Here is a 144,179-nt window from a genome sequence, read left to right on the forward strand (position 1 = left end):
TCTATTCATGTGTGCCTTGGTCCAACAAACAATTTTACAAACATAAGATGAGGAATGGGTCACACCTACCTAGAAGGGGGAGGGAAAGGAGAGATGGGACAGATAGGACACATTTTTTCGTTTCTATATATATGTACTTGAATATTATTGCCTGTCTGGGATCTGAACCTGTCATAAAAAAATATATAATAATAATAAAAAATGTATCACAAAAAAAAACAGTTTTGTCATCCACTAAAACAAACCCAGAAATCAACCATTTTAACTTTTGGATAACACATTATATGATAGTCTTCTTAACTATTAGTTGAATAACTTTGTTCTGTTTTGTGCAATCATGTTGCTTGCGATACTGCAGTCACTGGGCCGTTTTCAAACCAAAGGCATTTACCGACACTCCCTAACAATTTGCTGAGAGTCATCAATTATGCAGGGTACCCGCACGCGCTGGGAAGGGAGGTAGCAGCAACAATATGGCGTCAGCCGCAGTTTCTCCCGAATCTTCTGGACATCTGCAGTTCAGTGCCGGCTGTCTGGATTTCTGTTAATGCGGGAAAAGTAAGTAGATATTATGTTGTCTTGTCCGGCGGGGTTTTGGCGGAGGATGGATCATGCTACTTCCCTGTCTACAACCTGCATCCCCAATGCCGCAGAGCGGTCCCCCTCTCAGAATCCTTTATCCTGAATATTGTGGATAGCGCTCCTTGCCAAAGCTTGTGCAAATATGCATGCGAAACCTCAATTACATGTAGGGATGACAGTCTTAGCTGAAAAATATAAGCTTATACTGCGAAAAGTCGTGGAGAGTGTTAAGCAGGTAAATCGGGGTGTTGGCCTGCCTCTGAACGGAATGACATTCTATGTGTCAAAATGTGAAACATACGCATACGCTGGGATGCCTCGGGAAGTAGGAGCACGTCAAACTTCAGTGCGTGTTAGCGCTGACATCGACATACATGCAGGCATACAAGGTAGCGGTATGAGCTTTGAGTCAACTTCTATTCTCGATACCCTAATCCTTTGTAAGACCATTTAACTGTAACTGTGATAGTGTTACCTCATGCACCCCACCTCCACTCCATCACCCCTCCCCTTGCAATTTTGAGGCTATATTGCTTGAGATAGGCATGCCTCAGGTTTGGCAGTTGAAGGGGGACCGCGGCACCCCCTCCTCATCTCTTTACAGCCCCCATCCCCAAATAGAGGTGGATAACAAATGTCCACGATGGTGTTATAACCCTTCCATGTTAATGTTGGGAGCCTTATGGCTTACCTAGGCAGTCTTTTCGGGTGTGGTGCTATACAATACGGTCGTCAATGGTATCTGGGGAGCTTACCAAAAACCATTATCAAGACAATCTATAACAATTTATACCATTTACTTCGAACGGTGGAGCTGAGATTGTTTTGGAGCAACACAGTTAAATTAATGACATAGCCTAGAATTTATACGAGCAGTGCATGTTTTCAAATGGACTTGTGCCTCTGTCATAGAAGCATCCTCAATACTGCAGTATTTTAGTAAAGGCTTTGGCCCGCATGCCGGGGACAAGGCACGCGCGTGTGTAAACAGTGCATGAGCTACAATACAAAGTCATACTGATAGACCATACAGTGGAAGAGTTATTACCAGTTTATAACATATAGGCCAAGAAGGTGCGCATTTTACTTTGTTTAACGGTTTTACATGTGCTATGGGGTTTATCAAGTGATAACCTGTAATGACAATTGTTTGGAGAGGAAATCCACTTATAAATTAATCGATTATTGTCCTGACATGGGCAACATGAGCAGTTTTCTGAATGACCTCCATTTTGGCAGGGGTTTAACGATGCCACCCTGTTCATTCATAGACAACACTGAAAGCGCAAGAGCCAGATTATATCCAAATCAATGGGATTGGCATGAAGTCTAGACTAATTGACTATATTGTGTTCATATTTGAGTATATAATTTATTCCAGTCCATATTGCTCTCATTCAGTATCCTATCCGGTCAATGCTAAATTAGGCAATTTGGAGTTATTGAATTCTGTGTGCCACTGGCATGTAGGCCCTCGTGTAGACGCACTGGATATGCTGTGCTGCTGCTACCCTCGTCTGATTCCGTGCGGACTCCTCTATCCAGTTGCGTTTCTCTCCTCAATAGATCTCCACTCTGCCCCTCCTCTTCACATCTGTCTCCAGACTCTCCACGATGTCGGATGCTCTCAGTTTCGTCTTTCTTATAGCCCACCTCTCAATAATAGAGTGAAACAGTTGCGATAAATAGTTAAATTACAGGCCTAGGCAACTCTGCTGGTTGGGCGTTTGGATGTCTCTTTTCTTGGCATAGAGGACACACGCATAGAGGACTCGAGCTAGCGCTTCCTTTGAGGACTCTGTCATCAGTGGTGCTGAAACGGACAGCGATAGGCAGCGCGATCTAAGGCGACGTCAGTTCAACATCTAGTTTTGATTTACATTTGGTTGAGTTGTCAACTAACTTGTATTCAACGTGAAAAAAACATGTCTCCATGTCATTGGATCTAGGTTAAAAGTTTGGTGAAAAACAGACGAAATGACCTTACTTTGATGACTTTTTGCAAATTCAATCATTTTCCCACGTTGATTCAACGTAATCGCATATATTCTTTTGGTTGAAATGACGTGGAAACAACGTTGATTCAACCAGTTTTTGACCAATGGGGCGGCTTCCAGAAGCCACTGGAGTTTTCTACCATCTCAGGTTCGGTTTCATGCGATTAACAATCCTTCTCACAACGGACTAATCACTCGTCTGTCTGTAGCAAAATCTAAATGGATGTTACAATTATGCTATTGGTAAATACGCATGCTTATTGGGTTGAATGTCCGGGATGGCATTAGGAACAGCATGCACTCTCAGCGATTGAATGAACACGTGAGTAGCCTTCATTTTTTGAAGGAAATGTTTTGTATCACAAGGTCCCATCCTTCTTGGAATGTGGTTGGCTATTACATTGACTTGATTTACCTGCAGCCCAAATGAGGACAGAATGAATAGTCTTGATTAACTCTACACATTCGCTATAGGAAAGCCAGTTGGACAGCTCCTCTATGCCATCATTAGTAAATTAGTTCCCCATATGTCCTGTGGTGCATCAATGTTTGTGAATCACCTTGAACGTAGATCAATTGATGTAACATTTGTGGAAGGAGACTTGGAGGTTGCACCAGGGTCGGGTTACTTAAAACGACGACTTAATTTCCTAGTGGTACAATCTCTGGTGTCAGCGGTTTATAGGTATGGTGGCTTTTAAGGTTTCTTTGCCCTTCGTTCATTCCTGGCCACATTAATTAGTCGTGAAATGTAGCGTAACCTCTATAACATGCACTGCAATGTTCATGACGATGATACTTGAAAATGTATCTATATCAGATCAGATAATAGCCTACATGTTTATACAAAAAAATAACATCACACCCGTGGCAATATATTTGAAGAGAACTAGATTTCCACTTAAAAGTCACGAAAATAACCTGGACTAAATTATTCTGAAATCAGAAGAATTCAAATGAATCTGTTAGGAGGCAGGTGAATCTCATTTACGGTGTAATTTTTCTCACCTATGAGTAAGTTGCAGGTGCCTACAGGGTAAAAATAGCCATTCAACCAGTTTTGTCAAGAGAAAACAAAATGTTCTGCTCCATTGCACTCCACTGTAATGTGCAAGGGTGAAAATATATTAGAGAGCAACTGTCATTTACACTAACACATTACAAGTCAACAATACTGAAAAATGAAGATCCATCATGACCAGGTTATGGCAATGATCTGTGGTGTTTTGAGAATCTACTGAAGTCATATACGTTTGTTATCCATCATACCACCGGAACTCCAGCATTCTAGAGAAGCATTGCAATGGAACAGAAGAGGACGAAAGTTCCAAAGGGACCATATTTAGATTTTGGTGCCATAGTACCTACCTTTTCCAAGTTAGAATGTGGGTACAAAGGGAATATCTTATTAAGATATGTAATGTCAGGTTTTTCAGAGAGAGAGAGAGAGAGAGAGAGAGAGAGCGAGAGAGAGAGAGAGAGAGAGAGAGAGAGGAAGTATCCTAGAACATTAGTCAGATATTCCAAAGAAAGACATTTAACAGAGCTCCCTCCCTCCAGAAGCAGTACAGGTCACCTGGGACAAGGGAAGAGCCCATGCAGCAGACAGACAGGTACAAGTAAACAGAGGGCTGGAGGTGGCCATTCATTCTTCTCCCTGTAGGGTCACCAAGGTAATCAGCAGGCCAGCCAGACAGCGTCAAAGCCACCATGAATGATTGAAGTAGATTGAAGTCACAGTTCTCTGAAAACCTCAGTGGCAGCCCTGATTTCTGTGGCCTTTATCTGTATGCATTTTGAGAAAGCAAGAGAGAGAGAGGAGAGACAGAGAGAGAAAGAATCATATAGAGGGAGAGAGAGAGTGTCTGGCTCAGGTTCTTAATGGTTGCACATCCTCTAGTCAGGATGCCTTGCTTTGTCGGCTTCCTCTCTGACAGAGATAGAACATTTCACCCTGTCTCAGGCTTAGGGAGAGCAACAGACAGACAGATAGACAGACACAGACAGAGAGGACACAACCGAGCAATTAGTCTTGTTAATAAGCACCATGATGAAATATAAATCTATCAGATGTTTCATTCGTCTCTTTGTTCTGCCATCTAATTTGAACTAAAAGAGGAGACCTTCATGAGATGTTAGCTAGCCTTCTGAGTGTTGTTCAATTTCATTGTACCCAAGGTGATATTTTAAACAAGATCATTATGACTTTTTGCATTTTGTAATTTGATAGTAGGACAGGCTGTTTACCCAGATGCTGAACTGCCAAATACTTCCTAAATCATAACCAAAGTTCTTCGTGAAAATGGATGTTCTCAACTTGAGTTTCATTAGAGATATGGATTTGTCAGCATTTATACCTTTTATCCTGTCTCTTTTTCTCCTCCTCTCTCTCTCTCTCTCTCTCTATCTCTCTCTCTCTCTTTCTCTCTCTCTTTCCCTCTCTCTCTCACTTTCCCTCTCTCTCTCTCCCTCTCTCAGAGCCAGATGTCCTGGATGAAACGTAAATAAAGCGGAAATAGCTGTAGGATGAAAACATGGCCGCGCCCGGTCTCGCACCCCCAGGACCTGACAGCTTCAAGCTGTTCACCCCCGAGTCGCTCCTTACTATCGAGGAGCGCCAATTCCAGGAGAAGATCAAGAAAAAGCCCAAGCCCAAGTCGGACAGCAGTCACCGCGATGAAGAAGAGGAAGAACCCATGCCCAATGGTGATCTGGAGGCGGGAAAGTCCCTCCCTTTCATCTACGGGGACATCCCTAATGGGCTGGTGGCGGTACCACTGGAGGACTTGGACCCTTATTATATGAATGAGAAAGTGAGTTCCTACACCACTCAATCCCACACAGGGCTCGACATGACAAAGGGATCAAACTAACTCTCCTGCAGTGAGAAGTTAGGGGTTGGAGGGTTGTGGGGTAGGATGGGATGGGTCCGAGGTTTGAAAGTAGTACTGGTATAATATCTGTTTAGAAAAATAATTTGAGGAAGGAACAAATGGATTGTTCTATACTCAAATCTTTGTAGCTTGCCTTTTAAATGTATACTGCTAATGACTGTGTTATAAGTCCTAATGTGTGTCCCCTTATATTAAGCTTTAACCACGTTTATGAATGAGATGTTAACCTTATGGGTTAAGTATAAGGGAAAAAACACTACCATGGCTTGGCTATGAGTAAATTTAGAATAAAACTATCTATAGGAAACTTGATGAACCTTTTACTGCAGGGGACTAAATCAGGGTCACACAGAGTGTTTCTTGGTAGTCTTAAACAAAACTACTTTGAAACAATATTATACACCTCACACACATTGTTATGGGCTTAAAAAAAAGAAGACACCTGTACCATGCCAGATATACAGTTGAAATGTATTCCATTTTGAGTTTCATTCCAGTATTACACTTTATATACATCACAGAAGACTGAAATACAACAAAACCGTTTGGCATAAAACACCAGATTTACAACAGTTTTTGAATTTTTATGTTTGTGTTCCACATCGCTGTACCAGCCATGAAAATAGGGTTATGGCACAGAGTCAACAGCAAAGATGACCTTGAGGTGTGTTATTGCTCTTTAATAGTTTGACCACTGGGAGAGGCAATTAGAGCCAGTCGATTCCTAAGAAGGCTCACATAGTGCTCATAAGTATGTTCTGAATGCTCTGGCTAGCACAATTACCCAAACGATGCTGGTGGATCCAGTAACTCTGCAGTGAATGTCTGGAGCTCTGGACCGCAGGCCTGTTTGGTAATGCTTATGTAGTCTTATCTGTTGATTGATGCTCTGTGTTGCTGCACTTACTGGAAATGTGCTGGTGGATGCTGGCAGCAGAGATGACACCAACGGGCCTCTCTGAATATGTGCTATCAGTGCTAATTGAATTTGCTAGTGAGGAAAATTGCACTTGGATCATGAGGGTGTTCTGTCGAAGCAGACAGTCTGCATGTGTGTGTGTGTGTATCTGGGTTTCTGTGTAGGAGAATGTGGTGTGTGTGTGCAAGTTTATGCATTTAGTGTATGTACATTTCCCTGCATACTGTACATTTAGCACATCTTCATAGTATTTTTGCATGGGATACTTTTTCCCTGCCTACTTGTACCAATTTGAAGGAGTTAGCAGCTGTTTTGTTTGTTGCATGGCTTCCTTAAAAATACAACCACCATATCGTATCATGATTCAGGCCAGACACCACATACGCCCAATTTGGTATGCATACACAACACATAATAGCTCCCATTTAGCATAAGTCAAATGGTTGCTTCCCCTACCAGCCCAGGGCACAACAGTACAGTTTCCCTTTCAGTTTAGGCCCCTCTCCCCTCAGCCTCCACCCCCCAGTGTAATCCAAGCCCAGGAGAGGAGAGGAGGGGCTGGCTCCACCTTGAGGGTGGTAGAGGTGAGGAGCAGCCTGTTTCCTGGGCCAGCTGGCTGTACTGGGCTGAGTTGCTGGGCTGAGCTGGGCTGGGCAGGGTTGGAGAAAGGGTTAAGCTGAGCTGGATGGCTGGGCTAAACTGGGGGCTGGGCTGGCTTGGGTTGGAGGCAGGGCTGAAGGCTAGGATGGTGGTTGGGCAGGGCTGAGGCTGAGGCTGGATAAGAGCCTGGACTGAGCTGCAGGCTAGGCTGGGCTGGGCAGGCCTGTAGGTTAGGATGGAGGCAGGGCTGGGATGGGTTTTCTAGCCTGTAAGATAATCTAGGGCCTGCAGGGCTATAGAGAGCCACTCAGCAATGTGTGTGTTTCCTATGATCTAACGATCCATGGACTTCTATGATGGCAGCCAGAGGAGGGGTGATGGCGAGGTACAATTGCTGAGTTTAACCCTCTCCTTCATCCTCCCCGCTTCCTTACCCCGTTGCCCTATCTGATATGCTTGGCTCTCTCCTTCTCCTGCCTCTGCTCCCTTGTTCCTTTGTTCTCCCTCCCTGTCCTTGAGGAGGGACAGAGGTAGACTCGTTCATCAGGTGGTGCTCAGTGCTCCCTCATGCACACCTCTCTCATGTCAGGAGCTGTGTCTGTCTCAGTGACCTCCATCCCTAGATCTGTGTGAATGTGTGTGTGTGTGTGTGTGCGTGTGTGTGTGTGTGTGTGCGAGCATGCGTGTGTGTGTAAGAGTGAATGAGTGTGTGTGCGCGCATGTATGCTATCACGCCTCTCCCTCACTCTGCCCTCCCAAGGTCTCTTACCTTTGTGACACACACACTGCAGGCCGGGCTGTGTGTGTGTGTCAATTACGTAAGAGGACCTGGTAGAGAGCAGAGCGCAAGTCACTGACCTGCTGGGACCAGGATGGTCTGGGACACACAATGGGCCTCCGCCTCCCTGGCCATTCAGAGCTTTTACTACCACCCTCCCTCCCCTCCCATCCACACCTTCACCTTTCATGACACCTATGGGAGCCCCGGCATGCATATTCATTTGTCACCTCAAAACCTCCTCCTCAATCTCTCAACCTCTTTTCTCTCTCTACCTCTCCAGGTTTCTCATTCTCTCCTCTACTCGACCGCCAATTCCCCTATCCCCTCCCTCTCTCCCCACCTCCATGTATGCAAGCTTGCGTATGACCGTGTGTGTGTGTTGCTGTCAGCTGCAGTGAAACCTGATCACAGCACTCATGAATCGAGTAGGGGAAGAGGGGAGCGGTGCCGGTGAGGGAAAAGTGCAGTCACTGCAGTTTCTCTTCTCCCCTGGCTGTGGTGGATGTGTGTGTTAGTGTGTGTGTGTGTGTATCTGTGCATGTGAGCATTTGTGCAGGCGTATGTGCACGCATGTGTGTGTGACAGTGCATGTGTGTGTGAGTACGTGTTTGTTGAAGATGGGGTTGAATTTAAGTTGAGCCACAGTGAACGCTGTGTGTGTGTGACAGTGCATGTGTGTGTGAGTACGTGTTTGTTGAAGATGGGGTTGAATTTAAGTTGAGCCACAGTGAACGCTGTGTGTGTGTGACAGTGCATGTGTGTGTGAGTACGTGTTTGTTGAAGATGGGGTTGAATTTAAGTTGAGCCACAGTGAACGCTGTGTGTGTGTGACAGTGCATGTGTGTGTGAGTACGTGTTTGTTGAAGATGGGGTTGAATTAAAGTTGAGCCACAGTGAACGCTGTGTGTGTGTGACAGTGCATGTGTGTGTGAGTACGTGTTTGTTGAAGATGGGGTTGAATTTAAGTTGAGCCACAGTGAACGCTGTGTGTGTGTGACAGTGCATGTGTGTGTGAGTACGTGTTTGTTGAAGATGGGGTTGAATTTAAGTTGAGCCACAGTGAACGCTGTGTGTGTGTGACAGTGCATGTGTGTGTGAGTACGTGTTTGTTGAAGATGGGGTTGAATTTAAGTTGAGCCACAGTGAACGCTGTGTGTGTGTGACAGTGCATGTGTGTGTGAGTACGTGTTTGTTGAAGATGGGGTTGAATTTAAGTTGAGCCACAGTGAACGCTGTGTGTGTGTGACAGTGCATGTGTGTGTGAGTACGTGTTTGTTGAAGATGGGGTTGAATTTAAGTTGAGCCACAGTGAACGCTGTGTGTGTGTGACAGTGCATGTGTGTGTGAGTACGTGTTTGTTGAAGATGGGGTTGAATTTAAGTTGAGCCACAGTGAACGCTGTGTGTGTGTGACAGTGCATGTGTGTGTGAGTACGTGTTTGTTGAAGATGGGGTTGAATTTAAGTTGAGCCACAGTGAACGCTGTGTGTATGTGACAGTGCATGTGTGTGTGAGTACGTGTTTGTTGAAGATGGGGTTGAATTTAAGTTGAGCCACAGTGAACGCTGTGTGTGTGTGACAGTGCATGTGTGTGTGAGTACGTGTTTGTTGAAGATGGGGTTGAATTTAAGTTGAGCCACAGTGAACGCTGTGTGTGTGTGAGTACGTGTTTGTTGAAGATGGGGTTGAATTTAAGTTGAGCCACAGTGAACGCTGTGTGTGTGTGTGCCCGACAAACATGTTGGCCTGGGCCCTTCGTAGAAACGTTTACTTAATTGCACCCACATGATGTCCCAGGTCTAAATCAGTCCCTGACTAGAAGGGAACAATGAAAACATGCGGTGTAACTGGCTTGGAGGTCCAGAGTTGAGTTTGAGGGAACTAGACAATATAGCATCTACAGTAGCTTAAGCCAGGTTGTTAGATCTGTTTGTGCTTCAGACAAGCTGAAACAGGTATGGTCTGGCGACCAAAGAATGTAGCACTGTATGGTGTAACCAGCGTCTCTCCTGCTAGCCATTTTATCTCTATGGTATTTTTATTTATTTATTTATTTGATTTATTTCACCTTTATTTAACCAGGTAGGCAAGTTGAGAACAAGTTCTCATTTACAACTGTGACCTGGCCAAGATAAAGCAAAGCAGTTTGACACATACAACAACACAGAGTTACACATGGAGTAAAACAAATATACAGTCAATAATATAGTAGAAAAATAAGTCTATATACAAAGTGAGCAAATGAGGTGAGATAAGGGAGGTAAAGGCAATAAATAGGCCATGGTGGCGAAGTAAATACAATATAGCAATTAAAAAACACTGAAATTGTAGATTTGACAGTAGATGAGTGTGCAAAGTAGAAATTCTGGGGTGCAAAGGAGCAAAATAAATAAATAAATACAGTAGGGGAAGAGGTAGTTTGGGCTATTTATAGATGGGCTATGTATAGCATTGACCCCCATAGCCATTCTCTCTCTATGGTGTAGTAGCATTGACCCCCGTAGCCATTCTATCTCTATGGTGTAGCATTGACCCCCGTAGCCATTCTCTCTCTATGGTGTAGTAGCATTGACCCCCGTAGCCATTCTCTCTCTATGGTGTAGCAGCATTGACCCCCGTAGCCATTCTCTCTCTATGGTGTAGTAGCATTGACCCCCGTAGCCATTCTCTCTCTATGGTGTAGCAGCATTGACCACCGTAGCCATTCTATCTCTATGGTGTAGTAGCATTGACCCCCGTAGCCATTCTATCTCTATGGTGTAGCATTGACCCCCGTAGCCATTCTATCTCTATGGTGTAGTAGCATTGACCCCCGTAGCCATTCTCTCTCTATGGTGTAGCAGCATTGACCACCGTAGCCATTCTCTCTCTATGGTGTAGTAGCATTGACCCCCGTAGCCATTCTATCTCTATGGTGTAGTAGCATTGACCCCCGTAGCCATTCTCTCTCTATGGTGTAGCATTGGCCCTCGTAGCCATTCTCTCTCTATGGTGTAGTAGCATTGACCCCCGTAGCCATTCTATCTCTATGGTGTAGTAGCATTGACCCTTGATAGACATTCTCTCTCTATGGTGTAGTAGCATTGACCCTTGATAGCCATTCTCTCTCTATGGTGTAGTAGCATTGACCCTTGATAGACATTCTCTCTCTATGGTGTAGTAGCATTGACCCTTGATAGCCATTCTCTCTCTATGGTGTAGTAGCATTGACCCCCGTAGCCATTCTCTCTCTATGGTGTAGCATTGGCCCTCGTAGCCATTCTATCTCTATGGTGTAGTAGCATTGACCCCCGTAGCCATTCTCTCTCTATGGTGTAGCATTGACCCCCGTAGCCATTCGATCTCTATGGTGTAGTAGCATTGACCCCCGTAGCCATTCTCTCTCTATGGTGTAGCATTGACCCCCGTAGCCATTCGATCTCTATGGTGTAGCATTGACCCCCGTAGCCATTCTCTCTCTATGGTGTAGTAGCATTGACCCTTGATAGACATTCTCTCTCTATGGTGTAGTAGCATTGACCCTTGATAGCCATTCTCTCTCTATGGTGTAGTAGCATTGACCCCCGTAGCCATTCTATCTCTATGGTGTAGCATTAACCCCCGTAGCCATTCTATCTCTATGGTGTAGTAGCATTGACCCCCGTAGCCATTCTCTCTCTATGGTGTAGCATTGACCCCCGTAGCCATTCTCTCTCTATGGTGTAGCATTGACCCTTGCTAGCCATTCTCTCACTATGGTGTAGCATTGACCTCCGTATCCATTCTATCTCTATGGTGTATTAGCATTGACCCTTGCTAGCCGTTCTTACACTGTAAAAAGTGGGACAGCACTGTTGTTCATCTGAAGTGATTTTTCTGATTGGTATGATCCAAAATTACCCTTTGGTTTATTCAACCTATTCTATTAAATTTACAGATCAATGTGATGTTTTGAATTGAATGAAAGCTTCTACATTCCTTTTAACATCTTGTGCACATTCGCATTGCATAGCAGTGAGTACAATGTAGCGGCAGCAACCTATCAGAAGTATCGGAGGCATGGTCTATTGTAGGTGTAATCCTAACCCTGTGGTACTAAAGAACCTGGACTCCATTGATGGTCACCATTTGTTTTTTTATTTAACCTTTATTTAACTAGGCAAGTCAGTTAATAACAAATTCTTATTTACAATGACAGCCTAGGAACAGTGGTTAACTGCCTTGTTCAGGGGCAGAACGACAGATTTTTACCTTGTCAGCTCAGGGATTCGATTTAGCAAACTTTTGGTTACTGGCCCAACACTTTAACCAATAGGCTACTTGCCGCCCCAAAACCAATATTGGTTACAATATTGGAACCAGTTCATGTGAAAGTCTCATGTAAAGAAAGTGTTTGGAGTCATTATTTCATGCTATGGAACCAATTTCATATCTTGATTAACAAGAAATTGATTTCATTGCTTGTAACCCAATTGAACAAATGTGTATAGGTAATTCCAAAGGGAAAAATCTACTTGGTACAACATGAAAATTGGGTTGTATATACATGTTTGTTTTTATGTCGTTTATTAGGTTTAACCAGTGGGGTAAGTGTAGTGTTGAAATAAAGACGTTGTAACTTGAAATATAGATTTGGAAATAATTGAATATAACAGTTGGCATTGAATCATTTTTTTGGTTTCAACAAGTGTTTGCTTTTTTCAATTGATAAAACCTAACTCATTTACTTGCAACCAGTTCACACATTTTTTTTTAGGTTGATCCAAAGAGTATTTTTTACATTGTATCTCTGTTATGTAACCAGTGTCTCCTGCTAGTCATTCTATCTCTATGATGTAACCAGTGGCTCTATTGCTAGTCATTCTATCTCTATGATGTAACCAGAGTCTCTCCTGCTAGTCATTCTATCTCTATGATGTAACCAGTGTCTCTATTGCTAGCCATTCTATCTATGTAACCTCCTGCTAGCCATTCTATCTCTATGGTGTAACCAGTGTCTCCTGCTAGTCATTCTATCTCTATGATGTAACCAGTGTCTCTATTTCTAGCCATTCTATCTCTATGGTGTAACCAGTGTCTCTCCTGCTAGTCATTCTATCTCTATGGTGTAACCAGAGTCTCTCCTGCTAGTCATTCTATCTCTATGGTGTAACCAGAGTCTCTCCTGCTAGTCATTCTATCTCTATGATGTAACCAGTGTCTCTATTGCTAGCCATTCTATCTCTATGGTGTAACCAGAGTCTCTCCTGCTAGTCATTCTATCTCTATGATGTAACCAGAGTCTCCATTTCTAGTCATTCTATCTCTATGATGTAACCATAGTCTCTCCTGCTAGTCATTCTATCTCTATGATGTAACCAGAGTCTCTCCTGCTAGCCATTCTATCTCTATGATGTAACCAGAGTCTCTCCTGCTAGTCATTCTATCTCTATGATGTAACCAGTGTCTCTATTGCTAGCCATTCTATCTCTATGGTGTAACCAGAGTCTCTCCTGCTAGTCATTCTATCTCTATGGTGTAACCAGAGTCTCTCCTGCTAGTCATTCTATCTCTATGATGTAACCAGTGTCTCCTGCTAGTCATTCTATCTCTATGATGTAACCAGTGTCTCCTGCTAGCCATTCTATCTCTATGATGTAACCAGAGTCTCTCCTGCTAGCCATTCTATCTCTATGATGTAACCAGTGTCTCCTGCTAACCATTCTATCTCTATGATGTAACCAGAGTCTCTCCTGCTAGTCATTCTATCTCTATGATGTAACCAGTCTCTCCTGCTAGTCATTCTATCTCTATGATGTAACCAGTGTCTCCTGCTAGCCATTCTATCTCTATGATGTAACCAGTGTCTCCTGCTAGCCATTCTATCTCTATGATGTAACCAGAGTCTCTCCTGCTAGTCATTCTATCTCTATGATGTAACCAGAGTCTCTCCTGCTAGCCATTCTATCTCTATGATGTAACCAGTGTCTCTCCTGCTAGCCATTCTATCTCTATGATGTAACCAGTGTCTCCTGCTAGCCATTCTATCTCTATGATGTAACCAGAGTCTCTCCTGCTAGTCATTCTATCTCTATGATGTAACCAGTGTCTCTCCTGCTAGTCATTCTATCTCTATGATGTAACCAGAGTCTCTCCTGCTAGTCATTCTATCTCTATGATGTAACCAGTGTCTCTCCTGCTAGCCATTCTATCTCTATGATGTAACCAGTGTCTCTCCTGCTAGCCATTCTATCTCTATGATGTAACCAGTCTCTCCTGCTAGTCATTCTATCTCTATGATGTAACCAGAGTCTCTCCTGCTAGCCATTCTATCTCTATGATGTAACCAGAGTCTCTATTTCTAGTCATTCTATCTCTATGATGTAACCATAGTCTCTCCTGCTAGTCATTCTATCTCTATGATGTAACCAGAGTCTCTCCTGCTAGTCATTCTATCTCTATGATGTAACCAGAGTCTCTCCTGCTAGTCATTCTATCTCTATGATGTAACCAGTGTCTCTCCTGCTAGTCATTCTATCTCTATGATGTAACCAGTGTCTCTCCTGCTAGTCATTCTATCTCTATGATGTAACCAGAGTCTCTCCTGCTAGTCATTCTATCTCTATGATGTAACCAGTGTCTCTCCTGCTAGTCATTCTATCTCTATGATGTAACCAGTGTCTCTCCTGCTAGTCATTCTATCTCTATGATGTAACCAGAGTCTCTCCTGCATGGCAGACTGCTGCTGTCCCCAAATGAACCTGGCTGAGTAGCATACTGACTGGTCATTTCCAATGGCTGATGCTGATCACACAGGGACAGTGAGTAGGTTTGAATGAGTAAAACATATCCAGAATATGTCCTTCATACACTGATATAATTAACCATAGCTAGGTCCCACGTTGGTGACTTTATTCACTTCCTATCATGCCATGGCTGTGATTTTAAAGAGTCAAATTACCCCCCCCCACCTCCCCCCACACACCCTTTCCTCTCTCTCCCTCTTTCTCTCTCTCTGAGGTGTAGTAAATTAGAGCAAGGGCCTGGCTTTAGCGGCCTGTCTGAGTCCTTAGTGTCTGATGACACAGCATGCTTCTGCCGAGGGGAGGAGAGGGGGAGTAGAGAGGGAGGGAGAGGGGAAGGGGAGGGGTTTGGGAGGGGGGAGCACACCACACAGGACATCTAGAGGGGATTGATGCTCAGTGGAGTTGGACTGGCTATATACACTCTTAGAAAAAAGGGTTCCAAATGGGTTCTTCGGCTGTCCCCGTAGGATAACCCTTTTTGGTTCCATGTAGAACCCTCTGTGACAAGGGTTCTACTTGAAGCCAGAAGGGTTCAACCTGGAACCAAAATGATTCTTCAAAGGGTTATCTTATGGGGACAGCCGAAGAACCCTTTTAGGTTCTAGATAGCACCTATTTTTATAAGAGTGTAGTACATATGTGTGCCGGGGAGGGAGGGATTGTGGGAGGGAGTGTGGGAGCGAGTGTGGTTGGATAATGATGTGTTAGCATTATAGTACATGCGGTTGCGTAAATGCTGGCCAGTAGGTTATGTATACTGTATACCGTAATAATACATCTCTGGATGTATTAATGCTAACGTTTTAGCAAGGGTTTACGATGGTTTGTCTCACTGAATGTGTTTCTGTTTGCGAAGGTCATTGATGTCTTAGACAATGATTCAGACAAAAATCCTGGCTGAAGTCAGGTGTTTAAAGAACAGTCTAATTACCCCCCCCCCCCCAGCTGTGGTAGGCTGCTCCCTCAATGACCTACTCTCCATTGTTTCCCGTTTAGCCTTCTGTCATGTCTTTCTCTTTCTCTCTGCTGCATGCTGCCTACCCCTCCCTCCCTCCCTACATCTACCCATCCATCTCTGCTTTGGCTCTCTCCCCTCTGCAGCTCTCAGGATTTTCTTCTGCATTCCTCCCTCTCCCCCTCCACCCCCTCATTCCCCTCTCTCTCACTTTCTCCTCCACTGCGTGCCCCCATTCCTTTCTCTCGCTCTCTCTCTCTCTCTCTCTCCTTATTTTGCTCCCTCTCTCTTTGTCTGTCTTTGCTGCTGTCCCTGTATCCCTGCATGCCCCCTCCACATCCCTCTCTCACTGCTCCACTGCATGCCTTTCCCCCTCCCTCCTTCCTCTCCCTCTCTTTGGTTGTCTCTGCAGCTGCATTCTGCCTCCTATTCCTGCATATGTATTTCTCTTCAAAGCTTCTATTGTGGATGATGAAACTTGCAGTAGCTTTGCAGCAAATCCGTCATGAGACATTCCGTTTGCATTGTGTGTGTATGCATGTAAGTGTGTGTACTAGTATTTAGATCAGTGGGACTGCATTCCTGTGTGTGTACTGTGAAAAGGACCCGTGCCACTCTGTGTGATGGTGTGTGTTTATGCATGTGAAGCGTGCCTTTGATTATCACACAGTGGGTCCAGCACACCATGCATCAAATGGTTGATATGTATTGGCCCATTTCAATATGTCCGGGAATCGTAGGCTAGTTAGCCTTCTCTTCTCTCCACAGTAATGGGGCGCCTCACTATGTCCTGGCTTCTATAGGCTCTCTCTCTCTCTCTCTCTCTCTCTCTCTCTCTCTCTCTCTCTCTCTCTCTCTCTCGTAGCTGTGCTACAGTAGCCAGTTAGTGTAATCAATAGCAGATTTCTCCCTCCTCTCTCTCCACATCCATCCAGCTTACAGACATACTAAAGCCCCTTTACAATTTAATTATGATTCTGTATGTATATTGATTGACCTAAATTGAAACACAGGCCTAGCATATTAGTGATGAAACCGATGTATGGGGTGTGTGTGCATGCATGTGTGTACGTCAGTGTGTGTATGATGTGTCATCACAAAATGAAAACTGTTCGGGAGCAAATAACTGCAGATGGCATCGAACTGGGAAAATCTCTACAGATTGGTCCAATGAAATATTGTATTGAGAATCTGTAGTTATTATGGCTCAAGAATGTCAGTGAATCAAAGGCCTGTCAGAATATGAATGACTATTCCTGGCTGATAGCAGTAGATAAGATTAATATGATTCTTTAATCACATTTAATATGATTAATGACATTGGAATGTAACCATTTGGTGCCAATAAGACTATCAGAGGCTTACCTGTGTGTCCTAAACTAAAGCTATGTCCTCAGAGGGTCTGAAGTAAAAGTCGCCTTCACTCCCCAGGGAAGGAGGGAAGAAAGAGAGGGAGGGAGGGAGGAATTGAAGTCAGGACAGCCAGAGAGAACACATACACCTAGCATGAGGCTATAGGGACCACATCTGTGGCCATGTTGACAATGAGTCCAGAGCAGGCCACTCATTACACATGTCTCTTCTGTCATAGCAACATTTGACCCCCCACATTACTTTGAACACTAGATTTTTGCTGTAGCCCCAATTTGAACCTGAGCCTAATTTTAACCATCACCAGACAATGGGATTGGGGTAAATGATAGAGGTAGACAATTTTTTCTGACAGGAAGAAATGGTGAGGATTTGAGTTAGCCTAGCTATAGTTTATGGTCAAAAAGAAAGGAGAGGAAGAAATACTTAGGGAAGGAGAGAGCGAGGGATCAGGGGAGTGTGAGGAGTGTTGTAATGCAGAGAGAGAATACATTTAGTCTTTCCCCAGACTGCTCTGCAGCCACCACTCGCTATTTTAATCTAATTAGCTTTCAGGACACTACTGTCTCAGGACACTCCTGTCTCAGGACACCTCTGTCTTGTTGCCCAGCCGCTCCTTGCCAGTGTTTCCCTTGGAGTGTATGACAAACAGACAGTCCCAGTGTGTGTGTGTGTGTGTGTGTGTGTGTGTCTGTGTGTGTGTGTGTGTGTGTGTGTGAGAGAGAGAGTTTGAAGTCCTTTTTGGTGTCTCTATATACCTACTGTATGTCTTTGTAGGTGTGGATTATTTCTCTGAATATGTGTCTGTTTGTTGTGCATGCCATGTGAACAGTTTAGTTTTTAATGTGTTAGTCTGACTTTGTGTTTCTGTTGAACATGTGTGGGGCTTACAGTGTAACGGGTTGTTTGACTGTGTGTGAATCGGGCTGTATCTGTGTTCAGTGTGTAGTATGTTTAGCTGAGATGTTTTAGTGTTTCATTCTATGCGTGTTGGCCTATGTTGCGTGGTGTGCGGTATACTGGCCTATATATTCTCCCCTAGTCCCACAGCTGTTATGGAGTGTAATACTGTACTGTACTGTACAGTAGGAAGGTACTGCAGAGGTCATCTGATCTGGACTCATGTGTTACGTAGCACCCCCCCTCTCTCTATCTATCTCTCTCTCTCTGTCTCTCTGGGTCTGACTGGGAACAGGACTAATGGATGAAGTGGAGCCAGAAAAGTTCATGTAGGCACTTATAATTAACAGTATGGCTGATTGTCTACTGGTCACGCTTCTGCTGTGATGTCTCTTTCCTCTCACTCCCTGTGCACACACACCCCCACATACAAACGTGCATACACACACACACACACACACACACACACACACACACACACACACACACACACACACACACACACACACACACACACACACACACACACACACACACACACACACACACACACACGTGTGCGCTCATACATAAATGCAATCGCATACAGCCCCCCCCTCTCTCTCACACACACACACACACACACACACACACACACACACACACACACACACACACACACACACACACACACACACACACTCCTTCTCTCAGAGCTCTGGGCCTAACCTCACCACAGCCAGCCCAGCCCCACTTGGCTGGATCGATGGCAGCGTTTGCAGTTCTTTTCCAGTAAGAGCTTTAAGCTGGGAGAAGAAGACAACTATTTGGCCACAGACTGGAGAGAGGGGAGAGGAACAGAGGAAGGAAGGAACAGACACAAACACTGGGATATCTTACTGTCACCGTCAGTCAGGGGCTCTTAGTTACTCTAACTGGAAGTGGTACAGTAGTTAGATAGTGCAAAGTGGTTGGGTACTTTTTCAAATGTTGAAAAACTTAAAATTACATTTTAGGTTTTTTAGTTATTAGGCTATTCAGACCTGGTCATTGAATTCCATTTTATATTTTTCACACATTCTGTAATAGTTGTGAAATATGTCTTCACAATAGTAAACGAGGCATGTGCATGTGCTTTAGTGGAAGAGACTCAAGGTCATGGTTGACTTAAAGACATGCTCCGGAACTTTGCAGACTACTAAGTATTTTTTAAACCTCCCGCTTTGGGCTGGATTGTCAATGTCTCTAACTGGAAGTTCATACATGCGGAATCTATGAGAATAATTAATTTCACCTCAATTAGCCACAAAATCCCTACTTTGAAAGCAACTGTTTTCCCTACATTTTCCCCCAAGAGGGCCAGCCCCCTAGCAATTCAAGTTCTAGCCAAAGAGCTTCAGCCCCTCACTAGCAAGATACACACACACAGGAGAGAGAGAGAGATCCTTGACGTGGTGCACATATCTGCACATGTATGACATAGTAAGCAATTTTACTTTGAGAACTACTGGCTAAAAAGTATGCAAAAGTACTAGAAAATCAGAAGTCTCTGCCTAACTGTTCTATAATGAGAGAAGATGTTGTGGTTGTCTTTGCTGTTCAGCCTGTGCCCTAGTATGTGCATGAAACACACGGTCAGACTCAGCACATCTTAGGATATACCCTGTTTATTACTCAGTAACAAATAAGTTACCAATATTGGTTTACCCTCTTGTTGATTGCTTTTGGGAGGAAATGCACAGAGTACTCCTTATGGTGCCATGTTAAAGTGGGTGAAATCTACTTGTGGTCGTAATACAACATAATTCTTCTTGCAGTGAATGGGCATGGCAAACTGAAGCAGCAAGTTCCATAAAATGAGTGGAGCCACCCTGTGTGCCCTGTGACTCAGAGATGAGGTCTGCAATCAGATCAGCCAATGAACAGTCAGCTTAGTGTACCTTAGTCATGACTTCCCATTTCTGTTATCTCAGCATGAGATGTACTGTATGTGTCATGAAACCCTGATGAAGGCAGCATATTACATCGGAGCCATGAGAGTGTGCAGCTTTTCTTTTCTACATGTCCCGTATGTGTCATTCCTTGTATTGATTGCTCTTGTTAATGCATCTCTCTCTCTCTCTCTTTCTCTCTACAGACGTTTATAGTCCTAAACAAAGGGAAAACAATCTTCCGCTTCCACGCCACGGACTCCTTGTACGTCATCAGCCCTTTTAGTCTCTTTAGGCGAATAGCAATTAAGATTTTGATACACTCATATCCTTTCAAGTGGTGCATTGTCTTGCTTTGAAATTATGATTTTGTTGTTTATCATGGGGAAATTACGGAGCACGTACATGTACTTCTTCAATGTACTGTACATAATATTAAGGTTGAAGGAGCTAGTGATTGTGATGTTTTCTTTTGATTGGTTGAAGAAACAGAGAAGAGGTGATACAGGCCAAATCATCCTTGTATATTGATCTGGATCTTGTGACCCACACTATCCGGAAAAATCTTCCCTTGTCCGGATACCCTGGATCCACATCTCGTTAAATCTTTCATGGATGGGGCCACTGCATCGCAGTGGTAGAGGTGTAACTACAGACCTGTGTTCGATCCCAGGCTGTATCACAACCGGCCGTGATCGGAAGTCCCATAGGGCGGTGCACAATTGGCCCAGCGTCATCCGGGTTAGGGGAGGGTTTGGCCGAGGGGGCTTTACTTGGCTCATCGCGCTCCAGCAACTCCTTGTGGCGGGCCGGGTGCCTGCAGGCTGACCTCGGTCGTCAGTTAAACGGTGTTTCCTCTGACACATTGGTGCGGCTGGCTTCTGAGTTAAGCGGGTGGGTGTTTAGAAGGCGGGTCATGGCCGGTCATGTTTCGGAGGACGCATGACTTGACCTTTGCCTCCTGAGCCCGTTGGGGAGTTGCAGTGATGAGACAAGATCGAAATTGGGGAGAAAAAAGGGATAAAATAAAAAAATTCATGGATGAACTGTATGTCATTGTAGAGTGTCTCACAGTATATTCAACTATGTTCCTACCGTATGTTGATGGGTGGTGGAGTTTATATGGTCATCAACCTTTTCTTAACTCTCTTCCCTGTTACGGTATTCAGTATGATCATCATGAGCACCATTTTGACCAACTGTGTTTTCATGACATTTAGTGATCCTCCAGAATGGAACAAGATAGTAGAGTAAGTATTGATTTATAACTCCCTATGTACATTCATAAACTGTTTAGAACACATTTATAAACTAATATGCATTTATTCACATATCTCACCCTTTCGCTGTCTCTCGTCTTATTGTGCTCTAGGTATACCTTCACAGGTATCTACACCTTCGAATCGCTTACCAAGATTGTGGCGCGAGGCTTTTGTATAGATGGGTTCACTTTTCTACGAGACCCATGGAACTGGCTGGACTTCATGGTGATCTCTATGGCGTAAGTAGTCCACCTCCTCCCCATATTCCTCTCTCTACACCTCCATCTCTCTCTGCACTGCCATCTTTACCAGGGTGACAGGGTTGGGCCAGGCAGTACATGCCACACTAGAGAATTTTGCAAATCATGCAAAATAATCCAAGATGATGAAGCATCTCCAAATATTAATTCCACAGAATAGAATTCATTCAACTGAATCAATCAGTCAATAGGACATACAGTATATGTTAGTACAGGTACAGTGCATTCTTGTACAGGTACAGTGCAGACTTTTTCCCGATTTTGTTACGTTACAGCCTTATTGTAAAATTGATGAAATTGTTTTTTTCCCCTCATCAATCTGCATACAATACCCAATAATGATGACGCAAAAACAGGTTTTTATACATTTTTGGAAATGTATAAAAAAAAGATGTACTGAAATTTCACATTTACATAAGTTTTCAGACCCTTTACTCAGTACTTGGTTGAAGCACCTTTGGCAGCGATTACAGCCTCGAGTCTTCTTGGGTATGACGCTACAAGCTTGGCACACCTGTATTTGTGGAGTTTCTCCCATTCTTCTCTGCAGATCCTCTCAAGCTCTGTCAGTTTGGATGGGGAGCGATGCTGCAAAGCTATTTTCAGGTCTCTCCAGAGATGTTCAATCGGGTTCAAGTCCGGGCTCTGGCTGGGTCACTCAAGGACATTGTCCAGACTTGTCCCAAAGCCACTCCTGCGTTGTCTTCACTGTGTGCTTAGGATCATTGTCCTGTTAGAAGGTGAACTTTCACCCCAGTCTGAGGTCCTGAGTGCTCTGGAGCAGGTTTTCATCAAGGATCTCTCTGTACTTTGCTCCTTTCATCTTTCCCTCGATCCTGACTAGTCTCCCAGTCCCTGTCGCTGAAAAACATCCCCACACCATGATGCTGCCATCGCCATGCTTTACCGTAGGGATGGTGCCTGGTTTTCTCCAGATGTGATACTTGACATTCAGGCCAAATAGTTCAATCTTGGTTTCACCAGACCACAGAATCTTGTTTCTCATGGTCAGAGAGTCCTTTAGGTGCCTTTTGGCAAACTCCAAGCGGGGTGTCATGTGCCTTTTACTGAGGAGTGGCTTCCGTCTGGCTACTCTACCATAAAGGCTTGATTAGTGGAGTGCTGCAGAAATGGTTGTCCTTCTGGAAGGTTCTCCCATCTCCACAGAGGAACTCTGGAGCTCTGTCAGAGTGACCATTGGGTTCTTGGTCACCTCCCTGACCAAGGCCCTTCTCCCCCGATTTTTCAGTTTGGCCGGGCGGCCAGCTCTAGGAAGAGTCTTGGTGGTTCCAAACTTCTTCCATTTAAGAATTATGGAGGCCACTGTGTTTTTGGCGACCTTCAATGCTGCAGAAGTTTTTTGGTACCCTTCTCCAGATCTGTGCCTCGACACAATCCTGTCTTGAAGCTCTAGAGACAATTCCTTCGACCTCATGGGTTGGTTTTTGCTCTGACATGCACTGTCAACTGTGGGACATACAGACAGGTGTTTGCCTTTCCAAATCATGTCCAATCAATAGAATTTACCACAGGTGGACTCTAATCAAGTTGTGGAAACATCTCTAAGATGATCAATGGAAACAGGATGCACCTGTGCTCAATTTCAAGTCTCATAGCAAAGGGTCTGAATACTTATGTAAATTTGATATCAGTTTTTTATTTATTAATACATTTGAAACTATTCTAAAAACCTGTTTTTGCTTTGTCATTATGGGGTATTGTGTGTAGATTGATAAGAAAAAATGTATATTTAATACATTTTAGAATAAGGCTTTAACGTAAGAAAATGTGGAAAAAGTCAAGGGGTCTGAATACTTTTCGAATGCACTGTATATTTGTAATGTTGAATTTTATGAGAATGACATACATATGCATGGGTTTGTTGAAAGAGAAGCCATTTTGATGTGATGGCTCACTAGTTAAATTCTAGAGAGTGAGATAGCTCCTTGAAATGATGTAGAGTTTATACAGATGCGTAAAAAAATTATCTGATTACTCGACTTGTATCCTCCTTTAAAAACAACATGTTTTGCCGGGGGGGGGGATATTCTATCAAAGAAGATGATTTCAATGGGCAGGGATTTTGGAATTTGGTAAAAGGAGATTTAGATGATGGAAATATGCAAATATTGTAAATGTTCGAGTTTGGCAAGGAATGATTGCCCTGCCCCAATTTTAGCACCACAATATGTTTTCTCTGATTTATCTGTGTAACATTTTGAAATATTTGGTTGAAACATTTTGGGCCGTACAGTGTATTTCTTTATTTCTTTTGTATTTTCCTATCTTCCTTTTTTTCCCCTTTATTTTATTTTTGTATTTTCTTTCTTTCAAGGTTGGGGTCAATTCCGTTTAAATTCAGTCAGTTCAGGAAGTAAACTGAAATTCCCCCCCAAAAAGTCTAAAATATTTTCAGTAACAAAAAAATGTAATTGGAATTTCAGTTTACTTACTGAATTGACTTAATTGAAATGGCATTAACCACAATCCTGCCTTCTTTCTCTCTTTCATTCTGGAACGACTGCTGAGTAACTGTGATCTGATCCACTCTGCAGGTATATAACAGAGTTTGTAAACCTAGGCAATGTGTCAGCTCTGCGTACGTTCAGGGTTCTGAGGGCTTTGAAAACTATTTCTGTTATCCCAGGTAAGACTGTGCAGGTGTGTGTGTGCGGGCGGGCGAGTTGCTGGGGTCAGTGTTAGGTGTGGTTTTGTTTCTGTTTTTTTTTCGTTTCCTCTTCCACCTTCGCTCCTCTCTCCTGGAGGGATAGGCGCTTCTCTCTCTCACTCTCTCTCGCTGTGGTGTCCCCTCCTCCTGCCGGTCATCTTCTTCGGTGGTGATGGTGCTGGTGTGGTGCACTTGGCGTCCGTGTGTGTGACCTGTAGGTTTGTGTGTGTTATCGTTTGTGTTTTTTGTCATGGTGTTTTGTTCTGTGTGTGATCCTACCCCGTTACAGATATGTAACAGAATTTGTGGACCTGGGGAATGTCTCGGCGCTGAGAACGTTCAGAGTTCTCCGAGCATTGAAAACTATTTCTGTGATTCCAGGTGAGACTCCCATTTAAACACTAAAGCTGAGTTTATTTTGATTTCTCATTAAATGGATTCTCATAATTTCTTATTACTTTAGACTCTTAAAGAGGATGCCTCAGAAACGATAACTGTTTTGTTGACTTTTTATTTTCCAAACGATCAAAAATGGTAGCAATACATTTTTGATAGGCTTCGCAGTCTACTGGCAGTCTTGTGGTGTTAAGTTGAAAAGGTGCTCCTGATATGACATACTAGACGACAAACAGCCCATATAATAAGTGGGTGGGATACACTGCAAATGTTGTATTATTGCTTGTATTTTAATAATATTCTCCCCCAAAGTGACATTAACAGATTCATACAGTATACTGAGAGCAGATCGTATGGGTAGGAGCATGAGTTGTCCCCCAAGGAAAACGTCAGGCCCTAGTTGATAACTCTCCCATGGTTAAGAAAAACTCAGGGTCTTAGTATGAGGAGTAGTAGAAATGCAAAATAGTTATTATTATTGTCATCTTAACCTCCAAGTCAAAGTGATAGACAAGGGTTTCACACTCACACCGTATCTGTAAGCTTTTCTTATTTAGACCATGAGGATCTCTTCAGAGAGGTTCGATTCACTTTCCAACAGAGAGTCATTTGTTGATAGCCACCAAATGAATGAATATAGGTAAATACATAACGTTTAGGACCTTTGATGAGTTTGTGTTCAAATTTGTACCTTAGTTGTTGTCACCATCTTAAAACACATCACGTTTCTGTATGAAGCCCTGACCATAACGGAGCACCCTGAAGAACAATGAATTCCTTAAGACTGCCAAGCCTAGTTTGACAACACACTTTATGCTGCATGAAGCTTTTCAAGACACCTGCTTTTTTATCTTACAACTTTGGCTTTTAAGGAGCTTCTTTACTTTGAATTCCATTCTGTTATGATTATAACAGTGAACTCCTGAATGTGGACTATTAGTTTCTGAGATCTTTGTTAATCCTGGGACATTAAGGCATAAACACAACAGAGAAAGTAACTAAAGGAAATAAACACAGTGATAACACATAACTGATTTTCAATCCAACACTTCCAATGGTGCAAATATATAACCCCACCAGAGAAAAACTAATTGGAGATCCACCTGAAGGCTTTTTCTCTGGTTGGGGGTAAAGGTGTTGGATTGAAAATCAGTTATGTACACACACACACACACACACACACACACACACACACACACACACACACACACTTAATTAGCCTTTTGAGATTGTGTAGAACTTCGACTGCAGAACACTTTAATGGTGCAAAAGTGTTGTTGAACAAATGTCTGGGGCAGGAAGTAAATGTGAATTTGTGCATTAAATACATCTAGTCCAGTAAGTAGTGTTGGCTCAGTCTCCAGTGTAGGCCTCTGATCTAAAGGGGTCCCAACCTAAAAGGCTCACCCAGTGGGGATCACACCACACAGCACGAGTGGGACATGATGGGGGTGCCTAGGATGGGAACCATTCTAACCATGGGAACCAAGCTAAGTCACCATCCCGGTTGCCAGACAGACAGGTGATGATGACATGGAGTCAATTCCTTCAGCCTTGGCGTTTAAATGACCTGCATGCAACCTGCCATTCCCACTCGTTCCCCCTTACCCCTGCCCCCCTCGTCTACCCTCTCTTCTCTTCCAACTTCTTCCTCCTCTGACTGAACCCATTCCTGCGCTCTCTCTTCATTGTGCTGTGCTGCTGTGTTTGGTCAATCTGGTGGATGTTTTGTAGTTGTTGTGATATCTATTATCTGAGAGTGGCCCCACTGTTTCCAAGGATGCTCTACACTGCCTGTGAAACTGAGACTTGAACAGAAAAATAACATTAGGGAAAATTACATAAAAATTACTTTCACATAATGATGTAAATTAACATACACTTTTCATTAATTGGTATCCCTCCACAACTCCATCACCCATTAGTCTTAGAACTATTTTGGTATAGCCTACCTCTGTCATTTTGTTGATTTAGAACATTTGAGGAGTATTTTGATCATCACTGAAGTGTGTCAGTCTCATGGAAATCTCACGTAGGGGCACTCTTAATGTTGTGTTTCTATGTTGTGGTGTTTAAAAAATGCTTGAATGTCTGATAATCTTCTTGCTGTTTTTTATGTGTCTTTAATTATTGTTTGATGTACAGTAACAGACAAAAGTTTCCACACACCTACACATTCAAGGGTTTTTCTTTATTTTTACTGTTTTCTAAATTGTAGAATAATAGTGAAGACATCAAAACTATGAAATAACACACATGGAATCATGTAGTAACCAAAAAAAGTGTTAAAAAAACTAAATGTATTTTATATTTGAGATTCTTCAAAGTAGCCACCCTTTGCCTTGACAGCTTGTCACACTGTTGGCATTCTCTCAACCAGCTTCATGAGGTAGGAAGGCATTAACAGGTGTGCCTTGTTAAAAGTTAATTTGTGGAATTTCTTTCCTTCTTAATGCGTTCGAGCCAATCAGCTGTGTTGTGACAAGGTAGGGTAGTATACAGAAGATGGTATTTTACCAAATAGGGCTAAGTCCATATTATGTCAAGAACAGCTCAAATAAGCAAAGAGAAACGACAGTCCATCATTACTTTAAGACATGAAGGTCAGTCAATCCGGAAAATGTCAAGAACTTTGAAAGTTTCTTCAAGTGCAGTCGCAAAAACCATCAAGCGCTATGATGAAACTGGCTCTCATGAGTACCGCCACAAGAAAGGAAGACCCAGAGTTACCGCTGCTGCAGAGGATAAATTCATTATAGTTGCCAGCCTCAGAAATTGCAGCCCAAATAAATGCTTTACAGAGTTCAAGTAACAGACACAACTCAACATCAACTGTTCAGAGGGGACTGTGTGAATCAGACCTTCATGGTCGAATTGCTGCAAAGAAACCACTACTGAAGGACACCAATAATAAGAAGAGACTTGCTTGGGGCAAGAAACATGAACAATGGACATTAGACTGGTGGAAATCTGTCCTTTGGTCTGATGAGTCCAAATTTGAGATTTTTGGTTCCAACTGCCGTGTCTTTTGGAGACGCAGAGTAGGTGAACGGATGATCTCCGCATGTGTGGTTCCCACCGTGAAGCATGGAGGAGGAGGTGTGATGGTGTGGGGGTGCTTTGCTGGGGACACTGTCAATGACTTAGTTATAATTCAAGGCACACTTAACCAGCATGGCTCCCACAGCATTCTGCATCAATTCGCCATCCCATCTGGTTTGTGCTTAGTGGGACTATTATTTTTTTTTCAACAGGACAATAACTCAACACACCTCCAGGCTGTGTAAGGGCTATTTGACCAAGAAGGAGCGTGATGAAGTGCTGCATCAGATGGCCTGGCCTCCACAATCACCTGACCTCAGCCCATTTGAGATGGTTTGGGATGAGTTGGACCGCAGAGTGAAGGAAAAGCAACCAACAAGTGCTCAGCATATGTGGGAACTCCATGACTGTTGGAAAAGCATTCCAGTTGAAGCTGGTTGAGAGAATGCCAAGAGTGTGCAAAGCTGTCATCAAGGCAAAAGGGTGGCCACTTTGAAGAATCTAAAATATATTTTGATTTTTTTAACACTGTTTTGGTTACTACATGATTACATGTGTGTTATTTCATGGTTTTGATGTCTTAACTATTATTCTACAATGTAGAAAATAGTAAAAATAAAGAAAAACCCTTGAATGAGTAGGTGGGTCCAAACTTTTGACTGTTACTGTAGTTATCAAGGATGCTATTCTCGCTGTAATTTAGTTCAATATGACTTAACAGTAACTAACAATATAGAACACAATCACTATTGACGTATCAGAGTGTTTGAAGTGAAAACCTTCCTTTCCTCATGGAAAATATATCAACCATACGCATTATTATTATTATTATTATATCATGATGACACATACGCCTGCAGTTTAGAATATTTCTGTTATACCTGTCCAAATTGAGATATTGTTGATTCTGAACAGAGCGGTCGTTTTGGTTTGATGTTAACTTGAAGAAGTACAGTTTTATGTGATGGTCTACTATATTACTGTAATACTACTATATAAACTCTATAGAAATAATTCATAGCTAATCTTGTACTTTCCAGCAATGCCCATTTCTCTTTGTTTGTGTGCGTGTGTGCACTTGTGTGTTTATATGTATGTGTGTGTACACAAACACACACATACGCGGGTATGTGCGTGTGTGTGTGTGTGTGTGCACATTTGTGTCTGTGTGTGTGAATGTATGTCTGGTTCCTTCCCCCAGGACTCAAGACCATCGTCGGTGCTCTAGTTCAATCCGTCAAGAAATTGTCAGACGTTATGATCCTCACGGTCTTCTGTCTCAGTGTCTTCGCTTTGATTGGACTACAGCTCTTCATGGGCAACCTGCGGCAGAAATGTGTCATCTGGCCAATCAACTCCACTGAGAACTACCTGGCCAATGGCAGCAAGGGCTTCGACTGGACCGAATACATCATGAACAGCAGTGAGTCCGACACACAGCCAAACGATGTGTGACACTGAGACAGAAGACCGTTTCGACTTATAACATTTGAGTTGAGTTTGAAGGGGTGCCAGGTAGGCCGTGCCTACCAGAGAATCTGATAAAATGTATCCTTTTTAGTTAATGGGTCGATCTTATCTGTGTATCACTCATAGTCTAAATTAAAGACTGTAACGCAAAACTTAAGGTTACTTTCGTAACTCCAGTTCTCTGATAATAGGAGGTATCTCACAAGAGATATGCCTTTTAAGGCGGGTGACTAAGGAAGCTCCAATCACACGACGTCTGTTGGGCCCGCCTTCTGGTCATTCTCAAGCGTTCTCGAGCAGGGAAGTGCCGTGAGATACCTCATTCTATTATCTGAGAAACGGGATTATGAAAGTAACCTTAAAGAGCCACTGAACACGCCGATTAGCACATGCTTTTCTGTTGCTCATTCGAAAAACGAGATTTCAGTCTTGGAGGTGTGTTTCCTGACCGATTCCACATTTGGTTCATGATGTTTGTCCCCCAATGAGACACTGTAGATGAGGAAACCTATTTCACTTCCTAAAAATCCCCAGAATGAATCGATGATATATCAAGAAATCTGTCATTAATTTCGACGTTTTTGCCGAGGATATTTTAGTTGCGCAATTTTATATCTAACTAAGGTGTTTGTTGCAGTATTTCACAAGTAAAAAAATGCGCGATGTGTGGTCATATTTAAATAAAGTCGGGCTGCTGGGCAGGTCTGTCTCACTGTATATGGTATTGGATAGAAAGCAATCACCTCAGCTGTTCACCCCATATTAGTGGGCAAATGGACATTGTCAAATCTCAACCCAACCTTCATTAACCGTTGTGAGACACGGGTGTTCCAAACTCCGTTTTAGACAAGACTGACTTTATGACCAAAATGATCCTGTTTACACTTTGTAGTCAATTTTGACTCTAGAATAACTTTTTCTGACTCATATCGATGCCACATAGGCCATTTTCAGAGGGATTAACTTTTTAAAGGCAGTCGCTCTTGTAAGTTCTTTCAAATATTAGTTTTGCTGTCTCACAATGGGATATAGCCCACTCCTGTATCACAGATATGTAACCTACTGGATAAAAGTAGAGACTCAGAGCTAGAAAATGGTATATCATACACTACAGTTGAGGAACAATGGGAAGTTGATAAACTTGTAACCTCACTTTTGAAAAAATGGCGCTTTAATGTTTTGGTAAAACAACTGGAGTGCTATTTTTTGTCTACACCCATTCTGCATCGTTCACACCCTCTTAAGCCTTAGCCCCACCCATCTCTTTAAGGATTCACGTGAGGACATGATCTAAACAATCAAAGATTTCAAGACTAAAGGCTGGTTTATACTACGTCTATCCACAATTGTCGCAGTGACATCATGAACATTCTATTGTCGTTTGACATCAAACTTGTCATTGTTGTTATGAAAAATAATAAACACAAAAACTACAGGCTGCATGACATCAGCAGCCTGGTGGTCCAAAATAGCATAACTAGTGTATTTTAACACGAATAAACCGACCCGTTTAAAATGAATTTAGTATTTGTCAATCTAGCAAACCAGGCAACTAAAAGCAACTTTCTAAACAATGTTTTGGTTCATTTCTAGCTTGTTAACCAGCTAGCTAATGTTAAGTTAGCTGGCTAGCCAGTTCAAATACTGACCATATCATATAGCTGACAACGTCTTCACGTTAGCTAATTTGTCTTCATTATTACAGGAAAATAAACTCACAACAAGATCATTATTTACAAGTTAATGGCGAGTCAATTACAGAAAATAGCTTACGGTTGTGAGTGTGAGGAAATAAAAGCAGGGCATTCTAGCGGAGAATTTCAGAACTTGGACACTGGCTTGTTGGCCTAACGTTATACATTTGGTGCAGGTCATGAACTTCACATTACCGTCTCTGGTAAACACATACTATATCAAATAAAATCTAAGTTTGTCACATGCACAGGATACAGAAGGTGTAGTGAAATGGTTACTTGCATAGTGGTGTCTTTTGTTAGACATGTAGCTAGCTAGCTAAACAATGAACCATAATCCCAACTCATAACATTACTACCCTGCATGAATCTGCAGGTAGCTAACCAACCATGTTCAATGTTAGCTAGCTAGCTAACATGAAGCTATAACTAGCAATGCAAATGGCGCTGAGATACGAATAATATTACTACACAGATCATACACATAATGTTAGCTAGCGAGCCAGTCAGCTAATGTTAGCTAGCTAGCTAACAGTACGCTTTAACTTGAAATGAAAACAACATTCTGACAAAATTAGAAACGTATAATATCTGAAAATGTGGCTAGCTAGACTATCTTACCCGTAAACATGGATGGACGCTTCTTCCTCTCTACCATGGATGCCACGGTTGCCCTTAGTTTGAAGATGTAATCCTGAGACAGGTGTTTTATACAACAGCCTTCTGTGTGTTCTCTTTTCAACTACCTCTGCATATTTGCAATCAAACACCATAATTTTCTCCATCTCCTTAGCTATCATACTCTAATTCCATCGGGCATTCTACTGATTTCTAAACTTGTTCCTCCAGAAAGTGGAGAGAAACACTTTTGCACTTCTACTACATGATATATTATTTTTAAAGCAGCGTTACAGAGGATTACCTACACATACTGACCAGCTCATGTTATAGAACGAAGTGTGCTACATGGCAGACCAATCCGAACTCATCTCTCGGCATGTCCAGCCCATCCATTATCTCAGCCAATCATGGCTAGCGGGAATGTTCCTGTCTTTTTTGTGGTTAACCAAATTATACACATTTACAGATGGCATAGACGTTTGTTGTTAAGGCACATTAAACTTCACATGTTCCAGAAAGCATTTCTGGCAAAAAATGCATTGGTAAAGTAGTTTTGAAAGAAAGATACTTCACCTCAACGCTTTCCAGTGGCTCGAAGAGCTACTGTGAAATAGCCTCAAGCACAATAGACAGTAACCAAGATGGGACTAAAGGCTTGGGGACTAGGCATAAGAGATTAAGTTTCTCTCTTTCAAAACCGCTTTACCATAGCTCTTACGTCCACAAAGCGAGTGAGTGAGCTGCTTACGCCGTCAGCCTTCATAAAAACGACATATTAGAGGAAGTTTTTCCTACTGTATAGTGTCAAAGCCTATGGCAGCGATGGCAGCCAAGTACACCTTAACAGTGGAAAAGACTTAGTCTCTGTCCAACAGGTATTGCAAAAAGCATAACACTTTGGATATAGAGCATAGGTAAGAGATGACCGGTTTCAGATCGCACAGTCTCTCAAAACACATGCCACTTGTTACTATACAGTGAGCATGTGGAAGGGACCCTGGCACTCTGGACGGTGCAAACCAGGGGTTCCCAAACTTTTTTACTCTGGGCCCCCACTTCCAGCATTGGGGAACATCCCATGCTCCCCCTGTGCGAGCGTGCACATGCCACGTCTATTTCTATGGGCACAAGCAATGTTCATGACACAAACTGTTCACACCCCTCTTGTTAGTGAAGAGAATTTCTGCAGCTTTAAATCTTATTTCCTGCAATTCTACACATTTTGTCATTGGGTGCAAAGAAAATGTAACAGTTTTAAAGCAAATTTTAGTGCAATTCTATACATTTTGCCCTGTGTATTTATGTGATACTTGAATGGCAAAAAAATTACAACATAATTTATGGGCTAAATAAACAAAATAAAAAAATATGTTAGCTGTCATGGGTTATAAGTAGCTTTCTAAGGTATGCAATGACTAACATGACAAGAGGCACTGATGAGGCACTACCCAAATTTGAAATGTAATCTTGTGCATTCTACTATTATAACTTTCAAGAGTAAGTTTAAAGCCGGAGCATGCAGACCCCCCCTGCCTACCCCTTGGGAACCACTGGTCTAAACGAGTGGCAGGCCTGTTGCATTTAGAAGAAAACATATACCAGACATTCAGAATTCTTACCAGCCAATACATTTATTCACCATAATAACACCAAAAAACACAAAAGAATTATTAAAAAAACGTATAAAATAATTTCTTTAGTCGCTCTGTGAGTCATCATTTCTCTTTTTTGGCAAGAGGCTGAATGTATCACCGGAGAAAGCATCCGAGCGAGCGAAACAACACCCCTCTGTCTCTGTATGTGAAGCTCATCTATCTGATGCTGTCTGGTCAAAAATAATATGATATTGTTGCCGCCTGTAGTATTGAATACAATGGAAGCCAGCGAGCATTTGGCCTCCCTTGATAAAATAAAAATAATAGCTAATCAACGTCGCGCTAAACTGAGTGAGCTCAACTATGAATGGTCCTGGCATACCAAAAAATTGTCAAGAGAAGCCAGTTAGGATTTGCTTTCACACCAATCACATCACACCATAAGCCAAACCTCATTTACAGAAAAATTAGAATTGTTACAAAAATTGTTCCTTTCCTAAATTAGCCATGGATGGAGATAAGGATTTGGACTTGTGTTTTTACTTAATTTTCCGTACTGGTAATATAACGCCGATAATAATCCAACAATACATTTATACATTGTGCCCCTGCCCTGAAAGGATGGAAGTTCAACATGTACTGTAGCTAGATGTAGTAGGCTAATGTTAACTAGCTGGCCTGGTATTTTAGCCAGGTACCCTAGGACAACAAAAACTAAAAGCATGTATTGTATGACAGAGTCATAGAATGTTTAGGCAACATGAAAGAGGAGGATGACATTGGCGTTTCTCTACAAGTAGGGTGAGTCAACATTTCTTTTTTATTTGCATGCTCGCACACGCACACACACATAAAAATCAGTACCATGGTCAGTCACATCATAATTAGCTTGTGTTGATTGGACTAAATCGTTTTTGGTATCTTTTAGTTGTCACTGTATTAGACTAAGCATAGGTGATTAGATGATATTGAAGTTGAAATGGTGCTGGAATAGTGGAGGCAGGGCCTGTTTTCTTTGCGACTTGTGGTAACTCTCCGTGGTTCTAAATCAATAGTTGTTTAGAAGTTCGCAAATGTCGGAAACATTAACTTGCTTGACCATGCTATAGGTCATGTAACTGTTGTTAAGTGTTGTTAAGAAGGCAGAGCAGCCGGGCGTTATAGAGCAAGTTTGGACACACCTACTCATTCCACGGTTTTTCTTTATTTTTACTATTTTCTACATGGTAGAGTAATAGTGAAGACATCAAAACTATGAAATAACACATATGGAATCATGTAGTAACCAAAAAAAATGTAAAACAAAGTAGCCACCCTTTGCCTCGATGACAGCTTTGCACACTCTTGGCATTCTCTCAACCAGCTTCATGAAGAATGCTTTTCCAACAGTCTTGAAGGAGTTCCCACATATACTAAGCACTTGTTGGCTGCATTTCCTTCACTCTGCGGTCCAACTCATCCCAAACCATCTCAATTGGGTTGAGGTCGGGTGATTGTGGAGGCCAGTGTCACACCCTGATCTGTTTCATCTGCCTTGTGCTTGTCTCCACCCCCCACCAGGTGTCTATTCTTCCCCATTATCCCCTGTGTATTTATACATGTCTGTCTGTTGCGAGTTCGTCTTGTTTTGTTAGGTCTTACCAGCGTGTTTCCCGTTTCTCCAGTTCTCAAGTTTTTGATTTCTAGTCTTCTCGGTTCCGACCTTTCTGCCTGTCCTGACCCTGAGCCTGCTTGCCATTTAGTGTCTGCATCTGGGTCATGTCGTGATAGTACAAAACAGGCCATGACTGACCAAGCAGACTCGGACCAGCTCCGCAACACTGTTTCCCTCCAAGGAGCCACCATTGGAAGACATGAGGAATTACTGCATAACCTTGTGGAGGGACTCCATACCTTGGCGTAACGCCATGACCATGCCCTCAATGCATTGTTGGAATAATTCTGTGGAGTATCTACTAGGCAGCAAGCCACTATGGTAACCTTTGACTCCCAGTAACCCCGCTACCAGCAGTGCCTCTCCCCAGCCTACCCCGGCTTCCCAAGAACCCCACTTAACTCCTCCTGACCACTAAGCTGGGGATCCTGAAACCTGCCCGGCGTTTCTCTCCCAGTGCTCCCTCATCTTCGAGCTACAGCCCTTTTTGTTTCCTTTGCATCGTTTGAAGATAGCGTATCTTATAATGCTGATGTCCGGGAGGGCATGCAACTGGGCTATGACGGTGTGGGAGCAACAATCCATTGGTTGCATTAGTCTGGAGGATTTCATGGCGGGGGTAAGGAAGGTGTTTGATTCTCCGATAGAGGTGGCTCTGAAGCTACTTTGGCTGCGTCAAGACTCCCGTAGTGTGGCAGAGTACGCGGTAGATTTTTTGCACGTTGGCTGCCGAGAGTGCCTGGAACCCGGAGTCCCTGTTCGACACCTTCCTTCACAGAATATTGGAGGGAATTAAAGAATAGCTCGCAGCCCGGGAGCTGCCAATGGACATCGGCGCCCTCGTAGCCCTGACCGGATCAATGGGCGGTTACAGGAACGCAGCAGGGAGAGGTCTATTCCCATGCTCGCCTACAATCTGGTTCAGATACGGGAAAGAGATGAGTGGAAGACAGTCTTTAACACAGCTAGCGGGCACTATGAGTACCTGGTTATGCCATTCGGACTGACCAATGCTCCCTCAGTGTTCCAGGCCCTGTTCAATGATGTGCTCCATGACATGTTGAACCGATTCGTGTTTGTATACCTCGATGACATCCTTATCTTTTCCCGTTCGGCACAACAGCATGTTCTCTACGTCCGACAAGTCCTCCAGCACCTCCTGGAGAACCAGTTGTTTGTTAAAGCTGAAAAATGTGAATTCAATAGCTCCACTATCTCTTTTCTGGGATATGTCAAACACTGCAGGGAACATTCAGATGGATCCTAACAAGGTGAGAGCGGTGGTGGAGTGGCCCCAACCCACCTCCAGAGTGCAGCTTCAACACTTCCTGGGATTTGCTCATTTCTAATGCCACTTCATCCAGGGCTACAGCACCCTGGCTTCCCCCCTCTCTGCACTCACCTAACCCAAGGTTCCATTCACGTGGTCCCCAGCTGCTGCCTGGGCATTTTCGGATCTCAAGCGTCGATTCACCACAGCCCCCAGGAACTACGACATGGAAAATCGGGAACTTCTTGCAGTCAAGATGACACTGGAGGAGTGGAGACACTGGCTAGAAGGGGTGCAACATCCATTCTTAGTGTGGACCGACCATAAGAATCTAGAATATCTCCGCTCTGCCAAGCGCCTCAATTTAAGGCAGGCTCGTTTAGCTCTGTTATTCACTCGTTTTAATTTTACAATCTACTACCACCCTGGATCCAAGAATGTGAAGCCTGATGCCCACTCTCGCTTGCATTGCTCTGCAGCTACACCGTCTGACCCAGAGACCATCCCCCCTACCTCCTGTCTGGCAGATACACTCGTCTGGGGTATCAAGAGCCTGGTCCATGAGGCGCAGTGTTCCCAGCCGGACCCCGGCTGTTTGTCCCAGATTCTGCCCAGTCCGCAGTCCTTAAATGGGCTCATTCCTCTTACCTCACCTGCCATCCCGGCTCCCGCCGGACCCAGGCTTTCCTCCGACAACGGTTTTGGTGGCCCACCATGGTTCCTGAGGTCTCCATGTTCATCGCCGCCTGCACTGTAAGACCCTCCTTCAACCACTCCCTGTTCCTCACCACCCCTGGTCCCATATATCCCTGGACTTTGTCACTGGTCTACCTCCGTCCGATGGCAACACCACCATCCTTACAGTAGTGGATAGGTTTTCCAAAGCTGTCCATTTCATTCCCCTTTCCAAGTTACCCTCAGCAAATGAGATGTCTCAGTTCATGGTACAGCACGTCTTCCAGATCCATGGACTTCCGGTCAACATGGTCTCCAATCGTGGTCCTCGGTTCTCGTCCCAATTCTGGAAGGCGTTCTGCACTCTCATTGGGTCATCGGCCAGCCTGTCCTCCGGGTTTCATCCCCAATCTAATGGCCAGTCGGAGCGAGCCAATCAGGACCTGGAGACGCCACTTCATTGCCTCGTCTCTGCCAAACCCACCACCTGGCGCCAGCAACTCGTGTGGATGGAGTACGCCCGCAACACCCTTCCCTGCTCGCCCACTGGTCTCTCGCCCTTTGAGTGTTCCATGTGTTACCAGCATCCACTCTTCCCTGAGCAAGAGGAAGGAGTCAGCATACCCTCAGCCCAGATGTTTGCCCACCGCTGTCGCAGTACCTGGAAGAGTGCCCGGTTCGCTCTTCTTAAGACCACCTCCAAGTATCGATGACAGGCGGACCACCCTGGACCCCGGCTCCCCGCTATCGTCTTGGGCAGAGGGTATGGCTCTCCACTCGGGATCTGCCTCTCCGGGTGGAGTCCCGTAAACTTTCCCCACTTTATCGCCCCTTTCCCCATCTCTAAAGTCCTTATTTACATATTTAACCTTTATTTAACTAGCAGGGTCTGTAGTGACGCCTTTAGCACTGAGATGCAGTGCCTTAGAACGCTGCACCACTCTGGAGCCTTAGCCCAACTGCTGTTCATCTTCTGTTGCCCCGCACCCTCTGCATACATCCCACTTAACATGTGTATAGGATTAAACCTCTGTCTCACAGCCCTTTGTCTCCTATTCTTCCTCGTTATCCTGTGTATTTACAGTTGAAGTTGGAAGTTTACATACACATTAGCCAAATACATTTAAACTCAGTTTCACAATTCCTGACATTTAATCCTAGTAAAAATTCCCTGTCTTAGGTCAGTTAGGATCACCACTTTATTTTAAGAATGTGAAACGTCAGAATAATAGTAGAGAGAATGATTTATTTCAGCTTTTATTTCCTTCATCACATTCCCAGTGGGTCAGAAGTTTACATGCACTAAATGAGTATTTGGCAACATTGCCTTTAAATTGTTTAACTTGGGTCAAATGTTTCAGGTAGTCTTCCACAAGCTTCCCACAATAAGTTGGGTGAATTTTGGCCCATTCCTCCTGACAGAGCTGGTGTAACGGTGTCAGGTTTGTAGGCCTCCTTGCTCGCACTCGCTTTTCCAGTTCTGCCCACAAATGTTCTATAGGATTGAGGTTAGGACTTTGTGATGGCCACTCCAATACCTTGACTTTGTTGTCCTTAAGCCATTTTGCCACACTTTGGAAGTATGCTTGGGGTCATTGTCCATTTGGAAGATGCATTTGCGACCAAGCTTTAACTTCCTGACTGATGTCTTGAGATGTTGCTTCAATATACCCACATAATCTTCCTACCTCATGATGCTATCTATTTTGTGAAGTGCACCAGTCACTGCTGCAGCAAAGCACCCCCACAACATGATGCTGCCACCACCGTGCTTCAAGGTTGGGATGGTGTTCTTTGGCTTGTAAGCCTCCCCCTTTTTCCTCCAAACATGACAATGGTCATTATGGCCAAACAGTTCTACTTTTGTTTCATCAATCCAGAGGACATTTCTCCAAAAAGTACGATCTTTGTCCCCATGTGCAGTTCCAAACCATAGGCTTTTTTATGGCGGTTTTGGAGCAGTGGCTTCTTCCTTGCTGAGCGGCCTTTCAGGTTATGTCAATATTGGACTTGTTTTACTGTGGATATAGATACCTTTGTACCCGTTTCCTCCAGCATCTTCACAAGGTCCTTTCCTGTTGTTCTGGGATTGATTTGTACTTTTCGCACCAAAGTATGTTCATCTCTAGGAGACAGAACGCGTCTCCTTCCTGAGCGGTTTGACGGCTGCGTGGTCCCATGGTGTTTATATTTGCGTACTATTGTTTGTACAGATGAACGTGATACCTTTAGGCATTTGGAAATTGCTCCCAAAAATGAACCAGACTTGTGGAGGTCTACAATTACTTTTCTGAGGTCTTGGCTGATTTCTTTTGATTTTCCCATCATGTCAAGCAAAGAGGCACCGAGTTTGAAGGTAGGCCTTGAAATACATCCACAGGTATACCTCCAATTGACTCAAATTATGTCAAATAGCCTATCAGAAGATTCTAAAGCCATGACATCTTCTGGAATTTTCCAAGCTGTTTAAAGGTACAGTCAACTTAGTGTATGTAAACACATGACCCACTGGAATTGTGATACAGTAAATTATAAGTGAAATAATCTGTCTGTAAACAAATGTTGGAAAAATGACTTGTGTCATGCACACAGTATATGTCCTGACCGACTTGCCAAAACTATAGTTTGTTAACAAGACATTTGTGGAGTGGTTGAAAAACGAGTTTTAATGACTCCAACCTAAGTGTATGTGAACTTCCGACTTCAAATGTGTACCTGCCTTTTCTGCTTATCTTTTGCCAGTTCATCTTGTTTCGTCAGGTCTTACCAGCGTGTTTCCCGTTTCTCCAGTTTTTGTTTTCTAGTGTTCCCGGTTCCGACCTTTCTGCCTGTCTTGACCCTGAGCCTGCCTGCTGTTCTGTCCCTGATTGACTCTGCCTTGGATTACGTACCTCGGCCTGCCCTCGACCTGCCCTTTGCCTCCCCCTTTGTTATAATAAATATTCTGAGAAACAAACTATCCGCCTCCTGTGTCTGAATCTGGGTCACATCCTGAGTCATGATAGGCGAGTTCATCTGATGCAGCACTCCATCACTCCTTGGTCAAATAACCCTTGCACAGCCTGGGGGTGTGTTTTGGGTCATTGTCCTGTTGAAAAACAAATGATAGTGGGACTAAGTGCAAACCAGACGGGATGGTGTATCGCTGCAGAATGCAGTGGTAGCCATGCTGGTTAAGTGTGCTTTGAATTCTAAATAAATCTCAGACAGTGTCACCAGCAAAGCACCCCCACATCATCACACCTCCTCCTCCATGCTTCATGGTGGGAACCACACATGCAGAGATCATGCGTTCACCAACTCTGCGTCTCACAAAGACATGGCGTTTGGAACAAAAAATCTCTCATTTGGACTCATCAGACCAAAGGACAGATTTTCACTGGTCTAACAATTCAGCTTTCTTTTATCCACTCAAATTATAATATACGTTCATTTATGAAAGTCCTGTACCTCGGGCATAAACAATACTGGTAAATAATTAAAGTGAACCTATACTCTTAGAACAAAAAATGCTAAGTTGAACCGTATAGGGTTATTCAGCTTGTATCCATAGGGGAACCCTTTTTGGAGAGGGTTCTACCTTTTTGCAGAGGGTTCTACCTAGAACCCCATATGAAGGGTTCCTCATAGAACCCTCTGTAAATGGTTCTACCAAGAAATATTTTCTCATCTAAAAGGTTCTAGAACCCTCTGAAGGGTTCTGCCAAGTGAAAACTATGATCCCTTATTGATGTCACCTGTTAAATCCACTTCAATCAGTGTAGATGAAGGGGAAGGAGACCGGTTAAAGAAGGATTTTTAAGCCTTGCAACTGAAATGGATTGTGTCTGTGTGTCATTCAGAGGGTGAATGGGCAAGACAAAAGATTTAAGTGCCTTTGAACAAGGTATGGTAGTAGGTGTCAGGCTCACCGGTTTGAGTGTGTCAAGAACTGCAACACAGCTGGGGTTTTCACACTCAACAGTTTCCCGTGTGTATCAAGAATGGACCACTACCCAAAGAACATCCAGCCAACTTGACATAACTGTGGGAAGCATTGGAGTCAACATGGGCCCGCATCCTTGTGGAACGCTTTCGACAGCTTGTAGAGTCCATGCCCCAACGAATTAGGCTTTTCTGAGTGAAAAAGGGGGTGCAACTCAATATTAAGAAGGTGTTCCTAATATTTTATACACTCAAATCAAAGTTTATTTGTCACGTGTGCCGAATACAACAGATGTAGACCTTACAGTGAAATGCTTACTTACAGGCCCTAACCAACAGTGCAATTTAAGTAAAAAATAGGTAATAGGTATTAGGTGAACAAAATATAAGTAAAGAAATAAAAAAACAACAGTAAAAAAATAACAGTAGCGGGGCTATATACCGACACTGGTTAGTCAGGCTGTAACGGCTGTCGTTGGGAATGGATGACCAAAATGCAAGCGGGATGTGGATACTAATCTTTAATGATAAAGAATAACGCAAACACGGAAAACAATAAACAAGAACGACTCACGACAGGCTAACAGGCTATACATACAAAATAATAGCAGTGCTAGCGCAACAACCCACATACCCAAGTGAAAAACACACACCTAATATATGACTCCCAATCAGGAACAACGATAACCAGCTGTCCCTGATCGGGAGCCACACAGACCAACATAGAAACATACAACCCAGAACAAACATACACAGACATCTTCTGCCACGTCCTGACCAAAATACTACACAACTACACCCTCTGCTGGTCAGGACGTGACAGTACCCCCCCTCAAGGTGCATACCCCGAATGCACCTAAAAAGAAACAAAAATCCCCAATACCACAACAAAACAAAAAGAAATACCCCCTAAACAATAAGGGAGGGAAGGCAGGGTTGCTGCCGTCAACGACGGCACTGTGCTACACCCCCCCCTCCCCAACCCACCTATCCTGGAGGTGGCTCTGGTTCCGGCCTACTGCCCTCCAGACTGTAGGCAGACTCATTGGGTTCCAGGTCGTAGACAGACTCACTCCGTTGTGGATCGTGGGCAGACTCTTTCAGTTCCAGGTCGTAGGCATACTCCTTCCAGTCAACGCTGTAGGCAGACTCATTTAGTTCATAGTTAATTATATTCAGTTCTGGATCGTACCGTGGGCAGACTCTTTCAGTTCCAGGTCGTAGGCATACTCCTTCCAGTCAATGCTGTAGGCAGACTCATTTAGTTCATAGTTAATTATATTCAGTTCCGGGTCGCAGGCAGACTCCCTCGGTTCCGGGTCGCAGGCAGACTCCCTCGGTTCCGGGTCGCAGGCAGACTCCCTCGGTTCTGGACTAGACACTGTTGCCGGATACTCTGGACTGCACACTGGTGCCGGATGCTCTGGACTGCACACTGGTGCCGGATGCTCTGGACTGCACACTGGACGCCTGATGCGTGGGGCTGGTAGAGGAGGTACCAGGCTGGATACACGCACCCCAGGACTAGTGCGGGAAGTGGGAACAGGCTGAATAGGACTAGGCTGACTAATGGGAAGCTTGGTCCGGGTTGCTGGTACTGGTCGGGCCAGACTGGAGGTACTCACTTCCGGGTTAGCACGAGAGGCGGGAACCGGAAAGACTGGGCCATGGAGGCGCACAGGTGGCCTTGACCGCACCGCCTGCACAACCCGTCCTGGCTGGATGGAACTAGCAGCCCTGTACGAGCGGGATGCTGGTACAGGGCGAACTGGGCTGTGCAGGGGCCTGATGGTTGCCGTGCGTAGAGCGGGAGTAGGGTAGCCTGGTCCTAGGAGGCGTACCGGCGACCAGACGCGCTGCGCAGGCATCCTCCTACCAGGCTGGATGCCCACTCTAGCACGGCATCTGCGAGGGGCTGGAATAGTGCGCACCCGACTGTGTGTGCGTATGGGCGAGATAGTGCGCACCTCAGCGAAACACGGCGCCCTCCACTCCATACGCTCCTCCATATACTCACGGGTAGCTGGCTTATGGCTCTTCCTTGGCCTAGCCAAACTACCCGTGTGCCTCCCCCCAAAAAATTGGGGGTGCCTCTCCGGCTTCCTCGCCAGTCGTGTACCCCGATAGCGTTCCCGGTCCTCCCCAGCCTTCTTCCACGGGCCCTCTCCGGCCAGAATCTGTTCCCAAGTCCACTTCTCGCGATTGTCCATGTCAAAATCCATTTTCTCAGCATAGTCCATATACTCAGCGTTCCTCTTCTCCTTCTTCCGCTGCTTGGTCTTGTTTTGGTGGGTTGTTCTGTAACGGCTGTCGTTGGGAATGGATGACCAAAATGCAAGCGGGATGTGGATACTAATCTTTAATGATAAAGAATAACGCAAACACGGAAAACAATAAACAAGAATGACTCACGACAGGCTATACATACAAAATAATAGCAGTGCTAGCGCAACAACCCACAAACCCAAGTGATAAACACACACCTAATATATGACTCCCAATCAGGAACAAAGATAACCAGCTGTCCCTGATCGGGAGCCACACAGACCAACATAGAAACATACAACCCAGAACAAACATACACAGACATCTTCTGCCACGTCCTGACCAAAATACTACACAACTACACCCTCTGCTGGTCAGGACGTGACACAGGCTAATTCAGGTAGTATTTACATGTAGGTATGGTTAACCTCTTACATCTAGACGTTCCGCTAGCGGAACACCTGCTCCAATATCCAATGATAGGCGTGGCGCGAATTACAAATTCCTCAAAAATACAAAAACTTCAATTTTTCAAACATATGACTATTTCACAGCATTTTAAAGATAAGACTCTCCTTTATCTAACCACACTGTCCGATTTCAAAAAGGCTTTACAGCGAAAGCAAAACATTAGATTATGTCAGCAGAGTACCAAGCCAGAAATAATCAGACACCCATTTTTCAAGCTAGCATATAATGTCACAAAAACCCAGAAGACAGCTAAATGCAGCACTAACCTTTGATGATCTTCATCAGATGACACACCTAGGACATTATGTTATACAATACATGCATGTTTTGTTCAATCAAGTTCATATTTATATCAAAAACCAGCTTTTTACATTAGCATGTGACGTTCAGAACTAGCATACCCCCCGCAAACTTCCGGGGAATTTGCTAACAATTTACTAAATTACTCACGATAAACGTTCACAAAAAGCATAACAATTATTTTAAGAATTATAGATACAGAACTCCTCTAGTCACTCGATATGTCCGATTTTAAAATAGCTTTTTGGTGAAAGCACATTTTGCAATATTCTAAGTACATAGCCCAGGCATCACGGGATAGCTATTTAGACACCCGGCAAGTTTAGCACTCACCAATATCAGATTTACTATTATAAAAGTTTGATTACCTTCTGTTGTCTTCGTCAGAATGCACTCCCAGGACTGCTACTTCAATAACAAATGTTGGTTTGGTCCAAAATAATCCATCATAATATCCGAATAGCGGCGTTTTGTTCGTGCGTCCCAGACACTATCCGAATGGTAAAGAAGGGTCGCGCGCATGGCGCAATTCGTGACAAAAAAAATCTAAATATTCCATTACCGTACTTCGAAGCATGTCAACCGCTGTTTAAAATAAATTTTTATGCCATTTTTCTCGTAAAAAAGCGATAATATTCCGACCGGGAATGTCCATTTAGCTAAACAGAGGAAAGAAAACAAACCTTTCGGTCGACGCGGGCACGAGCCTGAATCTCACAGTACTGTAACCAGCCACTACCCAAACGCGCTACTTTGTTTCAGCCAGAGCCTGCAAAGCCACGATTCCGCTTTTTGCCGCCTTCTGAGAACCTATGGCAGCCGTAGGAAGTGTCACGGGACAGCTAAGATCCTCACTCTTCAATAAACAGAGACAAGAAGAACGACACCTTGTCAGACAGGCCACTTCCTGCATGAAATCTTCTCAGGTTTTTCCTGCCATATGAGTTCTGTTATACTCACAGACACCATTCAAACAGTTTTAGAAACTTTAGGGTGTTTTCTATCCAAAGCCAATAATTATATGCATATTGTAGTTACTGGGCAGGAGTAGTAACCAGATTAAAATCGGGTACGTTTTTTATCCAGCCGTGAAAATACTGCCTCCTAGCCATAACAGGTTAAAGTGACTATGCATATATGATAAACAGAGAGTAGCGTAAAAGAGGAGTTGGCGGGTGGTGGGTGGCGGGACACAATGCAGATAGTCCAGGTAGCCAATGTGCGGGGGCACCGGTTAGTCGAGCTAATTGAGGTTGTATGTACATGAATGTATAGTTAAAGTGACTATGCATAAATGATAAACAGAGAAGAGCAGCAGCGTAAAAGAGCGGTTGGGGGGTGCGAATAGTCCGGGTAATCATTTGATTACCTGTTCAGGAGTCTTATGGCTTGGGTGTAAAAGCTGTTGAGAAGCATTTTGGTCCTAGACTTGGCGCTCTGGTACCAGTTGCTATGCAGTAGTAGAGAGAACAGTCTATGACTGGGGTGGCTGGGGTCTTTGACAATTGTTAGGGCCTTCCTCTGGCACCACCTGGTGTAGAGGTCCTGGATGGCAGGCAGCTTAGCCCCAGTGATGTACTGGGCTGTACGCACTACATTCTGTAGTCCATTGCAGTCGGAGGCCGAGCAGTTGCCGTACCAGGCAGTGATGCAACCAGTCAGGATGCTCTCGATGTTGCAGCTGTAGAACCTTTTGAGGATCTGAGGATCCATGCCAAATCTTTTTAGTTTCCTGAGGAGGCTTTGTCGTGCCCTCTTCACGACCGTCTTGGTGTGTTTGGACCATGATAGTTTGTTGGTGATGTGGACACCCAGGAACTTGAAGCTCTCAACCTGCTCCACTACAGCCCCGTCGATGAGAATGGGGGTGTGCTCGGTCCTCCTTTTCCTGTAGTCCCCAATCATCTCGTTGTCTTGGTTACGTTGAGGGATAGGTTGTTATTCTGGCACCACCCAGCCAGGTCTCTGACCTCCTCCCTATAGGGTGTCTCGCCGTTGTCGGTGATCAGGCCTACCACTGTTGTCGTCTGCAAACTTAATGATGGTGTTGGAGTTGTGCCTGGCCACGCAATCGTGGGTAAACAGGGAGTACAGGAGGGGACTGAGCATGCACCCCTGAGGGGCTCCAGTGTTGAGGATCATTAGTCGTTCGGAACAGCTCTCATGCATGCCTCAGTGTTGCTTGCCTCGAAACGAGCATAGAAGTGATTTAGCTCATCTGGAGTATGTACGTACAGTCACTGTGGGGACGATGTCCTCGATGCACTTATTGATAAAGCCAGTGACTGATGTGGTGTACTCCTCAATGCAATCGGAAGAATCCTGGAACATGTTCCAGTCTGTGATAGCGAAACAGTCCTGTAGTTTAGCATTTGCTTCATCTGACCACTTTTTTAGAGATCGAGTCACTGGTGCTTCCTGCTTTAATTTTTGCTTGTAATAATTATGTTCAGATTTGACAAATGGAGGGCGAGGGAGAGCTTTGTACGTGTCTCTGTGTGTGGAGTACAGGTGCTTTAGAATTGTTTTCCCTCTGGTTGCGCATTTAACATGTTGACAGAGATTAGGTAAAACTGATTTAAGTTTCCCTTCATTAAAGTCTCCGGCCACTAGGAGCGCCACCTCTGGGTGAGCAGTTTCCTGTTTGCTTATTTCCTTATACAGCTGACTTAGTGCGGTCTTAGTGCCAGCATCCGTCTGTGGTGGTAAATAAACAGCCATGAAAAATATAGATGAAAACTCTTGGCAAATAGTGTGGTCTACAGTTTATCATAAGACACTACTTCGGGCGAGCAAAATCTAGAGACCTCCTTAGATTTCGTGCACCAGCTGTTGTTTACAAATATGCACAGACCGCCCCCCCCCTCGTCTTACCGGAGTGTGCTGTTCTATCTAGCCGATGCTAGCTGAATATCCATGTCATCATTCAGCCACGATTCCATGAAACATAAAATGTTACAGTTTTTGATGTCCTGTTGGTAGGATATTTGTGATCATACCTCGTCTAATTTATTGTTATTATATCATAAGGCCTTTCTTTGAGGGCCTAGTTATACCCTAACACAGTGGTGTTAGGAAACTCCTGGTTTACAGGCCACATCAGGCCTGCAAGTCACATTATACTGGCTTGCAAAGTGATGTGTAATTCCTATTGGAATCAAATTTTATTTGTCATATCCGCCGAATACAACAGGTGTCGACCTTACCGTGAAATGCTTACTTACAAACCCTTAACCAAAGAAAATATTTACTAAATAAACTAAAGTAAAAAATAAATAAAAAAATAACAACGAGGTTGTATACAGGGGGTACCGGTACCGAGTCAATGTGCTGGGGTACAGGTTAGTCGACGTAATTTGTACATGTAGATAGGGGTAAAGTGACTATGCATAGATAATAAACAGTGAGTAGTAGCAGTGTAAAAAAAAGGGGATGGGGTGTCAATGTAAATAGTATGGGTGGCCATTTGATTAATTGTTCAGCAGTCTTATGGCTTGGGGGTGGAAGCTGTTAAGGAGCCTTTTGGAAATACAGTTGACTTGGTGCTCTGGTACCCCCCTTGCCGTGCGGTAGCAGAGAGAACAGTCTATGACTTGGGTGACTGGAGACTTTGTACATTTTTTGGGCTTTCCTCTGACACTGCCTAGTATATAGGTCCTGGATGGCAGGAACCTTGGCCCCAGTGATGTACTGGGCCATACGCACAACCCTCTGCTGTGCCTTATCAGTTTCCATACCAGGTGGGGATGCAACCGGTCAAGATGCTCTCCATGATGCAGCTGTATAACTTTTTGAGGATCCATGCCAAATACTTTCAGTCTCCTGAAGGGTGAAAGGTGTTGTGCCCTCTTCAAAACTGTCTTGGTGTGTTTGGACCATGATAGTTTGTTGGTGATGTGGACACCAAGGAATTTGAAACTCTCGACCCGCTCCATTACAGCCCCGTCGATGTGAAGGGGGGTGTGTTCAGCACTCCTTTTCCTGTAGTCCACGATCAGCTCCTTTGTCTTCCTCACATTGAGGCAGAGGTTGTTGTCCTGGCACCACACTGCCAGGTCTCTGACCTCCTCCATATAAGCTGTCTCATCGTTGTCGGTGATCAGGCAAACTTAATGATGGTGTTAGAGTCGTGCTTGTCCACGCGGTCATGGGTGAACAGGGAGTACAGGAGGGAACTAAGCACGCACCCCTGAGGGGCCCCCGTGTTGAGGATCAGCATTGCAGATGTGTTGTTGCCTACCCTTACCACCTGGGGGCGGCCCGTCAGGAAGTCCAGGATCCAATTGCAGAGGGAGGTGTTTAGTCCCAGAGTCCTTAGCTTAGTGATGAGCTTTGTGGGCACTATGCAGTGCTGCATCAGATGACCTGGCCTCTGTTGGAAAAGCATTCCAAGTGAAGCTGGTTGAGAGAATGCCAAGAGTGTGCAAAGCTGTCAGGCGAAGGGTGGCTATTTGAAGAATCTCAAATAATAAATATATTTTTATTTGGTTAACACTTTTTTGGTTACTACATGATTACATATGTGTTTTCATAGTTTAGATGTCTTAATAAAGAAAAACCCTTGAATGAGTAGGTATTCTAAAACTTTTGACCGGTAGTGTATTGCACCATTGAGAAGATGGTCTCTTTCACAATGGATCCCTGCACATACAATTTCATAAGACAAAATCAAAAATCTAATACAATATAAAACAAGTCAAATACAGCAATACAAATATTCAAATCACATTTTATTGAAGAAAAACTATTACATTCCTCAATAAGAAGGTCAATTAAAATAAAATAAATCTGATGTAAAGGGCTGCTTGCTTACGTGGGATGGTAGCGTCCCACCTGGCCAACATCCGGTGAAATTGCAGAGCACGAAATTCAAAAATACTAAATTCAAATATTTAACATTCTTGAAAATATATGTGTTATACATCAAAATAAAGCTTAACTTCTTGTTAATCCTGCCAAGGTATCAGATTTCAAAAAGGCTTTACGGCGAAAGCAAACCATGCGATTATCTGAGGACAGTGCCCCGCATACAAATGCATGACAAATCATTTTCAACCAGGCAGTTGCGACATGAAAGTCAGAAATAGCGATATAATATATGCCTTACTTTTGAAGATCTTCTTCTGTTGGCACTCCAAAAGGTCTCAGTTACATTACAAATGGTCCTTTTGTTCGATAAAGTCCTTCTTTATATCCATAAAAACTCAGTTTAGCTGGCGCGCTTCAGTCAATAATCCACCGATTTCCCTCCTTCAAAATGAATCCCAAACCAGCCTGAAAGTCTTTCTAAAGACTGTTTACATCTAGTGGAAGCCCTAGGAAGTGCAATCAGGGAGGATTTTGCCCTATAATGAAAGTGCCAGCCATTGAAATCAGTGTTATGCAGATTTTTTTTTTGGGGGGGGGGGGTTGTCCTCGGGGTTTCACCTGCCATTTCAGTTCTGTTATACTCACAGACATTATTTTAACAGTTTTAGAAACTTTAGAGTGTTTTCTATCCAAATCTACCAATTATATGCATATCCATATCCTCTGGGCCTGAGTAGCAGGCAGTTTACTTTGGGCACGCTTTTCATCCGGATGTCAAAATACAGCCCCCTAGCCCAAAGAGGTTAACGAGTTCCACTTCCTCCCGATTCGGCCCATACCTGGCGCGAACTTGGGACCTCTGCCTTGCTAGCACACGTGACTGCCCTCCTGATGCGTCTTATCAGTTGGCGCCATGCGAAAAAGTTAGCTAATAGCTGGCGCAAGTGGGGACGTAAGTTTCACACATCCCCATGTGCTACACTGACATCTAAAGTAGAATTTCCCCCTCCAGAAAGGAACCCAACATAACATATTAGTCCATATTATCAAGTGTGCCATTTAGCAATAAGCATTATCACCTTATGTAGCCCACCTGATGCAGCATAGTGGCTATAAATAAATAGGCTGAGATTTGCCCATCTGCATTTACCCAATTGGGTTAATCATTAGCTAGATCACAAACTAAAGTCTAAACGTAAGGCTATCTTGTTGATAATTATACCAACATATTGATAACTTGAACGTACTAAAAAAACGTTCCACTGGAACTCAACCAACCAAGGATTATGTACTGTGAATAGAATGTAGGTCTACCTTTTACACCTGACTGTTACATTTAGCCCCAGGTCTTCCCTATGCATTCAATGCCATTGGCACCTACTAATGCGCATAAACCATGTCGCTGCTAAAAACTCTGGTTCTGAAATTGAGCATTTGACATTTTGGGGGGGATTTGAGAAATAAGTGTATCCTAGTAACACTAGAAAACTCAGTGATCCTCTTTTAACAGAGGCCATCAAAACTGATTTCAAAGGTGTGTTTTCCCACAAAGGAATTAAGAACGTTGTAGGCTACAATGACTGGGCATGCATATTTGTCTCTCCGTGCCGCACTTGGAATTAGAATGCGCCTTTAGAGGAATTTAACTTTCTTGCATAGAATGTGACAGGCTAAATAATTGAATAGGTAAATTATTCTACTATGGGGGTTGTCTGATTTAGATGTTGCTTACTCGTGTTGTTGGCTGTGGAAAGTTAAATGTGGACAACAATTATTTATTAGATAATTCAAATAGGCTAACGAAAGGTACCGGGAATCAGTTCCGCCTGGCTCTTATTTGGATCATAGGTGCCGGGTCTCAGACTCAGCAATACCCGACCCAATTTAACCCTTGGTCATCTGCATACAGATTAATATTACACTTTTTAACATATAAATAGTATATAAATAGTAAAGAGAACCAGTCCCAATACCGACGACCCCTGCAGTATGCCTTTTGTAATATCAAGGAAACTAGACTTGACACTTTCAGAAATCACGCATTGTGTCCTATCTGACAGATATTTCAAACCACTTGCAAGAAGCATGATCTAGGCCTATTTCAGTCAGCCTTTGAATTAGAATGTAATGGGCAACAGTGTCGAAGGCCTTGGGAAGCTCTATGCATAAGGCAGCACTATGTTTTTTATAAGCTAAGCAATTTAACATATCAACATTATTGTAGCACCATCAATATAGACAAAATGCTGTATACTTTAGCTAGTTAGCTCAAATGGAATTGTCAGCACTGTTTGATCAAGCTAGCTGGTTTATCTTGGACAATATCAGTTGAAACTGGATGGAGTAAGGTCTGCATATATCTCATAAAATATATACAGTTGAAGTCGGAAGTCATTAAAACTCGTTTTTCATCCACTCCCCAAATTTCTTGTTAACAAACTATAGTTTTGGCAAGTCGGTTAGGACATCTACTTTGTGCATGACACAAGTAATTTTTCCAACAATTGTTTACAGACAGATTATTTCACTGTATCACAATTCCAGTGGGTCAGAAGTTTACATACACTAAGTTGACTGTGCCTTTAAACAGCTTGGAAAATTCCAGAAAATGATGTCATGGCTTTAGAATCTTCTGATAGGTTAATTGACATCATTTGAGTCAATTGGAGATGTACCTGTGGATGAATTTCAAGGCCTTCCTTCAAACTCAGTGCCGCTTTGCTTGACATCATGGGAAAATCTAAAGAAATAGGCCAAGACCTCAGAAAAATAATTGTAGACCTCCACAGGTCTGGTTCATTTTTGGTATAAACACCATGGGACAACACAGCAGTCATACCGCTCAGGAAGGAGATACGTTCTGTCTCCTAGAAATGAACGTAATTTTGTGCGAAAAGTGCAAATCAATCCCAGAACAACAGCAAAGGAGCTTGTGAAGATGCTGGAGGAAACCGGTACAAAAGTATCTATATCTACAGTAAAACAAGTCCTATATCGACATAACCTGAAAGGCCGCTCAGCAAGGAAGAAGCCACTGCTCCAAAACCGCCATAAAAAATCCAGACTACGGTTTGCAACTGCACATGGGGACAAAGCTGGTACTTTTTGGAGAAATATCCTCTGGTCTGATGAAACAAAAATAGAACTGTTTGGCCATAATGACCACCGTTATGTTTGGAGGAAAAAGGGGGAGGCTTGGCAGCCGAAGAACACCATCCCAACCTTGAAGCACGGTGGTGGCAGCATCATGTTGTGGGGGTGCTTTGCTGCAGGAGCGACTGGTGCACTTCACAAAATAGATGGCATCATGAGGAAAGAAAATGATGTGGATATATTGAAGCAACATCTCAAGACAGCAGTCAGGAAGTTAAAGCTTGGTCGCAAAAGGGTCTTTCAAATGGACAATGACCCCAAGCATACTTCCAAAGTGTGGCAAAATTTCTTAAGGACAACAAAGTCAAGGTATTGGAGTGGCCATCACAAAGCCCTAACCTCAATCCTATAGAACATTTGTGGGCAGAACTGAAAAGGCGTGCGCAAGCAAGGAGGCCTACAAACCTGACACATTTACACCAGCTCTGTTAGGAGGAATGGGCCAAAATTCACCCAACTTATTGTGGGAAGCTTGTGGAAGGCTACATGAAATATTTGACCCAAGTTAAACAATTTAAAGGCAATGCTACCAAATACGAATTTAGTGCATGTAAACTTCTGACCCACTGGAGATGTGATGAAGGAAATAAAAGCTGAAATAAATCATTCTCTCTACTATTATTCTGACATTTCACATTCTTAAAATAAAGTGGTGATCCTAACTGACCTAAAACAGGGAATTTTTACTAGGATTAAATGTCAGGAATTGTGAAAAACGGAGTTTAAATGTATTTGGCTAAGGTGTATGTAAACTTCCAACTTCAACTATATATCGACTGCCAGACCATGAATATCAATGATGTCAATATTTTTTTATACTCACGTTTGGCATGTCTCTTCTGTTGCCGTTCGCAGCAACACTTACAGATGTGTTGACATGACAACTGCGTCAGAGTTTTGAATGACCCTTCCCCCCTTTTTGTTCCATACTGACTGAAGATCTTGCTAGCCAGTAACTAGCTAACACCAGACAGACAAAAGGGGAAACATAAGTATCTTTGCTCTAGATCAGTGCTTCTCAATCCTGGTCCTGGGGACCCAAAGTGGTTCATATTTTTGTTTTTGCATAGCACTACACAGCTGATTCAAATCATCAAAGCCTTTTGATGAGTTGATCATTTGTATCAGCTGTGTAGTTGTAGGGCAAAAACAGAAATGTGCACCCCTTTGGGTCCCCAGGACCAGGATTGAGAACCAGTACTCTAGATGAATAGGGCAAACCTGTGAGTCAATACTTCCGAACATATGAAAACCTTTAAACAAACTTTTCTGTCTCAAAATCCGTATCCGTCAATTACAATCATTGACATAGTTGCACGTGATAGAATGCTACATGTTAGCTGTTCCCATCGGATAATCTGGCACACATAACCTTATGCTAACAAGACCAGCTGGCCATGATTATTCCCTGTAATAAATTCTGAATCAGCCAATTACAAATGTTTACATAAAAAACATTGACACCAATCATGAAAAACAGCTGTAGAATATACAATGGCACAGTTTGGTACATGTTTTATGGTTACAAATGGTACAATTAGGGCATGAAAATGTGTGTAATTTTTTTTAAAAGGTTGTGGAAGACCATAAGAACCCTTTTCCCTCCCTCCTCCCATGATCCCAGATCCCCATACAGCTCACCCTCCCATTCCATTCCATCCCAACCCACCCGCCAGGAAGATAGTGAGACCCCTCCTATCTGTCACACCCCTCTCATCCACCCCCCACCCATCTTACAAACGTATGTAACATTCAACCTTAAAATTAGTAACACATCCATGGCCACATTGAGGTTACTTCAACTATAATTGTCTTCATATGTAATCATATAAAGCGTGCATGTTCAAGATAGCATGCATAGGTCGTCACAGGTCTGTGGAGATCTTCACAATTGCTGCAGTCTCGAACTGCATTGATCACTTGCACCATGTACTTTTAATGTAATCTTTAGAATGTAATTAGAAGAAGCACAGTGATATCACATTAATCTGTTGTATACATAAAGAGATTGGGGTGCTGCAGATCATTTAAAGCACCTTCAGTACCCCTATTTACCACACCTATGCCGAATGATCCACGTTGAAATTATGTGGTGTGCCCAGAGGGGGACGACTAAAATGAATGAGTCACTCAGAAAAACGGATCATGACTAAAATCAGCAAGAAGAGTATGCACATTCGCGAACTGCACATAACTATTGCATGACCATTTGCGCCTTTTTACCCAGTCTGCCCTGTACAGAGATTAAACTGCCCGGTATCCAAACATGCGGTCACCGGTCGAGTGTGTGTATCAACAGAACTGCCACAAAAAATTGCACCTTCCTCCCAAACGTGACAAATATTTTCACATGATCCTCCCCTTCTACTGTAAAAAATGTGCAAACCCACCTCGTTGAATTAACTAAATAAATCATGATTATGACCACAAATAACAATAACTGTAGCGACCCTGTGTTTAAAAACGTGGATATCGACTTTACCACTTCAGAATGCTTTTGTGGCACTGTCAATGCCACGCAGGGCTACGGGCCAGAAGGTTGAGGGTTAGCCGACCACCACGAAGGAAACTCCCTGCCTGTCTCATTACTCTACGATCAGAGCCGGCTGCAGACAATGATCAGGTAGGAGGAAATCAGATTTTCAAAAATGTTATGCTATATGTATAATTATATAAAACATATGCAATGAATCTTCCACCAACTGGTTTCTGTGCCAATGCACCACACGACCAATAAGCAAAGCATAACTTCATAACGGGCGCTTCAACATAATGGTTTGACTTTTCAACACCTATCAAATAGAGTTGCCAATCTGGACAAACCTGCGAATGTCATTAAACGTTTTGATGTTTTGTAACAGATGTCTCTTTCCATTGCTCAAATGATAGTGCAGTTTGGATGCTGGTATTATATTAGAGTGGAGTGGACAAACGTGCACATGTAGCCTACAGGATACTTTTGAAGTGGCCTAATCAGATTAAAACATTGTGACTGGTTGTGTTTATGCCAGACATAAAATGTAATACATTTTAAACGTTAAATTACAAACGCTATATTGAAGCGTTATGGTTATAGGTCCGCGAGGAACAGCCGCTTGAATCATAGGAGGCAAAGCGCATGTTAAACTTTCCTGAATAATTGGGCTTGCCGGGAGCATGTGGCCACAATATTATAGGACTGTGCCTTTCAAGACCTTATAGTTAAATAAAGTTGTAATAAAACTTAAATAAACTGTCGAGAGTAGAACCACAATTGACCAAAACGGAATGAAACATTCAAATGAAGCGCAGTGACGTTTGTCACCATTTGGGATTATTTGTTTAGGATTTTTTTTTTTGTGTGCCATGGGACAAAGGGAACATTGTGCAGTTTTATAGCTAATCCATACTATTTTATACATTTTGCCATGAGGCTGAGAGAAAATGTTGCTGTTTTAGAGCTCATTTTCTGCTATTCTACACATTTTGTAATTTTGCCATGGTGCTGTGAGGTAGCCTAGGCAGAGAGCTCCTATACATTTTGTAAATGTATATATATTTTTCTTTTCGGTTTATAACAGCTAAATTAGTATAGATTAAGTTTGTTTGTTTCCTGCCCGTGAATTCGATGGCAAACGAGCTCGTTCAACATAACTAGCTAACAATGGACCACCAGAACCACCCCAGTACATTTCAAACTGTCCCTAAATCCCAATCAGTATAAGAAATTTAGTTTGATAAGTAGAAGATTTACATCAATCAAATTAAATCTGATTTTATTGGTTGCGTACACATATTTTGCAGATGTTATTGCAGGTGCAGTGAAACTCTTGTTTCTAGCTCCAACAGTGCAGTAATACCGAACAATACACATAAATCCAACAAATTAAAAGAAAGGAACTAAGAAATATCAGAACAAGCAATGTCAGAGTCTGGAATATAAATATGTATACACTATATTACCAAAAGTATGTGGACATGAATATAAATATGTATACACTATATTACCAAAAGTATGTGGACATGTGCTTGTCGAACAACTCATTAAAAATCATGGGCATTAATATGGAGTTGGTCCCCCCTTTGCTGCTCAAATCAAAATCAAATCAAATTTATTTGTCACATACACATGGTTAGCAGGTGTTAATGCAAGTGTAGCGAAATGCTTGTGCTTCTAGTTCCGACCATGCAGTAATCTAACAATTTCACAACAACTACCTTATACACACAAGTATAAAGGAATGAGTATGAATATGTACATAACAATATATAAATAAGTGATGGCCGAACGGCATAGGCAAGATGCAGTAGATGGTATAGAGTACAGTATATACATATGAGATGAGCAATGCAGGGTATGAAAACATTATATGAAGTGACATTGTTTAAAGTGGCTAGTGATACATTACATCAAGATGGCAAGATGCAGTAGATGGTATAGCGTACAGTATATACATATGAGATGAGCAATGTAGGGTATGAGAAAATTTTATATAAAGTGGCATTGTTTAAAGTGGCTAGTGATGCATTTAATTACATCAGATGGCAAGATGCAGTAGAAGGTATAGCATACAGTATATACATAAGAGATGAGTAATGTAGGGTAAGTAAACATTATGTAATATAAAGTGGCTAGTGATAAATTGATTACATCAATTTCACCATTAATAAAGTGGTTAGAGTTGAGTCAGTATGTTGGCAGCAGCCACTCAATGTTAGTGATGGCTGTTTAACAGTCTGATGGCCTTGAGATAGAAGCTGTTTTTCAGTCTCTCGGCCCCCGCTTTGATGCACCTGTACTGACCTTGCCTTCTGGATGATAGCGGGCTGAACAGGCAGTGGCTCGGGTGGTTGTTGTCCTTGATGATCAAGATCATGCTATAACAGCCTCCACCTTTCTGGGAAGGTTTTCCACTATATGTTTGAACGTTTCTGCGGGGACTTGCTTCCATTCAGCCACAAGAGCATTAGTGAGGTCAGGCACTGATGTTGGGTGATTAGGTCTGGCTCGCAGTCGGTGTTCCAATTCATCCCAAAGGTGTTTGATGGGGTTGAGGTCAGGGCTCTGTGCAGGCCAGTCAAGTTCTTCCACACCGATCTCAACAAACCATGTCTCTATGGACCTTGCTTTGTGCATGGGGGCATTGTCATGCTGAAATAGGAAAGGGCCTTCCCCAAACTGTTGCCACAAGGTTAGAAGCGCAGAATCGTCCAGAATGTCATTGTATGTTGTAGCGTTAAGATTTACCTTCACTGGAACTAAGGAGCCTAGCCTGAACCATAAAAAAACAACCCCAGACCATTATTCCTCCTCCACTAAACTTTACAGTTGGCACTATGCATTGGGGCAGGTAGCGTTCTTCTGGCATCAAATCCAGATTTATCTGTCGGACTGCCAGATGGTGAAGTGTGATTCATCATTCCAGAGAACGCGTTTCCACTGGTCCAGAGTCCAATGGCAGCAAGCTTTATACCACTCCAGCCGATGCTTGGCATTGCACATTGTGATCTTAGGCTTGTGTGCGGCTGCTCAGCCATGAAAACCCATTTCATGAAGCTCCTGATGAACAGTTATTGTGCTGACATTGCTTCCAGAGGCAGTTTGGAACTCTGTAGTGAGTGTTGCAACCGAGGACAGACAATTTTTAAGCAATAGGAGCTTCAGCACTCGGCGGTCCCGTTCTGTGAGCTTGAGTTGTCTACTACTTCACGGCTGTGCCGTTGTTGCTCCTAGACGTTTCCATTTCACAATAACAGCACTTACAGTTGACCAGGGCAGCTCTAGCAGGGCAGGAATTTGATGAACTGACTTGTTGGAAAGGTGGCATCCTATGACGGTGCCATGTTGAAAGTCACTGAGCGCTTCAATAAGGCCATTTTACTGCCAATGTTTGTCTATGGAGATTGCATGGCTGTGCCCGATTATATACACCTGTCAGCAATGGGTGTGGCTGAAATAGCTGAATCCACTCATTTGAAAAGCTGAATCCACATACTTTTGTGTATGTATATATGATGGTGTGTATGGACAGTATATGAATAGAAAAGGTGTGTACAGCAGTAGTTATGTAGGATGACCTTTGACTAGAATACAGTGTATGCATATAGTATGTAAATATTATTTAAGTGACCAGTGTTCAATGACTATGTACAGTTTCTTCGGAAAGTTTTCAGACACCTTGACTTATTCCGCATTTTGTTACGTTACAGCCTTATTCTAAAATGGATTACAAAAATCTACATACAATACACCATAATGACAAAGCGAAAACAGGTTTAGAAATATTTAGCAAATATATTACAAATGAAAAACATGAATACCTTATTTCCGTAAGTATTCAGACCCTTTTGCAATGACACTCAAAATGTTTGGTAGACGGAAGCCACTCCTCAGTAAAAGGCACAAGACAGCCCGCTTGGAGTTTGCCAAAACCACCTAAAGACTCTCAGACCATGAGAAACAAGATTCTCTGGTCTGATGAAACCAAGATTGAACTCTTTGGCCTGAATGCCAAGCTTCACGTCTGGAGGAAACCTGGCACCATCCCTACTGTGAAACATGGTGGTGGCAGAATGACGCTGTGGGGATGTTTTTCAGGGACTGGTAGACTAGTCAGGATCGATGGAAAGATGAACATAGCAAAGTACAGAGAGATCCTTGATGAAAACCTGCTCCAGAATTCTCAGGACCTCAGACTGGGGAGGACAACGACCCTAAGCACACAGCCAAGACAATGCAGGAGTGGCTTCAGGACAAGTCTCTGAATTTCCTTGAGTGGCCCAGCCGGAGCTTAGACTTGATTCTGATCAAACATCTCTGGAAAGACCTGAAAATAGCTGTGCAGCAACGCTCCTCATCCAACCTGACAGAGCTTGAGAGGATCTGCAGAAAAGAATGTCAAACTCCACAAATACAGGTGTGTGTAACGGGGTGAGTGACTGGTTGCCGGGAAGTCAGGCGCAGGAGAGCAGAGATGGGTGATAGCAGGATAACTTTAATATACACCCTGGCCCAAAGGCACAGGCGAGGCAGCACAAAGCACAACCACGGTAACATGAACCGGATTAAACAAAACAAACAAACCTAGGTTTGAAACAAACCTAGCGCTAGCGTAACACCCTACACAAAGAACAATTCCACACACTGACATGGGGGAAACAGAGGGTAATATACATTTAGTCTGATGAGGGAATGTGAACCAGGTGTGCGGGAAAACAAGACAAAACAAATGGAAAATGAAAGGTGGAGCGGCGATGGCTAGAAGACCGGTGACTTCGAACACCGCCCGAACAAGGAGAGGGACCGACTTCGGCGGAAGTCGTGACAGTGTGACAGTGTGCAAAGCGTGTAGCGTCATACCCAAGAAGACTCGAGGCTGTAATCGCTACCAAAGGTGCTTCAACCTAGTACTGAGTAAAGGGTTATAATACTTATGTAAATATGATTTTTCTGTTTATTTTTAATACATATGCAAAAATGTCTAACCTATTTTGCTTTGTCATTATGGGGTATTGTGTGTCGATTGATTTTATATTTTTTTGGGGGGGACGACAGGCAATTTAATCCGTTTTAGAATAAGGCAACAACAAAAAAAGACAATCTGGAAAAAGTCAAGGGGTCTGAATACTTTCCAAATGCACTGTATATTTATCAATTTACATTGGTAACCTATACGAACAGTTTTTTTAGCTGGTAGTTTATTTATATGCTTTTAAATATAATTTCTGGTTTGAACAGGAATACCTGGGATAACCGGGAGGGGTTTGTAATTTTCTCAGGAAGGAACATGTGTAGACTAGCTAGGTTTCCATCCTATTGGCATCAGATTTTAATGCAAATGTTCTAAAATCTGCATGAATACAATATGCAAATTTTTTCCACCAGAGATAGGTTTCAAGCAATATGACTTTTTGTGGATAAAAGGCTGTGCGTGATGACATAGTGCACATCAAATAACTTTTGCTGTTAAATTCCCAAGTACCGAATACAAGTTAAATGGGTTTCGATCGCATTTTCAACACTACTGATGGCTTTCTCACAAAATAATTGTGTTTATTTAGCGAGTGTGCCCACTGTTTTGGCACATGCTCTTTAGCCAACAGCCCACAGACACAGTGCGAGTATAGCCTACATGATGAGATTATGGACAATATTATTTTTATTTGTCAAACGGCAGCCAAGCATCAATGATCATGTCACCAGAATAAGACTCTAGATATTTATTGGAAAGGAGCATCAAGCTCATCACCTTGCACTTTCACCACCCTGTGAAGTTCATCATAATTTATTTAGTCTGTAGCCTAATAAACTGAATGCTTTCCTGACGAGTTGTAGTGGGAGGACCATGATTCCAAGTCTACTTCGATTTGACTGTCAATATTTGTGCATAAAAGCATTTCCACTAACATTTCTCGCATAATTCATTTTACCAACACAAAAAGATCCTACCTTTTTCTAGAGTATTTAGTTTCGTCTACATTTAGGAACGTTTATCTGTTTCTATCAGTCCTGTTGTGAAGTTTTTTTTTTATCCAACGTACTTTACTTGCATAAAAAGGTTGGATGGAAACCTGGTTATTTTCTGGAAAATATTCAACCCTAATGTGAAGGAAGTTAAAGTGGCAGGGCAGCATTGGGAAGAGACGGACTGAGGGTTCAGAATTCATTAGGGGCCATTACAACATGACTGGACGGAAAAACATTTCTTTGTAGACATGATTAGATGGAAAGACATTTGTTTGTACATTTCTGGTTAGATAAAATAACATGCAGTAGTACAGTATATCATGAATTATGGTAAGTCCACGGCACATCGGAAACAGACACAATTCCACATAACCATAAGAGTCTGAATCAGTCTAATTATCTGAGTGAAGATGAAAATGAAGACATATTGACATGTCCTTCACTTTTTCAGCCAACTTCTACATCCTTCCTGGGCAGCTGGATGCTCTGCTGTGTGGAAACAGCTCAGACTCAGGGTGAGTCTCATGCTCTATTACTACAAACCAACTTCCAGTAAGTTGGAATAGCCGCCATACAAGAGAACAACTGAGAGCATAATACTAACATAACTAGGACGTTCACACAAAACATAAATTGGAAGATTTGCTTGAAAATCATGACTCCCCCTCCTCCCCTCCGTTCGTTCCTTCCTTCCTCCCAGGCGGTGCCCTGAGGGCTACACATGTATGAAGGCCGGGAGAAACCCAAACTACGGCTACACCAGCTTTGATAGCTTCGGCTGGGCCTTCCTCACTCTCTTCCGCCTCATGACCCAAGACTTTTGGGAGAACCTCTACATGTTGGTAAGGCCGAGTTTGTCATAGACAGAAAATGTATACCGGAATAACTTCTGCTTGTAATGGCGCAAGCAGTGTAATTCAATGCAGGCGGCTTATACAGTATGAGCAGCCGGAGAGCATTGAAACCAAACTGATGGATTGAGACAGCTCTATCTTGTTCTTTTGAGCTGGGGACTGTCAGTTCAGCAGTACTGTCCTTTAATGATTAATTTGGTTATTAAAGTTGGTATTTCTGCCCTGTCTACAACATGGAAAGAAACCACCATCAAACTTACAGTACATGACAGTGAATCAGCAAATAGCCTCTCAGCACTTACGCTCTCTGGGTTTCTTTGCCCTTTGAATTTGACCAGCAGGTTGGTGAAAAACAGGCATCGGGCGAATCAAAAAGTCAAATTGTGGGTCGATGACTGATTCCTGTCAAGGACTGGTCTATCTCAGAGTTGAATCTGATATCTGGTGTTCGGTCGTAATCTATGTCACACCTGCAGGCAAATTTACATTTACAGGGGTGTATCCTAAAATAAATATGTAAAGTGCTCAAAACAAATTAAGTTAGTTGGGAAAGACATTTTGTAGATAAAACAATAAGTAGCATATTGTTTTTAAACGTGTGCATGTTTTTCTCCTCTGACAAAACAAAAGCTGATTCAAAGGGGGAGTGGCAGATTAAAAAACACTTCTGTGGTAGGATACATACTGTATTAGTATCCTCGGTAAAAGGTGGCTATTGAGGAGGGGAGGACACTCTTATAATAGCCTTGTTTTCTCCTAATTTTGTATACCTATTGATGTAGATTATACATGTTCATAACGCATAGAGACAGGCTTTCATATTCATGATCGTAGGCTTGTATAGCCTACATTTCACAAGTGCAAAAAAAGTGCACACACACACCCCTGGTATAGACGTGCCAGCACCCATTCCCAGAGAAACCCATTGGTTGACGTTAAAGCACTGCTAACAGTGCCACAGATAGAAACACCATGCATTGACAGACAGGCACAGGGAAGTACCTCAACTCTGGAGAAGCATGGGAGAATACAACTCCAATAGAAAAAGCTAAATACTGCCACTCTGAACAGTGAATGAATCAAGATGATCATGTTTATTCATTGTGACCATTGTAACTGTATATGTTGTTTCTCCTTGTTTTCCGTCTTTCTCTTTCTATCATTCCTCCTCTCCCTCCCTTCCAGACTCTGCGAGCGGCAGGGAAAACCTACATGATCTTCTTTGTGTTGGTGATTTTCGTTGGATCGTTCTACCTGGTCAATCTGATCCTGGCTGTGGTGGCCATGGCCTATGAGGAGCAGAACCAGGCAACAATAGAAGAGGCCGAGCAGAAAGAGGCCGAGTTCAAAGCCATGCTGGAGCAGATCAAGAACCAGCAGGAGGATGCACAGGTTAGTCCCTCCCTGGTTAGCCTGGGTGGTGAGGCGTCTGTCTGTCTGTCTAATTGCTGGGTCTGTGTCTGTCTGTGTAAGTCTCACTCCCTTCACCTCTCCCTTCTCTTACCTGTTCTGTCTTGCCACTCTTCAGGATGCCCAGGTTAGTCACAGACTGGGTGTGGGTGCTGTCTGTCTGTCAGTCTGCCTGTCTGTCTTTGTAAATTCTTATCGATTTCATCATTTTGTTTAATACACAAACCACAAAATTGTAGCTTATGTTAGTAATGTCAGTTAATGCTACTCAGCTGTACTTGTGCCAAAATCAGGTGTTTCTCATCCTAAAAGGGTGTTTTCCATGTGATAACGTATTAGTGAGCCAACCTGTTTTTAGGACTTTAATATCCATGACTTAGCTAAACCTGTTTTCTCATGGCTTTGTCTTGTTCCTCTGCAGAAGACATATGCTATAGCCTACTGAGTAACTCATGCTCCATGCTTCATGCTAAGATATTGTTGAGCAAATATTCAAATCATCAAAAAGTGATTTGAATCAGAGTAAACAAATCAAATCAGAATCGATAAGAATAATTGGGGTCAGCCCTAGTCCATCTGTCTGACTCCCTTCACTTCTCCCCTCTCTTATCTGTCCCCCACCTCCTCACCCTCAGGCTGCTGCCATGGCGACCTCGGCGGGCACGGTTTCGGTGGGCGACGCGGTAGAGGGGGGAGACGCAACGGAGGGCGGTGGACAACTATCACGCAGCTCCTCCGAGGCGTCCAAGCTCAGCTCCAAGAGCGCGAAGGAACGACGCAACCGCAAGAAGAAGTCACGTCAGAAAGAGGAGGAGAAGAAGGAGAAGGGAGAGAAGGGCGAGAAGGTCGACCACGAGAAGCACGTTAAGTCAGAGTCGGACGACGGCAGCAAGAGGAGCATCTTCCGTTTCCCGGGCAGCCGGCTGGGACGCAAAACGTCCATCATGAACCAGGTAAAATCTAGCACGAGACAATAAAAGATAAACAATTTCTTCACATTTTACTGTTACACAAAGTGAGATTCATATGAATAAAGTTTTTCTTTTTTGTCAACGATCTACACAAAATACACTAATGTCAAAGGGGATGGAAAAACTCAACAACAAAAAAATGTATTATAAAAATAAATCACTTGTATATCTTGAGTCAATGTAAGAAACAAATTTGGCAGCGATTACACCTAAGTGATTTGCACATCTGGATTGTGCAATATTTGCGCATTACACTTTAGAAAATTCTTTAAGTTCTGTTTAGTCGTTGATCATTGCTAGACAGCCATTTTTAAGTCTTGCCATGCTTAAGCAGATTTAAGTCAAAACTGTAACTAGGTCACTCAGGAGAATTCACTGTCTTGGTAAGTAACTCCAGTATAGATTTGGCTTTGTGCTTTAGGTTATTGTCCTGCTGAAAGGTGAATTTGTCTCCCATTGTCTGGTGGAAAGTAGACTGAACCAGGTTTTCCTCTATTTATCGTGAAAAACACCCCAGTCATTGCGAATATCAAGCATACCCACAACATGGAGCGTGAGAGGTTCCTTTCTGTATCGGCCACTGTTGTCATGGCATCGCTGGGGTCTAAGGTGGTTTCTGCTTCACCGGAGTCTACGGTGGGCTCTGCTATTCCTGTCATTTGTGGGGGGCTAGTTAGAGGAGCCCCTGGTGGGGCTAGGGTTGGACTGAGGGCTCCGGCTTGAAATGGACAACAGCCATCAACCATTATTATGGGAAGCTCATGGTTAGATTGGTGGAAGTCAGAAATACCTGTACACTTGGTTTTCCTGGAGCTAGGGTATATTGGAAGTCATGCCCACCATCAAGAAACAGATTCCTGCTCTGAAAAGAGTTGTGTTGCATATTGGGTCTAATGATATTATGCGTGTGAAATCTGTAATGCTAAGAGACAATTTCATCCAGCTCTTAGAGAATGCTCAGAAATTAGCAGAACATATAATTGTCTCGGGCCCAATTCCATCTCCTCGCCGTTGTGGGACTGACTATTTTAGCCGTCTTTGGTCTCTTCACCAGTGGTTAATGCGTCTGACCGAGGACTTGGGCATGTCCTTCGTTGACAATTTTGACTCCTTCTGGAATAGGCCTGGCTACTTTGTGAAAGACAGAATTCACCTTGGTGAAAATGGCCCCCGGCTGTTGTCATCAAACATTGGAAAGGTTCTTGGTCAACTAAATTGATGTGAGGACAATATTAGCATTACATGTAAGTCCGTTTTTACCATCTCCTCTTTAGTCACTGTGAGAGTTCCACATGTTGTATCTGAAAGTGGTGACATGCCTAATGGTGCTAACTGTGGAAATATAATTGTTATTCCTACTTTGTTTTCTTTTCCTAAAAGGTGTAATCCAATTTGAGTCTCCTGTTTTTCTGGAATCTCAAAGTAATCTGACTTGTATTGGAACTCTGTGTGATTTGAAATGCAGAAAAGGTTTGACATTTTTACATCTTAACATTCGTAGTTTATTACCTGAACTGGATCATGTCAAGATCTGGGCCTCTCAGGCAGACCCTGATATTTTTATTTTATCTGAAACCTGGTTGACTGATACTCTGAGGTTGCTATGGATGGTTACAATGTGTTTAGGGCTGATAGGAAAGGCAAAGGTGGTGATGTTGCTATTTCCACGAAGAATCTTATTTCTGTGTCTCTGTTAAAGAAAGGCTACCTCCAGTCCTAAACAATTTGAATTGTTGGCTTGAAATCTTCAGTTGGTTTCAAACTAAAAAAATAACAGTTATATGAATCTATTGTCCACCCTCTGCCAAGATCTACTAAACAAACTCACTGATTTAATTGCCATTTTTACTACCCCAGAGCTGTTGATCGCTGGAGATTTTAATATTGCATGGGGAACGAAGGTTGCTGACTGTTTAAAGAATTTTTGTACTAATCTAAATATCACCCAGCTGATTACAAAGTCTACTCGTCCTAACTTAAAGGACCCTATGAAATCGACTTTGATTGACCTCATATTTACAAATACTCCTTAGAAATATGCTGGGAGTGGGGTATTTGCTTTGGATATTAGTGACCACTGTCCCATTGTATGTGTCAGGGATATGCGGATGCCTAGATCCAAACCTTGTTTTATCAACAAGAGGAATTTTAAACATTTCAATGAACAGGCATTTTTTTGTGACTTTTTATTTAGTTGACTTTGATTGTATTGCATCTATACCTGACCCAGAGTTGATTCTGAACCACTTCGCAAATGTTTTCAATTATATTGTAGATAAACATGCTCTTTTAAAAAAAACTGAGAATTAAAAATAGGTCTTGCCCTTGGTTGTCGAGAGCTATCTGTAGTCCTACACAACAGGCATGTTGCCTGGGACAAAGCTAGATTCACAGACTCGAGCCCAGACTGGCAGTCTGTCAGGCAATTGAGAAATATGTGTGTAAAACTAGTTAAAAAAGCAAAATCAGATTATTATGTTAATACACTATCTGAATGTACAGGGAACCCAGCTACATTTTGAAAAGCTGTTATGTCACTGAAGGGTTGTGTCTCTTCTCTCCACAATACATTTATTTGGATTTTGGCATTATTACTGACAAAATATCATTAATGCATTTAATCACCATTTATCTCTGCAGGATATATATTTGAATGTATTTCAAAGCCAGCTCTTGAAAAGAATAGTTTGGAGGTTGATGGTGAAAATCTATTGAATGATACTGAAAATGCTGGGCAGGAGTTTTCTTTTTGGAAATTCACTGATAAAGAAGTCCTGGATGCTTTGCTAACATTAGACAAAAAAAACACAGGGGCTGATCATTTAAGTGTGTAGCTCCCTTTATTGCTGGGCTCAGCAGCACATAAGAGTGGGGATACAAGTGATTTTGACAACTATCGCCCCATTTCAAGATTACCTTGTTTAGCTAAGATTCTTGAATCCTTGGTTAATGTACAGCTTTGTTGCTTTTTATCTGATAATTGTATTTTTAATATAAACCAATCAGGATTTAGGCCTCGGCATAGTACTACCACAGCAACCATGCTAGTTGTTAATGATCTTGTCAATGCCTTGGATGCTAAAAAGAGCCCTGCTGCCTTGTTTATTGACCTGTCAAAGATGTTCGACACTGAACTTCTTCAGCAAAACAGAATGATATCAAAAATAGGTCTGGGATATAAAGCCTGTTTATGGTTTCAAAATTATTTTAGCGACAGAACTCAGACCATCTTGACCGATGGGATTTAATCAGAATTTCTTGAGATTCAAAAAGGTGTTCCTCAGGGTTCGATTTTTGGGTCCATTATGGTTCACCTTGTATATTAATGACATAGGAAAAACTGTTAATACTTGTAACATTCATCTCTATGCAGATGACGCAGTTTTATATTCCTGTGCCGCCACAGTGCAGCAGGTCACTCGTGAACTTTGATTCAATTCAGAAATCACTTACAGATCTTAAATTAGTGTTAAATACAAGTAAAACCAAGCTTATGCTGTTCTCTAGGTCACAAAATGTTGACCATGAGGACCTGCATATTTGCGCTACAAATGGAGCCCAAATTGAGCTTGTTTCTCAATATAAGTACCTGGGAGTCTGGATTGATGACAAGAAGCTAAGATCCAAGAGTTTTTATTTTTTATTTAAATAAATCATGCCTCAGTATTGAAAATAGGAGAAAAATTGTTCATACAACGCTTCTCCCTGTATTGGATTTTGGTGATATTGTTTACATGCATGCGGCACCCTCTGTTTTAAAACCCTTGGACGCAGTCTACCATTCCGCAATTCGTTTTATCACAGGGGACAATTTTAGGACTCATTGTAGTCTGGATAAAAATATGGGCTGGATCTCTCTGTCTGTAAGAAAACTGCATTCTCTTTTATTTATTTACAATGCAATCTTACAGGAACTTCCTTTATATATTACTTCATTAAGTTAAGAATAACAAGTTACCAAACCTGTTTTCAGGAATGGATAACACTAGAGATCCCTTCAGTCTCCACAGATTTAGGGAAAATCTGCGTTTTGTTTTTCTGCCCCTAATTTGTGGAACAATCTGCGGCGTTCACTGCAGTTAGATGTGCTAGTGCCACTCAGGCAGTTTACATTATTGATTGAGGACCCTCTATGTAGTTCAATGTGATTGCTTTAATTAAATATGTTTATTATGTTATTGTGTGCTGAATTATATATTGTTTTATACACGTGTATGTTTTATTATTCTGTTTTTATTGTAATGTATACAGGGCTCTCTTGTGAAATAGATTTTTAATCTCAGTGTGACTCCCTGTTTAAATAAAGTATAAATAGAAAATAAATGCTTTAAAATATGGAGAGTGTTACTCATTGCTGGATTTGCCCCAAACATAATACTTTGTATTCAGGACAAAAAGTTAATTCCTTGTCACGACTTCCTCCGAAGTCGGCTCCTCTCTTTGTTCGTTCGGCGGTCGACGTCACCGGCTTTCTAGCCATCGCCGCTCCATTTTTCATTTATCCATTTGTTTTGTCTTGTTCCCTGCACACCTGGCTTTCATTCCCCAATCACACTACATGTATTTATTCCTCTGTTCCCCCTCATGTCTTTGTGTGAGATTATGTGTCATGTTTGACTCACTATTTCTGGTGTGTGTTTATTCCGTGTTTTATTTCACGAGGTATGTTTATTTGCTTGTACATATTATTGTGACTGTTTGCGCGTTTGCACTTTGGCATATTGGCTGGAGGCTGTCTTCGACCATCCACCCGAAGGAAGAGCGGCGGGGGAATGGCTCTTCCATTTGAGGCAGGGGATGAGGAGCACACTGGAATTCTGGACCTTGGCCGCCGGAGCAGGATGGAAAGACGGGGCCCTCATCGACCACTCCGATGCAGCCTGCGCGAGGACGTCCGACGGTAGTTGGCCTGCAGGGATGCCACCATCACTTTTGACCAACTGGTGGATCTGTCCCTCCGGTTGGATAACCTGCTGGTCACCCGTGGAGGGGGCTCTGTCGGTTCCATCTTCCAGCACCCCTGCTCCGGTGTCCATGGAGCTGGGAGGGGCTGAGCGTAGGGAGGCTGGAGGAGGGGCCTTCACGTGCACCATATGTGGCCGCAGAGAGCACACTGCCAGTCGGTGCCGGGTTGGTCCCTCTGGGAGTCGAGGCAGCAGGCAGGGCACTCTGGCGTCACCCCAGGTGAGTCTGCACCACTCTCATCCAGAGTCCTCTGTTGTCCACCTGTTTGTACCTGTTTGTTTTCCCCACATTCCCAGCATAAGGCACTCGTCGTTTCAGGCGCAGCTGGGAACTTTATCGACAGAACGTTCGCCCTTAGTTTAGGGATCCCCATTATTCCTGTGGTTAGACCTTTCCCGGTACACACTCTGGATAGTCGACCATTAGGGTCCGGGTTAATCAGGGAAGCCACGATCTCCCTGGCCATGGAGATGCAGGGGGGTCACGAGGAGAGAATCAGTCTCTTCCTCATTGACTCTCCTGCGTTTCCCTTGGTACTAGGCCTTCCCTGGTTGGCTGGTCATAACCCCACCATTTCCTGGCAACAAAGGGCTCTCATGGGGTGGCCGCGAGAGTGCTTGGGGAGGTGCTTAGGGGTTTCCGTTGGTGCTACCATGGTGGAAAGTCCAGACCAGGTCTCCACCGTGCGCATTCCCCCAGAATATGGTGATTTGGCTCTCGCCTTCTGTAAAAAGAAGGCGACTCAATTACCACCCCATCGAAGGGGGGATTGTGCGCTAAATCTCCTGTTAGACGCTGCACCTCCCAGGAGTCACATGTATCCCATGTCGCAAGCGGAGACGGCGGCTATGAAGACATATGTCTCTGAATCCCTGCGTCAGGGGTACATTCAGTCCTCCACTTCACCCGCCTCCTCGAGTTTCTTTTTTGTGAAGAAGAAGGATGGAGGTCTGCGCCCGTGCATTGACTATCAAGGTCTCAATCAAATCACGGTGAGGTACAGTTACCCGCTACCTCTTATCGCCACGGCGATTGAGTTAATGCACAGGGCTTGCTTCTTCACTAAAGTGGATCTCAGGAGTGCGTACAACCTGGTGCGTACCTGGGAGGGAGACGAGTGGAAGACGGCGTTTAATACCACCTCAGGGCATTATGAGTACCTCGTCATGCCGTACGGGTTGATGAATACTCTATCAGTCTTCCAATCCTTTGTAGACGAGATTTTCAGGGACCTGCACGGGCAGGGTGTAGTGGTGTATATCGATGACATTCTAATATACTCCGCTACACGCACCGAGCATGTGTCCTTGGTGCGCAAGGTACTTGGACGACTGTTGGAGCATGACCTGTACGTCAAGGCTGAGAAATGCCTGTTCTTTCAGCAGGCCGTCTCCTTCCTAGGGTATCGCATTTCCACATCAGGGGTGGAGATGGAGAGTGACCGCATTGCAGCCGTGCGTAATTGGCCGACTCCCACCACGGTAAAGGAGGTGCCGCAATTTTTAGGGTTTGCCAATCACTACCGGAGATTTATCCGGGGTTATGGCCAGGTGGCTGCTCCCATTACCTCACTGCTGAAGGGGGGGTCCTGTACGTCTGCAGTGGTCGGTTGGGGTGGACAGGGCTTTTGGGCACCTGAAAGCTCTGTTTACCTTGGCTCTCGTGCTGGCCCATCCGGATCCCTCTTTGGTGTTCATAGTGGAGGTGGACGCATCCGAGGCTGGGATAGGAGCCGTGCTTTCTCAGCACTCAGGTACGCCACCGACGCTCCGCTCCGTGCTTTCTTCTTGAAGAAGCTCAGCCCGGCGGAGAGGAACTATGATGTGGGGGACCGGAAGCTGTTGGCTGTGGTTAAGGCTTTGAAGGCGTGGAGACATTGGATTGAGGGGGCTAAACACCCTTTCCTCATCTGGACTGACCACCGCAACCTGGAGTACATCCGGGCAGCTAGGAGACTGAATCCTCGTCAGGCAAGGTGGGCCATGTTCTTTACCCATTTTGTGTTTACCCTGTCCTACAGACCAGGTTCCCAGAATGTGAAGGCAGACGCACTGTCCCGGCTGTATGACACAGAGGAGCGGCCCATGGATCAGACTCCCATTCTCCTGGCCTCCTGCCTGATAGTGCCGGTCGTGTGGGAGCTGGACGCGGACATGGAGCAGGCGTTGTGTACAGAGCCCGCTCCACTCCAGTGTCCCGTCGGGCGTCAGTACGTTCTGTCTGCTGTCCGTGACCAGTTGATCTATTGGGCCCACACATCACCCTCTGGTCATCCGGGGATTGGTCGGACGGTGCGCTGTCTGACTGGGAAGTACTGGTGGCCCACCTTGGCTCGGGACGTGAGGGTTTATGTTTCCTCCTGCTTGGTGTGGGCCCGGGGTAAGGCTCCTAGACACCTGCCCAGAGATAAGCTACATCCCTTAGCTCTTCCACAACGGCCTTGGTCACACCTGTCGGTGGATTTTCTAACAGATCTTCCTCCCTCACAGGGAAACTCCACAATCCTGGTCGTTGTGGATCGTTTCTCTAAGTACTGTCGTCTCCTCCCTCTGCCCGGTCTCCCTACGGCCCTACAAACTGCGGAGGCCCTATTTACACACGTCTTCCAGCACTACGGGGTGCCTGAGGATATAGTGTCTGATCGAGGTCCCCAGTTCACTTCGAGAGTCTGGAGGGCGTTCATGGAACGTCCGGGGGTCTCGATCAGCCTCACCTCAGGTTTCCACCTCGAGAGTAATGGGCAGGTGGAAAGAGTGAACCAGGATGTGGGGCAGGTTTCTGTGGTCCTATTGCCAGGACCTTGCTGGGGGAGTGGGCGGCGTTCGTGCCCTGAGCAGAGATGGCGCAGAACTTGCTCCGCCACTCCTCCACTAACCTCTCCCCCTTTCAGTGTGTATTGGGGTACCAGCCGGTTCTGGCACCGTGGCATCAGTCAGACCGAGGCTCCTGCTGTGGATGATTGGTTCAGGCACACGGCAGAGACATGGGAAGACACCCATGGTTACCTCCAGCAGGCCGCGCTGCGCCAAAAAGATCAGTGCGGACCGTCACCGCAGTGAGGCCCCGGTGTTCGCACCGGGGGACAGGGTCTGGCTCTCGACCCGAAGCCTGCCCTTCCGCCTGCCCTGCCGGAAGCTGGGCCCGTGGTTTGTGGGGCCATTTAAAGTCCTGAGGAGAGTGAACGTGGTATGTTACAGGTTACAGCTTCCCCCCGATTACCATATTAACACCTCGTTCCATGTGTCTCTCCTCAGGCCGGTGATGGCTAGTCCTCTCCAGGAGTCTGAGGTGCGGGAGGTTCCTCCGCCCCCTCTGGACATCGAGGGGGCCCCGGCGTACTCCGTCCGTTCCATACTGGATTCGAGGCGTCGGGCGTGGGGCCTTCAGTACCTCGTGGAGTGGGAGGGGTACGGTCCGGAGGAGAGAGGTGCTGGGTTTCGGTGGCGGATGTGTTGGACCCTGAACTGCTGCGGGAGTTCCACCGTCGCCTGCCGGATCGCCCTGCGCCTCGCCCTCTGGGTTGTCCCCGAGGCCTGTGTCGGTGCAACGCTGGAGCCGCGTGTCAAGGGGGGGGGGGTACTGTCACGACTTGTCGGCTCCTCTCCTTGTCCGGGCGGCGTTCGGCTGTCGACGTCACCGGCTTTCTAACCATCGCCGCTCCATTTTTCATTTATCCATTTCTTTTGTCTTGTTCCCTGCACACCTGGTTTTCATTCCCCACTACATGTATTTATTCCCCCTCATGTCTTTGTGTGAGATTGTTTTGTGTTACGTGTCATGTTTGACGCACTATTTCTGGTGTGCGCTTTTTCCATGTTTTATTTCACGAGGTATGTTTATTTGCTTGTACATATTATTGTGACTGTTTGCGCGTTTGCACTTTGGCATATTGGCTGGAGGTTTTCGACGCAGTGGTGTACGTCTGTTGGTTTCTCCTGCCTAAATAAAGTGTGCGCCTGTTCACAACTCTCTGCTCTCCTGCACCTGACTCCGCTCCCAGTACACACACCATTGACATTCCTTTGCCACATTTTTGTAGTATTACTTTAGTGCCTTGTTGCAAACAGGAGGCATGTCTTGCTATATGTTTTATTATGTACAGTATTCCTTTTTTTCCCCTCTGTCATTTAGGTTAATATTGTGAAGTAACTACAATGTTGTTGATCCATCCTCAGTTTTTTCCCATTACAGCCATTAACCTTTTGCTGCAGTGGGCTAAATCAGGGTCACAGAGTGTTTCTTGTTAGTCTTAAAAAAAATCTACTTTGAAACAAAAGTATACACCTCACAAACATTGTCATGGGCAAACAACAAAAAAACACCTGTACCAGATTTATATACAGTGCAATCGAAAGTATTCAGACCCCTTCCCTTTTTCCACATTTTGTTACGTTACAGCCTTATTCTAAAATGTTTTACATGATTTTTTTCCCTCATCAATCTACACACAATACCCCAGACTGACAAAGTGAAAACAGTTTTTTAGACATTTTTGCAAATGTATTAAAAATAAAAACAGTTTGGAACCACCAAGACGCTTGGTACTGGCGGCCCGGCCAAACTGAGCAATCTGGGGAGAAGGGCCTTGGTCAGGGAGGTAACCAAGAACCCGATGGTCACTCTGACAGGAGCTCCAGAGTTACTCTGTGGATATGGGAGAACCTTCCAGAAGGACAACCATCTCTGCAGCACTCCACCAATCAGGCATTTATGGTAGAGTGGCCAGACGGAAGCCACTCCTCAGTTAAAGGCACATGACAAACCACTTGGAGTCTGCCAAAAGGCACTTAAAGGACTCTCAGACCATGAGAAACAAGATTCTCTGGTCTGATGAAACCAAGATTGAACTCTTTGGCCTGAATGCCAAGCGTCACGTCTGGAGGAAATCTGGCACCATCCCTACGGTGAAGCATGGTGGTGGCAGCATCATGCTGTGGGGATGTTTTTCAGTGGATGGGACTGGGAGACTAATCAGGATCAAGGCAAAGATGAGCTGCGCAAAGTACAGAAAGGTCCTTGATGAAAACCTGCTCCAGAGGACCTCAGACTGGGACGAAGGTTCACCATTCAACAGGACAATGACCCTAAGCACACAGCCAAAAGACAACGCAGGAGTGACTTTAGGACAAGTCGGGACAAGTTTCAATGTCCTTGAGTGGCTTAGCCAGAGCCCGGACTTGAACCTGATCAATCATCTCTGGAAGACCTGAAAATAGCTGTACAGCGACGCTCCCTGTCCAACCTGACAGAGCTTGAGAAGATCTGCAGAGAAGAATGGGAGAAACTCCCCAAATACAGGTGTGAGAAGCTTGTAGCGTCATGCCCAAGAAGACTCGAGGCTGTAATTGCTGCCAAAGGTGCTTCAACAAAGTACTGAGTTAAGGGTCTGAATACAATTGTAAATGTGATATTTCAGTTTTATATTTAATACATTTGCAAAAAATTCTAAAAACCTGTTTTTGCTTTATCATAACGCAACAAAATGTGGAAAAAGTCAAGGGGTCTGAGTACTTTCCGAGTGCACTGTACATCACAGAAGACTGAAATATAACAAATCCCGGACAAGCACACCTGATTCCACTTGTCAAATAATCATAAAAACACACGAGAAATAAGAAAAATATTAAATACACAATGAAGTAAGTAAGCATACTATATACAGGAAATATTTAGAAAGTCAGTTCCAATATCATATTTACATGTGCAGGGACACTGGAGTGATGGAGGTAGATATTTATAGGGGTAAGGTGACTATGCAACAGGATATAAGATAAACAGAGTAGCAGCAGCTTGCATGTGGGTGTGCAAGTTTGTAGGGTCAGTATAAATGTATGTACATATTATGTGTGAGTGAAGAAATTATGGAGTGAGTGTTTGTGTGTGTGTGTGTGTTGGAGTGAGTGTGTGGGAGTGTGTAGGGCCCTGTGAGTGTGCATAGAGACAGTGCAAATACTGAAATAAAGGTCAATAAAGATACTAGGTAAACCCGGTCTGCGTAGCTATTTTGTTTGCTATTTATCATATTGCTTAGGGATAGAAGCTATTCAAGACTTGATGCACCGGTACCTCTTGCCGTGTGGCAGCAAGACTATTTGTCTATGGCTTGGATGGTTGGGGTCTTTGACGATTTTCTGGCCATTCTTTTCACACCGCCTGATATAGAGGTTCTGGATGGCAGGGAGCTCAGCTCCACTAATGTACTGGGCTGTCCGCACAACCATCTGTAACGCCATGCGATCGAGAGCAGTGCTATTGCCATACCAAGCAGTGATGCAGCCAGTCAATATGCTCTCAATGGTATAGCTGTAGAACCTTTTCAGGATTTGAGAGCCTATGCCAAACTTTTTCAACCTCCTGAGGGGGAAGAGGCACTGTCGCGCCTTCTTTACCATGCTCAAAGGGATATTCAGTGTTATTTTTACACATATACCAATAAGTGCCCTTTGAAAGGCATTTGAAAAGCTCCCTGGTCTTTGTGGTTGAATCTGTACTTGAAATACACTACTCGAGTGAGGGACCTTTGAGATAATTGTATGTGTAGGGTTAACGCATATTAAAATCTGTATCGGTGTCTTTCGGAGGGGTTGGGTTAAAAGCGGGAGTAAAATTTTGGCTGGACCTTGTGTGCAATTGACCAATAAAGTGATTATTGCACACAGACTGAATTATTATGTAATATGTTAAGCATATTTTGACTCCTGAACTTATTTAGGCTAACCATAACAATACTTCAAATTAAATGAAATTGTATTTGTCACATGCGCCGAATACAACCTTACCGTGAAATGCTTACTTACGAGCTCTTAACCAACAATGCAGTTAATACAATATTTACTAAATAATCTAAAGTGAGAAAAAAAATCAAATCAACCAAAAAGTAACACAAGAAAATGACATAACAATAACAAGGTTATATACGGGTGGGGGGGGGGGGGGGTAATACCAAGGTAATGTGCGGGGTTACAGGTTAGCCGAGTTAATTTGTAGCAGCGAGTAGCAGCAGTGTAAAAACAAAGGGGGGGGGTGTCAATGTAAATAGTCCGGTGGCCATTTGATTACTTGTTCAGCAGTCTTATGGCTTGGGGGTAGAAGTGTTCAGGAGCCTTTTGGACCTAGACTTGGCTCTCCATTTCCGCTTGCCTTGCGGTAGCAGAGAGAACAGTCTATGACTTGGGTGACTGGAGTCTTTGACAATTTTTTTGGCCTTCCTCTGACACCGCCTAGTAAAAAGGTCCTGGATGTCAGGAAGCTTGGCCCCAGTGACGTACTGGGCCATACGCACTACCCTCTGTAGCGCCTTACAGTCAGATGCTGAGCAGTTACCATACTAGGCATACAATTTGCATACTGCCCCAACAGAGCCGCAGATGATGCAATCTCTATTGCACTCCACACTGCCCTTTCTCACCTGGACAAAAATAACACCTATGTGAGAATGCTATTCATTGACTACAGCTCAGTGTTCAACACCGTAGTGCCCTCAAAGCTCATCAATAAACTAAGGACCCTGGGACTAAACACCTCCCTCTGCAATTGGATCCTGTACTTCCTGACGGGCCGCCCCCAGGTGGTAAGGGTAGGTAACAAAACATCTGCCACGCTGATCCTCAACACAGGGGCCCCTCAGGGATGCATGCTCAGTCCCCTCCTGTACTCCCTGTTCACCCATGACTGCACAGCCAGGCACAACTCCAACACCATCATTAAGTTTGCTGATGACACAACAGTGGTAGGCCTGATCACCGACAATGACGAGACAGACTATAGGGAGGTCAGAGACCTGGCAGTGTGGTGCCAGGACAACAACCTCTCCCTCAACGTGATCAAGACAAAGGAGATGATTGTGGACTACAGGAAAAAGAGGACTGAGCACGCCCCCATTCTCATCGACGGGGCTGTAGTGGAGCAGGTTGAGAGCTTCAAGTTCCTTGGTGTCCACATCACCAACAAACTAACATGGTCCAAGCACACCAAGACAGTCGTGAACAGGGACCGATAAAACCTATTCCCCCTCAGGAGACTGAAAAGATTTGGCATGGGTCCTCAGATCCTCAAAAGGATTTACAGCTGCACCATCGAGAGCATTCTGACTGGTTGCATCACTGCCTGGTATGGCAACTGCTCGGCCTCCGACCACAAGGCACTACAGAGGGTAGTGCGTACGGCCCAGTACATCACTGTGGCCAAGCTTCCTGCCATCCAGGACCTCTATACCAGGCGGTGTCAGAGGAAGTCCCTAAAAATGATCAAAGACTCCAGCCACCCTAGTCATAGAATGTTCTCTCTACTACCGCACGGCAAGCGGTACTGGAGCGCCAAGTCTAGGTCCACGAGGCTTCTACACAGCTTCTACCCCCAAGCCATAAGACTCCTGAACATCTAATCAAATGGCTACCCAGACTATTTGCATTGCCCCCCCACCATCTCCCCCTCTTTTACACCACTGTTTTTCTCTGTTGTTATCATCTATGCATCGTCATAACTCTACCTACATGTACATATTACCCCAACTAACCAGTGCCCTCGCACATTGACTCTGTACCGGTACCCCCCTGTATATAGTCTTGCTATTGTTATTTTACTGCTGCTCTTTAATTACTTGTTACTTTTATTTCTTATTCTTATCCATATTTTTTTTTAACTGCACTGTTGGTTAGGGGCTCGTAAGTTAGCGTTTCACTGTCAGGTATTCATTGTATTCGGCACATGCGACTAATAAGATTTGATCTGAAAATCCATCAGTTTAAGCTAGAGATATTTTTGCACTAGATGCGTCTCAATCAACCGCATCCGCCTATGTAACACTTCCGCATCTGTGGTGAAAGCTAGAGCGGTGTTTGTCAGACCATCCTGAAAATTGGTCTTCTCTGTAGTGTCTGTTATGACCCCTCTATGGAAAGTTGAGACCCTAAGGAACACGATGGTCCATAAGCATCTTGGGAGTCGTCTGAAGCCGGTACTACCGATCTGCCAACTTCTGTCTGTAGTGTCCGAACAGTTTGGGCTACACACTAATATGACCCCTCTGTGTAAAGGCCTCACACGACTCGTCTGAATGTCCCCCGGTACCAGTAAAAAATAATTATGGAAGTGTACATGTATGGAGTTTAGTGACAGAAATAAGGGGTTAAATACATGTAAAAAAAAAAAAATGTTTCCTGAACTAAGAACTTTTAGTTATTTTTGTTCCACGTACTGAATCTGTCATTCAATGAGTTTGTATGGGCAAATAGCAGTAAGGCACCCCCAAAAATGTTTTGAATATATTTTGGGGATACTTCAAGGGGTCTTATCAAATAGCAAAATTATCCTTGGTTTGACCTTCTTAAAACAATTCCATGTATCTTAGTATTTTGTGTAGATCAATGACAAAAACATCACAATTAAATCCCACAAAAAAATCCAAGGGGGTTGAATACTTATGAAATGCACTGTACATTATTATCAATATTTATTTGTAGGCCAGATGACATTGATTCACCATTGTTTAATTCACCATTATTAAACATTTATTGACTACTAGTATACACTTTTCAGTAGTTGTCTTCTGTCGTCTTGCACTAAATCAGGGGTAGGCAACCCTGGTCCTGGAATGCCACAGGCACTTCATGTTTTTTATTTAACTGACCTGGAAGACCAGGTGTGTTGAATTTAGGCAATCATTGAACTAATCAATTATCTCAGTTGGACAGCTGGGGTGCTTCGTTGGAACAAAGCCCTGCAGTACCCATGGCACACTAGGAACAGAGTTGCCTACTCCTGTACTACATAGCGGTTCAGCTGATAAATTGTTAACTTTTTGTTAAAAGTACCACATTTGATAAAGAAGTAGATTTATGTACATGGCCGCCGACAGTAACACTATTTTACAATTCAGAAGGACTGCTTTGAGTTAAAGGCACCAAATTTGTCACAGAGCTAGATTTATGGACCCTGAAAAGTTGGCTGCCGACTGTAACACTACTTTGCAGTTCAGAATAACTATTTTGAGATAAATCATTAACTAAAATGTGTTTTGTTTATCAGCTTAACCGCCTCACTATGAAGTACAGGTGTAGGCAACCATGTTCCTGGTGTGCCCCACCACAGACTTGGCTCCTGGAGGTATGGCAGCCATCTTGCTAAGTGGCTGCAGACTGTTCAATTTTAATTACAAACCTTCAATCTAGAAAAAGTCATGGCCTATACTTCTTTGACTTAAAAAAAATGTTGGGAGATGTACACAAGGGTCTCTAAACTATAACTATAATACAGTATAACATCTAGTCTGTGGCTGCATTTCTTAGACTTTTCAGGGTCCATAAATCTAGCTCTGAGCCAAATTTGGAGCCTTTCTCTTAAAATAGTCCTTGGTTGTAGAATATTGGTACTGCTAGGCAATCATTTTCAAATATGGCTGCCATGGCCCCCAGGGGCAAAATCTGTGGTGGCTCCCTATCAAAATATTTTCAGGATATATAGATCTAACTCTCTGCCAAATGTGTTTTATCTCAAAATAGTTATTCTGAACTGCAAAGCAGCGTTAAAGTCAGCAGCCATCTTTTCAGGGTCCATAAACCTAGCTCTGCAACAAATGTGGTGCCTTTTCTTCAAAGCAGTCCGTCTGAATTGTAAAATAGTGTTAATGTCAGCAGCCATTTTGCTGCCAAGCCCCCCATCCCCCAAAACAATCTGTGGTGGCTTCATGTCTACGTTTGTTTAGGGTATATACATCAAATTGAGTTACATTTCTGAGCTTAACAGCTTCACTAATGATGTCATATCAATGTTAGGTTTCAAATTAATGTAACAGCGATTGCTACTGAGTGACAGAATTACTAAGGCCTCTCCCTCTATCCCACTGTTTCTTCTTTCCCTCCGTCCTGGTGAGAGTCCATGATGTTGCATTGTGCTGACACATCCTCTGTTCAACACTAGTGCAGAGGAGAGTAGTTTTAGTGTAGCAGCAGTGACTGTACATTACACCAGTCTTGGCCTGTTTGGTGTGAGGGAAGGGTAGAGAGAGGCATGCTTTCACAGGCCCCCACTACATTATTGATAAGCCCTTTTCATGAATCTTTCACTGCCCTGCTGAAAGCAATAATCTAGCTGTGTTTTGTCATTGCCCTGCCTATCGCCACCCTTACCCCCTGGTTTAAAAAAAGTTACCTGTGAGAGGCCCAGTCAGAACTGTTTACTAAGCAAAACGGACCGTTGCGTACATTTGTGTGCCTGATTTCTAAAGTGGCCATCTTCTGGTCTTTAGTTGCTGTGTCTTTACATGTCTGAATGAACCATTATCTCTAATTTCTGTTTCTGTGGCTACTTCTTTTCCCCTCTTATCCTATTTGACCTTTTCATCTTTCTTTCCATTTCTCATTCTTTGTCTCCTGCTCTTTTTCTTATCTCACACCCATCCCTCTTTCTTTCTCTGTCTCTCTTTCGTGCTTTGTTTCTCTGTGTCTTAATCTTTTCCATCCCCTCACCTCTGTCCATCCCTTCCTTTATTTCTCTTCTCTCTCTCCCTTTCCCCCCTCTCCCTCTCCCTCTTCCTCCTCCAGTCTCTCCTCTCCATCCCGGGCTCACCATTCATGTCGCGGCACAACAGCCGTAGCAGCATCTTCAGCTTCAACAAGGGCCGCCCTCCAAAGGACGTTGGCTCGGAGAACGAGTTTGCCGACGATGAGCACAGCACGGTGGAGGAGAGCGAGGACCGCCGGGGCTCCCTGTTCATCCCCTACCGCCGCAGCAGCTACAGCGGATACAGCCAGGGCTCATCGCGTCTCATCAGCCCACTGGCGCCCCACACTGGAGGGAAGAGGAACAGCACGGTGGACTGCAACGGCGTGGTGTCGCTCATCGCTCACCAGCCAGGTGGACGGCTTCTGCCTGAGGTGAAAATAGATAAGGCAGCCACTGACGACAGTGTAAGGACGTTTTTGGTCTGGTTTCCACTCTCTTTCCCTTCTCTGTCCTCCTCACTTCTGGTCTCTGAATTTCTGGTTCCTTCCTCTTCTGTTTGATTTTCCCTTCTCGAGACTTGCTCAGCACTCACAGCCTTATTACACACACTCCATTCTCTAGTCTTTATTTTCTCTCCCCCCCCGCGCCCCCTTCGCTTCAGCTGCTCTGAGTGGCGCGCTCTTCCACCAATGAAAAACAACAGATTCCTGGCTTCCATTACACTGTAGTAACCTTTCTATTAGCCTAGTAGCCCGTTTCAAAGCCTCCTGCATAGAAGTACGCAGTGTCTCTTAGCACCTATCTAACAAACAGGTATCTCTGTTGCCATGCCCCATCCACAACAAACATTACTGGAAACTCTCTCCCCTCTTAATCTCTTAATCTCTCCTCAAAACCAGTTTATTCTGTCTGTCTTTTGCCACCATTTCCCCACCTCTCTTTTGTCTCTCCCAAGCTACAAAAAAACGTAACCTTTTTCTAACAACAGCATTCTTCCTCATCCTAGCAAGCATGGTAGTTTGACTTCCCATTACTTCTGTCCAATCCAAGCCAAGCTTTACCTTTTTACCTACTCTCCAAACGTAGCATGGTACAGTGGCTGTCTTGACTTCTCTTTTCTTATTGGATACATGCATGCTCTTGCATGCAGGTTTGGGAAGGGGATACGACTGCTATATGTTTTGGGTGGGATAAGACGGTTTACATAGAATGGGATGATATTGTAAGGGGTGGGGGTTAGCGGCACTTTGTAGTGTCTGTTGTATGGGATTGGGTTTTCGTGTCTGGTGTGTGGGATAGGATTAGGTATTGGTCTCTGTGTGTGTGTGTGTGTGTGTGTGTGTGTGTGTGTGTGTGTGTGTGTGTGTGTGTGTGTGTGTGTGTGTGTGTGTGTGTGTGTGTGTGTGTGTGTGTGTGTGTGTGTGTGTGTGTGTGTGTCAGACACAAAGGCATAGTGATTGGACTGGTTTCAAGATATGTGTGTCTATGTAAGGCCTCTGACGGGTGTTTGTGTGTGTGTCGTCTCCCTGAGCGCAGACCACAGAGGTGGAGGGGAAGAAGAAACACTCAGGCTCCCTGATGGTCTCTGTGGACCAGCTCGGCCGCAACAAGGACCGCGCCAACAGTGTGATGAGCGTGGCCACACATACACACTCACACACTCTACTGGAGGGTACGGAACTCACACACTCTCTCACACACTAGGTACCCTGGACTGGAGGTGTGGCTAAGTAGGGGCGTGGCTTTCAGATAGATCTTTTTAGGCCACCTGTTAGAATAAATGTAATTTCTGTTCATCTGTATTTTCATCATATGTTAAAGGTCCGATGTAGCTTTTTTAAATTGATATATATATCAATTCATTTCTGGGTAACAAATAACTACCTTACTGTGATTTTTTTAAAGAAACATTTTTGCTAGGTCTGTCTGGGAGTGGTCTGCGAGAGGTGCCTAATGGGAGGGATGTGTAATCTGAAAACTAGCTGTTATTGGCAGAGAGGAGAGCAAATTTATACCGTGTGGTGACTTCACCAGTAGGTCCAAAAACCCCACCCCAAGCTGAAACTTCATGTAATCAACAATGTTAATATTATATAAGAATATGTAAAATACTTACACTACCGGTCAAAAGTTTTAGAACACCTACTCGTTCAAGGGTTTTTCTTTATTTTTACCATTTTTTACATTGTAGAATAATAGTGAAGACATCAAAACTATGAAATCACGTAGTAACCCAAAAAAAAGTGTTAAACAAATCAAAATATATTTTATATTTCAGATTCTTCAAATAGCCACCCTTTGACTTAATGACAGTTTTGATCACTAAATAAATCACCCCCACACCATAACACCTCCTCCGCCATGCTTTACGGTGGGATATACACATGCAGAGATCATCCGTTCACCCACACCTCATCTCACAAAGACACGGCGGTTGGAACCAAAAATCTCCAATTTGATCTCCAGAAGAAAGGACAAATTTCCACCGGTCTAATGTTCATTGCTCATGTTTCTTGGCCCAAGCAAATCTCTTCTTATTATTGGTGTCCTTCAGTAGTGGTTTCTTTGCAGCAATTTGACCATGAAGGCCTGATTCACACAGTCTCCTCTAAACAGTTGATGTTGAGATGTGTCTGTTACTTGAACTCTGTGAAGCATTTATTTGGGCTGCAATTTCTGAGGCTGAACTTATCCTCTGCAGCAGAGGTAACTCTGGGTCTTCCATTCCTGTGGCAGTCCTCATGAGAGCCATTTTCATCATAGCGCTTGATGGTTTTGGCAACTGCACTTGAAGAAACTTTCAAAGTTCTTCTTGAAATGTTCCGGACTGACTGACCTTCCTGTCTTAAAGTCATGATGGACTGTCATTTCTCTTTGCTTATTTGAGCTGTTCTTGCCATAATATGGACTTGGTATTTTACCAAATAAGGCTATCTTCTGTACCCCCCCCCACCTTGTCACGACACAACTGATTGGCTCAAACGCATTAAGAAGCTTTGAAGTTCCACAAATTAACTTTTAAGAAGGCAGACCTGTTAAGGTAAATGCATTCCAGGTGACTACCTCATGAAGATGGTTGAGAGAATGCCAAGACAGTGCAAAGCTGTCCTCAAGGCAATGGGTGGCTATTTGAAGAATGGCAAATATAAAATATATTTTGATTTGTTTAACACTTTTCTGGTTACTACAAGATTCCATAGTTTTGATGTCTTCACTATTATTCTACAATGTGGAAAATAGTAAACCCCTTGAAAGAGTAGGTGTTCTAAAACTTTTGACCCGTGGTGTACATATTCACAGAACATTTAAATTTGTAGTGTGCAAATTTAAAATGATGAACAGGAATTGGCCAAAAAATAACTATCTGAAAGCCACACCTCCAATAAGCCATTCCCCATTCATCTGATAAGCTGCCACCTCTATACTATATTATTAAAAAGGTAGAAAATGGAACCCTCTTCATCACAAAAAGGTTCCGGTTTGAACCTTTACAAAGGGGTTTCTCAAAAGACACTTTCAGAGGGGTTCCTCAAGGAACATTTTTGACCTGCAAAATGTCACCTTTCAACCCCTTACCAGTTATACAATACTGACCTGACCACAAGACAACCTAGAGCGTTATGGCAATGTTTTAGTTTTTTTGTGACTCTTCCCCCCCCCCATCTCCCTCTCTTTCACGCTCTCTCCTTCTCTTTTCTCTCTTCCTCTCTCCCTCTTTTCCTCTCTCTCCCACTCCCCCCTCTCACTTTTCCTCTCATTCGCTCTTTACCACATTCTCCCTCTTTTCCTCTCTCTCCCACTCCCCCCTCTCACTTTTCCTCTCATTCGCTCTTTACCACATTCTCCCTCTTTTCCTCTCTCTCCCACTCCCCCCTCTCACTTTTCCTCTCATTCGCTCTTTACCACATTCTCCCTCTTTCCCTCTGTCTCCCTCTTTCCCTCGGTTTACCCCTTTCTCCCCTGCCCACCTCTGTTTTTTCACTCCCTCCATTTTCCCCCTACAGAGCTAGAGGATTCTCAGAGGGCGTGCCCGTCATGGTGGTATAAGTTTGCCAACATGTTCTGTGTGTGGGACTGCTTTCCTATCTGGTTGAAGATCAAGCATGTGCTCAACCTGATCGTTATGGACCCCTTTGTGGATCTGGCTGTCACCATCTGTATTGTCCTCAACACCCTCTTCATGGCCATGGAACACTACCCCATGACTCCTCGCTTTGAGGAGACTCTGTCAGTGGGAAATCTGGTGAGGAACAGTCAAGTGGACAGTGTTTAGTGTGTACAGTAACACAAGATTGTGTCAACGTGTGATTGGAATGTTTCTCGCATCCCATTATCCAATTATTTCTCTGCCTCTGCTCCACATGTTTCTGTCACTGTATCTTTCCCCCCATGTGTCTTTGTATCTCTCTCTCTCTCTGTCTCACACTCCCCTGCCCATCCTGTGATGATGGAAGTGTAGCACAGGTTTCTCAGAGCACTTCTTTGCTGGTTTAACTTAGGTCTTTTCATACACGCACTACACTCTGCCCTTCGATGGGAATTCATAAAACATTCAGCTCCATTTTAAAGCAACCAGCTTGCTCCACTTCTTTCACCACCCAGGCTCTCTCTCTATCTCCGTTTCTCTCCCCTAACTTTGTCTCTCTCTCTCTTGCCCCATTTTCTTCTCTGTTTGTTTGCCTCAGTCGCCTTTCTCCTCCATCTCTTCCTGCTGATTTAGCAGTTCTAACATGGCAGAACAGGGGTGTGTCCAGGGGATGGCAGGGTTGGTTGGGGGATACATTAAAGTTGAATGTAACCTGATCGATCTGTACTTTAAGTGGAGCATACTGCTTGGTAAGGTCTGAGGCTGGTGTGTGAATGTGAGGAGAGGTTAGAGAGGGTATCTGTGGTGTCCACTTGCTCTTAGATATCTCAGTACAGTACCAGAGTCCCTAGCATGTCCGTGTGAGGTCAGAGGAATTGACGTGGTGTCAGGGGTGAGATTGGCTGGTGTCATAGAGGTTGCAACCTTATATCTATCCAATTATAGCTTCTGTGAGCGCATGGGCCGCGCCATTGAGGCTATCTCCATTTTGAAGAAGTCAAATGACTCCAACCGGGTCATCAGTAGGGATCAGCCAATGAAGTTGGAAGTCCCACCCAGTTGACTACTTGAAAATAGTGAAAGTCCTCAATGGCGCTGTCCTTGCTAATACAGGCTTGTGGCCACTACAATCGTCTATCCATCTCTGTGGCTGGTGTCAGCAGCGATATGGGAAATGTTTTTATTTATTTCTTTGAGGTCACAGATGTTGGCATGGTGTCAGGGGTGGTGCAGGATGAATCATTGAGTGCTCTCTGCAGTGATGATTGGTCCACCAACATGGCATGATACAACCCTCCCTGCCTGACCGGTAGTGGGTGGGTGGGTGGGGCATTGCTCTATGAACTTGTCCTGCCAGGACAACCTCCACCAGCACTAAGAGTCCAATACATTTTTAATCAGCACTACATCAAACAAAATGCCACGCAAGCAAGATCTGTTTTGCATTTCGCTCTTAAATTTCTGCATTTAAGTGGAATTTCTACAAATCACAAGTTCTCCATGATTTTAACCTCCATGTTCTGCAGCACAGCATAGCACGCACAGATCAGAACTCCCAGGTACAAATCTTGAGCACACATTTTGTGGTTTCTATCAGAATGATATGTTATAATATACTACACACTTATCATTTTTTATATATATATACAGATATAGTATCTTAATTTGATCACTCTGTTGTCGCAGATAATTTTCCTGAGCTGCATAAATTCACTGAAAACACGCAGTTCTTTTTCTTTCACTAGATCTCAAACCTAAACTATAGCCTATTGTAGCCTACCAAACTTAATTTTCTGTAAGAAATTATCACTTTATTTTTTTTAAATAATCAAATCCTCCTGTTGCAGTATTATTTTACTTCTGTGACGAAACTGGTCAAATTAAGATCTGACATCTGTAGTACCAAATACAATTTTTTTGGGCTTGTAACCATAGCTGATCCCGTTTTGGTACTATATAGAACTGTTTTTTGAAGTTTCTATAAAGAACCATGCTCATAAGGTTCTAAATGGAACCTGTATGGTGCTATAAAAGACAACAAATTACCTAGCAGCAAACCTGCTTACACCAATCCCACACTGTAAAAAAAAAAAATGTTGATTCAACGTAGTTGTAAGGCAACCAGTGCAATAGGATTGTGAGTTTGCACAACAGAATAGCATTGAAATTGATACAATGTACAATTGTAAGGCAACCAGCTGCAATAGTATTGGGCATATAGCTGAACGAGGGCTGGGCGATATGGCCTAAAAATCCTATCTCGATTCGTTTCAAACTTTTTTCCAATATTTTCTCTAAATGAGCTTTGTGTATAATTAACGAGAAAATACACTGCATTTCAAACAGTCAGCAATAATGTAATGAATTCAGGGCTTGTGAAATTCTACCTAGGCTAAATATAAGCCTTCTACAACCATAAGACCCACTAATAATTTAGTTATTTTATCAAAATAGTTTAACATGCTTTTTTGCAATAATCACTGATCTGCCTTTCAAGTCTGTCTATGAAAATGGCCTTTTGATTACAAATTTAACCACAGCCATGCATAATGCACATTCACTAATAATTTTTTATTTAACCTTTATTTATTAACTAGGCAAGTCAGTTAAGAACAAATTCTTATTTACAATGACGACGTCCTACCCCGGCCAAACCCTCCCCTAACCCAGATGATGCTGGGCCAATTGTGCGCCGCACTGATCACTGCTGGTTGTGACACAGCCCGGGATCGAACCAGGGTCTGTAGTGACGCCTCTAGCACTGTGATGCAGTGCCTTAGACCGCTGCACCACTCGGGAGCCCCGAGTGGAGCAGGCATTATAGAAAATTAACACAGGTCTCGCAATAATCGTTCAAGCACAAAACCACATTGCTAGTCAGTAGCCAACTAATCTTTATACACTGCTCAAAAAAATAAAGGGAACACGTAAACAACACATCCTAGATCTGAATGAAATAAATAATCTTATTAAATACTTTTTTCTTTACATAGTTGAATGTGCTGACAACAAAATCACACAAAAATAATCAATGGAAATCCAATTTATCAACCCATGGAGGTCTGGATTTGGAGTCACACTCAAAATTAAAGTGGAAAACCACACTACAGGCTGATCCAACTTTGATGTAATGTCCTTAAAACAAGTCAAAATGAGGCTCAGTAGTGTGTGTGGCCTCCACGTGCCTGTATGACCTCCCTACAATGCCTGGGCATGCTCCTGATGAGGTGGCGGATGGTCTCCTGAGGGATCTCCTCCCAGACCTGGACTAAAGCATCTGCCAAATCCTGGACAGTCTGTGGTGCAATGTGGCGTTGGTGGATGGAGCGAGACATGATGTCCCAGATGTGCTCAATTGGATTCAGGTCTGGGGAACGGGCGAGCCAGTCCATAGCATCAATGCCTTCCTCTTGCAGGAACTGCTGACACACTCCAGCCACATGAGGTCTAGCATTGTCTTGCATTAGGAGGAACCCAGGGCCAACCGCACTAGCATATGGTCTCACAAGGGGTCTGAGGATCTCATCTCGGTACCTAATGGCAGTCAGGCTACCTCTGGCGAGCACATGGAGGGCTGTGCGGCCCCCCAAAGAAATGCCACACCACACCATGACTGACCCACCGCCAAACTGGTCATGCTGGATGATGTTGCAGGCAGCAGAACGTTCTCCACGGCGTCTCCAGACTCTGTCACGTCTGTCACGTGCTCAGTGTGAACCTGCTTTCATCTGTGAAGAGCACAGGGCGCCAGTGGCGAATTTGCCAATCTTGGTGTTCTCTGGCAAATGCCAAACGTCCTGCACGGTGTTGGGCTGTAAGCACAAACCCACCTGTGGACGTCGGGCCCTCATACCACCCTCATGGAGTCTGTTTCTGACCGTTTGAGCAGACACATGCACATTTGTGGCCTGCTGGAGGTCATTTTGCAGGGCTCTGACAGTGCTCCTCCTGCTCCTCCTTGCACAAAGGTGGAGGTAGCGGTCCTGCTGCTGGGTTGTTGCCCTCCTACGGCCTCCTCCACGTCTCCTGATGTACTGGCCTGTCTCCTGGTAGCGCCTCCATGCTCTGGACACTATGCTGACAGACACAGCAAACCTTCTTGCCACAGCTCGCATTGTTGTGCCATCCTGGATGAGCTGCACTACCTGAGCCACTTGTGTGGGTTGTAGACTCCGTCTCATGCTACCACTAGAGTGAAAGCACCGCCAGCATTCAAAAGTGACCAAAACATCAGCCAGGAAGCATAGGAACTGAGAAGTGGTCTGTGGTCTCCACCTGCAGAACCACTCCTTTATTGGGGGTGTCTTGCTTATTGCCTATAATTTCCACCTGTTGTCTATTCCCTTTGCACAACAGCATGTGAAATTTATTGTCAATCAGTGTTGCTTCCTAAGTGGACAGTTTGATTTCACAGAAGTGTGATTGACTTGGAGTTACATTGTGTTGTTTAAGTGTTCCCTTTATGTTTTTGAGCAGTATATTTAAAGTCTAGCCAACTTGGATCTATTTGCTAGCTAAGGTCGAACAGTTGAATTGGTATGAACACACCCTTCTGTCCGTCTCCAACTGTTTGAACAGCACGCTAGCCTGTCCACTTTGTTCAGATGTTGAAATTAATTATTTCTCAGAATGAGAACAAGTTGCTTATTTTATTCTCATTGCACTTTTATAAAACACAGACTAGACAGCTAGAATAAGAGTTTGTCTCTAAAATGCTGATAGTGGTCCGTGGTACCACAATGCTGATAGTGGTCCGTGGTACCACAATGCTGATAGTGGTCCGTGGTACCACAATGCTGATAGTGGTCCGTGGTACCACAATGCTGATAGTGGTCTGTGGTACCACAATGCTGATAGTGGTCCGTGGTACCACAATGCTGATAGTGGTCCGTGGTACCACAATGCTGATAGTGGTCTGTGGTACCACAATGCTGATAGTGGTCTGTGGTACCACAATGCTGATAGTGGTCTGTGGTACCACAATGCTGCGCGCAACAGAAACTGAGCATTCATTTTCCAGAATCAATGTTCATTGATACTCCCGTTTTAGTAGGGTCTGCTCTTCGCACAATTTGAGGAGTTGAAACATAAAAAAGGTGTCTTTAGAAAGGTTAACTTCTCCTTTATTACAGTAATATAATGTCTCAATGTGTTTGTCCATATTATTGATTCTGTTGGACCAAACCTCAAATGCAAATAGCAAGTTGAAACTGCTTCTTGTCAGAGAGGAAGAAGTGATCTTTCATCTTTGTTGCTGTGAGTGACAGAGGGAGGGGCTTGGTGTCCGAGTGCAAGTGGGAAGGTGCACAGTGCACACAGCAAAGAAAGAGCAAAGAAGACAAAACCGAAAAGACAAGATGTTAACAAGCAGACAGATAAGCTCATAAAAACAAAAAAATATAAAGAAACGTAATTCTTGTGATACAGACATTTGGAATATCGCGCAAAAACACGTTTCAATTAATCAAATTAATTTGAGATATCGAATATTTGTTAGCAGAGGACACATGGTTGTTGTATTCAATGGCTTTCAGTCCTGTAGCTTTCACAGAGTGAGTGTCTAAGTGAATATGTTAAGTTCAAAATGTAACTCTTTCTAAAAACAAAAATGTACACACATTATAAGGTCTTTCTTTGAGGCCCTAGTTACACCCTAACACAGGTCTGAAACTCATGATTTAGAAGCCACATCAAGCCTGCAAGTCACATTATGCTCGCCTGCAAAGTGATGTGTAATTCCTATTGGGTTCCAGCCAGTGAGGTTATCTGACAATTTGAACTTTTAGGTCATTTTATTTGGCTATGTATAAGTCATACATAATTCAAATTTCAATCAGGTTAAAAGATTATCAATCATTTCAGAAAGTCAACATTTCAATAAATAATAAGCAATTACATCAAGTCATCAAATCATAGCAGGCAAATCAAATCCACTGGACATCAAAAGGGAAATGGCAACAAAACAACAAAGAAAGATAAAAAAAACACCTTCAAAACAAGACTCGAGCTGTGTTCGAATACTCATACTACCCACACTAACCGTACTATTTGTGACGTGATTTGAGTATATCGTATGCTTATTGGTCATAGTATGGATATAGTTAGCATGCCAAAAGTTTCCGGGTATCGTACTAAATTCGCCAAAATATGAAGTATACACACAAAGGACACTATTTCTGTACTTTAGGGCCCATAATGCAATTCTTCAGGAAATGGGTGTGGCTTCTCATCGTTTTCAGATTTGAAGGAAATGGTGGAAAATATGCAGCCAAAGTACAATGAAAGTGGATACAATTTCATTGCTTTAACTAATTATGACAAATGTTGAGCAATGTAATAAAGTAATGACTTTTCAAATAAGTTACCTTACACGTTATGTTGGCTGACAATTTGATAGCTATGCTGTCCTTATGAACCACGTAGTATATCATTACAGCAGTATGTACCGGTATGTTAGCTAGCTACCTAACGTTAGTTGGCTACTTATACATCAAACTTGCTAGTATATTATCTATAGGTTATCTAACTAACTACTCAACGTTTATTGACTTGATTATTCCCGTCATTCTTAGCTTATAGTATAGTCGTTGTGCGTTCTCAATGGACACTCCTCGACCTGGTCCTTTCGTAAATTCGCTCTGGCTATCTACTCCGATTTCAGAGCACTCTTGTCTGAGTGTACCAGAGTGCAGAATAATGAATTTACAAGCGCTCAACACCGGTTGAATATGGCCAATGTCAGTAAACGTTGGCAAAAAAGAGTAATTAAATTGTTGCCAGCAGCACAGTTATAGTCACCAACGGTCTGGATAACATGAAAACTGCCTAACCAGCTATGCTAGGGCGAGTAAAATGGTCAGAGTGGTCTCTCTCGTTTGTGTCTGGAAGTAGCTAGCAAACTAGCCAATGTTAGCATGACTGCCGTTGTAAGGCAGAACGCTCAAATCAACCCTACTCCTCGACCCGAGCGTCCAGTGTGCGCTCCGAGAGCGGAACGCTCTGAATTTACTAACAGACAATCTGAGAATGCTCTGAATTTACAAGCATACTCTGGTACTCCAGATTGAATTTAAGAACACACCCGAAGTTGTAAAATGTCTAACTAGTAATTTGTCTAACTATAGGTTGCATAGCAACAGCATCAACTTCCGGTAGACGGGCGGGGAGCTAGTACGCTCAACTGAAAGGAAACCGTTTGTTTACAATATACTAAAATTAACTAATAGTATGTAGTATGGGTATTTGAATAGTGCTGTTGCAGGGTCTGGAACTGGACTGGTTGGATCTGCAGCGGGGAGGAAGGACAACCTGAGGAGCAAGCAGACACACATGGAGACCCAAGATCTGGAGATTTTTACATAACAAATGTTTGCTATTGTTCTTTTTTTTACATCAGTGGCAACACGGAACACTAATTTAACCCACACATTTTCTAGAGGGACGGCTTTAGGCGGAACACAACAGTATCGTAACACATGCAAAACGATATGACAACAATGACGTCTAATGTAACTGGCCCCTCTAACAGTACAACTGGCCCCAGCTTGGCCCCCCCCAGTTGAAATGGTCTAGAACCGCCACTGGTGGGATGAGGGGGGATGGAAGGGGTGAAGGGGTGGGGGCTGTGGGGTTGGATGTCTGTGGGGTTGTCTGAATATGGGTCTTCATCGTTATTACTTGGTGATGGGGGGTTGTTGGTGGTGTTGGCCTTTTACCTGCTGGCGTATGAATTGGGGAAGGTTCTAAAGGAGTGTCCCTCTTTCCCGCAGAGGTTACAGGGTCGTGTGGAAGTACAGTCTGAGATGGGATGATCTCCTTTACAGTTTCCTCAGATTATGGTTGTGCTGGCTGCACAGTTGGGGCATGCTGTAGTAGTGGACGGAGCCCCTGTTGTTCCCCAATTTGATGGTACAGGGGAGGTTTTGGACTCCGCCCACTCCGGTCTCAACTGAACCAATGGCCCCAGTCCAGACGTCGTCTTTGTCTAGGACCCCCTAGCCGCTGACTTGAGGGTGGCGAAGTGGTGTAACCAAACTTCTATGTCATACTCTTGGATGCTTTCGTTATGGAATTGGACTATGACTAACTTTTGATTCTGTGTCTGAAAGTGGAATTACAGTGAATTTATCTTTGTTAGCTCTATGTACTGACCAACATTTTTTTTAACTAACTTCAATGGCTTCTTGTGGCCCTGGGGGCTTTTCCAGGCAGTTTAGGTCGGATTTCACAAAGCCCACACCTCTCTGGAGAACTGCCCTGCTGAATTCCAGGTGGGTCTGGTCTGGTCTGGCGGTTATTGTTGCTGTTCTTGCTGTTCCTGCTGCTCCCTGGTGATTGGCGGCTCCATCTTCGGCAGCCTCCTTCCTGGGTTTTAGCGTGAGCCTTACCGCAATGTTGCAAAGCATCGCTCCTGGGTTCATTCTGGTCATCTTCAGTTGGGAGTGGGAGGGGGGCGGGTATTTGGAAGAGGAGGGTTGGAAGGGTGCTGGTTCTGGTCTTAGTGTTGTCTAGTCTGGTCCTGGGTCTACTACGTTCCTGCATGGGGAGGAAGGACAACCTCAGAGTGAGCAAACACACCAGAAAGGCTGTGACCTGGAGGTCAATGGAGGCACTCACCTGTGGTCTGCTCGCTCCAGGCGTAGGTTGGTATCTTTAAGGGGTTCCTTCCTCTGCTCCCTGGATGTGGTGGTGTTCTATGGTCTGGTCTGGTCTCTCTTTCTTGTGAACTACTCTGGGTGGTTGGTGGTCAGCTGGTCCTGGTCTGGTCAGTGGTGGCCTGAGGAGAGCAAATGGAGAAAAAGACAGGGGAGGAGGGCTGCATGCCAAGGGTAGAGGGAGTACGGCTCGCCGCGGCAGCGCTCTACTCAACTCAAGGCCTGCAGTCCATTGTCTCCTCTACGGGCAGCTGGTCCAGGTCGTTCTGTGGAGTCAGGTCGGACCGTGGTCCTTTTCCTTCAGTCATTCTGGTACCGGCTTAGTCCGCTGGACCAAGGAGGCAGCGCCAGCCGTGGTCACGCCGCTGTTACTGTTGCTGTCTCCTGGTCCAAAGAAAAAGATAGTGAGAAAAGAGGGTAGAGAGGGACACAACCCCAGAAAATCTTCAGCACACAGGCATGTCAGTAATGAAGAGAAGCAAGCTTTTAATCACCCGCAACTATTGAGAATGACTGCCAGTGTAGGGAAGGTTGGATTATTGAGACTACCTAAATCATATAAATTGGAACTGCCATCTCTGTAATGGTGCAATAAATTGGATTAGTTTAGAAAAAGGTATGTTATTTATGTTTGCGTAACATACGATTAATCAACCAGTCAATGATCATCAGTTACTAGGCCAATGCACTTTAAAAGCTAGGCTACCTGCAGCCCTATACATACAGTTGAAGTCGGAAGTTTACATACACCTTAGCCAAATACATTTAAACTCAGTTTTTCACAATTCCTGACATTTAATCAGAGTAAAAATTCCCTGTCTTAGGTCAGTTAGGATCACCACTTTATTTTAAGAATGTGAAATGTCAGAATAATAGTAGAGAGTGATTAATTTGAGCTTTTATTTCTTTCATCACATTCCCAGTGGGTCAGAAGTTTACATACACTCAATTAGTATTTGGTAGCATTGCCTTTAAATTGTTTAACTTGGGTCAAACGTTTCGGGCAGCCTTCCACAAGCTTTCCAGAATAGGTTGAGTGAATTTTTGCCCATTCCTCCTGACAGAGCTGGTGTAACTGAGTCAGGTTTGTAGGCCTCCTTGCTCGCACATGCTTTTTCAGTTCTGCCCACAAATTTTCTATGGGATTCTGGTCAGGGCTTTGTGATGGCCACTCCAATACCTTGACTTTGTTGTCCTTAGGCCATTTTGCCACAACTTTGGAAGTATGCTTGGGGTCATTGTCCATTTGGAAGACCCATTTGCAACCAAGCTTTAACTTCCTGACTGATGTCTTGAGTTGTTGCTTCAATATATCCACATAATTTTCCCTCCCTCATGATGCCATCTATTTTGTGAGGTGCACCAGTCGCTCCTGCAGCAAAGCACCCCCACAACATGATGCTGCCACCCCCGTGCTTCAAGGTTGGGATGGTGTTCTTCAGCTTGCAAGCCTCCTCCTATTTCCTCCAAACATAATGATGGTCATTATGGCCAAACAGTTCTATTTTTGTTTCATCAGACCAGAGGACATTTGTCCAAAAGGTTTGATCTTTGTCCGCATGTGCAGTTGCAAACCGTAGTCTGGCTTTTTTATGCGGTTTTGGAGCAGTGGCTTCTTCCTTGCTGAGCGGCCTTTCAGGTTATGTCGATATAGGACTTGTTTTACTGTGGATATAGATACTTTTGTACCTGTTTCCTCCAGCATCTTCACAAGGTCCTTTGCTGTTGTTCTGGGATTGATTTGCACTTTTCGCACCAAAGTACGTTCATCTCTAGGAGACAGAACGCGTCTCCTTCCTGAGCGGTATGATGACTGCGTGGTCCCATGGTGTTTATACTTGCGTACTATTGTTTGTACAGATGAACGTGGTACCTTAAGGCATTTGGAAATTGCTCCAAAGGATGAACCAGACTTGTGGAGGTCTCCAAAAACATTTTCTGAGGTCTTGGCCTATTTCTTTAGATTTTCCCATGATGTCAAGCAAAGAGTCACTGAGTTTGAAGGGAGGCCCTTACACCTCTAATTGACTCAAATGATGTCAATTAGCCTATCAGACGCTTCTAAGCCATGAATTAATTTTCTGGACTTCCCAAGCTGTTTAAAGGCACAGTCAACTTAGTGTATGTAAACTTCTGACCCACTGGAATTGTGATACAGTAAATTATAAGTGAAATAATCTCTTTGTAAACAATTGTTGGAAAAATGACTTGTGTCATGCACAAAGTAGATGTTTAACCGACTTGCCAAAACTATAGTTGTGGTTGAAAAGTGAGTTTTAATGACTCCAACCTAAGTGTATGTAAACTTCCGACTTCAACTGTAAGTATAGATTGCAATTGATTACTGCTACAGTGCTATTTGGGTTGTTAATCAGAATCGTCCCGACGTTCTTGTCTTTTTTTACTTTTTTTTTTACATTTGAATTGTTTGACGTTTTACTGCATTTTTAGGAGCTCGTAACATAACAATTTCTCTGCACCTGCTATAACACCTGCTAATCTGTGTATGCAACCAATAAACTTTGATTTGATTCTTGCACATAAGCTCAAATCCTCGTCCTTTTAAAGTCCACGTAACTCACATAATAATGCTGATTAAGCCATTGGTTAAGTTGGCTTTTTACAGTGCATGCAATTACAGTAAAATAAAAACTAAAAACAATCTCCCATCAATTTAATTGTTTATATTTCCAATAACGTTTTACCTTTTCTTTACAGAATAATGCTGTGTCATTGGTTACTGTACTTACTTGCCACTAGCTGCCTGTAAGTTCCTGTCAAATTCATGGCAACCCCTTTACAGTGTAAATTGCACCTTCGATCCTTGAATTGAATTTCAATGAATCTCCTGAATTGAAGTGGGGTTGACCCCGACCCTGTGTCCTACACTAGCAGCTTGACCCTAGGATCAGACTGTTAACCTTTTTCTCTCTTTGCACTCACAGGTTTTCACTGGTATCTTTGCTGGTGAGATGTTTGCCAAGCTTGCTGCCATGGATCCATACTACTACTTCCAGGAGGGCTGGAATTGTTTTGACAGCTTCATCGTGACCCTCAGTTTAGTCGAGCTGGTATTGGCTGACATTGAGGGTCTGTCTGTGCTCAGGTCATTCCGATTGGTGAGTAAGAAAAGGTGTGGATTGGAATGAGGGACCATATTGAGAACCCTATGGCCCTGATGTCCAGACAATTCACAGCAGGTGGGGGAAAGGGTTCACTCTGCAGCAGAGTTAGCATGACATGACTAATGCCCAAATACTCATACAATATGATCAACATGTATTGAAACATAACCCCCCGCTCATTCAATTCTGTTTCTCCTCCCCTCCCTCCCCCTCTGTCTCTTGTCTAGCTGAGAGTGTTCAAGCTGGCCAAGTCGTGGCCCACACTCAACATGCTGATCAAAATCATTCACTCTTCTGTGGGAGCCCTGGGAAACTTGACCTTGGTGCTGGCCCTTATCGTCTTCATCTTCGCCGTGGTGGGCATGCAACTGTTTGGAAAGAACTACAAGGACTGTGTTTGTAAGATCGCTATAAGCTGTAAGCTTCCTCGTTGGCACATGAACGACTTCTTTCACTCATTTCTCATGGTGTTTCGAGTTCTGTGTGGGGAGTGGATCGAGTCCATGTGGGATTGCATGGAGGTGGCCGGCCAGAACATGTGCATGATCGTCTTCTTGATGGTCATGGTCATAGGCAACTTGGTGGTAAGAAAAACAACCTTTGAAATATGGGAGAGACTATAAGGACACAGCTGACACTTAAACCGACTAGCAAAAAACTAAAATTGACCCTTACCTTAACCCTAACCTTAAGCAAACCCTTAACCCTGACCCTAACCTAATTTTATACAATTCTGAAATGAAATATCGGTTTGGGCGTCAGTTGTGTCCTCATAGCCTTTTCCTTGAATTATCCATATTTGAGTAGCAGTTTCTTGCATACCCTACTTTTTGGAGATCAGTCCTCTCTTTACTTAGTGAATTGGAAGTAAGTAGCATTTCTGCATCCACATGTAACTCATCCAATAAATATGGTTTGAGCATTAGCATTTTGGTCTGGTTAAGCCTGATGTCAGAAAGTTAGCGGTTAGTGACACATCTGCTTAGACCTTCTGTCTATGCACGGCCCTCTCCCCAGGTGTTGAACCTGTTCCTTGCCTTGTTGCTGAGCTCGTTCAGTGCAGACAACCTGGCACCCTCGGACGATGACGGAGAACAGAACAACCTGCAAATAGCTGTCGGTCGAATAAAGACGGGGATTGCCTGGGCCAAGGTCTTTGTAGCCGAGGTTATGAAGAAGGTACGCTGTGATGTCATGTCCTCTATTTTCTGTTATGTATGACATCACTCTGATGTCATTGTTGAATTGTTTCTGGGTTGTTTTTACACCAAGACAAACCCCTGTCACAATATAGTTGAATGCCAGTAGTTTTGTCCTGACTGATTTTTAAATATATTTCTGATTGCGAGGAGGAGGAAGAAGCAGAGGACGAGCAGAAGCCTCTTGATGAGTTTGACGAGAAGCTTAACTGCATCGCAAACCAGAAGGGCATAGACATCAACCGCGAGTTGGACTACATCAACGGCACTACCAGCGGCATAGGCAGCAGCGTGGGCAAGTACATGATCGACGAGGACCACATGTCCTTCATCCACAATCCCAACCTAACCGTGTGCGTTCCCATTGCGGTCGGGGAGTCAGACTTCGATAACCTCAACACTGAGGACTTCAGCAGCGAGTCAGACGCGGAGAACAGCAAAGACGTAAGTATGGAGTGATGGGGTGATATATTCTTTCTATGTTATTTAAATCTAGAAACGTATACTTTTGGGCGGGGCATAGGGTTATATAAGGGGGAGGTGGGTGGTTGAGGAAGGTGGTTCATTAGAAAAGGGCGAGGGGTGTTTTGGGTGCTTGGTTGGGTGGAAGCTTTGACGAAGCTCTGTTGGAGATTTAGGATAAGTTGTGACTTTATCAGATAAAGTGGTTTCATCATTCTCTGTGAATCGGTGTGATGTGTTACCATCCACTCCTCTAAGATTGCTCATACTTCTGACTTCTTAGAAGTTGCTTGTCGGTTTTCACAGAATCTAAATAAATTAGCTAGCTTCGAGTAGTTGAATATGTCATCACTACATAACTGCAAAAGTGACAAACTGACACACATTCATATTTCTTAAAAACAACTTTATTTCAAGGAGTGCTATACTGCACAAGTACAGTTTGGTGCAGCTCGTTAACTTGAGGTGAAAACGTGTTGCTTCGTAGCTAGCTTGGTGGCCATAACACTGCTAGCTAGCGTGATCAGGGGTTTGTATTGGAATGGTCGTTAGAAATGCCTCTTTCTGTAGAGACCCTTTTTGATTTAGCTAAACTTCACCTAACTTAACATGTTTCATAGCTAAACCAACTAGTTAGTTAGCTAACTGCACAACTAACAGAATGTATTTTTCAAACCTAGATAGCTAGCTACTGAAACAAATGCAAACAAATCTGTAACTCAAATCAGAAATCAGAACAGTAATAGCTTATACCGATCAACAGATACAGCTATTTTAGTAATCGCATAGTCTTTCACAAGTTGAACCGTGGCTAATGTGTTTGCCTTTATCCGCCACCAACTCTCCTGATGAGCAGAAGGAGGTAATGTATATGTTTTGTTAGCAAATGCAAGCTACAATAAGTCAATGATGAGACTGTAATCATATAAATAGAATTCCTAGAAGTGGCATAGCCCCCTGGGCCATGGCATTTTGACTTCCCCCTCATGGGTACACTCAATATGGCTGACATGGTATGCTGAATTGCTACGTTAACATGGAATGTTCATTCAAATGATGATGTGGCTTTGTAATGTCAATTGTGTTGACTGTGAATAAAGCACAAATTGAATGCTATACTTCCAGCTTTATTTTTTGATCATGGGTACACTCAAAATGGCCGCCGGTCTACCATCACCGACCCATTGACTTGAATAGGGATGTCCATTCTAGGAATTCTATTTCTATGACTGACTTTGACGGTAATGTATAGCTACGTTTGTTAGCTAATACAAGCTACAATATGCCAATGATGAGAAAGACTGACTTTGTGACTAAATAGGATTTAGCTAGGTGTGTCAACAAAGTGCTTACTTTCACCTGCGCATCTTCCTAGAAATAGTTAAACTTCAGAAAACAAATGAATCCCAGCAAATATTTATTCCTTATAGCAAAACCTCATGCCTCAAGCTCATTAGTGTGCTTGCTCCCTCTACTAACCACTATTGCTATCCAGCATATTCCTTTTAATTAATGTGCTTGCTTCAGTAAGACCACTACTGTTAAATAGCTGATGCAATCGCTCAAATTTTCTTTAGGAAATGTACCTTTTCTAGTTATAAATGTAGCATGATGCTTTGCAGAGTAGCCAAATACATGCCGAGGCTCTTGAGATTGCAGTCAATGTACTGTAGTAGATGATGTAATGGCTTAGAGTGCATGTGTGTGTGTGTGTGTGTGTGTGTGTGTGTGTGTGTGTGTGTGTGTGTGTGTGTGTGTGTGTGCAATGTGTGTCTTTTTATCCACTCATCAACACTGGATTGAGCAGTGAACACAAAGGGGTGAACACAGGAGACCGTCAGATGGCCTGACGTTTCAGAACATTTGTTTAGACATGGCAGTACCACTGACTCTGCAGACTGACAGTCAGACAGACGAACACGGCTTTGTGTCTGTGAACGTGTGGGAAAGGTCCTCCTCACTTGTACAGTATGTGGATATGTTGGGGAGCTCTGATGCTTGGGTCACCTTGACCTGGTTTGCAGGGGGAAGGCATGCAGCAGCTCCAATACCTGTACCAGATCCCCAGTCTGCTTCGCTCCCTGTCTCCACCAACCACACGGCAGGCTATCTTGCAGCTAAGCCAGTGACAGCCCAGCCCTGCAACGCTTGGATGGACACAGAGCCCCTGTCAGCCAATCAGGGATCTGTCTGGCTGTTTGTGTTAGAGAGAGAAGGGGGGGAGAGTGTGTGTGAGAGAGAGGAGCACAGTCCTTCTGCTGAAGATTCAGGATTCTAAAGTGCAGCGTCATTCTTCCTGAATTGGATTGGCTCTGTGGGTGTGCGTATGTGCGTGAATGCTTGTGTGTCCTGGTTCACCTTAAGATATCGTTCAGCTGTGAGATGATTTATTAGGTTGGCTAGACCAGGCATATACTGTATGTCTGTTTAAATGTTTCTTCCTAGATGGTCGAGATCAGCCTCAATACATTTACATTTTAGGCCTATATGTTGAATCCTCTCTCCATAACCGTTTCTCTGTAATCAGATCAAATAATGCTTTGGTAATTGTGGTCATTTTGTAACTCACAGACACAACAGTCCAGCATCATTACAATGAATTATACATGAATTTAAAAGCCCAGGCATAATATGTTAAGGCAATCCTTCCCCCACCTCCCTTTAATTAACATGTTTATCATATCAATTCCTCTCTTGAGTGTCATATGTTTATGTCCTGTGCGTCGAGTAAAAGTTTTTACCACTGGATCTACTGCTGTAGTCTATTTGCATAAAGAGCAACAAATCATGCGTCACTGTCATATCTGCAAATGCATATTTATCAGTGACCAGCCCTATTAATGTAATCAATCAGCAGCCAAGATTAATGACTAGCTAGCTAGTTAATGTTGCTAATAATACTCATGTCGGGGCAAATAGACAAGGTTACCCACAACTCCATGGTTGGAATGCAAGAGAATGTGTTAAACATGCAGACAACATGTAACATCTAACCTACAACTGCGACACAGTTTTTCCTGGTTAGGTTACGTTGCCTTTAAATCATGATGCCTATGATGTGCTGTATCCACAGAAAGGGTGAGCGGGTGACTAGTGGATGCTTTTGTAGGCAGTGGGTACCACTATGCAGTATCTTTGTACATACTAGCTCATAACACCACTGAATGTTCAGTGATGTTAGGAATTTAATGTGAGGTTCCTCCTCTCCTTTATCTCTTCTGTTGTCTGTCTCAGCTTGATGACACCAGCTCTTCGGAGGGCAGCACCATAGACATCAAGCTTGACGTGGAAGAGGTGGTGGTGGTGGAGGTTGTGGAGGAGTTCCTGGACCCAGACGCCTGCTGGACAGATGGTAACTAAGAATCCACAGACACATGCTTCAGTCTAGCCACAATAGCACTTAGCATTTCATTTATGCTAACTGATATCAATTTAAGCCATGCCAAGTGTGGGTCTGTGAGTGTCTGTCCTCATCTCCAGTCTGTATGTCATAATGAGGGCATTTTGTGTGCGTGTGTAGTCAATTAAGTGTACATGCCCTAAACGTATTCATCTGTATCAGTAACTGTGTGTGTGTGTGTGTGTGTGTGTGTGTGTGTGTGTGTGTGTGTGTGTGTGTGTGTGTGTGTGTGTGTGTGTCGCGCCCTCTTTTCCAGAATGTGTTGCCAAGTATACGTTTTTGTACTTGCCCATCGACCATGGCTGGGGGAAGCACTGGTGGTTCCTGAGGAAGACGAGCTACCTGATCGTGGAGCACAACTGGTTTGAGACTGTCATCATCTTCATGATCCTGCTCAGTAGCGGGGCATTGGTATGAAGGCACACACAGGTCACCTCATACCACACCATTACGTACTGTCTTACAGAAACTATATCAGTTCTGACAGAATGTACTGAAATGTAGTAATTAAATCAAGAAATATTTTATTCCCCCTTCTTGCAAAGTGTAAGTCTTAGCGAGATCATTACTTTTTCCTTTCTTCTGCGACTGTTGTTAATGGGCAACACAGTGCTGTAATACACCAGCCTTTTAACTTAAGGAATCCAGGTTAGGTTGCAGCTTTCTGGGAGACTGTAGCCAAATGGTGATTCAGAACACTTACGTGTTCAGGAATGGACAGAGGGATATATCCTACAGGATAGTGGGTCTGAGGGGACTATTAACCCTACAGTACAGAGAAAGCCTGTTCCATCACATACAGACTACCTCCTCTTTCACTGCTGTGGGCACTATGTAAACACCACACATTTTAAGAGGATTCAATACATTGTTGTAGCAGAGAGAATTCTAAATACACATTCACAAAATTTGCCATGAACGTAGGGCAGTATCAACTTTAGCACAGTTGAATCCCAAGACATTAAAGACACAATCAGTAAGTAAAATTTCTGTAGAGAAAAAATTACTGTATATAAAAAAGCCAATGTAACACTTTTTGGAGGACTGCGAAAGGATGATATTTGCTAATGTTCCCCATTGCACCTTTAACATTATATCATTTTTTGGATAATTCATATTTCAACTGGAAAAGCAAACGTCAAAACCAGCTAAAACACCTTTAACCATAGAAAGGGTCAGGAGTTTTTTATATGGCCAGGAAAAACTCAGAGGCATAATCCTAAAACAAGACGTCCAGTCACGTCAGTGTTAACATGCTGGTTTTCTGTTCCCTCCCCCAGGCCTTTGAGGATGTGTACATAAATAAGAGGAAGACCATCAAGATTATCCTAGAGTACGCCGACAGCGTGTTCACCTATATCTTCATCCTGGAGATGGTGCTCAAATGGGTGGCCTATGGTTGGGTCAAGTACTTCACTAACGCCTGGTGTTGGCTGGACTTCTTCATTGTGGATGTAAGTAACTTCTCCAACAGACTCTGTTACTTCCTGCCCCCTCTTAGGATTTTCCCCCTCTTCTTTTGTGTTGGTCTCGCTTTCAATATATTTGTATCTCTCTTGCTTTGTCTTTTTCATGTTCTTCTTCTCTGGCTATCTGTTGTTTCTTGCTCTTCTCTCTCTCTGTAAGAGATGATGAGCTTTAGTGTCCTCCTCCCATGCTGGATGCTGTTTCCCTTCAAGCATACTGTAGCTGTAACTAGATTACTATTTGTTCCTGATCTGAGAAGATTTTGATAATAAGGGACTTGAATATCTCAAATGATGATGCTGCAGTGTGGCCATTGAGCACTTATCACAGATTCTAGGTTATGAACAGGACATCAAATCATTGCCTATTGACATAGACCATTTAGCCGGCATAGCAAAACCCTGCACAGGAGAGTGGGGTAAGTTAAGCCGCCTTTTTTAAAAACCATGTCTCTCTTTATTTCCCAAACACAATTCAACACAATCATAATCGCTTTTTTGTTTTTATAATCCGTTTAAGCATCTTTTACCACTGGCTTAACACCTAACAAACCATTTTTGAAAACACATTTAACATAGACCAGGCCCTGTTGTTACGTCATATCCCAGCGATAATGCCTTGCATTACGCCTGGGAAGAAAACATTTCAATTTGCTCAACTTACCCCATGGCCATTGGCTCAACTTACCTCAAGGCAAACATTTTGACTATATTAGGCCACACAGCTACAAGGATGCACTTTCATGCTAGCTTAAAGAGACCCCAACTGATTTATAGAACAATCTTAAAATGATTTACTTTGGTTTAGATACAAGCATCATGAAACCTCTAACACAATACATTCATTTTACTTGTTGAAAATCTGTTTTTTGGACCTAACTTGCTTACCACTTTTTTTCCTTCATAGACTCCATGAATGATGACCTCTGCTTAAATATCTGGTCAAATTATACATTTTGTGTATGGTTTCCTAGAAACAAGGGTGGCTCAACTTACCCCTTTGTCTGACTCTCTCATATGGGGGCATCTACACATATACAGTGGTGGGGGGAGTGGTGACAGGCAGGATGAGTGACGGGGACAGTCCCCCCCCCCCCCCCCCCCAATTTTTTGTTAAGGTTTACATTTCACACATCACAATGCCACACAAGCTATCAGTTTTGGTGTTCCAATGTCCCCCCTTTGCTTCTGCTGTAACAGCCTCCAATCTTCTGGGAAGGCTTTCCACAAGATATTGGAATGTTACTGCGGGGACTTGCTTCCATTCAGCCACAAGAGCATTAGTGAGGTCGGGCACTGATGTTGGACGATTAGACCTGGCTCGGAGTCGGCGTTCCAATTCATCCCAAAGGTGTTCGGTGAGGTTGAGGTCAGGGCTCTGTACAGGCCAGTCAAGTTCTTCCACACCGATCTTGACAAACCATTTCTCTATGGACCTTGCTTTGTGCACAGGGGAATTGTCTTGCTGAATCAGGAAAGGGCCAACCCCAAACTGTTGCCATAAAGTTGGAAGCACAGAATTGTCTAGAATGTCCTTGTATGCTGTAGCATTAGGATTTCCCTTCACTGGAACTAAGAGGCCTAGCCTGAAGCATGAAAAACAGCCCCAGACCATTATTCCTCCTCCACCAAACTTTACAGTTGGTACTATGCATTGGGGCAGGTAGCGTAATCCTGGCATCCGCCAAACTAAGATTCGTCTGTCGGACTGCCAGATGGGGAAACGTGATTCATCACTCCAGAGAACGCATTTCCATTGCTCCAGAATCCAATGGCTGTGAGCTTTACACCACTCCAGCCGATGCTTGGCATTGCGCATGGTGATCTTAGGCTTGTGTGCGGCTGCTCAGCCATGGAAACCCATTTCATGAAGCTCCCGACGAACAGTTATTGAGTTGAAGTTGCATCCAGAGGCTGTTTGGAACTCACTGGTGGAAAAAGTACTCAATTGTCATACTTGAGTAAAAGTAAAGATACCTTAACAGAAAATAACTCAAGTATTTGTATTTGTATTTATTATGGATCCCCATTAGCTGCTGCCAAAGCAGCAGCTACTCTTCCTCGGGTCCAGCAAAATTAAGGCAGTTTATAAAATGTGAAAAACATTACAATACATTCACAAATTTCACAACACACTGTGTGCCCTCAGGCCCCTCCTCCACCACTACCACATATCTACAGTACTAAATCCATGTGTATGTATAGTGTGTATGTTATCTCGTGTGTATGCATGTGTCTGTGCCAATGTTTGTATTGCTTCACAGTCCCCGCTGTTCCATAAGGTGTTTTTTAATCAGTTTTTAAAAAATCTAATTTTACTGCTTGCATCAGTTACTTTATGTGGAATAGAGTTCCATGTAGTCAAGGCTCTATGTAGTACTGTGTGCCTCCCACAGTCTGTTCTGGACTTGGGGGACTGTGAAGAGACCTCTTGTGACATGTCTTGTGGGATATGCATGGGTGTCCGAGCTGTGTGCCAGTAGTTTAGACAGACAGCTTGGTGCATTCAACATGTCAATACCTCTCATAAATAAAAGTAGTGATGAAGTCAATCTCTCCTCCACTTTCAGCCAGGAGAGATTGACATGCATATTATTAATATTAGCTCTCTGTGTACATCCAAGGGCCAGCCGTGCTGCCCTGTTCTGAGCCAATTGTAAAGTCCTTTTTTGTGGCACCTGACCACACGACTGAACAGTAGTCAAGGTGCAACAAAACTAGGGCCTGTACTACCTGCCTTGTTGATAGTGTTGTTAAGAAGGCAGAGCATCGCTTTATTATAGACAGACTTCTCCCCATCTTAGCTACTACTGCATCAATATGTTTTGACCATGACAGTTTACAATCTAGGGTTACTCCAAGCAGTTTAGTCATCTCAACTTACTCAATTTCCACATTAATTATTACAAGATTTAGTTGAGGTTTACGGTTTAGTGAGTGTTTTGTTCCAAATACAATGCTTTTAGTTTTAGATATATTTAGGGCTAACTTATTCCTTGCCTCCCACTCTGAAACTAACTGCAGCTCTTTGTTGAGTGTTGAGTCATCCGCATACATAGACACACTGGCTTTACTCAGTCAGTGGCATGTCGTCAGTAAAAATTGAAAAAAGCAAGGGGCCTAAACAGCTACCCTGGGGAATTCCTGAATCTAACTGTATTGTATTTGACGTTTTAACCGCTAGGCTTCCATGTGGGAGTGTGCGTGTGTGTTTGTGTGTTCCTGCCTGTGTATTGTGGGTTACTCAGAAGGTGCATGTCTCTCTCCTCAGTTTCTCCTTGCAGAGCCAGAGGAAGGAGGCATGGTGGCCACGCCCCACCTTTTCCTACAGGGGGCGTCAAGCTGACAGAGGCTGAAGGTGACCATCACCCCAAAGAACAATGACAGTGTAGTAGCCTAAAGGACAGTGGAAGCTTTAGCGTGCCATTAGAAAGCCAGGGGACATACATGGACAAAGGCTGTGTGTATATGTGATAGAGATTATTTAAATATAACATCTACAAAAGTTTTCCTCTTTGAGAAAAAGAAACCCATTGCAAAGAAGAGCATAGTGTCATGGGTAGTACTCAGTACGTTACAAATATATTTAACATACATTCTCATGAATGAGCGAAACCGAAAGATCAGCTCATTCTCAAACACAGCCTTTGTAAACAGTTCCCAGAAGAGAGAACGTCTGTCCCTCCAGAGCTGTGACAAAGTACAGTATTTGTCATTGGTAGACTTTAAATATGTTTTAGACATGATTTTTGCAAATCGTTTCGAATGAAACTGTTCCATTTCTCAAAGGCCAACCAACAGTCCCCCCCCCACCCCCCGCCAGTATCACATTATCATGGATGGTCATGAGAGACAGAGGGGAAGGGAGCTCAAGTTTTCTAACAGGTGTGGTGTCCCATGGTCTCTTTGCCTCTCTGGCTCCTTGCTCCTCTCTGTCCTGTAACTACTCTACATCTTGGGTCCCTTGGGTCTCCTTATGTAGGCTATGGCTCCCTCAAGAGTACAATCTTTGGTCTAGAATAGAATGAAATGTGAGTATGAGATGGCTCAGGCATGTGCACATTCTACCTGTACCTTCTCTCACAGGTACCTGTAACAGTGTCTCTCTTTAAATTAAAAGGGATGTTGAACTGCAGTCGAAAGGCTTGGGTAAGGTTGAGAGGCCAGGGTAAGGTTCTTGTGGTTTTGTCTCGGGACTCTCCCTTTCACAGGTTGTCCTCTCTCCTACTCGTCCCCACAACTGCCCTCACCTTCCTGGCTCCCATTCTCCATTCTTATACTCAACTGGTACTTTGTGAATTGTGTGAATAGTGTGCGTATACTGTGTCATATTGAGTTAATATTTAATATCTCCTCTCAAATGTCCCCTGTTTGATTAGGCTACCTCTTTTTCTCTCTTCCCTTATTTTTCCCCTCTTTTTCTGTCAACCACATGTTTCTAACCAGGTATACTGTAAAGCCTTTTTTCAAGCTTCACCTGCCTTACAAACTAAAACAAAACAAACTCCCTAAATATCCAGAAAAAAATTGGGGCATCTACTATTCCTTGAACTCTTTTAACCGCTGCTAAACTTTACTCTCTTTATATACAGTTTGTGTACATATTGGTACATATATAAACATGCATATATATGTATAAATATCTATATGTGTTATTACTTTTCTCCAGCAAATTGGTCCATCTATCTCTGTTACCAATTCTAACTGTTTGGACCCTCTCTCTTCCTCTCTCTCTCTGTGTATAGGTGTCTATAATCACTCTTATAGCTAATGCGATGGGCTACTCCGATCTAGGGCCCGTTAAATCACTACGGACATTGAGGGCCTTGAGGCCCCTTAGGGCCCTGTCTCGTTTTGAAGGGATGAGGGTAAGATCTAAAACACCAGGCAGCTGGTCCATCTGCATGTCCATTCATTAGTTACAGAACCAATGCATGCTATAATGAACTAGAAAGCAAAAATAATGTTAGAAAAGCCAAATGGGGCATTTAAGAAATAAAAATATGAAATTTAACACAATTCTGTCCAAAGGAAAATGCATGCAAAATACTACACATGCTCATCTATGACACGCTATTTGCATGAAAAGATCATTTCAGAAAGTCATGATGCAGCTGATATGAAAGCAATGATTATCTCAAATATGAATAAAGTATGCATTTGAAAGCAATTTCAGGTTAATTGTAATGTTAAAATGTTGATTGGTTAAAACGGCAATATGTTGCAACGCTGCCTCATCACAATGTCAAAACAGACTATATATGTGGAACTTATGAAAGAAGACTGGAGAATGAAGTCACTCATCCCATATGAATGAGATATCATTTTTAACTGAAACTGGCCATCTATTGTACTTATTTTAGAGCCTTCACTTCTACTATCGAGAGCTTTCAAGCAAGAGATCCTTCCTGCACCCTGTTCCTTCATCTACTGTTTCACGCGTCTCACTCAAACATTACAATGTAACACATGATTTACAAGAATCACCCCAGCAAACATGACCCCATTGGCCCCATGTGGGTATTCAGTGGGCAAGTTGGGCATGGGCTAGCCCACACCAGCCCAAACCGGGCTAGCCCACACCACCCCAAACCGGGCTAGCCCACACCACCCCAAACCGGGCTAGCCCACACCAGCCCAAACCGGGTTAGCCCCCTCCAGCCCAAACCAGGCTAGCCCACACCAGCCCAAACCAGGCTAGACCACACGAATCCCTCACCAGCCCTACATCACAGAGTTTTCTAACCCAGAGGCCAAACAGGCCAATACTTCTGGGAATGCCTCTCGACACAGGCTCGACAGACCAGACCGGGGTTTGGGATGTCAATGAGAGAAGTGAAAAATTCATCCTTAGTTGTTCATTTTTTTTAATCGATTTCTAAAAAACGTATTAAAGTAGCTGAACATCCTTGTAGAAGTGACAAACTAACACATTAAAGTGTTGGTCAAAAATAACTTTATTTCGAAGGAGTGCCTTTGATTTGATGGCCTGCACATGCGCAGTTTGGCCTATGTGCCAAACTGTTTCTGTGCATGAGTTTAGCTAGGGGATTTCTATTGGAGAAGCTGTTTCTGGGCATCTTCGTACTGAACCATCTTTGCCGAAATGGGCTAGCCATCACCAGCCCAACACAGGCTAGCCCACACCAAGCCCACAACAGCCCAACACAGGCCAGCCTTCACCAGCTCAACACAGGCTAGCCCAACACAGGCTAGCCATCACCAACCCAACACAGGCTTGCACACAACATATCCCACACCAACCCAATGTGGGTTAGCCCAGCATGGGCATTCCCACACCAAGCCCACACCAAGCCCAGCATGGGCCAGCCCTACCAAGCCCAGCATGGGCATTCCCACACCAAGCCCACACCAAGCCCAGCACGGGCCAGCCCACACCAAGCCCACACCAAGCCCAGCACGGTCTAGCCCACACCAAGCCCAGCACGGTCTAGCCCACACCAAGCCCAGCACGGTCTAGCCCACACCAAGCCCAGCACGGGCCAGCCCACACCAAGCCCAGCACGGGCCAGCCCACACCAAGCCCAGCACGGGCCAGCCCACACCAAGCCCAGCACGGTCTAGCCCACACCAAGCCCAGCACGGTCTAGCCCACACCAAGCCCAGCACGGGCCAGCCCACACCAAGCCCAGCACGGTCTAGCCCACACCAAGCCAAGCACGGTCTAGCCCACACCAAGCCCAGCATGGTCTAGCCCACACCAAGCCCAGCACGGGCCAGCCCACACCAAGCCCAGCACGGTCTAGCCCACACCAAGCCAAGCACGGTCTAGCCCACACCAAGCCCAGCACGGTCTAGCCCACACCAAGCCCAGCACGGTCTAGCCCACACCAAGCCCAGCACGGTCTAGCCCACACCAGCTACTTCATAACGTAGAGGCGGGGGCTCATTCAAATATTTGTGGGTGTGGTGCGCACAGTTATTTTTGTGCAACCATTACTGAGTGTCATTCCAGTTTAAGGATTGCATTGTATGATGCCCAAAAAAAGTATTGACTTGTATACTGCCAATGAAGAAGTGTTTAAAAAAAACTTAAATAAGTGCATGTGGCATATAAGAAACTTAACAGTTTCTCTTGTAAAAAATATATGTATGATAGTAACAACTTGGTTGTCTACAATGTAACACATTTGCTAAATACCTTTAAGGTTGGAATATTATACAATTTATTTAAAGCTACAAATTGTACATTTTTAGGCGACCCGACCAAATTTACTGAGAAATGTGAGTTATAGATCTTTAATTCCCATTGAAAGCAAGTCTAAGAAGAGGTAGATATGTTCTATGTGTGCTATTTCTATGCTTCCCGTTCTGAACTTTCGGTTTTGTACATCAGCTGAATATACAATATTTTTGGTCATGGAAAATATAGTTCACAGCGGTTTAGATGGTACAATAACTGCTTGTTTTGTCACATAAACTGAAGTTAGGATAACTATTAGAATTTTAGCAACCAGGAAATGGCGGCGCGATTTCTGCATAGTGCACCTTTAAGTAAATAAGTCACATTTGAATAAATACCTGCCCTGGGGCCAATGTGGAGCCGATGAGCAAAAGCACATTGGCTCAGTTTGGTCAGTACAGGGGGCCAATAGCTTAGCCTGCATAGGGCCCACATCGTGCCAATGTGGTCATGTTTGCTGTTACCAGTTTCCAGTAAGCACCATTATAGAAAACAGAACATGTAAGCTGAGCCATTGGGCAGGGCTTATTTGTTGAAGCTTTGGCACGTGACACCTACACCAAATGAGACGCATAGTAGCATTTCTCACAGTTTAATATTTTTTTTTTACCTTTATTTAACTAGGCAAGTCAGTTAAGAACAAATTCTTATTTACAATGACGGCCTAGGAACAGTCGGTTAACTGCCTTGTTCAGGGGCAGAACGACAGATTTGTACCTTCGGGATTTGAACTTGCAACCTTTCAGTTACTAGCCCACTAGGCTACCCTGCCGCCCCAATATACCATAGTCTCTTATTGGTTTTAAGTTTCAGGTAGTATCATCAGTCAATTTCCTGTGAAGGATTTTACCACTGGTTGTTATTCTTGAAAATGTTGGTTTTGTCTCCTCTCCAACTTGTAATTCCTCCACAACTTCCAATATGTACAATTCAGATCTGTCTACTGTTCTCCCCACATCCCTAGTTATGTCATGTCACCAGAGTTTGGTGAAGTACTGTATATCAAGCATCAGAATTAGTGTTTCTGTCTGGACTTCATCTGGCTGTAGCATTGTGTTGCAAAATATATTTATTATATCTGTATCGCTGAACCTGCGTTACAGCGTGATTTGAACTTTAAAGGCAATGTTCCTGTGTTAGAGGAGACTGCATTCACGGTATGTCAGCTTACTCGGAAAATACCTTTAAATGATCTGTCTTGCAATCTGTAAAGCTTCAGCGATACAGTTTGAATAGAGCCCTCAACCTCCATAATACAGGATCATTGTGCTATTATTTGACTGATAATGCCTGAAATATGTACATGCAAGCAATGCACATATGCCAGAGAGCCATGTTTCCCTTGTTGACAATAACAGAAAAACAACAACCACTGACAGTAGTAGGCGATGTTTTTTTATATTGATAAGGTAAACTCATAACATCTTCACAGAATTTAGTAGGCCTAGTTATGAAGAGGGAACCAGGTACATCTTCACATCGTTATGATGTCCATTTAGTGAGGTTAGCTCCCTAGTCTACTCATCAAATTTAATTGTATTTGTCACATTCACCTTACAGTGAAATGCTTACTTACAAGCCCTTAACCAACAATGCAGTTTTAAGAAAATACCTAAAACAAAGTAAGAGATAAGAATAACACGATTAAAGAGCGGCAGTAAATAACAATAGCGGGGCTGTATACAGGGGGTACCGGTACAGAGTCAATGTGCAGGGGCACCGGTATCGAGGTAATTGAGGTAATATGTACAAGTAGGTAGAGTTATTAAAGTGACTATGCATAGATAATAACAGAGAGTAGCAGCAGTATTCCGGGGGGGGGTGTTAGCCATTATTCTGGGTAGCCATTTGATTAGCTGTTCAGTAGTCTTTTGGCTTGGGGGTAGAAGCTACTTAGGAGCCTCTTGGGCCTAGACTTGGCGCTCCGGTATCGCTTGCCGTGCGGTAACTAGGTGTGTGTTGAGTTGAGGTCTTTTGCCATAACCACAACACGTTCTGAGGGAAACCTTCAGCAAAGTCCACTCATCTCAGTTCTGATTGTCTTGTCAAGGTGGGAACATGGCTCTGTACATGTGCCTGTATGACTGTGCATGCCAGGCTCAGCTTAGCTGTCTGTCTGAGAGCTGCTGGGTGTCCTGCATTAAAACATTCAATGTACATCGTCAGAGCATTCCACGGTGTGCTGCTGCTGACACCGCCACAACCTATCCAGGCACCTTTACTTCTAAGAGTGTACTCATTAAAGGTTTCAAATAGGTACACCATAAATGGGACCTCAAAGTATTCACTGTACTTCACCCATTTTTTTTATTGTCACTTACACGAGATAGATGCAGTGAAATGTGTTGTTTTATAGGGTCACCCATAGTACAGTGACTCTGGCACAAATTAGAGCCTTGCTCAAGGGCGCATCGACAGATTTTTCACCTTGTCAACTCAGGTATTCAAACCAGCAATAGCAATAACCTTTCGGTTACTGGTCCAACGCTCTAAACACAGGCTACGTGCCGCCCCATTTTAACACCAGTATACCTCATTGGTGACGTCAGTTGCATATGATAGAGTAATAGCAACATATAAGTGATAGTCAAGATAAACCAAACTGATGTGCAGATCACATAAGGTATATGACCTTTATCTCTGAGAGGGAGGATTTATGTTTGTATATGAGTTGTATCTCATGCTGCTCCTGTTTCCTTGGTTACGTGTGTAGGTGGTGGTGAATGCCTTGGTTGGAGCCATCCCCTCCATCATGAACGTGCTGCTGGTGTGCCTCATCTTCTGGCTCATCTTCAGTATCATGGGGGTCAACCTGTTTGCAGGGAAGTATTACTACTGCTTCAACGAGACCTCAGAGGAAAACTTTAAACCCGACGTCGTCAACAACAAGACTGAGTGCTTTGCACTAATCAACGCAAATTACAGTGAGGTCAGGTGGAAGAATGTCAAAATTAACTTTGACAATGTGGCTGCAGGATACCTGGCACTTCTACAAGTGGTGAGTTCAAGGTCTTTCCTATCAATGTTTTGACTTTTAACTAATTTGGCCCTCCCACTGTGGAGGTCAAAGTTGATTGGACATTGAACGGTACTTAGACTGCAGGATTCAATTCTCATATTTTTCAATCAATGGCTTCTTACTGTATCTCCTTCATCTTGTAATTTTCCTCCTTCTTTAACACCTCATTCTAATTTTCCTCTCTTTCTGCTTTACCTTCATTCTTCTTCCTCATGTTTCTTTTCCCTGTTTTCTCACATTACTTTATATATCCCCTCTCTCACAGGCCACGTTTAAAGGCTGGATGGACATAATGTATGCGGCCATTGATTCTCGGAAGGTATGCCTGTCACTTGTATGAGATTTGTCTCCCTTTTGTTTGTTGGTTGGTTATTGTGTGAACAGATGTAACATGTTCCAGAAGAACCTACCAATACTAACTTGTAGCAAAAAGGGCTTTTGAACCCACAACTTGCAATGTAATGAGGGACAATTTGGAGCTTGAATGTCTTTTTCCTGCTCTCTGTAGGTCGAGGACCAGCCGATCTATGAAGACAACATCTACATGTATATCTACTTTGTTGCCTTCATCATCTTTGGCTCTTTCTTTACCCTCAATCTCTTCATTGGTGTCATCATTGACAACTTTAACCAGCAAAAGAAAAAGATAAGACCTATTTTCCTTATTCCATGGACCTGTTGATAAGATAAAACTAGCTTAAGAAGAGGTTCCCACATTCTTTGGCTCAACAAGGTTGTAACCAGATGTTTTCTTGTCTCCCTTTACTTTGGAGGTCAGGATATATTCATGACAGAAGAGCAGAAGAAATATCACACTGCCATGAAAAAACTTGGCTCAAAAAAACCACAAAAACCTATTCCGAGACCACTGGTGAGTCTCTTCCTATAGTTCCTTTAGCCTAAGGGCTGCTTTGGGGAGGGGTAAATTAGGAGTTCTAATGAAGGTAACATTCAAAAGACATGTCAAACTAAACTTTACTAACCAACATACCTTCCAAAATGTACCCTAACAAAATGTGCCTTGCTTTGATTTGTTAAATCTACTAACTCTCTTTATCTTTCCTCCATAATGTTTTCTCTTTTCTCTCAGAATAACTTTCAGGGCCTGGTATTTGACTTCGTAACGCAGCAGGTCTTTGATATATCTATTATGATGTTGATCTGCCTCAACATGGTGACCATGATGGTGGAGACGGACGATCAGTCAGAAGATACCGACACTATTCTCTACTGGGTCAACTTTGTCTTCATCGTTGCCTTTACAACCGAGTTTGTGTTAAAGCTCTTTGCCCTTCGCCACTACTACTTCACCATTGGGTGGAACATCTTTGACGTGGTCGTGGTCATTCTCTCAATTGTTGGTCAGTAGTGATTTCATCCCTTTCCTCCTACATGCAGTTGCCTATTGTCTTATATGCCTGGTATTTGAGTGCTAGAACTTGAGTTGCTGTTTTAATTGCTAGAAATGGATTGCTCTATTTTCTATCAAAAATAATCTGTTTAGAAATACCCAATTATGACGTTTAAGGTTTGGGAAAGTGAGATCATATGTTAACATCTCCCCCTAGTGGCCCAACAGTCACAGGACAGTTTGTATTCTTTTAAAATATCTTCATGACAGTGTTATGGATTTAAGGAAACATACTAAAAGAATTGCAGAACATACCAGCAATAATACATTTCTCCCTATCCTCTTCTGTCTGCTTCTCTATCCAGGCATGTTCCTCGCAGACATCATTGAGAAGTACTTTGTCTCTCCAACCCTCTTCAGGGTGATCCGACTGGCTCGAATCGGCAGAATCCTGCGTCTGATCAAAGGGGCCAAAGGCATTCGGACTCTACTGTTTGCCCTGATGATGTCCCTTCCTGCTCTGTTCAACATCGGGTTGTTACTCTTCCTGGTTATGTTCATCTTCTCTATTTTTGGCATGTCTAACTTTGGCTATGTCAAGCATGGGGCAGGAATCGACGACATGTACAACTTTGAGACATTTGGCAACAGCATGATCTGCCTGTTTATGATCACTACGTCTGCCGGCTGGGACGGTTTGTTGTTACCCATTCTCAACTACCCCCCAGACTGTGACCCACAACTGGAGAACCCAGGTGCACCGAATACAGGCGACTGCGGCAATCCCTCGGTAGGGATTTTCTTCTTCGTCATGTACATTATCGTCTCTTTCCTAATTGTGGTCAACATGTACATTGCCATTATCCTTGAAAACTTCGGTGTCGCAACTGAAGAGAGTGCTGACCCGCTCAGCGAAGACGACTTCACGACCTTCTACGAAATATGGGAGAAGTTCGACCCAGACGCCTCGCAGTTCATCACCTATGGCAAGCTTGGTGACTTTGCAGACTACCTAGAGCACCCGCTCCGTGTTCCAAAGCCCAACACCATAGAGCTGATCTCCATGGACTTGCCCATGGTGAGCGGGGACCGGATCCACTGCCTCGACATTCTGTTTGCATTCACCAAGCGGGTACTAGGCGATACAGGAGAGCTGGACATGCTGAGGGATCAAATGGAACAGCGCTTTATTGCGGCGAACCCGTCCAAAGTGTCTTATGAGCCCATTACCACTACTCTGAGGCGCAAGCAGGAGGACGTGTCGGCCAAAATCATCCAGCAGGCCTACCGAAACTACCTGGCTAGACGTGGCTTCAAATGCAAGCGCAGACCGGCCAATAACAATAATGTAAAGAATGGTGGGACGAATCCGGAAAAGGAAAAGGAGGGCACGCCCTCCACTGCCTCTCTCCCCTCCTATGACAGTGTAACCAAACCTGACAAGGAAAAACAGGATGAGAACGAAGGAAAGGCAGGGAGGAAGGAGAAGGGCAGAAACCAAAAATCCGTCAGGGAATCTAAGTGTTAGAATATTGGAATAATAATAACAGTAATAACAATAATAATTATAATAATGTAACTTCAAGCAAAGCGAGAGGAAACCATCTAACCCACACAGATGTACAGATTATTTCATTTGCAAGAAAGAAAAATAATAATATTAATAATTTTGTTTAAAGACTTCATACTATCGATGCAGAGTGAAGCAACTCCGTCTCTTACAGCTTAAAGAGACTTGAACTTGATTTAAACCAAACATAATCAGCGTACTGTGTGACATTGTTGCATCTAGACTACTGATCTTAACAAAATGGAATGAAAAACAGACAAAATATGAAAGAAATGGGCAGTTCCCTGACTGGTGGACTACACATAAGGAACAGAACTTTTCACTAAGATGAATGAATGAGAAACGCTGATAAGGGATCTAACGTGTGGGATTCCCGCCAGCAATGGATTCCCATGGAAATACAGAGCTATGCAGGAAAAACATGGAAATACTGCTCGACTTGAAGAGTCACCTTCGAAAAGCAGTCAGAAGGGACTCTGTATCATTGAATTTAGTCATTCATGGAGCACATTTATGTACATTATCAGTCTATATGAACAAACAGAAGAACAGCTGAGGAGAGAAAGACAAAAACCCATAGTAGCCTAAAGTAAGGGTTTCCATTTGGGTTGTTAATGCTGAATATAGTATCTCCACATAATTTGAGCGGCAAAAAAAGGTTAAAAAAAAACAACAATCAACAATTTTCCCATGTCACATAACTCTTCCTCACCTTCTATCTTTGTTATACCCACATCAAAAGGCTTTTACTACATGGGCTTTCACACCAATTTGTTAAGGGGCTGTTGATTAGGGAGTCATCTTGGGCCAAGGGCTTACATTTACTCAGTCATATTTCCAAACAAATACATAAATAATTGTGCTTGTTCAATGCATAGAAATGACTTGCATGATGGCATGTTTTGATCAGAAATCTTGCATGAATAATCATAGTCCACAAGACACTAATACTCAGACCACAACAGTGGCTCGACCATAGGTTTGAGGTTGTCCACTGTCAAAAATTCAACGTTAGAAGTAAATCATTAGTATTATGATGATAAACTTTGTGTGGAATGAATACCAACATTGTGGATTGTATGAGGAGAAATACAAAATGTTATTGCTGCTATGGGATGCAGAAGAGAAGTGAATGGATGTCTGTGTGTATGTATTATTGAGTGGATTTGGTGGATCGTTTTAAATCTTAAACAGCTTATATATAATTTGAATGCAGCAATATCACATACCTAATCGACCATGCCATCTGCCTTTGTTTTTGTGTTGGATGAGGGCATTGTGGGAGTTTCTAAGTGTGCAGGGAATTGATGTAGCAAGGTGGTTTCCATTTCTGTTTTTTTTCTCTAAGGACAATTTAGACTGTTCTACAAGGTTTAAGTGTAGAAAGAATGTTGTATTTCTGTTTCCAATAACTGCTGTTTTATTTCCTTATCATGTGCTGATTCATTTGTACATGTTGTTATGGTTATCTAGTCTGTATCATTTTAACATGTATTTTCAGCCATTTCTTTAATGTGGTTGAGAGAGTTAATCTTGTGCTAGATTAGAGAAAAACTGAAATTGGTGTATGTGGATAATCTGTGGAGAAGCCTTGTTGCTCATCATCACCCCTTGTCCTTGGAATGGGAGTGGGTGAACAGTACCCCCTGCTGCCTATTCTGTTTTTTGCTGTCATTGTTAGACAGAGATCCTAGAACTGTACGCAATGCTTGAAGAGTTCACCCCTTTATCTCAGGAGATATTACAGATGTATTATAATGAGCTCTGCAACTAAATGCAAGTGAATGTGATGAGAGTATTTATGAAACACTTTTTCCTATGATTTTGTGTGATGTTATGCCACCCTATTGGACAATGGTCTCGGCTGGCAATAGCTAGGGCAGCCAGTCTATCAGGGGCCACTTTAGAGCTTCCTGTAAAAGACATTTAGAAATATAGGGCTAGAAGCATCTCAGTGAAAAAGCAACATTTCGCTCGCTTGTAAGGGCAGCGTTTGTATCAATAGTAAATTATATTAGTGGTTGTGTAGCTATGGATTTAGGTTAGGTCTGAATAAAATACAACAATAACAATAGTACTGCTCACCCCAATATCAGTCATAGGTACTTAGGAAACAATGTAAGGAGATGTCATGAAAGGGAAAATGGGTATGTTAGTTTGAGCAGAACACTAAATTCTATGAGAGGCAAAACAGGTATGTGAGCACTAGAGAGCAGGCCCCATAATTCTATATTTGAGAAAAATGTGCTCCAAAACCTCTCATCAGCCATTTACTCCACTTATCTAGCAAGTATATCTCGTAACAAATACCAAATAATGAACAGAGCACTTGATGCATTGTAAAGGTACTGTGAGCCGTAACACGTTAAGAAGACACCCAAGCTTTTGCACTTCCTGTTGTGCAGTGATGTCACTACCTTCCTGTTTATGAATAAATCCCCAATCCCCTTCTCAAGTTCTATGGTCTAGTTGCTGCATGAGATCTCCAAAATCAGTGTGGGTGTTAAGTTGAACCAAATAAAACTCTGAATGATAAGCATAAAAGCAACTGCTGTCCATTTTTCTCCATCCCCATCAAGGATATACATGTATAAATGTATAAACAGAAAAATGTAAAAACCTTACATCAATTTGAAAAACAAAATGAGAAAAAATTATGTACAGTTCAGGCTGTGTTGTAAACGGCACAAATTGCTGAAAAGTTAAGAATGAACTTTTTAAGAGACTATAAATAATGTAATATATCATTTTATTTTATGCGTGCATGCATGCGTAGTTTTTGTAAATACAGAAATACTTAAACTACTGCTATTAATCTAATATGAATAACCGTAAATAGAATGGCTTCCAGCTGACACCCCTTGTCACACTTGTTAGACTCTGACACATTTGTTAGGTGGAGTAGATTTTTGGAGTCACTTTTCACATTAAAAAAGGGAGTAAATAGAAAATCTATATTAAAAAGAAAAAACAATATAAAAATCAATACATATATAGAGCTATACACACACACACACAGAATATATAATATATATATATATATTCTAATATATATATATATATATATATATGTATGTCCTCAACTCTCCCTTCCGCTCCTTGTACTGAGGAGAATGCAGTGCAACAGACTGTAATAACTCCCATTTCTTTTTTGTGTGCAATATGTTCAGTGAATGACCAAAACTCTGGCCTGCCCAGGATCTCTATGTACGCTGTGTACAATGGCTGCTTGCTGAGGATTGTGTAGCCTGCATTGGTGAGAGGATTGCACTACCAGCACACCCTTTTGTACATGTATGAAGATGTCTTGCCCACAACTTCTCCCACCTCTTCCCGCTGAAGATAAACACACAAACACATACATACTGTACACACACACGCTCTCCACCCTGAGACAAGCCGGCGCTGGCCGGTCATCATGCCCCAGTATCCTGAGCCTCAGGTCGCCTTGTGTGACAGCTTTTTACTTGTTTTAGCTCGGACCTTCCTCCAGGTTCCCCTAAACACACCAGTGCAGTTTGGATTTATTGTTATTTTCTAAACAATGCATCTGATAACTTCAAGGTTTATTGTTTTTGTTATTTCTATTTGTTTCTTGGTGCAATATCTCTTAATGGCATGTGCCTTTTAGCTGCCTTTTTAGACTTTACAATACATCAGTAAAAAGGATATATCCAAACCCATTGGTTTAGTGAATCAAAATGGAGAGAAAACATCACCTAGACTAGATCAACAGAACTAACATCTTATAGTAATCTATTGAGTGCTCTCTCTGTATTCTGTTCACTCTCTCTGTATTCTGTTCACTCTCTCTGTATTCTGTTCACTCTCTCTGTATTCTGTTCACTGATCATTTAGCTGGTGAGAGAGCTTGCCTTCTGTTTTACACTTGGGTTCAATTCTGGTGTGGATTTATGAAATGATTTATGTAGCCTTTATTTTGTAGCATGACTGAGACCTGTTATTTGTTGGGGGTTTTTTGTTGCCAAAATATTTTCATTAAGCTCTTTGAGTGTCATTGTTATCTCTTGCCACTAATACAGTCAGAGAGAGGACAGTGTTGCACAACCACTTGGGACTAAGTGAGAATCAGTGAAAGATTGTCTTCATTTGAGCACGAATCCATTTCCAAACAATAAAGCAGCCTTCCAGTTATGCTTCATAGTGGTGTCTTTTTTTTCTAGAAAATGATTAACTACAATTTACGTATATACATGAGAGGAAAAAGTTTCATCACAGACTTTAAAACGAATATCAGTGTAGATTTACAGTAATAAACAGAAAGACTAGTCATCTGAAATCACAGCAAGGTCAGTGGTGGATCTTGTCTGCAAGCATCTAACCAGTAACTACAATTTACGTATATACATGAGGAAAAAGTTTCATCACAGACTTTAAAACGAATATCAGTGTAGATTTACAGTAATAAACAGAAAGACTAGTCATCTGAAATCACAGCAAGGTCAGTGGTGGATCTTGTCTGCAAGCATCTAACCAGTAACTGGCCATATCTTTATTAAAAGGATAGTACCTCAAGTAGCACAGCATTATGTGGTGTGGTGTGCTGTGTGGTGCAGTAGAGTGAACTGAGATGAGGGCAGATGTGTGTGTAAAGTGGCCCACTGAATGAGAGAGGGAAGGAAAGACGGAGGGTAAAACTGTGCTGCAGTGCAGATAGATGAATGCAGTGGCCTGGGCTGAGTCAGCAGTAGCCTGCTCTCAATATTGTAGTGTACTGTAGACCTCCCTCCCTCCCTGTCCCACAACCAACTGCACACGATGGGAAGGGGAAGGAAGTAAGAGAGGAAAAAATACATGAGCAGTAGGAAGACAGAGAGAGAGGAGATGCTGGGATTTATTAATGTGAAAAATGTATGCTATGTATTTCAATGTAAAAAATACCTGGGCATATCTAAGCTGATATGTGAATGCGCAATTGTAGACTCCTAAATCATACACACAAACAGACATTTTGTAATAGACTCATATGTTATTCTAGTTTAAAGTGGCACGGGCCCTGCTCCTTATCTTTCTCTCCTTCCCCATCCATATGTTCTTGTTCTCTACGCTTTTAATAAATAGAAAGCCTAACCAGCACCTGGGGTGGATCGGGGAGGGGTCAGGGTTGAAAATAGGGGCCTATAAATCACAACATAAGACAATTGTGTAGGAGAGCAGGAGGATGTGTGTGTGTGCATCCCAACAGGCACCATATCCCCTATATAGTGCACTACTGTTGTCCAGAGCCCTATATGGGCCATGGTCAAAAGAAGCGCCCTATATAAGGAAAATATCTTATCTGAAGAAAAACAGTTTGCAGAACTACTAAAGAATGTTCACAAGACAAACAAATTACAAACGATTAGTCAGTAAGCTCAAACAAACTGATGAGTTGCATTGAAAGTTTCTATAGCTACCTCTATCTGAAATTAATTTGCACTTAAAGGCCAAAAATAATGAGTAACACATATACACTACATGTACAAAATTATGTGAACACCTGCTCGTCGAACATTTAATTCCAAAAATGATGGGTATTAATATGGAGTTGGTCCCCCCTTTTGTGCATTCCAATTCATCCCAAAGGTATTTGATGGGGTTGAGGTCAGGCCTCTGTACAGACCAATCAAGTTCTTCCACACCGATCTCAACAAACGATTTCTGTATGAACCTCGCTTTGTGCACGGGGCATTGTCATGCTGAAACAGGAAAGGACCTTCCCCAAACTGTTGCCACAAAGTTGGAAGCACAGAATCGTCTAGAATGTCATTGTATGCTATAACATTAAGATTTCCCTTCACTGGAACAGCCCCAGACCATTATTCCTCCTCCACCAAACTTTACCGTTTTTTTAATTTAACCTTTATTTAACTAGGTAAGATAGTTAAGAAAAAAATTCTTATTTACAATGACGGCCTACCCCGGCCAAACCTGGACGAAGCTGGGATAATTGTACGCCTCTGTATGGGACTCCCGATCACGGCCAGATGTGATACAGCCTGGATTCGAGCCAGGGACTGTAGTGATGCCTCTTACACTGAGATGCAGTGCCTTAGACCGCTGCGCCACTTGGGAGCCCAGTTGGCACTATGCATTGCGGCAGGTAGCATTCTCCTGGCATCCGCCAAATCCAGATTCATCCGTCGGACTGCCAGATGGTGAAGCATGTTTCATCACTCCAGAGAATGTTTCCACTGTTCCAGAGTCCAATTGCAGCAAGCTTTACACCACTCCAAACTCCTGCTCAACCATAGAAATCCTTTTCATGAAGCTCTCAATGAACAGTTATTTTGCTGACATTGCTTCCAGAGGAATTCAGTAGTGAGTGCTGGTTGTGCTTCCAGATTTCTATCACCTGAAGCTTGCCCAGAACCATGTAAATACATGCACCAGCTCACAAGTTTGCATGCATCTCGTGCATGTATTTTTATTTTTATTTTATGCTTCAGGTGATAGAAATCTGGAAGCACTACCTGCGCTTTGAAAAGTTTATGTAATTATACTTTCCTGTGGATATATTGTCTCACATTCCTACCGCCAAAAGGACCAAGAGCAGAGACACCCAACCGGTTAAAATATTTTATTCAACATTTTGGCTTATAGAGGTTTTGAGAAGAACCTGTCTTGATTCAAAATGCTAATTCCTGCCCGACGTAGAATGTTATGCATTTCAACGTCGGGTTTCCAGGCAACGCATGACAGATTAACGGGAATACTTTTGGAATGCGGAGTCATTGGGCGCGTTGGAGTGGTACACCGAAAGTAGCCGACTGTAGACGGAACATATGCACCGACAGCAAGTTGGACATGTTGTGCTGTTTCTAGGAAACGCAACAATGGCAGACATGGAATTTTCCTAAATAAAGCTCGCCAGCGTGTAGTCCTAAAACACGGAAATAAATTACCGCTGGGTCGTACAGCCATCCCCATGGGAAAAATTAACTGGGAAAGAATTGAGTTTTGGAATAAAGTCTGAATTTAACATGTTTAGGAGATTGTATACGTTTTGTTCCATGAGATAATAGCAGTCAGATAACATGACCTTTATGAATTATGAAGCCTTTATGTGGTTTGTGTTATTTATTACATAAATTCTCCGAAATTCACAAAAACCGGCATTAGCTGATGAATATTAACCCATAGGACATATGATTTCCTAAACCTGTGTTTACCACATACCTTATTTTCGGCGTTTATACAAAAACGCCACTCCTCTTCCTCATAGGCTTTGTGCAAAGAACCATGGCAGAGTTAGTGCCTACAATAAGACACCATTACTATTTCTCTCGATTGTCGATGAAGTGGATGCTATCGAAATACCACTTCTACTACAGGAAGCTGAACATGATCAACATGGCGCAAGGAATGAATATCCTGATAAGGAAATTGGATACAAGCCCAAGCTCTTTCGAACATTCACAAGTCTGGTTTTGTATTTTTCTCAAAATATAACCAGCTAGTGAGTGCATAGGCTACTATAATAAGAACATAGGTGTTTTTGCAGCATATGGGAAATGCTCTGTTGTTTGCCATTACATCATGCCCCTGTACCTTCCTCATTATTTGTGATTGTGCAACATGGAATTATAACAATGTGATTAAATGGAGTCCACAAATATTTTAACTGTATGGTAATTGATTGCATATCAGCATCACTACAGCCTGCAGTGTATTTATTTCATTCTCAACATTTGTGTTGCTTTTGTCAGTAAGCATGTAATGAACAGAATTGGATTCAATCACGAAGGACAAAAACACTTACTGTACAGAAAAGGATTAGAATATGCATGTACATCAGTTCACATAAGTTACTGGGTAAACAATATGCATTGCAGTCAAATGTACTTAGTATTGACCCAACAACTGGTGTCTGGGGTACTTGCTCATTAAGGACCGGTTTCTCAGTCACAGATTAAGCCTCTAAAATTGCCCGTGTAGAAATCCCCAACAATAACCCATTTGTAGCCCACAATGTGTATTACATTTTATTCACACTTAGACAATCAACACATTTTATTTGTTTGGTGACAATATTACAGACAAGATCAATTCTAGGCTATAACATGGAACACAACATTACAGTAATATCTAGATTAAAAAAATATTTTTTTTATTTCACCTTTATTTGACCAGGTAGGCTAGTTGAGAACAAGTTCTTATTTACAACTGCGACTTGGCCAAGATAAAGCAAAGCAGTGCGACACAAACAACAACAGAGTTACACATGGCATAAACAAGCGTACAGTCAATAACACAATAGAATAAAAAAAGAAAGTCTATATACAGTGTGTGCAAATGGCGTGAGGAGGTAAGGCAATAAATGGGCTATAGTAGCGAAGTAATTACAATTTAGCAAATTAACACTGGGGTGATAGATGTGCAGATAATGATGTGAAAGTAGAAATACTGGTGTGCAAAAGAGCAGAAAAGTAAATAAAAACAATATGGGGATGAGGTAGGTAGATTGGATGGGCTATTTACAGGTGGGCTATGTAAAGCTGTAGCGATTGGTTAGCTGCTCAGATAGCAGATGTTTAAAGTTAGTGAGGGAAATATAAGTCTCCAGCTTCAGCGATTTTTGCAGTTCGTTCCAGTCATTGACAGAAGAGAACTGGAAGGAAAGGCGGCCAAAGGAGGTGTTGGCTTTGGGGATGACCAGTGAGATATACCTGCTGGAGAGCGTGCTACGGGTGGGTGTTGTTATCGGGACCAGTGAGCTGAGATAAGGTGGAGCTTTCCCTAGCAAATAAATGACCTGGAGATGACCTGGAGCCAGTGGGTCTGGCGACAAATATGTAGCGAGGGCTAGCTGACTAGAGCATACAGGTTGCAGTGGTGGGTGGTATATGGGGCTTTGGTGACAAAACGGATGGCACTGTGATAGACTGCATTCAGTTTGCTGAGTAGAGTGTTGGAGGCTATTTTGTAAATGACATCGCCGAAGTCGAGGATCAGTAGGGTAGTCAGTTTTACTAGGTTATGTTTGGTGGCGTGAGTGAAGGAGGCTTTGTTGAGAAATAGAAAGCCGATTCTAGATAAAAAAATTTACCCATTGTTTCCCCCCAATTGGTAGTAGTTACAGTCTTGTCTCATCGCTGCAACTCCCGTATGGACTCGGGAGAGGCGAAGGTCGAGAGCCACGCGTCCTCCGAAACACAACCCAACCAAGCCGCACTGCTTCTTGACACAATGCCCATCCAACCCGGAAGCCAGCCGCACCAATGTGTCGGAGGAAACACCGTACACCTGGCGACCGTGTCAGCGTGCACTGCGCCCGGCCCGCCACAGGAGTTGCTAGTGTGCGGTGAGACAAGGATATCCCTGACCTAATACCTTTTTTGCACTATTGATTAGAGCCTGTATGTAAGCATTTCATACAGACCTGTTGTATTCGGCGCAAGTGACAAATAAGCTTTGATTTGATATATAGCTGCCGTAGCTAGCGAGTAGCAGTAGCGTAAAAGACGGGTTGGCGGGTGGTGGGACACAATGCAGATAGCCCGGTTAGCCAATATGCGGGAGCACTGGTTGGTCGGCCCAATTGAGGTAGTATGTACATGAATGTATAGTTAAAGTGACTATGCATATGATAAACAGAGAGTAGCAGCAGCGTAAAAAGAGTGTGGGGGGGGGGCATACAATGCAAATAGTCCGGGTAGCCATTTGATTACCTGTTCAGGAGTCTTATGGCTTGGGGGTAAAAACTGTTGAGAAGCCTTTTTGTCCTAGACTTGGCACTCCGGTACTGCTTGCCATGAGGTAGTAAAGAGAACAGTCTATGACTGGGATGGCTGGGGTCTTTGACAATTTTTTGTGCCTTCCTCTGATACCGCCTGGTGTAGAGGTCCTGGATGGCAGGCAGCTTAACCCCAGTAATGTACTGGGCCGTACGCACTACCCTCTGTAGTGCCTTGCGGTCAGAGGCTGAGCAATTGCCGAACCAGGCAGTGATGCAACCAGTCAGGATGCTCTCGATGTTGCAGCTGTAGAACCTTTTGAGGATCTCAGGACCCATGCCAAATCTTTTTAGTTTCCTGAGGGGGAATAGGCTTTGTTGTGCCTTCTTCACAACTGTCTTGGTGTTTTTGGACCATTCTAGTTTGTTGTTGATGTGGACACCAAGGAACTTGAAGCTCTCAACCTGCTCCACTACAGCCCCGTCAGATATAAAGTAAGCAGGAACGTGGCATGTCAAACAATGCATGTTGGCTAGCTAGCGAGCTAGCTAATGCCTACAGATGTAACTCGAAGGTGAAGCCTACTTTCTGAATTAAGCAATATTCGATACTTCTAGAATTAATAGGGTTGTCATTGAGCTAGCTACCATATTTGAAGAATTAGCCGTTAAGAATTAGCCGTTAACATTCACAGGCTGCATCAAGCTAAGCTAGCAGCTAACTAAAGTCAAACAAGGAGCATGTTGATGTCATAATGGAATAAGTCAAGGTAGCAATTGTTAATCAGATATACATGGTGCCATTATATAAAATAATAAGCTTAGCTATGAATTCACATGGATGCAATGTAATTTTGCGTAACCATTATCACAAAATGTTTCCACTAGCCCAAGATGTACTCTTTAAGGAGCCTAACGCTACCATTACGCATTAAGGTAAAGGACCTTCTATACGGAGCGTACAAAACATTAGGAACACCTGTTCTTTCCACTCGACTGACCAGGTGAAGGCTATTGTAATATTTATATGTGTAAACATACTGAATTATAATTGGATGCATTTTACCGCCGTATCATACTGTGCTATGATTGGTTAAGACCACCCAGATGGTTAGGTCATGGTCAGTTGATCATGGTTGGAGATATGTGAACATGCAATTTGTAGCTAGCTAATAAAGAGCTATGTTAAGAAATATCCTGTAGTACTGCATTTTATTATTTTGTACAAAGCGTGCAAAACAAGACATGGTGTCAGAGTAAAAGGTCTTAAAAGATGGATTTTTCTGGAGTTCCTTCACCTAGAATGGACTGGGAGTCTACAAACTTACCCGATGCATGGCGTAAGTACAAACAGCATGTGGAGCTGATGTTCACAGGTCCTCTGAAGGAAAGAGGAGAAGAGGAAAAGTGCAGCTACCTGCTCCTCTGGATTGGTGAAAAAGGGAGAGATATTTACAACACATGGACACTTTCCGAGGCTGAATCAAAAGGTACTGAAAACATACTACGATCGTTTTGAAGCATATGTTGTGCCGAAGACCAATACGATTTTCGCTAGGTACAAATTCCATGAGAAAGTACAGGGAGCTAGCGAGTCTTTTGAACAGTTTGTGACTGAGCTGCGTCTGCTTGTGAAAGAATGTGATTATGCAAACAAGGATGAGATGGCCAGGGACCGTATTGTATTTGGAATACACTCACCGCGAGTGAGAGAAACTTTTAAATGTTGGGTCTGAGCTAACGCTGGACAAAGCTATCGACATAGCCAGATCTCATGAGCTAGCACAGGCTCAGATGAAAACCATTTAGCGCGGAAGCACGAGCGCATCACGTAAACAAGCAGTGGACACAGTCAGGCAGACATCAAAGCACACCTCCGGTGCCCAGAGAGAGCATTTTAGAACGGAGAGAGACATAACTCCAAAACAGAGCGACACAGACTCAAAACGCCCCCAAACATGTGGATATTGTGGATACAAAGTGCATGGCGAACAAGGAAATTGCCCAGCTAAAGGCAAACAGTGTACTAAATGTGGTAAATGCAATCACTTTTCGAAAGTGTGCAGAGCTTACCGTGGAAAAACAGTACACACAGTGAGTGAAGATGAAATGTCAATCAGAGTCAAACGCTGAAGAACTGTTTATTGATTCAGTGACACAGAAAAGTCAAATATCAGAGACAGAGAAAGCCTTTGCTGACATTGAGATAGCTCTGTGCCTTGTGTTCCTAAAGTTCAAACTAGACACTGGTGCACAAGTAAACATTATTCCTCTGAATAAGTACCGCAGCTTGACATCTGAGTGCGAGCTGCAGCCCACCACGAGCAGACTGATTGGTTATGGTGGTGAACAGCTCCCAGTAAAAGGCACATGCACTTTCAAATGCAAATACAAGGAAAGTGACATGATGTTGGACTTTTACGTTGTTGACACTAGAGCACCTGCAGTGCTAGGTCTTAAAGCATGTTTAGACAAGCTAGTTTTATCATTGACAGCACCAGTAGAGACAGAAAATGTACTGGAGGAGTTTGCTGATGTTTTTACAGGAATAGGATTATTCCCAGGAGAATGTACCATTCACCTTGACCCAGACGCAACCCCTGTGGTCTACCCACCGAGAAAGATTCCCCTTGCTCTCCGTGCCCGTCTGAAGAAAGAGTTGGAGAGCATGGAGCAATCTGACATAGTCACCAAGGTTACAGAACCAACTGACTGGGTAAACGCGTTAGTGGTGGTGGAGAAACCACGCACAGGCAAGCTCCGAGTATGCCTCGACCCAAGAGACTTGAACAAGGCTATCAAACGCCCCCATTATCCTTTACCGACGCTAGATGGCATCACACACAAGCTAGCGGGAGCACACTACTTCAGTGCCATGGACGCTAGATCAGGCTACTGGGCTATCAAGCTCACAGAAGAGTCATCTAAGCTCACAACATTCAACACACCGGTTGGATGCTACAGGTTCCATCGCCTGCCTTTTGGGATTGTCTCAGCCCAAGACGAGTTTCAGCGAAAGATCGACGAAGTGTACGAAGGCCTCGACGGAGTTGTGGCAATTGTGGATGACATCCTTGTTTATGGTCGAACCAAAGAGGAGCACGACCGAAACCTGCGCGCGATGCTGCAAAGGTCCCACGAGAGAGGAGTCCAGCTCAACCCCGAGAAGAGCACAGTCGGCGCTACAGAGGTCAGCTACTTCGGACATCTTCTCACAGCGACTGGAATCAAGCCAGATCCACAGAAGATCTCAGCCATAAAAGAAATGGAGCCACCAAAGAACTGGAAACAATGCTTGGCATGGTCAACTACTTAGCCAAGTTGGCACCCAGCCTCTCCAATGCTAATGCACCCCTGCGTCAACTGCTAAAGCAGTCCAGTGAGTTTGTCTGGCACAAGCAACACGACATTGCTTTCCATGATGTGAAAGACTTGATCACGAGAGAACCAGGACCAATCCTTGCCTACTACGACCCCAACAAAGAGCTCAGGCTCCAAGTGGACGAGTCGAAGTATGGACTAGGTGCAGTGCTACTGCAAGAAGGAAAGCCCATCGGCTACGCTTCCAAATCTCACAGACTGTGAAATCAACTACGCTCAAATCGAAAAGGAGCTCTATGCCATTCTGTTCGGATGTAAACGTTTCCATCAGTATGTATATGGACGACAAGTCATTGTGGAATCCGACCACAAGCCCCTTGAGTCAATCATGAGGAAACCACTAGCCGCAGCCCCGCCAAGGCTACAGAGAATGATCCTTCAACTATGAAAATACGACTTCACAATCACTCACCGTCCAGGCAAAGACATCCCTGTCACACTGTGTACTGCAACTTACCAGTTAGTGACACAAAACTGAAGGAGATCCAAGCAGAAACAGAAAAGGACTCACAACTCACACAGCTGAGGAAAGTCATATAGGATGGATGGCTTGAGGAGGGGAGAAAATGCCCTCAGAGCGTCTCAGAATTCTGGAACCATCGTGATAAACTATCACAGATCAACGGAATCATTTTCAAAGGAGAGAAAATCATTATTCCTACCAGTCTCAGAGAAGAGATTTTGACAAAGATCCATGCTGGACACATGGGCATGGAAAAGTGCAAACAGAGAGCATGGGACATTTTGTTTTGGCCCGGAATGTGCAAACAAATAGAGGACATTGTTGGTAAATGCGCCATATGTCTTGAACGACACCCCTAAAACACCAAAGAGCCAATGTTACCTCACTGTATCCCAAACCGACCCTGGCAGGTCGTGGCAACTGATCTGTTCACCTGGAACAACGAGGACTACATCGTAACAGTGGACTACTACAGCAGATACTTCGAACTCGACAAGCTTGCCTTCGCCAGGCATGGCATTGTAGAGACTTTAATATCTGACAATGGGCCCTGTTACAAATCAAATGAGTTTGAATCCTTCACAAAAGCATGGGAGTTCATACATGTCGCCACAAGCCCACATTACCCTCAAAGTAATGGCCTTGCTGGAAAATCTGTGCAGATTGCTAAATCACTCATTGACAAAGCAAAAGCAGACAAGCGAGACCCCTACCTCAGTCTCCTTGAATACCGCAACACTCCAGTTGACAACTTCAAATCACCAGCCCAGCTTTTGATGAGCCGCAGACTTCGCTCAATCCTTCCCAGCACCAACCTGCAGCTGCAACCTGAGGTCGTCAGCTACAAAGAAATGCATGAAAACCGTGCACAGAGACAACAACAACAAAAGCGATACTACGACAGGTCAGCTAGACCACTGCCACCACTGATCGACGGAGAGTCAGTTAGAATCCAGGAGCATGGCCTCTGGAAGCCAGCAGTCGTCATCTAGCCAGCTGACACTGAACGTTCATATCACGTCCGCACCGCAGAAGGAGCGGTGTACCGCCGCAATCGTCGTCACCTACTGAACACAAAAGAACAACACACTGATGAGATGAACTGTTCCCCTGAAAGAGAACGTGATGGACTAAACACACACACAGCACAACATACACCATACTTACCTGCAACACCACAAGAGCTGTTGACTGACAAAGAAGCATGCTCAGCATCATATCGCACAAGGTCAGGGCGAGAGGTCAAGCCCAGAGCTGTCCTAGACCTGTGAAATGTCAAAGGGTATAGGCGGATCGTTGCCCTAAAAGAGTTCCAGACTGTAAACTTGTTATTGAAAGTTCACTTGAAAGGCTTTGGTATTGTATTTGTTTGAAATGTTAAGATGTCATTTCTACATTTCTACTGAGTTGCTGAGAATCCCTTGTTCGGAAAATAACAGGATGTTGGATCATTGTTTCAGAGTATATGTTGATTCAGTTGGTGTACTATGCAATATAAATGGTTACTTACCTTGAGTTCAAACTACAGAGCATGTATTCAAAAACGCTTAGAATATGTAAAACATTTTTCTTTTGTTTTAGAAGGGGGATGTAATATTCATATGTGTAAACATACCGAATTATAATTGGATGCATTTTACCGCCGTATCATACTGTGCTATGATTGGTTAAGACCACCCAGATGGTTAGGTCATGGTCAGTTGATCATGGTTGGAGATACGTGAAAATGAAGTTGTAGCTAGCTAATAAAGAGCTACGTTAAAACCACTTGATGTTCTCCGTCCCGTATGCGGGATCAACATCCAGCATAAAATCATTTCGCCATATTCATAACCGAACAATAGAAAAAATTCATTTTATTTTTTTCAAATATAGGACTATTTTATATTGTTTTATAGATACACCTCTCCTGAATTGAACCACGTTGTCCGATTTCAAAAAGGCTTTACAGCAAAAGCAAAACATTAGATAATGTTAGAGGAGTGTATCGTCAAAGTATTCACATAGCCATTTTCCGACCAACCACATGCATCACAAATAACGAAAAAACAGCTAAATGCAGCACTAACCTTTGACAATCTTCATCAGATGACACTCCTAGGACATCATGTTACACAATACATGCATTCTTTTGTTCGATAAAGTTCATATTTATATATAAAAACAGCATTTTACATCGGTGCGTGACGTTGAGAAACTATTTTCCCTCAAATGCATCCGGTGAATTAGCGCTACAATTTACTAAATTACTATTCGAAAACATTTTTAAAATGTAATATTGTCATTCAAAGAATTATAGATGAACATCTCGTGAAAGCACCTGCATTGCCAGATTTAAAAATAACTTTACTGGGAAATCACACTTTGCAATAAAAGGGGATGCTATACTCAGAAAAATAGGCTAGCAATACAGGTCTGCACCATCTTGGAACAATCGAATATCAAATCTACTCTTGTACATTATTGTAAATATTCCCTTACCTTTGATTATCTTCATCAGAAGGCACTTCCAGGAATCCCAGGTCCCCAACAAATGTAGTTTTGTTCGAAAAAGTTCATAATTTATGTCCCAATAGCTTCTTCTTGTTCTTCTCGTTCCGAAGGCACCTCAAAATGTTCCGTCGTGCGCGGGACTTCTCCTCACGAAAGCCCCCCCCCCAATTTAAGTTCGTTCAAACATGTCAAACGTTGTATAACATAAATCTTTAGGGCCTTTTTCAGAGCTTCAATAATATTCCATGGGGACGGTTGCATTGTCTTTCAAAACGTTTCGAAAGGGGAGGGAGGCCAGGGGAGCCCGCGTCATAATGGTGATGGCCCTCCCCATGTGACCAAGATCTACAGCCTCTCATTCGGTCAATTTTCACAGTAGAAGACTCAAACCACTTTGTAAAGACTGGGGACATCTAGTGGAAGCCATAGGAAGTGCTCAATGAACCATAACTCACGGTGCGATTTATAGGGAAAGTGCTGAAGTTGAGTCCGCAAATCAGATTTCCACATCCTGTTAGAAACTGTCTTGGGGTTTTGACTGCCATATGAGTTCTGTTATACTCACAGACACCATTCAAACAGTTTTAGAAACTTTAGGGTGTTTTCTATCCACATCTATTAATTATATGCATAGCCTAGCTTCTGAGTTTGAGTAAGAGGCCGTTTAAAATGGGCACCTATTTTTTTCAAAAATCGCTGTAGCGCCCCCTATCCTAGGCGAACTTCAAGAGGAAATATTCTGTAGTACTGCATTTTATTATTTTGTACAAAGCGTGCAAAACAAGACAGCTATGATTCCTTATTGATGTAATTTCTACTTCAGAGTAGATGAAGGGAAGGAGACAGGTTAAATAAGGATTTTTATGCCTTGATACAATTTAGGCATTTATTGTGTATGTGTGCCATTGAGGGTGAATGGGCAAGACAAAATATTTAAGTGCCTTTGAACAGGGTATGGTAGTATGTGCCAAGCGCACCAGTTTGAGTGAGTCAAGAACTGCAAAGCTGCTGGGTTTTTCACTCAACAGTTTCCCGCGTGTATGAAGAATGGTCCACCACCCAAAGGATATCCAGCCAACTTGACACAACTGTGGGAAGCATTGGAGTCGACATGGGCCAGCATCCAAGTGGAATGCTTTTGACACCTTGTAGAGTCCATGCCCGACAAATTGAGGGTATTCTGAGGGTAAAAGGGGGTGCAACTCAATATTAGGAAGGGGTTCCTAATGTTTTGTACACTGTGTTCTTTTCAGAGGTAGACTGGCTCTGGCAGCCAAATACTCCATCTAACTGTGAATTGATTCTCAATTGAGATATGGTTCTAGAAATATAAAGCCCTTTACTTTCATATCACAAAATAATTTCACAAATGCAAAATACTCACTACACTGTTATAACCGGCTTATCACAGTTGCAGCCGACAGTACTTGTCCGTGACAACACTTTTCTGGTGACCTTCTTCTGTTACACACGTGTTCGGAGCATGCTAGATAGCTAATTGGCACTGTCTTCAGTCGGTCTTCCGTAAACACATGCTGTAACATGGAGATATGGCTGAGGGAACACAAAATGTATAAAAGGTGTGTATCAATTTAGCCTTTTTTTGAAAATTGTTTCTCGCTGATATGAAAGATAAAGTCCTTATGCTTCCAAAACCGTACCTGCGTTAAGGTTCAGACCGAGCATCAGAGCTCATAAACAAAACCCACGTACAGAAGATGCCTTCGTCTAATGACTTATGTGTAATGTAATGGTACTGAGAGTCATGATCAAGGGCTAGGTCTCCATTAGTTGCCACAGTCGAAATTCTGGAAAACAAACATTTTCTTCAGAGACTGAATGGTCTAAGGTCCTCCAGAGCCTTCTGACCAAATACCTGTGATCTCTCCAGAACAAAGAGAAGTAAGCTCTATAATAGTATACTTGATGCACTATGTAAACCTCCACAATGGCAGTCTGCTTCTGTGATACTAGCATATTATCCAGGGCCAATGGTTGGATTGGATTTACTGTACTCACTTCAAAACTCATGCACTCTCTTCCCTGTAAAAGTCTCCCAGACTTTAATAAAAACGAACATGTGTCCATCTCCCTTTCCGTTAGGTGAGTCTGCTAGGCAATGGAACTCTAGAGCAGCACATCAAAAAAAGGCATTGTTGGCAGAACAGATGGATGCAGTTCTATGCATGATTAATATAATTCACCAATACATTTCTTGGTAGTCCAAAAAATATTGCTACCAGGTTGTAAATACAGCTGTCCTGGTACATTGTTTGCTGCCACCATTCGAGATGCCCTGTGGCTCAGTTGGTAGAGCATGGTGTTTGCAACGCCAGCATGGTGTGTGCAACGCCAGGGTTGTGGGTTTGATTCCCACGGGGGGCCAGTACAAAAAAAATGCATGAAATGAAAATGAAATGTATGTATTCACTACTGTAAGTCGCTCTGGATAAGAGCGTCTGCTAAATGACTAAAATGTATATGACTCAATATTTTGGACAAAAACGTACTAATGTAAGGAAGGCTGGGAATGTCAATACTTTGTATTTATTAAGGATCCCCATTACTCTTCCTGGGGTCCAGCAAATTAAAGAAGTAACATAAAATGTAAAATATTACATTTCCTACACTTTACCCAATGCATTTAGTGTGTTTCCTCAAGCCACTACTCCACTATCACATACTTGCAATACCACATCCATGTGTATGTGTATAGAGTGCATGTCTTATCATGTGTATGTGTCTGTGCCTGTGTATGTGTCTCTTCAGTCCCCGCTGTTCCATAAGGTGTATTTATATATATACTGCTCAAAAAAATAAAGGGAACACTAAAATAACACATCCCAGATCTGAATGAATGAAATAATCTTATTAAATACTTTTTTCTTTACATAATTGAATGTGCTGACAACAAAATCACACAAAAATAATCCATGGAAATCCAATTTATCAACCCATGGAGGTCTGGATTTGGAGTCACACTCAAAATTAAAGTGGAAAACCACACTACAGGCTGATCCAACTTTGATGTAATGTCCTTAAAACAAGTCAAAATGAGGCTCAGTAGTGTGTGTGGCCTCCACGTGCCTGTATGACCTCCCTACAATGCCTGGGCATGCTCCTGATGAGGTGGCGGATGGTCTCCTGAGGGATCTCCTCACCGACCTGGACTAAAGCATCCGCCAACTCCTGGACAGTCTGTGGTGCAACGTGGCGTTGGTGGATGGAGCGAGACATGATGTCCCAGATGTGCTCAATTGGATTCATGTCTGGGGAACGGGCGGGCCAGTCCATAGCATCAATGCCTTCCTCTTGCAGGAACTGCTGACACACTCCAGCCACAGGAACCCAGGGCCAACCGCACCAGCATATGGTCTCACAAGGGGTCTGAGGATCTCATCTCGGTACCTAATGGCAGTCAGGCTACCTCTGGCGAGCACATGGAGGGCTGTGCGGCCCCCCAAAGAAATGCCACCCCACACCATGACTGACCCACCGCCAAACCGGTCATGCTGGAGGATGTTGCAGGCAGCGGAACGTTCTCCATGGTGTCTCCAGACTCTGTCACGTCTGTCACATGTGCTCAGTGTGAACCTGCTTTCATCTGTGAAGAGCACAGGGCGCCAGTGGCGAATTTGCCAATCTTGGTGTTCTCTGGCAAATGCCAAACATCCTGCACGGTGTTGGGCTGTAAGCACAACCCCCACCTGTGGACGTCGGGCCCTCATACTACCCTCATGGAGTCTGTTTCTGACCGTTTGAGCAGACACATGCACATTTGTGGCCTGCTGGAGGTCATTTTGCAGGGCTCTGGCAGTGCTCCTCCTTGCACAAAGGCAGCGGTCCTGCTGCTGGGTTGTTGCCCTCCTACGGCCTCCTCCACGTCTCCTGATGTACTGGCCTGTCTCCTGGTAGCGCCTCCATGCTCTGGACACTACGCTGACAGACACAGCAAACCTTCTTGCCACAGCTCGCATTGATGTGCCATCCTGGATGAGCTGCACTACTTGAGCCACTTGTGTGGGTTGTAGACTCCGTCGCATGCTACCACTAGAGTGAAAGCACCGACAGCATTCAAAAGTGACCTAAACATCAGCCAGGAAGCATAGGAACTGAGAAGTGGTCTGTGGTCACCACCTGCAGAACCACTTCTTTATTGGGGGTGTCTTGCTAATTGCCTATAATTTCCACCTGTTGTCTATTCCATTTGCACAACAACATGTGAAATTTATTGTCAATCAGTGTTGCTTCCTAAGTGGACAGTTTGATTTCACAGAAGTGTGATTGACTTGGAGTTACATTGTGTTGTTTCAGTGTTCCCTTTATTTTTTTGAGCATATGTATATATATATATATTTTTTTTTATCTGTCTAGCTGTCGACCGATTATGATTTTTTTATTTTTTTTACACCGATACCGATGCCGATTATTGGAGGGGCAAAAAATGCCGATACCGATTAATTGGGCGATAATTTTTTTTATTTGTAATAATGACAAATACAACAATACTGAATGAACACTTATTTTAACTTAATATAATACATCAATAAAATCAATTTAGCCTCAAATAAATAATGAAACGTTCAATTTGGTTTAAATAATGCAAAAATCAAAGTGTTGGAGAAGAAAGTAAAAGTGCAATATGTGCCATGTAAAAAAGCTAACGTTTAAGTTCCTTGCTCAGAACATGAGAACATATGAAAGCTGGTGGTTCCTTTTAACATGAGTCTTCAATATTCCCAGGTAAGAAGTTTTAGGTTGTAGTTATTATAGGAATCATAGGACTATTTATCTCTATACCATTTGTATTACATATACACCTTTGATTATTGGATGTTCTTATAGGCACTTCAGTATTGCCAGTTTAACAGTATAGCTTCCGTCCCTCTCCTCGCCCCTACCTAGGCTCGAACAAGGAACACATCGACTTCTTGGCGCTGACGGAAACATGGATTACCACAGAAAACACTGCTACTCCTACTGCTCTCTCCTCGTCCGACCACGTGTTCTCGCACACCCCGAGAGCATCTGGTCAGCGGGGTGGTGGCACTGGAATCCTCATCTCTCCCAAGTGGACATTCTCTCTTTCTCCCCTGACCCATCTGTCCATCTCCTCATTTTGAATTCCATGCTGTCACAATCACTAGCCCATTCAAGCTTAACATCCTTACCATTTATCGCCCTCCAGGTTCCCTTGGAGAGTTCATCAATGAGCTTGACGCCTTGATAAGTTCCTTTCCTGAGGATGGCTCACCCCTCACAGTTCTGGGTGACTTTAACCTCCCTACGTCTACCTTTGACTCATTTCTCTCTGCCTCCTTCTTTCCACTCTCCTCTTTTGACCTCACCCTCTCACCGTCCCCCCCCTACTCACAAGGCAGGCAATACGCTTGACCTCATCTTCACTAGATGCTGTTCTTCTACTAATCTCACTGCAACTCCCCTCCAAGTCTACAATCACTACCTTGTATCCTTTTCCCTCTCGCTCTCCTCCAACACTACTCACTCTGCCCCTACTCAGATGGTATTGCGCCGTCGCAACCTTCGCTCTCTCTCTTCTGCTACTCTCTCCTCTTCCATCCTATCATCTCTTCCCTCTGCTCAATCCTTCTCCAACCAATCTCCTGATTCTGCCTCCTCAACCCTCCTCTCCTCCCTTTCTGCATCCTTTGACTCTCTATGTCCCCTATCTTCCCGACCAGCTCGGTCCTCCCCTCCTGCTCCGTGGCTTGATGACTCATTGCGAGCTCACAGAACAGGGCTCCGGCCATTTTGAAAAGAAGGTCGACGACATCCGATCCTCGTTTGTTAAGTCAAACGACACCGCTGGTCCTGCTCACATTGCCCTACGCTATGCTTTGACCTCTTTCTCCCCTCTCTCTCCAGATGAAATCTTGCGTCTTGTGACGGCCGGCCGCCCAACAACCTGCCCGCTTGACCCTCTCCCCTCCTCTCTTCTCCAGACCATTTCCGGAGACCTTCTCCCTTACCTCACCTCGCTCATCAACTCATCCTTGACCGCTGGCTACGTCCCTTCCGTCTTCAAGAGAGCGAGAGTTGCACTCCTTCTCAAAAAACCTACACTCGATCCTTCCGATGTCAACAACTACAGACCAGTATCCCTTCTTTCTTTTCTCTCAAACTCTTGAACGTGCCGTCCTTGGCCAGCTCTCCTGCTATCTCTCTCAGAATGACCTTCTCGATCCAAATCAGTCAGGTTTCAAGGCTGGTCATTCAACTGAGACTGCTCTTCTCTGTGTCATGGAGGCTCTCCGCACTGCTAAAGCTAACTCTCTCTCCTCTGCTCTCATCCTTCTAGACCTATCTGCTGCCTTTGATACTGTGAACCATCAGATCCTCCTCTCCACCCTCTCCGAGTTCGGTATCTCCGGCGCGGCTCACTCTAGGATTGCGTCCTACCTGACAGGTCGCTCCTACCAGGTGGCGTGGCGAGAATCCGTCTCCGCACCACGTGCTCTCACCACTGGTGTCCCCCAGGGCTCAGTTCTAGGCCCTCTCCTATTCTCGCTATACACCAAGTCACTTGGCTCTGTCATATCCTCACATGGTCTCTCCTATCATTGCTACGCAGACGACAAATCAAATCAAATTTATTTTTATATAGCCCTTCGTACATCAGCTGATATCTCAAAGTGCTGTACAGAAACCCAGCCTAAAACCCCAAACAGCAAGCAAAGCATGTGAAAGAAGCACGGTGGCTAGGAAAAACTCCCTAGGAAAAACTCCCTAGAAAGGCCAAAAACCTAGGAAGAAACCTAGAGAGGAACCAGGCTATGAGGGGTGGCCAGTCGTCTTCTGGCTGTGCAGGGTGGATATTATAACAGAACATGGTCAAGATGCTAAAATGTTAAAATGTTCATAAATGACCAGCATGGTCAAATAATAATAATCATAGTAGTTGTCGAGGGTGCAACAAGCACGTCCGGTGAACAGGTCAGGGTTCCATAGCCGCAGGCAGAACAGTTTAAACTGGAGCAGCAGCACGGCCAGGTGGACTGGGGACAGCAAGGAGTCATCATACCAGGTAGTCCTGAGGCATGGTCCTAGGGCTCAGGTCCTCCGAGAGAAAGAGAGAAAGAGAGAATTAAAGAGAGCATTTTTAAATTCACACAGGACACCGGATAAGACAAGAGAAATACTCCAGATGTAACAGACTGACCCTAGCCCCCCCGACACATAAACTACTGCAGCATAAATACTGGAGGCTGAGACAGGAGGGATCAGAAGACACTGTGGCCCCATCCGATGATACCCCCGGACAGGACCAAACAGGCAGGATATAACCCCACCCACTTTGCCAAAGCACAGCCCCCACACCACTAGAGGGATGTCTCCAACCACCAACTTACCGTCCTAAGACAAGGCCGAGTATAGCCCACAACGATCTCCGCCATGGCACAACCCAAGGGGGCCGCCAACCCAGACAGGAAGACCACGTCAGTGACTCAACCCACTCAAGTGACGCACCCCTCCCATGGGCGGCATGGAAGAACACCAGTAAGCCAGTGACTCAGCCCCTGTAAAAGGGTTAGAGGCAGAGAATCCCAGTGGAAAGAGGGGAACCGGCAAGGCAGAGACAGCAAGGGCGGTTCGTTGCTCCAGCCTTTCCATTCACCTTCACACTCCTGGGCCAGACTATACTTAATCATAGGACCTACTGAAGAGATAAGTCTTCAGTAAAGACTTAAAGGTTGAGACTGAGTCTGCGTCTCTCACATTGGTAGGCAGACCATTCCATAAAAATGGAGCTCTATAGGAGAAAGCCCTACCTCCAGCCGTTTGCTTAGAAATTCTAGGGACAATTAGGAGGCCTGCGTCTTGTGACCGTAGCGTACGTGTAGGTATGTACGGCAGGACCAAATCGGAAAGATAGGTAGGAGCAAGCCCATGTAATGCTTTGTAGGTTAGCAGTAAAACCTTGAAATCAGCCCTTGCCTTAACAGGAAGCCAGTGTAGGGAGGCTAGCACTGGAGTAATATGATCAAATTTTTGGGTTCTAGTCAGGATTCTAGCAGCCGTATTTAGCACTAACTGAAGTTTATTTAGTGCTTTATCCGGGTAGCCGGAAAGTAGAGCATTGCAGTAGTCCAGCCTAGAAGTAACAAAAGCATGGATTAATTTTTCTGCGTCATTTTTGGACAGAAAATTTCTGATTTTTGCAATGTTACGTAGATGGAAAAAAGCTGTCCTTGAAACAGTCTTGATATGTTCTTCAAAAGAGAGATCAGGGTCCAGAGTAACGCCGAGGTCCTTCACAGTTTTATTTGAGACGACTGTACAACCATCCAGATTAATTGTCAGATTCAACAGAAGATCTCTTTGTTTCTTGGGACCTAGAACAAGCATCTCTGTTTTGTCCGAGTTTAAAAGTAGAAAGTTTGCAGCCATCCACTTCTTTATGTCTGAAACACAGGCTTCTAGCGAGGGCAATTTTGGGGCTTCACCATGTTTCATTGAAATGTACAGCTGTGTGTCGTCCGCATAGCAGTGAAATTTAACATTATGTTTTCGAATGACATCCCCAAGAGGTAAAATATATAGTGAAAACAATAGTGGTCCTAAAACGGAACCTTGAGGAACACCGAAATGTACAATTGATTTGTCAGAGGACAAACCATTCAGAGACAAACTGATATCTTTCCGACAGATAAGATCTAAACCAGGCCAGAACTTGTCCATGTAGACCAATTTGGGTTTCCAATCTCTCCAAAAGAATGTGGTGATCGATGGTATCAAAAGCGGCACTAAGATCTAGGAGCACGAGGACAGATGCAGAGCCTCGGTCTGACGTCATTAAAAGGTCATTTACCACCTTCACAAGTGCAGTCTCAGTGCTATGATGGGGTCTAAAACCAGACTGAAGCGTTTCGTATACATTGTTTGTCTTCAGGAAGGCAGTGAGTTGCTGTGCAACAGCTTTTTCTAAATTTTTTGAGAGGAATGGAAGATTCGATATAGGCCGAAAGTTTTTTATAATTTCTGGATCAAGATTCGGCTTTTTCAAGAGAGGCTTTATTACTGCCACTTTTAGTGAGCTTGGTACACATCCGGTGGATAGAGAGCCGTTTATTATGTTCAACATAGGAGGGCCAAGCACAGGAAGCAGCTCTTTCAGTAGTTTAGTTGGAATAGGGTCCAGTATGCAGCTTGAGGGTTTGGAGGCCATGATTATTTTCATCATTGTGTCAAGAGATATAGTACTAAAACACTTTAGTATCTCCCTTGATCCCACACAATTCATCTTCTCCTTTCCCCCTTCTGATAACCAGGTGGCGAATCGCATCTCTGCATGTCTGGCAGACATATCAGTGTGGATGACGGATCACCACCTCAAGCTGAACCTCGGCAAGACGGAGCTGCTCTTCCTCCCGGGGAAGGACTGCCCTTTCCATGATCTCGCCATCACGGTGGACAACTCCATTGTGTCCTCCTCCCAGAGTGCTAAGAGCCTCGGCGTGACCCTGGACAACACCCTGTCGTTCTCCGGTAACATCAAGGCGGTGACCCGATCCTGTAGGTTCATGCTATACAACATTCGCAGAGTACGACCCTGCCTTACACAGGAAGCGGCGCAGGTCCTAATCCAGGCACTTGTCATCTCCCGTCTGGATTACTGCAACTCCCTGTTGGCGGGGCTCCCTGGCTGTGCCATTAAACCCCTACAACTCATCCAGAACGCCACAGCCCGTCTGGTGTTCAACCTTCCCAAGTTCTCTCACATCTCCCCGCTCCTCCGCACACTCCACTGGCTTCCAGTTGAAGCTCGCATCTGCTACATGACCATGGTGCTTGCCTACGGAGCTGTGAGGGGAACAGCACCTCCGTACCTTCAGGCTCTGATCAGGCCCTACACCCAAACAAGGGCACTGCGTTCATCCACCTCTGGCCTGCTGGCCCCCCTACCTCTGCGGAAGCACAGTTCCCGCTCAGCCCAGTCAAAACTGTTCGCTGCTCTGGCACCCCAATGGTGGAACAAGCTCCCTCACGACGCCAGGACAGCGGAGTCAATCACCACCTTCCGTAGACACCTGAAACCCCATCTCTTTAAGGAATACTTGGGATAGGATATAGTAATCCTGCTAACCCCCCCCCCTCCACCAAAAAAAAAAGGATATAGATGTACTATTGTAAAGTTGTTGTTCCACTGGATATCATAAGGTGAATGCACCAATTTGTAAGTCGCTCTGGATAAGAGCATCTGCTAAATGACGTAAATGTAAATTAAAACAGCCACCCTCGAAGCATCGTTATCCATTGCTCCACAAATGCCGCGGCCCTTGCTGAACAAGGGGAACAACTACTTCAAGGTCTCAGAGCGAGTACCGTCACCGATTGAAACGCTTTTAGTGCGCACCCCGCTAACTACCTAGCCATTTCACATCGGTTACACCAGCCTAATCTCGGGAGTTGACAGGCTTGAAGTCAAACAGCTCAATGCTTGAAGCACAACGAAGAGCTGCTGGCAAACACACGAAAGTGCTGTTTGAATGAATGCTTACGAGCCTGCTGCTGCCTACCACCACTCAGTCAGACTGCTCTATCAAATCATAGACTTAATTATAACATAATAACACACACAAATACGAGCCTTAGGTCATTAATATGGTCAAATCCGGAAACTATCATTTCGAAAACAAAACGTTTATTCTTTCAGTGAAATACGGAACCGTTCTGTATTTTATCTAACGGGTGGCATCCCTAAGTCAAAAAAATTCCTGTTACATTGCACAACCTTCAATGTTATGTCATAATTATTCTGGCAAATTAATTACGGTCTTTGTTAGGAATAAATGGTCTTCACACAGTTCGCAACGAGCCAGGCGACCCAAACTGCTGCATATACCCTGACTGCTTGCACGGAACGCAAGAGAAGTGACACAATTTCCCTAGTTAAAAGAAAGTCATGTTAACTGGCAATATTAACTAAATATGCAGGTTTAAAAACATATACTTATGTATTGATTTTAAAGATGGGCATTGATTTTTATGGATTAGGTACACATTGGTGTAACGACAGTTTTTTTGGTGCGAATGTGCTTGTTAAATCATCACCCATTTGGAGAAGTAGGCTGTGATTCGATGAGAAATTAACAGGCACTGCATCGATTCTATGCAACACAGGACACGCTAGATAAACTAGTAATATCATCAACCATGTGTAGTTAACTAGTGATTATGTTAAGGTTGATAGTTTTTTTAAGATAAGTTTAATGCTAGCTAGCAACTTACCTTGGCTTCTTGCTGCACTCGCGTAACAGGTAGTCAGCCTGCCAAGCAGGCTCCTCGTGGAGTGCAATGTAAGGCAGGTGGTTAGAGCGTTGGACTAGTAACCAGAAGGTTGCAAGATCGAATCCCCGAGCTGACAAGGTAAAAATCTGTCGTTCTGCCCATGAACAAGGCAGTTAACCCACCGTTCCTAGGCCGTCATTGAAAATAAGAATGTGTTCTTAACTGACTTGCCTAGTTAAATAAAAGGTACAAAAAATATATAATAATTAAAATCGGCCACAATCGGTGTCCGAAAATTCCGATTACCGATTGTTATGAAAACTTGAATCGGCCCTAATTAATTGGTCGACCTCTACTGTCTACTGCTTGCATCAGTTACCTGATGTGGAATACAGTTCCATGTAACCATGCCTCTATGTAGTACTGTGTGCCTCACATAGTCTGTTCTTGACTTGGGGATTGTGACGAGACCTCTGGTGGCATGTCTTGAGGTATGCATGGGTGTCCAAGCTGTGTGCTAGTAATTTAAAAACAGACACCTCGGTACATTCAACATGTAAACACTTCTTACAAAAACAAGTAGTAATGAAGTCAATCTCTCCTCCACTTTGAGCCATGAGAGATTTACATGCATATTATTAAAGTTAGCTCTCCGTGTACACTTAACCTCTATGGGCTAGGTGGGACGCTTGCGTCCCACCTACGTAACAGCCACTGGCAGCCTGTGGCGCGATTTTCAAAACCTTAAAAATCCTATTACTTCAATTTCTCAAACATATGACTATTTTACAGCTATTTAAAGACAAGACTCTCGTTAATCTAACCACACTGTCCGATTTCAAAAAGGCTTTACAACGAAAGCAAAACATTAGATTATGTCAGCAGAGTACCAAGCCAGAAATAATCAGACACCCATTTTTCAAGCCAGCATATAATGTCACCAAAACCCAGAAGACAGCTAAATGCAGCACTCACCTTTGATGATCTTCATCAGATGACAACCCTAGGACATTATGTTATACAATACATGCATGTTTTGTTCAATCAAGTTCATATTTATATCAAAAACCAGCTTTTTACATTAGCATGTGACGTTCAGAACTAGCATACCCCCGCAAACTTCCGGGGAATTCGCTAACATTTTACTAAATTACTCACGATAAACGTTCACAAAAAGCATAACAATTATTTTAAGAATTATAGATACAGACCTCCTCTATGCACTCGATATGTCCGATTTTAAAATAGCTTTTTGGTGAAAGCACATTTTGCAATATTCTAAGTACAAAGCCCAGGCATCACGGGCTCGCTATTTAGACACCCGGCAAGTTTAGCACTCACCATAATCATATTTACTATTATAAAAGTTTGATTACCTTTTGTTGTCTTCGTCAGAATGCACACCCAGGAATGCTACTTCAATAACAAATGTTGGTTTGGTCCAAAATAATCCATCGTTATATCCGAATAGCGGCGTTTTGTTCGTGCGTTCCAGACACTATCCGAAATAGTAAAGAAGTGTCGCGCGCATGGCGCAATTCGTGACAATAAAATTCTAAATATTCCATTACCGTACTTCGAAGCATGTCAACCGCTGTTTAAAATACATTTTTACGCCATTTTTCTCGTAGAAAAGCGATAATATTCCGACAGGGAATCTCCTTTTCGGCAAACAGAGGAAAAAAATCCCAAAGGCGGGGGCGGTCGGGTCACGCGCCTAAGCCCAGTGTCCCTTGATCGGCCACTTGAGAAAGGCGATAATGTGTTTCAGCCTGGGGCTGGAATGACGACATTCTGTTTTTTCCCGGGCTCTGAGCGCCTATGGACGACGTGGGAAGTGTCACGTTAGAGCAGAGATCCTTAGTAAATGATAGAGATGGAAAAGAAGTTCAAGAAATGGTCAGACAGGCCACTTCCTGTAAAGGAATCTCTCAGGTTTTGACCTGCCATTTGAGTTCTGTTATACTCACAGACACCATTCAAACAGTTTTAGAAAATGTAGGGTGTTTTCTATCCATATGTAATAAGTATATGCATATTCTAGTTACTGGGTAGGAGTGGTAACCAGATTAAATCGGGTATGTTTTTAA

General features: G+C 43.5%; 1 protein-coding gene across 6 annotated transcripts; it reads left to right on the forward strand.

Moving 5' to 3' along the window:
* Positions 1 to 423: 423 nt before the first annotated feature.
* Positions 424 to 118,981, forward strand: LOC106583170 (sodium channel protein type 8 subunit alpha). 6 transcript variants are annotated; one of them, XM_045705343.1, is made up of 29 exons: positions 424 to 558; positions 5,058 to 5,392; positions 19,879 to 19,997; positions 20,833 to 20,922; positions 21,045 to 21,173; positions 24,152 to 24,243; positions 28,502 to 28,723; positions 60,099 to 60,162; positions 60,348 to 60,489; positions 61,687 to 61,893; positions 62,030 to 62,038; positions 62,547 to 62,864; positions 79,388 to 79,753; positions 80,826 to 80,961; positions 83,294 to 83,532; positions 94,976 to 95,149; positions 95,383 to 95,739; positions 96,173 to 96,334; positions 96,505 to 96,798; positions 100,051 to 100,168; positions 100,473 to 100,627; positions 101,497 to 101,670; positions 106,428 to 106,550; positions 111,600 to 111,884; positions 112,171 to 112,224; positions 112,414 to 112,551; positions 112,672 to 112,776; positions 112,996 to 113,266; positions 113,622 to 118,981. In XM_045705343.1, exons 2-29 carry the CDS (start codon positions 5,114 to 5,116, stop codon positions 114,782 to 114,784), a joined length of 5,985 nt encoding a protein of 1,994 aa, XP_045561299.1. In that variant the 5' UTR covers positions 424 to 558; positions 5,058 to 5,113; the 3' UTR covers positions 114,785 to 118,981. The 6 variants fall into 6 exon arrangements, with proteins under 6 accessions (XP_045561299.1, XP_014022520.1, XP_014022522.1 ...); XM_014167045.2 differs by having other exon boundaries at positions 96,508 to 96,798; XM_014167047.2 differs by having other exon boundaries at positions 79,388 to 79,720.
* The last annotated feature ends 25,198 nt before the right edge of the window (positions 118,982 to 144,179 follow it).

This window comes from Salmo salar, chromosome ssa22 (assembly GCF_905237065.1).
Source record: "Salmo salar chromosome ssa22, Ssal_v3.1, whole genome shotgun sequence".
NCBI classification, from domain to species: Eukaryota; Metazoa; Chordata; class Actinopteri; order Salmoniformes; family Salmonidae; genus Salmo; species Salmo salar.

Coding starts and splice junctions, on each gene's coding strand:
- LOC106583170 (XM_045705343.1), top strand. CDS start 5,114: ATGGCCGCGCCCGGTCTCGCACCCCCAGGACCTGACAGCTTCAAGCTG. Junction 60,163..60,347: donor GGAAACAGCTCAGACTCAGG/GTGAGTCTCATG, acceptor CCTTCCTCCCAG/GCGGTGCCCTGAGGGCTACA. Junction 83,533..94,975: donor CTCTGTCAGTGGGAAATCTG/GTGAGGAACAGT, acceptor TTGCACTCACAG/GTTTTCACTGGTATCTTTGC.